General features: G+C 37.4%; 4 protein-coding genes across 6 annotated transcripts in view; 1 reads left to right on the top strand and 3 right to left on the bottom strand.

The window, feature by feature from the left end:
• Positions 1-4,219, top strand: part of LOC124174008 — a 5,837-nt gene extending 1,618 nt beyond the window's left edge. The window contains exons 2-3 of the mRNA XM_046553155.1: positions 243-818; positions 4,123-4,219. Coding sequence (XP_046409111.1) covers positions 243-814 — 572 coding nt within the window. The 3' untranslated portion in view covers positions 815-818; positions 4,123-4,219. The remainder of the gene's footprint in view (positions 1-242; positions 819-4,122) is intronic.
• Positions 4,220-14,698: 10,479 nt separating this feature from the next.
• LOC124153469 (integrator complex subunit 12-like) lies at positions 14,699-31,908 on the bottom strand. Its single transcript, XM_046526639.1, has 7 exons — positions 31,635-31,908; positions 30,622-30,775; positions 28,877-30,259; positions 24,239-24,537; positions 20,895-21,087; positions 19,818-20,001; positions 14,699-15,720 (listed from the first exon to the last, which is right to left on the bottom strand). The coding sequence occupies exons 3-7, from the start codon at positions 29,030-29,032 to the stop codon at positions 15,488-15,490; spliced, it is 1,065 nt and encodes a 354-aa protein (XP_046382595.1). The 5' UTR covers positions 29,033-30,259; positions 30,622-30,775; positions 31,635-31,908; the 3' UTR covers positions 14,699-15,487.
• A 31,427-nt stretch (positions 31,909-63,335) lies between these two features.
• On the bottom strand, positions 63,336-98,360 carry LOC124153468 (choline/ethanolamine kinase-like). Its single transcript, XM_046526637.1, has 7 exons — positions 97,241-98,360; positions 78,613-78,904; positions 76,910-77,043; positions 75,670-75,783; positions 74,050-74,560; positions 68,919-69,221; positions 63,336-67,962 (listed from the first exon to the last, which is right to left on the bottom strand). Exons 1-7 carry the CDS (start codon positions 97,681-97,683, stop codon positions 67,867-67,869), a joined length of 1,893 nt encoding a protein of 630 aa, XP_046382593.1. The 5' UTR covers positions 97,684-98,360; the 3' UTR covers positions 63,336-67,866.
• Positions 98,361-109,304: 10,944 nt separating this feature from the next.
• LOC124153467 (lachesin-like) lies at positions 109,305-142,009 on the bottom strand. Of its 3 annotated transcripts, XM_046526635.1 has the most exons (7): positions 125,010-125,644; positions 124,478-124,719; positions 122,612-122,868; positions 122,008-122,271; positions 119,469-119,608; positions 115,416-115,585; positions 109,305-114,504 (listed from the first exon to the last, which is right to left on the bottom strand). In XM_046526635.1, the coding sequence occupies exons 1-6, from the start codon at positions 125,101-125,103 to the stop codon at positions 115,461-115,463; spliced, it is 1,122 nt and encodes a 373-aa protein (XP_046382591.1). In that variant the 5' UTR covers positions 125,104-125,644; the 3' UTR covers positions 109,305-114,504; positions 115,416-115,460. The 3 variants fall into 3 exon arrangements, with proteins under 3 accessions (XP_046382591.1, XP_046382592.1, XP_046382590.1); XM_046526636.1 differs by lacking the exon at positions 125,010-125,644 and adding an exon at positions 141,556-142,009 and having other exon boundaries at positions 109,305-115,585; XM_046526634.1 differs by having other exon boundaries at positions 109,305-115,585; positions 125,010-125,642.
• Positions 142,010-144,179: the final 2,170 nt, after the last annotated feature.

Here is a 144,179-nt window from a genome sequence, read left to right as displayed (position 1 = left end):
GCCTCCAACCTTAAAAACTTGCTCCGCTTCTGTTGCGAATAGATAGTAGTTATTTCACAGCATATTTTTTGTTTGAATGCATATTTAAAAGTATCCCAATGTGCGAAGTATTGATATTAAAATTCCAGGAGGCTTTGCCCAAGAACCATAGTTTTAGTTCTGTTTCTATTCTAAAATCTGAAAAAAAACATCGATTAATATTAAATAATTAATACGTTATCTATTTCCTTAACCGTGAACAGACGCCGGGGAGAAGACAATTCCTCAAGATGCTCTGCCTCCCTCAACATCCTTCGAAGATATCCTGGCCACCGGAAAACAGGAAAAGAAGGACACCGAAGTCCTTGATATCGCGAAGACGAAGACACTGGGGAAGATGGAGGCCCTGAATGCGGAGGAAATTCAAGAAGATCACCCCGAGAACGCGAAGGTGGAAGAGAATGCCGAGGCCCAAAAAGCGGAGGAAATTCAAGGGGATCAACCCGAGGCCCCGGTGGCTCCCATTGAGGAGAGCCCGATAGAAGCCGAGGAGAAGAATGACGACTCAGCCCTGACTCAGCCGGAGCAATTCGTCGAGGGATCGCCCGAAAGTACACTCCAGGACGCCCCTGCGCCGAGAGCTGGAGCACCTAGACATCCTCAACGCGAGAACGGAAAGGGAAATGGTCAACGCCGCCCCTCAAATCCCCCTGGCAACGGAAACTCCAACAAACGAGGTCCCTCCAGTTTTTCAGCAGCAAGTGCCAACAGCTTCAGCAGTGGTGCCAACTCGCACTCTTCCAGTCAAGCACAGGCTTTCAGTTTCGGAAAATAAGTCGGTAAGTACCAGTGTAAGCAAAGTCCCTTAAACAGGCGACGAATATGCAGGGGTTACCAACCCTCCCTAACAAGTCAAGAGGGTTAGAAACCCTACCCATCAGCCACTACGGCATCGCTCCCGTATTATTGAAGTTTTTTTACGCGAGTAGGGAAAAGTATCTTCTACTCAACCTCTTTAACTTTGGTAAACTATGAGGAATATATAGAAATGGTGGGCCCAGGAAGCATGTCCCTTCACTCAAAAATGGGAAAATTTTCTTTCAACTAGTAACCACCTGCCGCTTGAGGCTATCGCACCACTTCTTATGTATCTACTAGTGCCATCGTACGTCCTGATCATTTTATAATTTTCATTTATTTTCAATATAAAAATTGAATGGGTTATCACTATATTAATCACTTTCCGCTCCATGAATTTATAACTTCAAATATGATATTGATTACCCAAGTCAATGAAAGCTTAAGCTCTGTGATATGTAACTCCGACCAACCAGCTCTGATATTTCTCGAGAACAAGATTACTGCAAACTGAATTACAACCAATACGATAAATTATGCACATTTTACATGGTTAACTCAGTAAAATTAATAATTCTAGGTGGGATGGACGCAATTATCATCTTCAAACAATTGCTATCAGCTGACGCTTACGGTACTGTCGAAACTTATGGATTATGACGAGTGGTTTATTCCCCTAGAAGGTTTAGACGAGTGGTTTATTTCCCTAGTTACTCATCCCTTAGAAAATGATATGTACTTACTTCAAATTACAAATTCTCTGAAATTTTCTAGACGATGGTGAATCCATTAGTTATTTACCCCTTTTTTATGTCAACGAAAATAGCCTCTCGGAAGCACTATTTCCGTTTTCTTCAATTAAATTCCGCAAGATTTGTTGCGCTGGTTGCACAGTGGCATTAAGTAGGTATAAAAAGTATATGATATGTATTTTATTGCATATTTTTATTAAATAGTGCATACCTATCGTCATTGCATATTGTTAACAAAACCCACGGAAGATATTAATTCGTGAGAGTACTTATGATAGTATTCATCCCATCAGAAGTGAGTGTACTAATACTTATGTCAGTATAAAAAAGGAAATCCTAGAAATCGATATTCACGCTAAATTTATGATTATGAATTTTAACACAAGAGAAACTAAAAAAATGAAGCTATATTAGCATAAAAGCCAAAACACATTCCATTCTAAAGACCTGTATTTGCAGTAGTTTCTAATCGGAATGTAAATGAAGGCATAAATAGGTAGCAGACCTAAGAAAAGTTTATTTCCTCCGCAATTTAATAAATGAATCAACAAAATATTGACGAAATCTTATCTTATTCTTAACAATTCCACGAAGTCACATTGATCATAAGCGATCACCTGCAGCTCGATTCTTTAAATGTGATATGGCCGTCACAAGCGGATTTCGTCAATGTATTCACGGCTTTGACGCTGGAGCGATTCTGAAACTTTTTAGTGACGCCACTCTCACTGCCGCGTCCTAGAAAGTATTCACGCCCAAGAGGGCCCGTGGTAGCTTTGTCGCGGCAATGCGCTCTAATTTTTCATTATGAATTTACGCTGTGATTGATAATTAATAGCACATTATTCATTAATTACGATGGTGGCTATTTTATATTGTCACTTCCCATAAATAAAATGTATTAACAAAACAAATATAAGAAATGCGTCAAGTTAAATTTACATCCGCGTACTATTTAAATTGATTGGCCTTTATTGCGATTGAAGTTGGTGAGAAGTTAAACTTTGCGCTGAAGGTTTGACAATTATCTTATATTTGTGCATCTGCTAGAATGTACAAGTCAAAAACTCACAACTAAGAGGTTTGTCCCGCGTATCTCAAGGATTGGCGATGGATATTGTCACTGAGCTCACACCAAGATTAATTCGTAGACGTTTAGGTGGCTTGCTGGGGCATGATTTAGTACGTTAAGGTAAACATTAATCATTCATTTCATCTCTTCCATGCATTATTGCTGCCGTTCAGTAACACGACCAACAGGATTCTTTTTTCTGTTGACATAATAGAAATACTAATTGTAAGACATGTAAACATCTCGTGCTCTAGCAGAAACTGTTAATAATCGACTCGTATTCGCGCCAGAAACATTTTCACCAGTATAAATCGTGAATAGTGGCATGTGCTTGCACAATCAGACATATATATATGCACCACAGCGCATTTAAAATTATGTACTGAAATGATGAGAACAGCTCAAACGCATACGAGAATGAACCATTATTGAATAATAAAATAACACTTGTTCTCATTCCGCGTAAGCATTTGCTCCATATTATGAGAAAATTAGTGCTAATTGTGCAATTACGAACCTGCTACGTGATAACTGGCTTTGATACGCAGCACTTGACAACATAAAAAAGATGTAATATACAGTTAATAGCTATAAAGTAATTAAGCAACCGTAACTTATCATTACTAGGTACTTTTAAAAGAAAAGAATTTACTCAACTCTGAGTAAAGAATTCATACCAAAGGCATACCAAAGGCATACCAAAGGCATACAAAAGGGCATACCACAATGAATCTACCACATTGTATATGTTGCTCTATGTTAACTGAAGTTGCAGTTGACCGCTGAAGAAAGTTTGTGTCGGAGATTCTGATTCGTTCTTCGGATCCGCACTGCTACCAACATAAGAAACTCAAGTGATCGTTCGCAATCTGTCAAACATCTCACGACTCCGACTTTCAGAATCGCTCGAACGTCTTCCACGGTGAGAGGCGTGAGAACTCCACTGTGGTTCGAAGCACGCGAAACGTAGATATCACATTTACAGAATCGAGCTGCTGGTGTACACGAAAGGCGCCATATTTGATCCGTACGGGGTACCTCATTTTATTCCTCCCCATTTTATCCAACCAGAATATAAGGTCTTCCCCGATTGGCCGCCTTTGGCCGCCAAATGACTCATCGGCTCGACCGCGGTAGATATTTGCCCCATTCACCTCCAAGTATGTCCTTCAATAGTACGTTGCCCAGTCCTTATTCCTCCTCCTCGTCCTTCCTTTCGTAAGGCTTGCTAGATTGAGAAAATTGGTGGCTCCAACATTCAATTCCTGCCTTAAAGAGACATTGAACGTGGGGACCCGAAAAAAACTCCCCCACCCCGTGCCATCTCATTCTGTCATAGAACCAATACGGCACGAGCACATAATAATGGATACAATCTATAAAAATTAATAACAAATTTCCCTAACCAAAATTTGAAATATCATTACAATAGTGAACTAATTGCACAATATTTTTCCCCAGGACTTCATCGCAGCAAATCATAAGTAAACCCATGGAACAAAAGGGCATACCACAACGAAGAAAACCGAAAAGTTTGGAACAAAATAAAGGCAGTGAACCAAAATTAATATAACGATGTAAAAATTGATAAACGTTCAATAAAACATTACTCATTGTCTATATATCCTTTTTCTGACCAGTGCCTCTCAGAGACTCAATATATGGAAATGAATATATAAGACAAATGGATGCAATATTGCTCACGATGGACTGAGCTCAAGATCAGACTACACGATTATAGCAAAAGCTAAAAATCAAACGACATGGGAGACTAAATCTGATTCCACAGAGAATATCACTTATCCACGCATTGATATTTCCAGTTTGATCATTGACAATATTGAAACAGGTTTTGTTTCAAGATGCAACGTAATTGGGTGCTCTTTTTGTCTAACTAAAGCTCCATTCGAAAAGCACTACAATTCACCATTCATGTTTCCAATACGACGATTCCAGGTAACAACGAAATTTTTCCGATAACAAAGAAAGAAAGTACCATACCGACATTAATATTTAATGTATAAGAAACAGTAAAATTTTAAAAAAGCATGAAACTTACAGATACAGGATTTATCGAAGCCTTCACATCCGTAGCACCATAACCCGTCATCGTCACCGACCTCTTTGAGTCCACATCCTTCACGACACTTCACCAGCTAAATCGCGTTAACAACAAGATTTATTCGATATATTCTAAAAATCCTGAGATCCTTCCAAACCACGCGACACAATACCACTCAATTTGAAGTCCTGTAATATGAATAACACCAAATTGCAATCACTGCGGAAAATAACATATGCATTATAATGATTTTTTTTCAATATGCTGCTAGGGAACTTGCATATATTTCAAATATAATCAATAGCCCCAAAATTATATAAAAATATGTGTTTGCATACCTCGGTGAAAGTTTTTTTTATTATTTTATGACGTGGTTTGCGATATTTAATGCATCAAAGTTCACGAGAATTTTCAAATGCAAGTGAGAAGCGAAAACGCCCGATGATTGGCTGGTAGATAAGTGACGTCATAGTTCAGTACGAGGCACGGCGGCACGGCCATAGTATAGGTTGCATACTTGAATACATGCGACGGCGTGGTTATGATTCATTTATTGAAGTGCAGATGTATCGGAGTTGTTCATTGTGACTTCAGGGCTATTATTTGATCTATTTCTCCTCCATTGAAAGCGATAGATTGCGTAAAGATGAAGGCATATGGTTATGCTTAGGCTGATCCTAGCAAGCTTCCTGTTACTGATTCCATCATGATAACAGGGTATTAGTGAAACTGTAGACTTCGTCGGCTCGGAAAGTCGATGCCGAGAAATGGAAAGGTAGCTCATGTGCATCTGAAATGTTTTATAGTTCATAACATAGTGAGACTTGCGTATAATATTGGCGAAAGCGTATACTCATGTGAAATGTGTATTCTTTTGGCAGTCCGGTAGAGTCTTATGGTGAACTTATTTCCACCTCGAAGCTGTCGATGATACTTTCAACTTAAAAATACCTTGCCTGGAGGGCGACAGGAAGCTCTGAGGAAGCCAGACGATTACTGTTTCAATTTAGTAGCGATAATATAGACGAACTTCCAACACAATCTACCATCTTGTGACTCAAAAACCCCGAAGCCACTTCCTATTCTGCAGAAAGAATCGGTCAATCGCACTTCGATCAATGTAATAAAGACGTCTTCAGGTGTTAATAAGTTACTTTTGTTATGAAATCCTTCCTAAAGTAGCATTAAAATGTGAATGTTTTCCAAACAGAGTCTTTAATACATTTTGGGAGCTTTTCTCACGATATATCTGAAACCTACTCTAAAGGCGAGCTCATCGTCATTGCGATCGGTTGTCACTTAAAAATTCCGTATCGGAAATCCTAGAGGGATGACTTTCGACGATGACCGTGATCACCTGCACTCTCACTATCACTGGAACCCGTGGTGAAAATATCATCCCAATCCAATTTCCATTTGGTTTTAACTGGGGAAATGAGAGCAACATAGAACTGCACATTAGGTCGGCCCTTATTTTTCAGAATTGAGAAAAGTTATGTTTTCCTAGTCTCAAAATGATCCAAATGAGGTTCATATTCACGTGTTAAAATTTGGTTACTTTAAAATAACGGCAACCCGTGCCCCAAGGGCCCTAAGTACTGAGGACCCTCAATTGAGATTTTTGGGGCCGAAAAAGTGCTATTTCTATGTAAAAACGTAAGAGTAAAGCCCTTTAGGGCCGATTTTTTGTTTGTTTTGACCTATCTCTAAGCGTTTACGAGATATTGTCCGTCGTAATGCAATCCACCCCCAAGGCCGCTGAGGTACAGCCCGCACCACTTACTAGAGACTTCCCCTCCAACCCCTCCCCTCCCTCGGCACAGACTTTGCTCCTGATGGCAAGATGTAGTCTTTGAAGAAATGTGCTTACGTTAAAAAGATTTTAATTGCCATGACAATGCTTCCAATCAAAGTGATCAATTTACTCGTATTTTCACTAGTCCATGTATTTCAGTACGTATTAACCAAAACAAAATACATTTTCGTATTTCTAATCTTTCATATTTGGCATTTAAAGTGTATTTGCGCACGTTAGGGGCTGTGCTACGATGAAAATTCACATTTATTGTTAGTAATTAATTTTGAAAGCTCTCTCTCTTCTACGTGATTGACTTAAAATCTTGAATTAGTTTCACCCCTCTCTCTGCACAATAATCTACCGCTTGAAGGCCCCGAATAATTTGCAAATCGTTCTTGTAATCGGGATGTTCATACCATTCTTGCATGGGCACATCAAAGAATGCAGTTCATATTTCCAATGAATTAAATAGCTTTCTCGAATTAGTAGGGACAACATTTGATATAGATACCGTTTTCAGGTCTTTACGTTTATAGAATGCCATCTTTGGTGGATCATATTTTCCCTCACGTGTCCTCATATGGCGTATCACATTTTCCTTTTCACACCCAGAAAAGTATCCGTCAAAGAATGACAGGCCTATGAACTCCTCATTCAGGTACCACAAGTGGTTTGAAAACCTCTTTTGTACTCCTTTCGCTATGTCCAGGTTAACACATTCGTAATTTCAGGATCTGAAAGTCACTGTTGGGAGCAGATGCAGCACAAGGAGGAATCACAAATTTTTCTTTTTCCTTGAGCATATTGAAATCTATTCCACCAATAACTGCATTCCATGCTCCTATTTGAATGCATAAGAATTTTACTTCTTCATCCCACGCACATTTATCTGAGAGATTAACTGCGAGCGTCAAAAATTCAATGGCACCGCCCCTTGCAATATCAAACAAATCATCAAGTTTTGTTAGGAAATATTCTCTTCTCTAAATCTCCGCGGTAGTTCCCACTCTCTCTTTATGTCGTCGCACCTTCATCCATTCATTGTGTAATGTTTCTAACATTTCAGTCACCTTATTTTCTGTAATAACAGGAATTCTCATTTTGTTCCATGGATGAAACGCATTTCTTACTGTTTTTCTCGCACTAAGTCTGATACATTTCAAACCCATTAGGTTATAGAGAAACACACAGCACTTCTCTCACTGTAAGTAACTTTGAGCCAAGTATTCCTTCATTTTCTTTTCCAACCACTTCAGTGTGTGAATTTAGTCTTGATTTCATACTTTTTCTTGTTGGCCTATTCTTAAAACGAACGCCACGTGTGTTCATGATAAACTAGTTTTTTCACCACTTTTCTCCGTCTATCCTTAAAAAACTTAGCACATTCTATCCTTTGCGCACTATACATAAGAACTAACTATCTCTCCACATTGATGTACAAATGTGAACTGACTGCCTCGTTTCTTCTTTCTATCAATCAATATTTCTATCAACTGTTATGGCCCTGGAAGCCCTGCTCATTTCCTTCATTCCATTATAATTCACAAACACAATTGTATCAAATACTTATAAAATTTTGTACATAAAGAGCAGTTTCGAACAAAGCATGCGGTAATTGTGCGCGGTCGTATGGTGGCAACAAACTAAGGTTTAAGGGGTCGGTGCACAGTACATAGGACGGCGTTGAAGGGTTAAGATTGACATTGTATGCTTTAAAAACATTAATCATGACACAAGAGGAACTTTTCAATTCTGTACCACTAGCATGCAAATATTGCCAGCAGGAGCAAAGTCTGTGCCGAGGGACGGGAGGGGGTGGAGGGGAAGTCTCTAGTAAGTGGTGCGGGCCGTACCTCAGCGGCGCCGTGGTGCGGGGTAGCGCCCTTGGGGGTGGATTGCATTACGACGGACAATATCTCGTAAACGCTTAGAGATAGGTCAAAACAAACAAAACATCGGCCCTAAAGGGCTTTACTTTTACGTTTTACATAGAAATAGCACTTTTTCGGCCCCAAAAATCTCAATTGAGGGTCCTCAGTACTTAGGGCCCTTGGGGCACGGGTTGCCGTTATTTTAAAGTAACCAAATTTTAACACGTGAATATGAACCTCATTTGGATCATTTTGAGACTAGGAAAACATAACTTTTCTCAATTCTGAAAAATAAGGGCCGGCCTACTGCACATTCTTTGGGCAACTTTGGGTTTGACTTTCCCTCAAACACCCCATTTCCCCTGTGGTGCACACGATGGCCTGACAACCTTTAAATGGATCCTTGGTTTATCCTGACAACCAACTAAATGGAAATTGCTGATCCACACATATGTCTTCTTGTTATCTCCATAGTTTCCAAATCAAAGGCCGCGGAACATTCCTCTTGTGACTCAACTTTTTTTTTGAAAAGCAAGCAACGGCGTAGAATAAAATCAAAGAATGCTGCGATTCATTTTTTGTGACCACCTCTAGATTCCATTCTTTTTCCATCTACAACTTCCTTTATCTTTCGGGGTAAACTATGGGACAAGATAATGTTTAAATATTTTCATTAATTTATAACAAAATATAAGTTCGAAAAATACCCAAAAGCCATTTTATTAATCCGCACTGATGAGTGTAAATTAATGTGGAAGATGAATGCTGTAGACGTAGTAGTTTTCCTTAGGTTGAGTTGCAAAGTTCATGAAGTTGACAAAACGGCTAATTTTTCGGTGCGCTGAGTCATTTATTGCACTGACCGTGTCTACATTTTTCAATTTTTTTTTTAATAAAATAAATCAGAATTTAGGATAAAATTTCCTTTAAAATGACGTATAGTTCATTATTATAGCATGTAGTGAAGCCAGGATATAAATTTGCAAAGTACAGCGGCACATCATTTTGACGCCGACAGTAGAAGAAAACGCTGTCTTCTTGGCTGGCACTCGAATGCATGAGGATCAACGTTGCTCTATATTTTCATATTTCCTCCCTTGATTTTAAACATGATGGAATTTTCTATGTCCTTTCGTAACTGAAATTGAACAAGTGCCTTAATAATTTGAGTCCATCGTAACGATCGTAACCATCGAGAAACACCTATCTCGATTTTTGTTCGGAAGTTGAGTTTTTATTCTACGGCGGTCGAATTATCGAAAAATCTCAGTTTCAAGTTATTCAGTCAATGAAATATGGAAATATTATTTATATTAAAGTTATCTTCGCTCACATAGCACACGGGTTTATCATTCCATTTATTATACTCTTATTTTTCCGTAACGCTCATCCCGACAGACGGCATGCATCGAGGCTTTTCTTTTAATTTCCTCCGTGGGAATGCAGACGAAAATTATTTCTGGGGTGTTATTGCACAGAGGAACAATGCACCACTTGTAATTTTTCCTTATTTCACCCATGTTCTCCTTTAAACGCAACGTGGCTCTTCCAAACCTGCAGTTACTGGGCTTGGATCTTGGACTCGTACTGAACTATGACGTCACAGCCAAAGATTAGTGGGGGCGGTATTTTTTAGCCCGCGAAACTCGGGCGACTTTTGGGAGTCATTTTCTAGGGTATAAACTGAATTTTAAGCGGAAAAAAGTATATTGCTGTACTAAGTGTTTATTGTAGTATATCAGCATACTGCTTATAAAAAGTATGCAATTTCCCTATACCAACTGATACCAACCTTAAAATCTTCACTGAAAAGTCACACCAAGAAAATAGCCATTGTACCTATTATACCGAAACCGCTATCTCAAACGACTAAAAAGCAAGTGCCTCCAAGTAAACTAACTGCTATATATTTTCTTTACAATAAAACAATGTCGATATCAAAAGACGTTACTTCAACACATCCACAACGTTCGATACCCGAGCACTAATCACGAGTTTTGAATTAGGTACATCTTTCGCTTGTCAATGGACACCAAGAATCATGGGTAAAGACGTCAGTCGTCACGTCAGTCACGTGACGTTTGATAGCTGTTGTGAAATTTATTGAGGGCGCAGAACAGCGCAGAATAGCATTTCTATCCTGTGAAGTTTATGTAGGAATAGTTGGGCCTGGGATCATAGCAGTTTTATAAAATTACGGGTAATGCGCTATGTTCAGATTGTATTTCTCGCTTTTTGTTAAGTTTTCCTCCTTGATTATTTGGTTTGCGTGATTGAATTGTAATTCATTTTATCAACTTTCTGCACCATGCTTTAATGTTATAAAAATTATTTCTGTTAGTATTTTTCATGGTTAATTTTAACTGCTCTGCCGTGTACCAATATTCTCATTTATTTTTATAAATTAATTTTGACGTCTGCGACTCGGCGCGGAGTTCAGAAAATTGTGAAAAAATTTCAAGTGATGCTATGCCAATTAAATACTAATAGCTCTCATCTCCCATCCAATTAACATTCCCCTTCCTAAAGCCCAACTTCTCTGTGCTGCCAAATTATTATTTATACATAAATATTTGGAAATATATTCCAAAATGCACTTTCGGATTGGTAGCTTTCATCTTAATAATTGCCTTTATAGTACTGCGAGATTGCTGCATAATATTACCATGGTAATATTATGCACGCTGCAGCGTGTCAGTACTAATACAGGGAATTCTTTCCCATGGCTGTAAATGAGGCAAGGCTTGAATAGGTACCTACTTCTTTTTCTTATATATAAAATATGATCTTCAGATCCCTGGACTCTTAGTGATCCCCGTAATATCAAGTAAATAAATAGGTATATTCAATTGAAACTAATTAGTTATAACCCACTCTCCATGTGAAAATCCTAAAAGTTATTACTTGCCATGGCCTTGCGAGAATACAGCTAATTGATTCCAGTGTTGTAGGTAGTCAAAATGAGTTCTACAAACTCAGCATATGATATCGAATCCAGCTTCATTCCTGGCGATATTGCCTTCCACTCGACTGATTTAGCAGATATTTCATTAACTGGATTCCATCTCGACCCAGTCTGTTCAAGCTCTAATCTAGCTGGAATTGTTTCACAGATTCCTGCAGAAATCAAGCCTAGTTTGCAAGTTGGACGCAAGCTTGTCATTCCAGCAAGATGAAACCAGGTGGAAACCATAGCATTCCTACTACTAGGGAAGAGGAGGAAAAAAGAGGGGGAAGCAGCAATGTGCCCTCTCATTCAAGAACGTTGAAAGAGAGTTGGGGATAACGTAAATATATTATAATGACGACATCCAGCGAGGAGGCAGCAGGGTATTACCATGACCAAGGAGACTGCATATAGAAAAGGCCCAATTCCATCCTGTAGAAGACTTATTTCTGTTGCCACTTCAGTCGCATTTTAATCTGTTTTCAAAAATGTCCACAGCACTGTGATAAGTGCAATGCTATTGCTTAATAATATTTTGCATAATATCATAATGATTTGGATAATATTGTTTGTAATATTGAGGAATGGCATTGAAAAGTTATCAATTTGATTGATCACATTATCATGTACATAAATTTCCGTGAACACCTCTAATATTATGCCTTATTTCCCTGCGAAACTCTGATTAAGTTGTCCATCAGTGATAACAGTGGCTCCTTTTGTTATCCCATTTAAATGTGCGGTGGGTGACAGCACATTGAGAGGCCGACTTGAGAATTCTCTTCTGTAATATTCCTGACAATGACATTGGCATCACCTGCGCACTTCAGTAGCCCACACCTTAGTATTTAAAGGTCTATAATAGCTCAACAGCACTGAACTCTTTTTTATGATTGGTCTAATTTAAAACTTAAGTGTACATCATCAAAGCCACTTCGGTGGTAAAAAGTCTAAAGACGTCCAGTAAACTTGCTTTCTTCATTTTTTGAAAATTTTCCCATTTTTTCGCAATCTTTGTGTTAATATGTCTTTGATCCTAAATTTAAAATCCCACGAATGGGAAGCTGGCTACCCAAGGATCCCGGAGGTAACATGGTCAAAGGCCAACATTGGGCATATCCCTCCCTCAAAAACTGAGGACACATATAGACAAGCATGAATGTTTCACTTCCAACAATGTTCATAGAGTATGGCAGTTGGTACCACGGTCTCAGTTTCTCTTTCAAAGTTTTAAATGCCCAAATCATAGAATTAAATTGTGAAAAGCAAACCAAAAAGGGTGAGGGATAGTGCCCCATCTCTAATTCATCTTGATAAATATAATGTTAGTGTTTTGATGACAGCAAGAACTATAGACAGCCACTGCAGGGGTTTGGCTTGGAATTTCATTCCACAGTTCTTGCAGGGTCAAAGAAAAATGCAAGGAGCTGAAATGGCACAGGGCTCGCTGTGGTAACCTCGGCGGGGATTCCTGCCCGCCTATCCTGGCCAATCCACCCGATTCCAGGAAATCTGCCAAGTATATATTCAAAGGCATCACATTTCAAAGCATACTCACCACTAATTCCTTAGAGGCACATAAATCTATGGATGTTCAACTCGTAACAATTGAAAGAAGGCCAGCATGAAATATGACACTTTGAAGGAAGATATAAGGCTTTATGAGAATTTTTTCCAATTTTTTTGCTCTTTAGGTTTACCAATTTTCTTCATCTCTACAAATGCATTGATATCAACATTGTCTATAGTCACTATGCCCTCTCTGCAATTGATGACGTGACAATGATGATTTAATGAATAAATTATTTATAAAAAAAACCCTTGGCAAAAGCATGTGGGAGTTCAGACACAAGTGAAGATTTTATTAATTTCAGTAAACGAGGACTAGCCAATGCGATAACTATACAGAGTTACCCACAATGCACAAATTATGTGAAAAATCCACAGAGAAAAAATCATTTGCATTAACAGGGATTCGAACCTGGATCTCCTGACTTCCAGTTGAGTACTTTAGCCAGTTAGCTACCAAGGCATCATTCTCTGGAAATTTGGGGACCACACCAGACAAGGTGGTATGGACTGCTGAGCATATGATGTGACTAGCAGTCCGAATCATTCACATATTGCCACAGACGGAGAGAAAAGCTTGAAGCCTAGCTTTGAACACATGGAGGTGTTTGGTCTTGTCTAATTTAAGTACACGGGGACGAAGTCCTCAAATTTCTACAGAGGAGAATGATACGGTAACTTAACTTGCTGAAGCACTTGACCGGAAATCAGAAGGATCCAGTTTCAGATCCCGGTCAAGGTGAATGAATTTTTCTCTGCAGATTTTTCACACATGTGAAGACGATACACAGTTTAAGATGATTCGGTAAAAGTCTGGTTGTGTTTATGAGGACATAGGAGTTTACATGGACAGAGTGAAAATAAATTGATCTCTTGGATTGGAAGTATTGTTATGGCAATTAAATTCTTTCTAAGGTAAGCACATTTCTTCAGAGGCAAGATCTTGACATCGGGAGCAAAGTCTTTGCCGAGGGAGGGGAGGGGGTTGAGGGGAAGTCTCTAGTAAGTGGTGCGGGACTTACCTCAGCGGTGCCGCGGTACGGGGTGGCGCCCTAGGGGGGAGATTGCATTACGATGGACGATATCTCCTACACGCTTAGAGATAGGGTAAAACAAACAGAAAATCGGCCCTAAAGGGCTTTACTTTTACGTTTTACATAGAAATAGTGCTTTTTCGGCCCCAAAAAACTCAATTGAGGGTCCTTAGTACTAAGGGCCCTTGGGGCACGGGTTACCGTTATTTTAAAGTAACCAAATTTTAACACGTGAATATGAACATCATTTGGATCATTTTGAGACCAGGAAAAGATAACTTTTCGCAATTCTGAAAAATAAGGGCCGGCCTAATGTACAGCCACCTGAAGTTTCTTTCTTTTTTGAATTTAGCATTACAGAGGTTTGCTTACAGCTTAATAGAGACAGAAAAAGTGTGGAAGATATATTTTTCCAAATCGATGGATAAAAGAATTCCTATTTTCCACAAACAATAAGTCAATATATCGATTAAAAAGTGAGGAGTACTAAAAAATGCACTAACTACACACACAATTTGACTTTGCTTCTCCAGCTTCACAGCTGGTGTTCTCCCACAGTCATATAACCATACAGGTGCTGAGGTGTATAAGAAAATAGACAGAAAAATCCAAAGCTTAGAAACTAAGAGATGTCATTGAAGGCAATCACTTCTCAATCCTGATTTTCCATACGGCCATCTGCAGTCTTATAAAAAGAAAGGATACACACCAATTGCGCAGTAATAATTTCTTTTTAAAATGAAGAAACCAGAAAACTTCTGATCCATTTACATTTTAATTGGAAAAATATACAAATACTGCCATCTATTCCATTCATCACAACAGAAAAGAAAGTATGTAGTAGTCAGGATTAAGCATTAAATCAATATCTCAATAAAATTAAATGCAGTCATTAGTGATTCAGAAACTTCTTTGAAAACCATAACTCAACACCTTCAGTATACTAGCTTCATTATGCCTGCACCCACTTGATTAGACAAGAAAATTCAGAGGATAATAATTTCCACCAATAATAAAGAACAATACTCATTAAATGCAGTATTAGAGACAGAGAAGAAAATCAAATAAATAGTTATTGGTTTGTCTATGTGGGTTGCAATAATTCTCTTTAGGGCCTCATTTCTATACGACACTTTACAATACAAGTTTAATCAGCATTCATATTAAGTTCACACCTGATACTCCTCAGGTAGGACGTTTCAATATAACCCCCATTTCACATCATTCCATTAATTCATACCATTATGTGTGATATGTCTTTGAACATGCGACAATTGAAGACCATTAGAAAAAATATTGAAGACATTCTTTGCATTAAAAATCTCAAAACACAAAATCATTAACCAAAGCATATAATTTGCTTCCCATTAGTAAGTAATAATAACCTGAAATTTGAAAACAATGCAAAGAAATAAATTGGAGGCTATTCTCACTGGCCAACTCAAAGGAGAGCATTAAAAGTACATACATGAATACCTCTTCAAATTTACAGTTCACTTAATTATGAAAAAAAAACTAAATGAGGAATTTTGCATGAAAATGAAATCACTTAGATAGTTTCCTCTTCTCCTGCATCTTAGCAGCCTTTTTCTTCATGATTTGAATGCGCTTGTCAGCATGAGCTATTTTTGATGATAATACTTTGCTGCTACCACTGTTGGCACTACTGCTATTCCCACTACTGCCTGCTGAACTTGCAACGCTGGATGTCAATGATGATGAGCTTAAAGATGATGATTTGGAAGAGGATGTCCCATCTACACTCTTGCTCGAAGACCCTGCAAATTAATAATCTGATAAGCAGGAGGTATATGTAACATAAAAAGAAACACAGGGCATAAAAAGGGAAGCACCACAGTTGATCACTCCTTTCAGTGAGTAAAGAGAAACCATAAGTCCAATGTTACCTATGGAGATGTAAGGTTAAGTATTGTTGGAATATGATTGAGAAAAAATTTAATTAATCAATCAACTCAAGAGTTAAACAATTTTTGTCTACATACTCAGTAGAATCTACAAACTACTTAAAAATTAAGCTAAAAAGTGTGGTACATATAATTTTATGAACAAAAAAATTAAATTTCATTCACAATACATATTAGTCTGACATTTTCCATTTTTTGGCTAAAAAGACAGCAATATTTAGAATAATTTTGGATTCACACTATAATGGAATTTACTTACCAATTCAATCAATCAAATCTGTAAGTAAATATGTAGTGCCCAATATAAAGGTAGTCAACTTGTACCCTGAAGGAATACTAAACTCTATCCTAAGCACAATATGTAGGTGATCATGAAACTCACAATGTACATACTAAGCTATTGGCATGCAATGATGATGGGGATGTATTGAAAATGCATATTTATTTGAGGAAGAATAATGATGTAGATTACTGAAGGGTATTAAATCCTATCGATCGGCCAACCAATGCAAGGTAAATGAAAGAAAACCAAGTTAATTGGGTGCAGAGGAGAGAAAACCAACATCTGTCTCGGCAGTGAGAAAAGTTGAAACTAGCAGAATCTTCAGCAACATAAAGAGGATCATCACCTAGGTTGAATGAAGCACAAGAGCCATCAAACAGCCAAGCAAAATCAGCATTAATAGTAACACACTGAACTTAGTTCCAAAAAGTTAATCCCCCCCCCACCCCCCAGACTAAAAAATAGGCAAAATGTTTTATATGGTTATCATTACATTTGGTTTAGTGTATTAGGCAGCCTCAATCATTTAATTACTTTCATATCAAAATATAGAGCATATTTCATAAAGTAATTTTTGTATCTTGTTGTTAACCTCAAGTATCAGACGATCATATGTTTGTCAGACCCTTGTGCCTACCCCCTCACCCAAAAAAAATCCTAGATCCGCCCCTGTGCAGTGGCATTCAATGCATAGCATATACCATAGGAAAACCTGCCCAGAGACGAGAAGAAGCCTTTCAAATCTTATTCTGGAGGAGGATTCTGAAGATGGCATGGATGTTAGGGATGGACTGATCCAGGATTTTTTTCCAATCCGATTTCGGATTGTGAGCTCAACCATTACCAATGCAATGTCTGGGTTGAATCAAAGATTGGGAAAGAAATATATATTATTGAGACGACAAAAAAATAAATTTTTAAATGTTTAATATGAGAAGATTACAGCTGGCTCACAGGCTGTGATAAAATTTTTTGATGTACAGGGTCATAGAATTTTGAAGCCCTTAGTTGAGAATTAGGCGTAGGAGCAGTCGTGCCCCCAGGCATAACATAAGCCAGCAACAATTTGGCCTGTTTTCATGGCAGATAATTTCAGGAACTTTATACCACCTAGCAGTCATACGGCTCTGGAAAATATTTCCTTTATACATCTTTGATGCTCCACAGAAAAAATCATGATAAAACATTTGGAAAGTATGCCCCAAACACCATCACATCTGTTCTTTTAGCAAAAATTTGCCACAATCAAATAGTTTACCACTCAATAATAGTATAAATTGACATTACTTTAAGGCTTATAGTTTTTAAACAGCATTTCTGACTAGCTATTAAGCTAAATTCACAATAGGGTAGTTTCCTTCATCAAAGAAAATGAAAGGCATTGATTGCGATTTGTTACCCACCATTAGTGTATTCATAATATACAAATTATTTGGTTTTAGAAATACTGGTTTAGACGTATGGCATTGGTCAATTTTATCCTCATTTGAAAAAGGCCAGATTGGTGCCCATGCGATGCCACTCCACGTGACGTCACATGGACCTAGTTTCTATACGAGTAGATAGAAGTTTTACATCGTCTGAGGTTACCAATGCATGCATGAGGCACAGAGCTCAGGGAAACATGCCTTAATAATCACCTATTAAGTGCTGCCTAAGGTCGGAAAGTTTTCTTCGTTTGATAAGGTATCAATAATCCTTATTTAAGCCAAGGGCTACCAGCTAGTAGGGTACTCTGCTACCTGCTAGCATCCTGCGTCGTATCAGCGCTCAAAGCCTCACTCCAAGGTCACCTCACTTGTGGCAGCGGGAACCAGATTGACGTCACGCGGAGTTTTACCAGTATTCATACTTAGCCGCCGTGTTTTCGTGCGCTTGAAAATTTTCACTTTTCATTTAATCGCAAAAAAATAGATATCGTCCTTTAAAAATCTAAGAGCGTGAAATACGTACTCCAGGAGTAATAATATTTCGATTTAGGCAAAAAAAAAATAATAGGAAACCACCCTATTATCCCACAAACAATTTTGGACACACAGATGCTGGTTTGAGACCAAAAATGGCTTTAAAACAATAACCAGGCATACAGAAATAGAGTTTTACTTAAACTTTTTGTTTAATGTTGATTTGAGAATCACTATCTAATGCATCTACATACAAGCACATGAAAGCGAAAAAAATGCTCTCAGCAGTAAAATCAGTAACTTTGAAAATCTTACCACTTATGTAGCCTGGAAAGTGAAGAAATGTCATTCAAGGCAATAAGAAAGGCCTACTTCACAATAAATTCACTGTTAATTTTTCCCCGCAGTAGCAGTGAGCAAGCCCTAAGAAGCTGACTTTAAAAAAAATTCAAATTACATTACACAAACAGCAGCGGCCGCTCACTCTACACAGCACTGCAACCAAGATTTTACAAAGTTGTATTTCCCACCATAATTTTAATCTCATCCATACGGAACTCAATTCATAAACTGTAAGCAAACTTCTAGATAGATATGATGAGTAATTCAATGTCAAATTGATCACCCTTTCTTCAAAAGTGCTCCAGTTTCACAAAACTCGTCATGATGAACTAATTTAACAATGCAAGCACAAATCTCAATTTTTCAGACTTCAACATTAGAAATTCCTCAAGATATATAGAAGCAACTTTCATTTCCTTTCAAATTACATATGAACTCTAGAGCATACTAATGTCTGTAACTCCTGTAGTTCCTAATAAAGAAAAGCAAAATCTTTAACAATAGATATAGTAAAGCTCATAAATTGACCCATGAAAGTATGTATATTAATGCTAATTAAACTTTTATCAATGGAATAAAGCTTCAAAATCCCTTCCTGTAACTTTTGAAAATGAATAACTCAAAACAGTTCAGTTTAGATTTTCACAGAAAAAATACATTTTATTACTATGTACATCAATCTTCTATTTTCCTAAGAAAAATGCTATCCTGGGCCCACAATCGGAAGCCAGGGCAATATAGATGGGAATGTTGCAACGTGTGTGCTCATGCTTGATAGGTGCTGGGACATACCATGCAGTACATATTTGCTAATCACCGTGAAGGCAAGGTTTTTTTCAAGAATGAAATTTGCAAATTATGAAACAAATTAGCATCTCTTTAAGAATAGTTATTTTATAAGAGCAAAGCATGCACGACACAATATTCCCATTACTATTGACCTGCCTTCCCATTGTGTACCCAGGATAAAATTTTACATATGAATAGAGGTTTGATGCAGTAATAAAATATATTTTTCCACAAAAATCTTAATTGAAAGGCTTTGAAATATTTTATTTTGAAAGTTACAGGGAGTGATAGTGAAGCTTTAATATGTTGATAAAAGTTAAACTAGAAATTTATTCAATACGTGAATGTATGAGCTTTACAAAAGCATTAAAATGTTTGCCTTATCGTAATGAGAACAATAGTTACTGATGTTAGTACATACAGCACTTCATATATTTTTACAAAAATATTAATTTTGCAATGTAAATATGTATGACAACTTCCATAGATGAAATCTGAATGGAAACATGGAATGACTCTCAGGTACACTGGATAGGATATGGGATAAATTGTTCTCAACATCCGAAAAATATTTTGCTCCGTCCAATCTGCGTACATATCTAAGCTGGAAATCAATGGTATAAAATGCATACCTTTTGATATTCCACCACTTGAAGAGCTCTTCGTAGATGAAGAAGAAAAGGAAGACTTGGAATTATTGCTGCTAGATCCAGACTTAATAGGAGACTGCTGCATGGCCACACTACTCAATGGACTCTGAGACTTTGGTTCACTCTTTTTACTTGTAATGATAGAGATGGGTTTTCCACCACCAACCTGAAGTATGGATCATATAATTGTATAAAAACAACCATCCAGCAGCACCAAAATAAAATTATAAGTCACATACAAAAGTTCATACCTAAGCATGTTTATATGCAAAAATTGTTAAAATGCAAATGTAAGGAAGTTTTACCTAGATCATACCTTCTGAGAGTTTGATATATCAGTGAGTCATGAGTAATGAAGAAAATTCGAGATTAACATCAAAATATCTAATCGTGGCTTACAGTCCCACAGAAAGTTTTTTTATTGTTTCAGACATAACATGAAATCATCAATTCCTTTCAAAACGAACATTTACAATATTCAGTCCAAAATACTGGATTTTCAACAATTATCTACGTAAAACCACCCAGACAAAAAGTATTAACAATTTGAGCGAGTAAGCATATTACCCTAGTACATACTGAGCCAGATTTGTGGAGTTGCTGGTTGTTTCAATTCTCAACCCTATTATCTTTAATGTACATAAAAATACCCATGAATCATTTAAAAAATAGGTAGTCCATGCAAAATAACTATGTATTGCTTTTTGGATAGTGAATCATTGCAGCATTTTAGAAGATTATGTATAGAGTTAAACATATTGAGCCAAGGTGCTGACTTTTATTCATAGCTACAAAAGAGGCTACTTATTACAACCTCAAACAAAAAAGAAAATTTATCAGCAATCTTTTTAAATCATCACTTGATTTTGGAGTACTCATACTATGTAACCAAAAATTTTTGGATAATGATAATTCAACCACTGGTTGATGGCTAGCTTTAGAATCTTGATAACTTTAAGTTTTGAGAGCAGAAACATAAGTACATATGAAAGCAACAATTGCTGGGTGTAATACGGTGCTGATTGAATTCCATGCAAAATACACATTTGAAATGCATACCCTTATCGGTGGTGCCTTGGGAACTGTTGATGGCTGGAGAGTCTGCGGTTTTGAACAAGCTGAGCAAGTCCACACTCTCCTAGGGTCTGACGCATGGGCTTCTTGAATGGGTGGACGATGACATTCTTGGTGATACAAAGAATGACATTCCACACATTCTACAAGCCTATTTCTAGCACCAACATCCATGCCCCTGATAATGAAAGCATACAAAGATAACAAATATGAAGATGAATCTGCGAGATGAAATTGTTTAAAAATTCAATTATCCTAACAGCCATAAAAATAAACAAATAGAATGTATATGCATGTATACATAGATGCTAGTAGAATCAAGTAACTTTAACAAGTTATTGTACACATTAACTTTATAATTAAATGTTCCTGTTATTAATCTTTACTTGGATATACTTCATCACCTTCCCTTTTTAAATCAATTTTTCAATATTTTGTCACAAATGTTACAAGTTTAAACTTATTTCTGAACAGCAATTTGATCACAGTTTCAGTGAGCAAATATATTAATGCAAATAATATGATTATTTGGCACCATTTCTACAAAAAAATCTGCAAAATAAGAGAATGGTTGGGATAAACAAAGTAATACCACATGCCTCATGTTTTGTCCAAAATCACAAGTCCGTATGAGATTTGTTTTGAGTTCAAGCTAATTTGTGAATATATAACTAACTAATAATCAGTATCATATGCATAGTGACTCTTTTACTTAGTAACTCCTTGATTCTTTGGATTTGTGATAGTTTTTTTGGCCATTTTGGAATTTTTGCCAGGATTTCAGTTAAACTCAACAGTGATTCTTTAGGATAATTGAAAGAAAATGAAAGCCATTGATTGCGATTTGTTACCCACCATTAGTGTATTCATAATATACAAATTATTTGGTTTTAGAAATACCGGTTTAGACGAATGGCAACAGTCAATTTTATCCTCATTTGAAAACGGCCAGAGAAAAGTAACAGGAGAAAAGGTTTGTATTATTACTAGGGATGGTAAGATGAGATATCTCGGATCCAAATATCCACGGATATTGCCCTTCATCAGACACATATGATCCAAAGTCGCGGAAGATGTCGGATCTGGATCCAAAATATTAAATTATAGCTACAGTGAATGCCCCATAAGGGTGGGAAGAGTTCCGATTCTCTCTTCGAATGCACCATCGCATGCGATTCTTATCTTACTCATGAACCGTTTTGTTTGAAAGCTCTTGCAGAGGTTACATAGCAGAATTTCTGTCGTGGAAAATAAAAAAGGCAAAATACGACTGGCACATAGTGTGACTCTTCTCAAGAGATTGAACAATCATCGGGGGAATCTCAGCATCGTAGGATAATAACCATGTCGAAAGTAACTATGTCGCAGATTTCAGAAAACCATCCTCGGCCATCCATCAGCCCGTGCCTCTGTTGTTTTTTTTTTTGTTTCCGAAATCAAACGGACCGTAAATCATTGTCTTCTAAGGAAAATATCAAATTACACGAGAACAATTGAAGCGTGTTTCATCTCAATCCCCTATCACCAACTGATCTTTGTTGGCCTACCTGCTTCAATTCTCCGTTTCTAGACGACAAATGCTAGGTGAGTGACTTTCTGGGCCCAAAGATGTCTCCATAGCTTCGACAATTAGATGACATGCACAAGATTTAAAAAAGAATCAGACCAAACACGATGCATTCCTGACAATATTTCTGTTTATTTTTCAGCTTTAATTGATTGCCACCTAAGTTTTCTATTTACAATAAGACTATACTAATATTCGATGTTGTCCAAACAGCACAATTTTCAAAGAAACAAGTGCAGCATTAACCCTTCAAACAAGTAGAGACGGATTAGAAACGCCAACTGCATATATCACGTAGCGCGCCAGGCTTTGCTTTGAAGGCAATGAGGTCACTGAAGAAAGATCAGACTTGTTCATCCTTGACTCCCTGATTTGTAGCCTCATTGCTTGAAATACGGAGGGAGCGCACTCCTTCCCCTCCACCTCTCCTTTACGCGCTTCTGCTGCCAACCCCTTCCTCATGCTGAGCGATCAAGCACCTCGTCGCACGTGACGTTAATGCTGTTTTAAATACTGTTGTGTTGCTGATTGCGATTTAATTTAATGATATACCGATAAAAGTGCCTTTCATTGTGTAGAAACATTTATATTGAGATACGGAGAACCAATGTATACCATTTGCGTGCACTGTGGCGTGAAATTATCACAAGGAAGTGCTAAATCCACCGCATCATACTGAAGCATTTTCGGGTGAAATTTAAGTTGGTATGCAATGAGAAAGTGACAAAATTCGGGGGAAACATGCGTCAGGAAAATTTTAATTCAGTCGATGGCAGTGGGGTAGCCAGGAATTTCGTAAGGGGGGGTCCAAAACCAGGGGGGAAATTTTTTAAACAACAGGGTACAAAGAAGAGGGTTTGAAACTAATTTTAACACCCATCATAATCGAAAAAAAAAACTTCATTTTTCAAAGAAATCTATTTAATTCCTGAGCATGTATATATGGTTTTAAAAAACGACTTGAAAGCCTATAAAAATTATTTATTTATAAAAATATTAAAATGTGTATGAAAATCTAAAAAGCATTCCTTTGATTGTATGTTCCCAGAATAAACTTGAATAATTACTTCGTTTAATAGCAGGAATTCGAAAATGCATTTGGATCTGAAAATATCCGATCTGAAAGATCCAGCTCCAAAAATCAAGGTTCTGATCCAAATCCAACCTTAATTATTACTTGTGTAGTATGGATTAGGAAAAATGGTACTGTTGATCGTAAGGAGACATCAAAGATAAAAGAAAGACTTGCAAAAAAAAATCTCCTCTATAAAGAGGGGCACTTCAACTACATCATTGCATAATAGGATGAGCCTGAAAATTGCGATGTATGTGCAACTCCAGAAGTGGAAATTAAATGACTGAGTAATTATGAAGTTTATTTTCCCCCTCATACATTAGACTTTGTCCTATGCTGACCCCAAAAATTAATCAATAACTTCAAAATAAAAGTTAAGATAGGATCATAGGATCTTTTTCGCACCACAATTCTGGAGAGTGTACTCAACACGGGGTCCTGTCTGGAAAATACAGATAAATTCTTGCCCACATGCAAACTTCTACACCTTCCCTGAAACAAATTATCTCAATTCATAGAAAAAAGCATCATGATTGGGCCCTTTACACACCACTAAATGCCGTTACGCCTGAATTCCTAACATATATGGAATAGATACAGGTCTCTCTCTCTCTTAGTCCTCAATTGTAAGTTTGTACCATTATTCAGAGAATCATAACATTGCTCTTAGTCATGTACACTACATACCTGCACACAACACACATAAGATCTTCCTCAAGAATTTCAAGAGCAAGATCATCGGCATCATCTGAATCAGAGCCATCACTGCCATGTCGACTCCCAATGACCCTTGAACCACTATATGAGTCACTAGCGCTCCCAACATCTTCCACCTTGGTAAGTGGCAAAACAGGAGTTCCAGCACCACTCTGAAGACCAACATTTGCAGCTGGTGGTGGAATAATAACTCCAGTCTTTGTTGCACTAGATTTTGCCATAAGCTCAGGTGCTCCACTTTTGCTCGACTCAAATCTCTCTTCACTCATCTGCATCAAATTTATTTTACATATTATTAATGCTATTATCACAGTATATTCTATTATTAATAATAGTTTAAGGTGCATGTGCTCAGAAAGAATATGGAAAAACTGAAAGGCCACAGACAAAAATTACTTCCCAACCAACTGACCATTGAAGCTATGAAGTCCAGTTTTGTCCTAAAATTTTCATTTCTAAAGTAGGGGCAATTAGAAACAGTATGATTATTTTACCCAAGAAAATTAATGCTTTTCAAGATAAATAACCAAGATTAGGGAATAAAAATGTGCTAGGATTCACCATGAACTCTACCCAGTGAGCTTTTCATCCTTCCCTCAACTTATGGGTGGAAAAAAATTTGATTCTTTCCTGTGTCAGACTCAGCATGTGCCTGGAGTGATCAGTTTTTAGCTAGAGTAAATACTAGAAAAACTGAAAAATACTAAGTAAATTTAGTTCCAGAAGTGCTAACCTGTAAATCCCACTCTCAGAATCTTCCAGATAATAACAAGAAGTCATTTTAACTTAAAGCAACTACATACTATTTACTTTTACCATTAACCCTCTTAGTGCCACGAGCCAATATATCAGCTTTTGCACTATGAGTGAACAGTGCCATGAGCCAATACGTTGACCAGAATAGAGCAGATATAAAATCATAATAAGTTACTCCATTTCCATTTACCCTTTAACCAATGTATTAGATTATCATAACCAACAAATAATTCCTTTCAAATACAATAAAAAACATTACAATGATATCTTAAATAGTGTTGGGATTTCAACCGTAAATAATTTGCTCCATTAACAATGTACTTAAGGCCATTTATTGCCTCGTAAAATAGGAAGTTAGAATATAGTTCGAGAACATGTGCTATAGAACAACTGCTGTGTAGCAGGGCGGGTTACAGACAGAATAGAACACAGCAGGTCACACGAGAACATACAAAAGCAGTGCTGCCAACACTTGGAAGTGTTTTGGTCAAGACATCTTTGCAGGTTTACAACACAACAAATATGTAGTAACTTCATATTATGACTTTTCATAAAGTGCTACAAAATTCTTAAATTTACATCGGCCCTTCACACTAGTTCCACCAAATTTTGGTGACACTTAAGAGTGTTAACCCTTACGTTGCAGGAACGTTTTTGAATGGTCTGCATGGTGAGTGCGGGAAAAACATTTTTCAACGTTTGACCAGATTTTCTGACTACTGGTAGCCTTTCCTTAAGATTTTATTGCCATCCTTTCTGCGGTTGCTTGAACTTGGCCAAACCTAATGGCAGAGAGTGCAAAGGCGTCTGTCGAGGACGGGCACCCTCATCATGGGGAGCGCTACTCAGATTATCCCTTCTCTGAGAAAGAGCTCCCTGCTCTTCGTGGCGCATTCATGATGATAAAAATTATGATGAATCCTTGTATTTCCAAGGAATTTATTTATTGTCCCATAGTCCATTAGCCGGGGAAACTTATTTGAACCCATTGGTCTCTCTTTCTATTACTATCAGTGGTGGGTTTTCCATACCTGTGAAATAACTAACAACATATTATGTTTATGGTCTGTCTTCAGGGGGTAGGGTGGGCAGTCCCGGATTATGAGGGTCCACTACCTGCAAGACACACGCCCGGGGTTGACAGAAAAATATCTTCCCGCTCATGTACGGCACACAGTGGCAGCACAATTTTGATGCTCCCGCAGCTTAAGGGTTAATGTAATGTCTCATACCCAGCTAATTCTACCAAGCCACTGACTGACTCACTCACTCAATTAATGCCTACCATGCTCTTTGAGATTGTTGAGTGAGATTTCACTAAAAGAATTTGCCATATACCAGGTGCAGAAGTAAGAAACCAAAGTTTTTTGTAAAACTTACACAGGCTTGCTATTAGAAAATCATAAATAATATTTTTTTTCAAAATTATTTCCATTGGAATTTATACATTTTTTCCACCTCTCTGTCACGTTATGAATTCCATGCCAAAATAACAACCCTTCCTTTGAAGTGAACCTGTTGTCAAGCCATTCTTGAGCTGTTCATATGAATCGAAGTGTTGCTCGGTGAGTTAGTGTCCCAATGATGTGAACAGATCATAATCACATGGAGCCACACCCGGAAAATAAGCCGAGTGTGGTTTAAAGGCTAGTATTTCCCTATTTAACAACTGGATCGTATTATAGACCAGTTGTGCTGTGTATGAGGGGACATTATCATGAAGGAAAATGTCTCTTTATCACATATATGTACATTCCGGTAGTTTTTTACATACTGCTTGATTCAAATAAATCATTTGTTACTCATAGCAATCAGCATTAACCATTTCACCAGGTTTTAGAAGCTCATAATGATCTCATAATGATATGACTGCCTTTGATCCCACCAAACGTAGAGCATCTTTCTAATATGTTTTTGTTTTGCAGTGTATGTGGATGGTTTGCTAGCATTCATCCATGATTTATGAACCTAAAACTTCTGAAAATATATCTACTTTTCATCACCTGTCATTATTCGATGGAGAAATGATTTTATTTCATATTTGACGAGCAGCATTTGACAGGGGTTTTTTCAAATTTCTTGCTGTCTTTCATTCAGTTCATGCAGGACACATTTTTCTAATTAAAGAAACTTTCGCATAGCTTTCAGATGAAAAGATACTACTTTTTGCATCACATTTAATTTTTCCTCGAGTTCTTGTTGAGCATGATTATCATCTTCATCCAATAAGGCTTGCAAGTCCTTGTCTTGAAATTCTTTCAGTGGTTTCCCATGGTTATCATTTCTAACTGCAAAATCACCACTTTAAATGTTTTAAACCACTAAAAGCACAGAGTTTTGCCAAGAGCATCTTCACTGCATGCTCCAACTATTATTCTCTGCAATTCTGCAGCAGTTTTATTCAAATCATAGCAGAAAATCAATGCTGTCCGCAAATCATAGTTTGTATGCACTTAACTTGACATGTATGAGATCATAGAAAAACATACCAGTGTATGAAACTTAGGTTATTGCATGTTGACAAACTTCGTCTGTTCCTAGGGAGAATACAGCTCTGCAGAAGCAGTCTTACGGTCTTTAAACTGATAGCATGCACCATCCATAGGGAAATTCCGGTTTCATACCTTTAGGCCGTTTTACACCGTACACGGAATTGCGCAGTCTGACGTACGTGTGAAGGCGCAATCAAAATTGCATCGTGTAAAGCGGTGAATTGCTGGAACACATGCGAGAATGCGTGGATGCGAGACGGCAAAATAGCCCCTGTTCTAATTTCGTTCATGCATTCGTGCAATTCCACGCCATTTTAGAAATTAATGCAGCTCTAACCTGCGCAATTCCGTGTACCGTGTAAAACGGCCTTTACACCTAGTACTGCAGCTACAATCTATAATATGCCATGCAGGGGAATGAAGAAGATTAAAAGATCATAAAAGAAATACGAAACAAAAATGCATGTTAGATCAACAGTCACACTTATCATAGAGGTTAAAAAGTTCTTACACATCCATACAATTAACATATATGGAAGCTTTATTTTTTTTATATTTATCTTTTTAAACATCTAAATGATTATCAAAAGAGATGAAATACATTTCTGTACTATACTGCACTTCCATAAGAAAAATAGCATTTTGAGGAGACTGATAGTTTGTAGCAAACACAGCCCATAATTGGTTACTTTTATAGAGAGATGGGAAAGTAATCTAGTGGGTGAGGAATGAGTTGGGCACCGTACTGACTTTGCTCCAAAAGTAAAGGGAAGCATTACCTACGGGAAAAATTGCTTCAAGAGAGCTACATTAGGGGGAAGGAAAAGAAATTATAGTGGACCTTGTGGAAAGAATATGTTTTCCTAAAGGATCATACCACTGTGTAAGGATCAAGACCACTCATTAGAAACTGTTAACCATATACTTCACTTAACTAGCCATAAAATAAAAATAGTACGCCCGGCAGTAAAAACACTAAAGATAAATTACATAATAAAATTAGCCACACAGTAAAGCGGTAAGAAAAATAACGTTACATTTAAAAGAGAAATATAATTATGGTGCAATATCCATTTTGTACATAAAAAGTATTTTTTATAAACTGTATAAAAAGATTTATTAAGCCACAAGTAAGCCACTCTCTCAATATTTAGACACAAGATATTTCTTCACAGTCCAAGCCTGTCCATAGACAGTAAAGATATTCATCGCAATGTCAACTATAGTTCAGTAACACAAGTCCCCAGGAAACCAAATAACGCCACTGCCCAGACAAGCTCACAGAAAAATTATTTTTAATCATTGGATGCCTTAAAACTTATTATCGTTAAAACAAGCCTCTTCAGGAAGTATATCTCACCCGCTTCATTGTAGGCAGCAGCCGACTGCTTCCCCCATACTTCTGCTTTGTCACTTCTTCGAGTAATGACCGCAATTGATCAGCAGAATCTCTTGATTTTGAATGGAGTAACTTCAGCCCCAAACTGAAAACCGGATCAAGTTCATATGCAGCCATTATATACAAGAGATCTTTGAAATGCAAATCCTCCAAATTTTTATTCTCCGCGTCCCGGTGTCGGAGAAAACAGATGAGTAACGAATAGCACAAGCAGCACAAGATAATTGACTGTCAATATGCGCACAAATTCCCGCGGGTAATTTGTATCAAATTTTACCGATGATCATAGTAAATGCCCTTTAAATTAAAATTCGATTCACAGAAGGGTTACCATTAATGTTGATTTGCTTTAATTGAATAAAAAGTTATGTCGACTTAATATGGAAATATTCAGCCAGTCCTTCGTAGGTAGGTTCGTATCCGTCTCCGATTGGTTGTATTCCCAGCTTCCCTCATTACATACGATTCGCACTGAAAATCAGGCGTTGAGGAAGGCGAGGGTATCATAGCGTAATCTGCTGATAGAAATACTATTAAGAGGGTATTTTCAAAATTGATAGAAATAATACAGCAAAATTTCCTAATATGTGTAGCAATGTTTGGTACTACATGTTTATTAGTATTATCATAATTAATTAAATAATCTCTCAGCATTCATTCTTCACAATTTTAACAATCGCAGGCAAAAAAAATATTCATACATTCACAATGTCATTTTCAGCTCCAAATAAATAATTGAACAAAATATGAACAGTATTAACAAGCACCATGGCAGGACGGATGAGAATGGGCAGGTCTTCGATGATATTTGGCGATCACATGATCATAACAACTTGATGATGTGTAATCAGAATTATATCCTGAGTTGATTGGAGCAACTAGTACCCAATGATATAGACACACCAGTCACGAATATTGAATCCAGCAGAAATGGGTGATATCACTTATTTGAGTGAGTTCAAACGGAGGATATTTTTTCGTGTTGTCGACGAAGCCACTCGACGCTCGACAGCAAGTTTTTATATTTGCTCCCTTTCCAAAGAGAACGCAGAAATCACCTGCATCTGGCAGAAAGCTCTCCATCAATTTGACTTTCACAAACGGCGAATCCGACAATTGAACCCATTCCTCATATTCTTCTTGTTTTTCTCTCAAAGATGGAATACATGTCGATAAAACCTTTCATTTTGTTCGCTTTCAGCGGAAATTTGGTTGGTGGCTAGCAGAGAATCATCCGTTTGAGGTAGCTCTGGACACCAGGCCGAAGGGCAGCAGGCAGGATACGACAAGGAATGGTTACCGGGGACAATAATGCAAGGTGGCTCCACGCCTACGACTCCACATCTATTTCAAAAAAGGAAAAAAAATGTAAAACATCTATTAGGCACATACGATAAAAATATAATTCATTACTGGTTTGATTATTTAAATAATCATTTCTGAACGTCCCAATCAACAAATAACCCACAGCTAAGCCAAGTATTTTATAAAAATATAAATGAAATAAGCGGCGCATTAATGCTGATTTGTAGCAGTAAATTAAAGTTTCTGTCAAAAAGAACTTTTGAATGGAAACTGCATTTGCAGGCTGAAAAAATATCGTACGAAATTCACGTTTCAACACCAATTATAACTGTGCTTTTCCATCTAAAAAACAATCTCTTTCTTGGTTGAATTCAGTTCGTGGAAAAACGAAAAAAACTTACGTTGCATATTGAATGAAAAGTCCATCGGACATGTCCGCGCAGGACGCTCGGGTGCATTCCCCGATATCCCATGTATCTCCTGGTCGGTAAAACACTGCCTCCTGCTCATCGTAAGATTCTATTTTTCCACCCCACATGCACTGGCCAGGGTAAGCTGTAAGAGAAATCAAGATAAACATAAGCATACAATTTTCATCGGTAAGAAAGATGTTTGTGTTTAAAACGTAAGACCTTCCATCGCTCCTGTATTTACATATTAAGTGTAAACTATTAAAAGTAAATATTTTCACCACTAAAGTGATAAACAATAAGTATCATCCTGCCATTTCTGAGGTTAACATATAATGCTCATTCTATTTATTTGCATAAGAAATTCAATATCTTTAAAAAGCCATTTAAGCCCCCTTAAACATGCTAGTTCAATTTTCCTCTCTCTTTCTCAAGTTCTTTCCCAAGTTCTTTCAAAGCCATTTCACGCATTTTCAAAATTTTAATCTTCTTTAAGAAGAAAGAGGTGCTTCTTTAACTCTTATCATATTCATATAAATTCTGATTATGGTAGCTTCAAAAATTTCGGAAGAACCATTTGACTAACATTTCGTCATCAATGCGTAACATTATGAGATAAAATTACGTACCCTCTCCACATTTTATTGCTATAAATGCAGATTTTTTTGAGCAAGTTAGTAATTTCACATAGAATCAGACAAATTTACCTCTAGGGGTTTAGGAGACCGAATTTTCTAGTCATCAGGATTATTACAGCGCTCTCTCGGGATGAAAATCATATATATCATCCTCTCTGCAGTTTACCTATGGCTCTTATTCCAACAATCGCGAAAATGGAAATTTCTGCTTGGTTGCCCCCGAAATTGCAATTGATTGGCGCGGGCGCCGGGTAAGACCCTTAGCTTCAGAGGATCCGACCCCCACGACGCAAGTATTCAAATGATCTCTCAAAGGTGCACAGCTTAGGACTACAGCGGCAAGGAACACGTGCAGATCACACTTACCGGGGTGTTCTTTGGCCTTCTCCCAAGCGATGCCCGCCCAGCTGGTCGTGGTCAGCGCTAAGAGGGCGACGGCGATCAAGAGGAAGGACTGTGCCGCAGAAATCTGTCGATGGGCCATCGCTATGAATCGGAAGACAATTGCGCTCACTGTTCGATGCACTTCGATCCCGACTACTGCTCGAAACGGTTCCTTGCTCGAGACGTGGACTCACTCGTAATGTGCTTTCGGCATCTCTTCCTCTCAGTCTTATATGTTCCTCCCTCTCTCTTCTCCAGTGCTGCCTGCTCCTCCCCCTACTTCTCTCTCCTCCCCTCATATTTTCTCTTCCCCTTGCTTCAACACCATCCTCGTTCGCGTCGGTAGATTTCAGCCGTGGGCGTTGGGATCTTCCCGAGTCGTTGAATGAGGAGTGTGAGGGAGGATGTGGGGAAGGCTGTGGAAAACTAGGAGAGCGACTAAGCTATCTCGTACGTCACCCACACCACATCCCGCTTCAACCCCTACTAAACATTCATCCTCTTTCGTCTCTGGAATCTCTCTCGCTCGGGATTACCCGCGAGGGGGCGTAGGCTGAGATGTGTTTTGGCCGAGAGAGCGTTGAGTCCAAGTGGCACAAGATCTTTCCGCAGTTCGCACCGGGAAAGTTTCGACGGAGACGTACAGGTGATCGCCTCTCCGCACCTATTAAGAAGGCGCAATATTCCCACTCCACCGGCTGTGTTTGTCCTCATTTCTGGACATATTAATTGATCAAAACTTACGCTGTCATCATAAAATTTTCAAGGTATATATGAGATACTCTTATCGATAATTACCTTTATCTCACATAAGAAAATTTTTCCCAACCATCTGCAAGGAAAAATGTCCAAATCGAGATTCAGATAACTATTCTATATACCCTGAAAATTTCAAGTGATAGCGTTAGTTTGAGACCAGTTAAAAGTCAGAAAATATAGTCAAAGGCAACGGAGGGATCGCGAGTAATATATTCTCTTATGAGAACGCTCTCCTATGATAGGCTTGATTACCCAACGCAATACTTGTCTTAAACATACTTCAGGGTATATGGAGTAGGCCCTCATCAACATTAACAGTATCTCAAATACGAAAATGTTTCCTAATTTTTTAGGGGGTAATAATGTTATGTTTGGGATACAGATAATAAGTGAGAAGGCTCTATCATATGTTCCCTGAAAATTTCGTAATGGTAGCGTAAGTTTTAAACATGTAATACCTCTGTAAATTAAGGCAAAAAATCTGTCAGCCATGCGGGAGTGTTGATGTGCCCTATTAAGGCAGCGGCATGTGTTGTGACAGCAGTCCGAATAGTTCCAGGAAGGGAGAGCGTCGCCGAGGAGTATGAGACCGGCTTCGGCGGTCGTGCGAAATGGGCGAAGCGGCGGAATAAAAAGAATCCTCGACCTTCGTCGGCCAGTCACTGGAGGGATGCGCCGAACACGTCACTCCCGTCCGACGCGAGAGGGGTTCCGTGACTATCAATCCCGGCATGGTGGTCGGAAAACGTGCAGCACGCTTTTACGGTAGGCTTCCTCTTCCCAGTGACGCACGATCCGCGTCGGTTGTTGATGATTTTACCCGCCTCCAGTGCAGGTTTATATTAAGCTAAAAAATTGAAGCCATTATAAATGGAAATTCCTCTTTTTGGTGTCCGGAACGAAGTCTTGCGGGACGGAAATTAGACCTGCGTTAGCTAGATTGGTATATCTGGGGTTTAAAACCTTTTGAAACCTGTGGGACGCATATTCCACTTCGTTTAAAGCAATGTGGTGTGGCTGAGGCCAGTGGAAAGGTCTAGGGGTTCGAGTCCTTGACGGCCCCTCGGGTCGCTCGCTTCACTTGGACTGTGCTCTCAATTTTTCGGTGTACATCCTTAAGTTAAGAAAAAACCTCCAAGTACATCTTATCCAAGTTATCCTTTTCCCCCTCCTCTGAAAATAATTTCCTGTCACTGCCATGATATGTATAGTGCGCCCAAAATTTCGTTTTATTTCTCCAGATGGGCTTTTTTATTCATGGGGTATTCATCATCATCATTGATCAACAATTCTATGATTGGTTTGAAGCAGCTCTCCTCTCATTTCTCTTGTAAGATAATTTTTTCACATCAGCGCATTTCTACTCTTTCCCATCCTTTTTCCACATCCGAAAGCCTCCACTCAAGATTACTCCGCCGCTGTCATTGTTCATACCTGCTCATACCTCATTTCCGTAACGAAGCATACTACAAATGTAAGTTATGATTAATTGCTACCGTACTACTATGCTTACCTTTTTCGCTGTAAGTAGATGTTTCTTTTGATGGAATGTCCTCTTCGTCTGGGTTTCTCTTCAAATAATTTCTTTCTTGCTTCTTCCCTCGCAAGTTATTCTGCTCCCCTAATAGAAAAATCCATTCAAATATTACAGTTTTTGTTTTGCTATTTTAATGTTATTCTTCACGTCTTCTTTTCTACTGCATTCTAATATCTGAGTTTTCTTTGTGGCTATTTCCAACCGATGTCTACGCCTTATTATACTAATTTTTACCAGAATCCTCATAAAATCTTTTTCTGACTCCGCTATGACAGCGAAGGCATCGGCAAATCGAAGCATGCTAACTTTTCTTCATGGGTATTCATTATTCACTCCTGACGCCTCTTCCTTGTTTTTCTAAATGGCTTCCTCGATGTAAACTTTGAAAATTACAGGTGAAAAAGACAGTCTTGGCACACTCCTTTCTTAATTCTTGCTTCTTCACAGGTGGGTCCTGATTTAATAACCGCTATTTGGTTTTGAACACACTGTGGTATATTGACATTTCATTGTAAATAACTCCAATTTCTTTCAGGATTCCAAGATTTGTGTTCCAATCCAGGTTGTCAAATGTCTTCTCTTAGTCCACAAACGCAACAAACATGGGCTTGTTCTTTTCCATTATCTTCTCTATGAGCAGCCTCAGGGACATCATTGTCTCTCTTATGTCTTTGCTTTTCCTGAATCCTAATTGGCCGGTTTTCGCATTCTTGTGCGAAAAAAGACGGGCTATCAATAGACAAAATTTAAGCATTCAGCTCTCGGACTCAAGGGCCTATTTGGTACAAAATACTGGCATAATTAATACTAATAATTAGCCAAAACATTCTGTTATTTTGGAGGTTACCTGGAAAATTTTTCGGGCTGCATGCGACCCGCTGTCCGCGGGTTCCCGACCATAGGAAGAGAAAATCAGTTCGATCATAAGAAATCTGACTAACCAAGAGCGTCCCGTTTATAGCGTGCCTCCTAATATGATAAAAGTATATATTTACCTTTCTCTGATTAGATCAAATTACCACTTTAATACAGGCTCTTGGAAGTAGGAATTTTCCAATATTTCACAATTATTCACCAAGTCCATCGTGCCCATGAATAAAAAGAGTAAGAGGCATTTTGACACCTCCTTATCATCCATTAGAGTTTTTTTTCATAGCATTTTCTTAGAAATGTGCCACTGAATAGGTTGAATTTTTACGTGTCACAACACATATTTACATCACAATCTAATATCTCATGTGAAACAGTCTCACAGGGGTAAATTATTTGTGAAATGTTTCCACGGTTATTTCATTAAAATGAAGCAAATTTAATTCCAAATCTAGAATTTTGGCGGTCATTAATGAATAGGAAAATTGATACCCCCCTCATGAATGAAAATTATTCATAGTTACATTTTTTATGTTAATATAAAAGTTATAATCGATTTAGCAAACCTCTGTGAACAGGACTGCGGATAATTACATCCACATATATTCTGCAAAACTGTATTCTGATCAATGAGAGTTACTTCTTAGGCAAAAGGCAAAGGAACGAGTATAAGTCTCAAGCTATAAAGAAAGGAAACTCCAATCGACTAAGCGGCGTATTTCGTGAGATAGGTATCCATTTCATCTTGAACGCTGGTCTTCTCCTGATCCGAGACTAGATATGCGGATAATGGCTGGCATTCACGTCTTCCTAATAAGGCGTCTAGTATATGTTTGACTCAGTCATGGAGCTGTGAGTCACCGGCAAACTTGGGCATGTTACGCGATGCTGAGTAGGGCCGCGAGGAGGATTTAAAAGGTTGCCACGAAAATAGTAATTTCCAAGTGAAAGCATCGGTTTTATTGACAAATACTTCCTTCTTTGATGAATCTAGTGATACATTTTTTAAAAATATTTCCGTTTTAGAATCACAACGCCAGAGTTGAGTGTGAAATGTGCGAGATTGTATTATTTTTTATAAATTCATTAGTTATGGCTATCAATGAATATCAGTAGTTGTGATGTGACATGATAAATGTTTTGTTAAACATTTTAAATGATGTGACATTTTAAAGTTATTCTATTTGTCAAGCACAAAAACCATTTAAACGTGAAAGCAGAAGAGAATGATGTCGTTACATTATGGCTGCATTCTTTCATTAATTATTTAAAACATAGAAGTTATCAAAGGAGACTTTAAGATGCGCAAAATGGCGAAACTGTTGAAAAACATATTGCTGTGGGGCGTCTTCCCTCTCGTTTACCTCAATTCCCCTACTTTCTAGCCGCCTAGACTTTACTCCTGTGCCTTCAATTATCTCGGTCAAACCCACAGCATCAATAAAAGATTAGCTCGTCACCGGTATAATACAATCTGATTCTAGGACACAACATTTTTCTGTATTTTACCTCTCTCAATTCCTTAAGACTAGACTGTCGTATTAATTACCAGAGTATTATTTCGCCGCTAAAAAGCAGTATCTTCATTTATATAGCCTGGAACTGACGGTTGTTCAGTTAAAGGTTTTCATAATGCTCAATAAATCTTTTGCTGAAAAAGGTCAGGGTTCTTATGGTAAAGGCGATGTTAGGTCTTGTTCTTGGGAAGAGTATTTTCGTTATCATTCCGTTTTCACGCGAGAATGCGTCTTATTTTCCAAAAAAAATAAATTTTAATTATAAATTAGATTAAAATTACAATTTTAATCTACATCGGATCTGGATCCGAAATTTTAAATAATAGCTTCAGTGAATGCAACGCCCTATAAGGGTGGAAAGAGTTCCGATTTTATCTTCGAATGCGCCGTCGCATGCGATTCATGAAACGTTTTGTTTGAAAGCTCTCGCAGAGGTTACGTAGCAGAATTTCAGCCGTGGAAAATAAAAAGGCAAAATGCGACTGGCACATATTGTGACTCTTCCCAAGAGATTGAACAATCATCGAGGGAATCTCAGCGTCAGGAATTTGAAAATTGCATTTGGATCCGAAAGTATCCGATCGGAAAGATCCGGCTCCGAAAATCAAGAATCCGATCTGAATCCGGATCCGGAAAAAATCCTGGATCCGTCCATCCCTAGTTTCTACACAAGTAGCTAACTCTCTCTCTCTCTCTGTCCATTTTCAAATCAATCAATGATATAATGTCAACTATTCTACATTAATAAAAATGCAATAAACTCTAGGCAGTATTTATTCGTAGAAAAAAATGAAGAAGAGGTTCTATGAGCTCTAAAAATATACAAATGACTGCTCATCCCATTTGCGTTTGCTTCCCTTGTTGCGTTCTGAAAATTGTGGCTACATTTCATTGGAGGAGCCCTACAATTCTTAGCCTTCCTTTGCTATTCAAGAGAATCATTATCGACGCATGATTCATCCATTGACGTGTCTCCTCAGCGTTTCCGTATCCACTATTTCGAAAAGTGCGCTTCATTCGCGGAACCATTCATTTTATCTAGCAAGAGCCGCAGACGCGACCACGCGTCACGCGAGATGTCACGAGGGGTCGAGGTCAGAATGTAGCCCCGTAACCTTCCGACATCCCTTCCACTTTATCTGTGTGCGATCCGTAGATATTTGCCTGGCAGTGAGCTCCCAGCCGTAGTTGTGGTTACGAGAGGGCTTTTTCACTCTTTTGAGCGAATCCCATCATTTAATTTTCGCGTTGATTGCATCTGTATGCCGAAGATTACTGAAGAGCTCCCTCTATATATCTCTTTGTGAATCTGAAGCTCTAGCGTTGCCAAAGAGACTTTTCTATTCTCATCGGATCGAATGTAAAAACTTCGTGTCGAGGCATTCGGTATCGCAATGAACGCGGAAGTGTAAAACGCTTAAAGCGCCAGATGATAAAATCCGTTGCCAATACAATTGATGTGAGCACACTAAATTTTGCGCATTATTTCCATTAACTCTATCCAGTTCCAAAGAAACAATATGCCAACTGAGGTGAATATGCTAAGGCATAGTTTCAGGCATACGATTTATTTTACTCGGGATTGGGTCGTTGCATTAGGTCGTGCAATATAAACTAAGCTATTGGAATACTGAAAGCCTTGCTCTAAGGTTGAATTTAATTTTTCGCCGATTATCAGCATCCAGTGTCCGACTTGATTATGTGACAATTGCTATCGATTTCGGTTGCCAACATACCACTTGGTCAGTTATATTATTTGACACCATAGACCCTTGGACTAAAAAATTTCATCACCTTTGATTCTCAAATTAACTCATTTTCACTTCTTCTCATTTCTCTCTTATTTTTCCAATAGGACATCAGGTGAGAAGTGGAAAATTCTGCACTTAGATAATGATGATGAGTGGGGAAATTATTGGATATGACTCGACTCCCCGGTGAAATGGAATTTTCCTTCTAAAATGAGAGTATTAAAGGAGAATTTCCACCACTACTTCTCCAAAATACATTCCATCAAACAACCAAATATTTCGTTATCAAAACATACTTCCGTTCTTGCACGTATCGCCCGAAACATTAATGGGTCCTCATAACCTCTCTTTCTACCGGCGCGAAGAGGGCAATAATACATCCTGATGTTTCTCCCTACTGATTGCAGAGGGCACAACAAATGCGGGTCAACATCTACGGCGACATGTAAAGTTAAATTAATAATTCTCGATCGAAAGAACATTTCATATGTTTGATTTGATTTTTAAGCGTAAATTACTCGCCTTCAGTTGAAACATGGTTTTTCTTATTAAAAAAACTCAAAAATAAAAAATCTATCAATGATGCTGTGGATTCCAATTTTCATAAATGTCTTGAAATATAACCTACATTGGATCTACGTTTGCGAAATTCCATCACGTAAAACATAGCCATTTAGTAGTATTCCAGACATTTCAACACCTTGAAGTTAAAAATTGGAGGTTGACTTTTCGAATGTCCTCCTCGAGGTCAATACGTATTGAATATCCTCAACTCTTAAGGCCAGAAATTTATCAGCGTATAGCTATAATACTTTTAACTAAACACAAACAAACTATCTAATACCTCGAGACGGCATGCCGACAACCCCACGAATCACACTGCTCTCTTTTACTTCCTCATTCATCCCATCAGTATAGAGATAGCACTTGACTTCTCGGCGCTTATTTCTTAATTGATAAATTAATTGAGGATAAGAAGCACTCAGCGAAGAGGTCATCTGGGCACCACGCTATCAGGGAACTTGCGGTGATACTGAGGCGGAAGACATTCCAAGACACTGCCGGTGCCCTCGATAAGCGTGGGAGCCGAGGGTCCAAATGTAAATTCCCCTGAGCCAGAGCTAACTAATCTCACCTCACCGCTTCATCTAGAGGATGAATAAAAATGCAAGGGTTTTCCGCCTCGAGGCAATCGACTGCGTCACCTCATGGTGACCAGACGGAGAGCGTAAGGTAATGCTCTCGCGACCACGCCTCCGTTTTGTCGGCTCCCTGCCTGGGTCATCGTAGGTAACTAGGCTAACAAGGCCCTATTACAAGCTACTTGACCACGCACATCTTCTGCCCTACCCTCGCCTTCCCAATTCCCCAATGGATTGGTCACCGAAAGGTGACCGGCGATAAGCGTAGTGTCACAGAGTATACTCATACTTCAAACCTTATTGGCTTCTTTGTAGCATAATTCTGTGTAAAAAATGTACTTTGCTTCAAGTCTTCTGCTTACGCAAGATTTTAGAGTATGATAAATACTCGCAAGACTACGGCTATTGACGCGTTTAAACCCCTGCCACTTGTGCAAAGGGAAAGGTATATTAATAATGGGGGAATAACTTTCCGCAATCGGGTTCAACTCCGAAGGATAGAAGGGCGTGGGAATAACGACTATGATCGGGAAATAAAGCACAGAGTTCCTCACTTTATATTCAGGGAATCGGCCGTGGACGTGATGGTTGCGAATCAGTGAATGGTATATTTGAATACGCGCCGTCTTTTGACGTGCTTAGAACATGGCCGACGCGCGCATTCCGCATTACAAAATTTAAAGGGAGAAAACAGCTTTTGTCCTCTCTGTATACTCTGTGGTAGTACCTTCGGCCCCCTAACAAACCCTTCACCGCGCGAAACACCTACCGTACCTGCCCCCTTCTTCCCGGCTTGGCGTTACAGAGTTCCCTGAATGCCTCATTCCACCCCCACATCTGGTTCCTTCCGGCGAGTGCCAGCCAATTGCAAGTGAAATTTTTCCTCCAGTACTTATAACATGACTGAAAACTACTGCATTGAAACTGTAATAATTATACACTCCTAGCCTTCTTGACTTGTTAACAATCATGCCCATTATATGGCCAACCACTAACCCCTGCAACATGAACAATAATCTTTTCGAAACAGCGTAAACATTGTGGAAGCAGTCCAATTTATTAAATATGTTGCTTAAAATCTTCTGTCTCAGTTTAATATTCACAGGCAAAATAAGGTGATAGATACATTTTCGCACTAAATGCGCACTACGGGTGCTTGAAATTCAAAACTTATCGCATTGGTTATCTGAACGCGCATAGGAAGTGGCTTATGCAAGGAGTGGATAGAAGTGTATTGGAGAATGTCTACCCTCAGCTTTAGGATAGAATCAAAGAGATGAGCTGAGTCAAAAGGAAGATATGGTAACGCTTGTTCGATATGATAGTGAAAGATATTAGGACACAGAGGAAAATATCCACAAGGTTGAACAAATAATAGATGATGTAGTAAGAAATAACCGGTCTTTAAATGGAGGAGACGATGGGAGATAAAAAAAATAACTCATGTGAAAAGATTGGGTTTTCGGGGATTGAAAAGGAAGAAATGGAGGATTAAGAGCAGGCAGTGGAAATGAAGCCGTAAATAAGCAATGATTTGAAAGGCAACTATAATACGATAATAAAAACGATGAGGTAAAATATTTTAACAGTCGGTATATACATAGAAACTACATATAACTCTAACGAAATTCATTTGGGACACCCTGAGTGAGGAATCTTATCATTGTTAAAGCTGCTATCACATTTTGGGATACCGAATAAAAACTCGCTTCTAACGATGGCATGGCTGAAAGCGAGGATAAATCCACGTCGTTGTTTACAGAATATCAAGACACTAAGCGTGGAAGATGATGTAAGCGGCTAGAGTCGACGTAATTGCCTTCGCTCTCGTACTTATTTGGGATTCCTATTAGGTGCTATATGACAAAGCGTTTTTCGTGAAAATTGCTTTCCCGTATCCCCGTGGACTAATGACTCAATATGGTAAATTTTTTCATCATTTCGAACATCAGAGCGCTCAGGCAAAGCGTATCAGCTTTGAACTTAACATGAAATCTTTCGAATATTGATGGATGATTGCTTTTGGGATGGGTTAAGGAGACATTTTCGTCGTGCGAAACTCGAGGTTACTCTTGTGAACGTACGTATAAGCAGTTGGACTATATTGAGCAAAGTTAGTTCACTTTTAACTCGGATTCAATCCCAAAAAATAGAGCGTAGGAGCATCCAATATCTGAATGATTCATAATTCTCAATTTAACCCTTTAGCAGTTCGCATAAATATTAACATGCGCACCATTATACGTAGCTAAACGATACGTATGCGTAGATATTGACCTGATGACGGACGCACAAAATTGGATTCGGAAAAAAACTCGGATTTTAGGATTTGCCTTCATTACCTTCACGAATATTCTTCACGACTCCCTTTACACTATTTCAAATAATTCTATCAAGTGACTCACCTTACTTGATTTTATTTTCAGTGAAATAAAACCGTATCATTCATTTAATTGCTTCTCTGAGTGAGACATGATATTCAATTACAGCTTTTGGATCCGAGATGAGTAAATGTAGGTGAAAGATTTGAAGGAAATCCGTTTTAGATATCCGGTATCGAAAATAGATTTGGGAACTCCGGGTCCGGGAAACACACGAGCTTATAATCGGTTATTCGGCGTTGTTATTCCTCAGAATCGTCCACGCACTCGTGAGCCACGATACCTGCTGTTTACTCCTCACTATTTTGATTTGACTTTGTCTCCGGTGACCTTAGGGGAAACACCATTACCAAAATAGTCATCAATGTTAATATAAACTAAAGATAACCGTTACGGACGAGGATATAGGATACGACATGCATTGGATGCCTTCATCACAGCGAGGAAAAACAAACATTTTTGGAGTGATTTGATGATTAATAATTAACTTGTCATTAATAATTCGCAAACCATGAATCAGTACTATTTCAGATGGAATATAAGTATTCGCTATTGGCGAAATAATCGATGTGACTTTATTGCGGTGTTGAACGATGCTCGAGAATTGGCATGCGGTGTAGTGCAATCTAATCTAATATTTAATTAAGAACATGTGCTTGTCTCAGAACATGGCCATGTCACGATAATTCACCTAATGGTACTGAATCTATTTTACAGTGCAAGGCAACTCTATATAATAATTCAGTACATACCGCACCATTTATTTAAAACGAATAGGAGAAAACTATTTTCTCTACTAGACTAAGCGATTTTATTCTTCAAGCTTTCGTACATTGAAATCCATTCTTAGCATATTATGTAACTGTTGTAGAGATAGATCTTTGAATAATACAATTTCATTTGATTTGATTAGTCCAGAAAGGTGGAATGTAAAGATTAGGTTTTACTAATCGTTCATAAATTAGAAAAAAAAACACACTCAAAACTGCATTATTGTTATTCCCATAGTGTATTCTCAATAAAAAAATTGAGTGAAATTTTATGGGGCGTTTCTCTGAATAGCCGCACCGAAGGCGCGAATATCGTGCTGTACCGGTGGCTCACCCCAACCAGCGAGTTTACAATAAAAAATCTCACTTGCCTTAATTTAATACTTTACATTGCGATGCAAATATTCGTTCCACTTTTCCAATACCCAATTTCCAATTTGCCATAATATATCTACATTTTATCATCCTCTGAAGTATAACGCTAGTTCAACGCTGTTTTGATGTATTAATAAAACAAAGACAGGAATCCCATGGGACGAGACAAAGAAAAACAAAGAAATCATAATTCTGTGCAACCTTTACATAACGAAGAAGCAGTCGTTGGTGTTGTTATATAACCACATATGTTATATGTGTATTTGTCTCCTTGAATACGGTGGACCAAGTGGTTGTTAATGAATAGCAGTACATTAGTGTTACCCTTGGGTAATTTTCAAAACCGAGTTAACGGCGACAGCGGCTGGACAGAACGCTGAAGGACTTATTCTACCTGACGTAAGTAAATACCCAAAATTGGATATTGCGTCCAAGAAATGTATTGCTTTGTTATTGATTTCGAGAAAAGAAGTCGCCTCCAGATGTTTTCAGCCAACATCCCCTCACGAGTTACATAGTTCTAATATGCGGTGGCTTAACTCCGAGGCAGTGATGAAGATCAGGCGAACGTATATACACCCCAGTGAGATGAAGAAAGACCCGATACGAGGGGTTTCCAGGCAATGTCTCACAATGGACCATGTAGTCGGGAGTTTAGGGTCCCATTCGTCTCATCCCGATGAAATATCCCAATTTTATTCAAAGCCTGCCTAATCCAAGAATGCGGATAAGATTTACAAATTAACTTTATCACACTTAGTGTGACCAATACATCTGAAAGTATCGATGGTAATAATAATTTGTCAAATTATAATTTGAGTGTAAATAGGAATTTTAAAATGTTCATTAATTAACTGGACCTACTTAGAGCGTATGAAATTTACAGGGCTTTAGTTTAATGCAAGTAGCTACATCCATCCTGTACCTCTCCAAAACAGCCTTTGGATTAAATCTGAGTGAGCGTTATAACTTAATTAATAACATTATATTAATGACGTCTATACTTTTCTTAATGACATTTATATTTACTTAATGAAATTATATTACTTAATGATATTTATATTTTTCATTGATTCTTTTCCAATTTTAAGTACTCCCCACAGTAAACTACATTACGTTTCAGTAAACTACATTATTGAAACCCTATTGTTCAGTATGATTTAACAATATCTCGGCGAATAGATTGAGTAAAATTTTCTCGGGTTTGCGCGCGGGTATAAATATCGAAAGCAGCCGACGTTACGGGTTCCGTCTCGTCACCCATTCCATCAGGCTAAAGATCATTCCTTCAGGTGAAAGATGAACAGTGATGTCATTAAAATCTACGACAAGGAATCACTTATATTTGGGGATCGATAGTAAAGTTCCAACATGCAGCAATTCAAAGCCTAATAATAACGGGTCATGAGACAAACCCGAAACGTTGGCTGCCTTAGATTTTCTAAACCGTGCGTAAACCCGATGAAAGTTTATTCATGCTACTGTGCAGCATTATTAGTGTCTGTAGCGATCCCGCAATAGAAGCTTGGCACATATTTCTACTTGTTCAAACAACGAAGCTCACGCACAGACTCGCTATTGATTTTCCATCTATAGCTTTTGCCTGTGAAGTGAGCACAGAGATAGCCGCCTCCTAGCACTTCGTGCGTGTTGTGAGCATGGGAGGACCTTCAAAGTTGTCCGTTGATCACGGTCATTCCACCGGGTGAAAGATCAAAGAGTGATGTCATAGAAATCCGCGACAGTGATAGAGGGAATTATTTATATTTTGGGATCGATAATAAAATTTCAACATGAAGCATTTCAAAGTCTTTGTAACAAGCGTCTGATGTATACTCCGATACGGCAATGGCTCCTCCATGTTGAAACAGCTATCATAAAGCACACGGATTGGCTCGACTATAGCCGGCAATGCATATTTTATTTCTCTCTTTCCTGATAATCAGGCAGCCAAGTGTTTCTTAATGATCACGAAGGAATTTTTTAAAAAGGCGGGTGCCATTACCAGGAAATGAAGTTCATAGTTGTGTCTACGCATTTGGCGCATATGCACTGGGACACTATATGTATCCTGTGGCAGAAAATAGTATGAGATTCCATATAGTTTGGATGAAAAACTGATAATTTTCAGGATTATATGCGACTTTTGACGATAGATTTCGAAGTCTTACTTCTATTAGTGAAGCGCATGCATTTCTTAAAACCTATTTATTTCATTCATATGCCTAATCTGATGATACAAATAAATTATAAGGGAATCAATATAGAATCATTAATAATTAATATTAAATAGGGAACCGAGAAATTTTTTTATATAAAAGGATTTATGATATAAATTATTCATCCTATATCCGTTTGCGAAAAAAATTCTTTAGAATTACAGTTGCCGTCTATCGGATAACTCTTTATTGCTAAGTATGCCTTAAGGAATCGGGAAAATTTAGTATATAAAAGGATTTTTCTCCAAATTATTCGTCCTATCGCGGAGTGAAGTCGTGTGCACAGTGCACACCGTGAAATTCAAAAAATGGAATCCACTTTACCTTTCAAGTAGGAGATATTTACTTTTAATCTAGGAGATTCCGTTCACAACTCCACCCCTTTCGTAAAAAAATGCCGGATTTTCTATTCTTTAATGTTATTCTATTTGTTTTATACAGAAATAAGGTAAAAAATGAAATATTTTAGAGCATATTTCGGTAAATTAGACTATATAATTCAGTTTGTGATCCAAGACTCTTATTAATGCTATCCTCTCATTATCAGAGTGCTATTGTATGAGAGGCTTTCCTGGATGGATGGCTTTACACGAACGCATATTCCCCCATATTCTTAGTGAACCTACATTTAGACAAAATTTAAAATGTTAAAAATAGCATTTCAAAATATCATCGTTACTTTTTATTTGATCTTCAAATTCTCTTCGTTACTGAAGTATGATCTCATACCACTATGATAAATATATCTCCACAAAAAATAAACGTTTTAAGGCGATCCGGATTTTAGTGAAATTTTAAATAACATGGCACTCCTTAATATGAACATGAGAATGATTCAAATTTTTATCTGCTGAATATGTTTAATATTTTTGCAATTCGTAAAATCGTATTTGTTCATTTCAAAGCTCTATTCAACTACAAAATTGGAGGTGATGATTTGAAGAAACAAACTTAACAATTTCCATGACTTACGAATTAGCTAGGGCTGAAGACAATTTTTGATAGGAGAGATGTACCACAACCCTTAGTATTGCTCCTCGAAATGGGCCAAATTTGCTTTCCATTCTCGATAAATATTACTCGGAGAACACATGCCTAGCTAATTTGTGAGCTCCACTACTCCGTCGTAAGAGATATGTTAATACTCACGATTGCTAAATGTGATGCATGCGTGTGTATCAATGTGTAACTCAAAGGTTACTCATTGGCAATATTATGAATTTTAAAAAACATAAAAAGTCATCTGTACTTTTCACTTCACTATTGGTTGAGAATGAGGTTGAAATTGATATCAATAGCTGATCATAAAAAAGTGTCTTTTATGTATTTCTCGCCTATATCGAGTGACCAATTGTCATTGTTTACCATTAGAAAGTAGACGGATTTAGGGCTTGAATAGCGTTGTAAGTCGGAAAATTTTATTGGAAATCTGACTCAAATTAGGAACTTGCAATCTCAATGCCCAGTGAACGGCACGAAACAAGTAACTATGTTAGCATCTGTTCACCTTCTCTGATAAATTGGTTCGGTTTGTTACGTAAATTTTCATAGAGCTAGAAAACGAAGATGGAGAGGATCTTGTGTCCAGGGATGGTGAACCTTTTGGCGATCGAGTACTAAAGTTTGTGAGATAAGATGATATTCGGCTCACTCGCGTCCCCACTAAACCCATTGCCCTCAGCGCCCTCGCAGCTCTGCGTGCCACACTGTGCACGCGAGTCGTACGTGCGCCTCCCCCGGCTAGCCATTGTTTGGTTTTGAAGATTTGTGTTCAGTCCATTTCCTCTGCTGATACAAATGTTTTCCTAAACTTTCCCTAACCTTGTTTGGATAGATATGAAATGTATATCATTGTGTGAAGCGACAATTTAAACGGGAGAAATGTCGATGTGATATAAAAGAATAGCGCCTCATTTAAAAGGCGTAATTTTTATGTATATGAATTAATTTATGCAGCTGCACCCTAAGGTAATTGTATAGTTAATATAGGTTTTCGGTTTTCTATGTAAAATGGATTGAGTTACTCGTATTTGCGAGGGAATCAAGTATATGGTACGATAAGAAAATGTACATCCGCATTCTTTTCGCACAACGAATTGTTGAGAAAGATATGAGGAACATAAAGAGATGATCACGGGCAAGACAGCATATCAATTCAAAAATTATTTGAAGTTCGGTATGTATTGAATTGATTTTTTTCTAAGTTCTAGATGAATATTGAATTTGAATGTTTCAAGCCTTGTTTGCCTTAGCTTTAGTTCAGTGCGCAGCCTCCTTGAGGGATCTTGTACGTATTTTTTCTGAGGATAAAAAATGTCGGCCCTGACGGATTACTTAAGTAGATAGCAGGTAGACGTGGGCAAATGGAGATGATAATATTGGCCAAACAATCATACGTAGGTTATAAAGAGTCAAAACATTTTATATGCTCCGGGGACTAAGGCCAGCCAGAAAGAAATAATCGAGAATTTTTCCCAAATTTAAATTCGCGTCGTTTCCACCGGCGAGGGCCCAGCGGCCCAACCTCCGAAACAGGCGCTTTGAATACCAATTGAGCGCCGCCGGCGGACGTCACACGCGCGGACGACAAAAAGAGTCTTGACCTTCAGGTGGACGCACGATTCGTGATGTGAGCGTATGCGGCCATCATCCGGCCTTTATCCTCGAGCTTCCTCCGGGTCTGATCTTTCCTGGAAGCGAGTGTTTTGGTGATCGAGATGACCACGTTCGCGAACGCAGTCGTTGCGTCCCATTACGCGCAAGTAATAGTTTCTTCGAAACATCCTCCTCATCACGAACGACCTGGGCTTTCCTTTCGATGACGTCGGAAAGGCTCATTAGCGTCAGTCGAATCCAAAAAAAGACAGAAGAAAGCTCGTCGGTGATTGGTCCGCGTTCCGTGTTTGGATGTAGCCTCGCGAGTCCCCGCAATCTTTGAATACTGCTCTTGTGGCGTGAGCTCAACAGCGAATTGTCCCTTCGGTAAAATGAAATCCGAAGATCCAAGCGTGATAGAGTGAAATATACACTTGCAATTTTCCACTATTATAACATTTTCATTTCGGCAAAGGTTTCATTGTTCCTACATTATCTTCAAGGTACAAATGGCTCAAAATGCTGTGAAGTGCATTCAATTTATATAAAGTCAAACGTCCTAGTGTAAATTAAGATAATTTTAAACTCCCGCTCAAAATTATCGGTCTTAACTGTTGCATAAAGTTTAAAATTCTGAGGGTATGTTTGTTCTCCATAAAACAAATCAATGCTTAAGTTTAGGAACTAAACTGTTTCCATTCTTTACATGATATATGGACTTTTTTTATCTTAAAAATCACATATGGAGTGTGCCATGTAGCCTTGCTGAAACAGCGTCAACATATTGCAGTAACTTTGTATGGCATGCAAAATGTAGCTTACCAGTTGATTGACGTAAGATGAAGGGAATAATAATTTAAACCCCTAAATATGCAACCAAACTTTGAAATTCTAGCCTTGTAAATAGATATTTTATAAAAATCAGAATTGACTCCGGCTTTAGAAACAGAAAATTTTCATACCGAGAAGAATGCCTTCTTATTTTAAGAAATCAAATGAATCAGTTTTTATGCACAATTTTTAGGGTATTCAAATTTATAATTTTGCAATTAGCCAACAGGTATAATGAACAGCTAAAACAAAAGTATAAATTGGATTTTTAATTGTGCTAGAAGTGGTTACCAGCATAAAGTCGTTCTAGCATCGAGAGTGTATTCATCATGATTAGGCAAGAAATAAATTGACCTATGGGTACGTACTCGTAGTCTGGTTAAGTATGTGATTGGAAGCAACTAATGTCGAATTGATAATCATTATTTCATTAACCATCATTTCATCCAGTAAATTTGACGGAAAAGCTAATTAAATGAGATCAAAATATATATTTGAATAACAAATTTGCTTGGCTGAAAAATGTGCTTAGTTTCGACCGCAACGCACATACTACTGCAATGTCAAAATCAAGTGAATTCGTATTGGCGTGACAGGTTCTCAAGCTTTTACCCGCTTATTTCATAAATCTTTTAGTATGAAAATGATAAAACATGATATTGATCATTTTTAAAGTTCTTAAAATTCATGAAAATTGAAACACTCATTACATGTTTAAATATCTTTTTATGATGGAGCATTATCGTTTGGTTATATACAGTAGTAGTCAACTTTCGTAATACCATAGAGTAAGTATACTCTTACTTACTGGTAATACATCACGGTTTTCTAAAACTATCGCCTAAACAACAACGCATTTGCCTGGAATCTCCAGTGAAATAGGACTTAATAGTGAAATTTTATCACATGATCTAAAATCAATAGGCATCGCAGTTTAAATGTAGAAAGTATATGAAGGGTTAGAAAATTCTCTGCGCTGAGTATCTTTTTCGCAAATTAATAATTTGCAAGTACCTATATATTGAATAAAACAAAGGCAGTGTATTATAGATAAGGTAATTTTTTTCTATACTCTCTCTCAGTTCCCACTGACCTTTATTAATTTATCCCTACGGCCTATCCATGCACAAATCCAATTGAACGCTAAACACTTAGGTCTCAGGAATGCATTAGGCATTGTTTGGCATGAGATTTCTAATTTGATAATTCATTAATACTTGAAAAGAGGCTTTCTGTGCCAAAAAAACTCTATGTTATTTCCGTCATCTTCCGTAAGCAATTGATAACTTCAAACAACACTCCTCCTTCGTCGAATATGAAAAAAAAACATTTTTCTACATTTATGGCAAAATTCAGCTAAATTTATATGAGACATGAATTTTAGTCTAATGATAAATCAAACAAAGTCATGAAATTGAAATAATCTTATTTTTGTGTCTTCATTTTTCCCTTTGAATCGAGGGTTTATCAGAGAATGGGTTACCAATTAATTCGTTAGGATAGCTAATTTCTACTTTCCATCATCTATGCTACATGCATTTTTTTTCCATCCATACGTATCGGCATTTGGCTTTTAGCAATTTAAAAAAATCCCGTATACCCATCTCAACACATACAAGAACAGCATCTCAAAGACTGTTACAAAATTTTCTGGTATCCTACTTGGCTCATGTCAACCAATGCGCCATGCCATATTGGATTCTCAGCACATCATTGTCAGTCGTATTGTTTTCGTTCTCTTCTTTGGTCCTCGGTTCCGTGATATTTTGCTTGAACAATAGGTAGTGGCTTCCATTCATACCATCTCATTTCCAATAGCCAATGAGTCAACTCATACCTCCTCATTACTTATAAGCCCTCCTTTTAGCTCATTCTCCCTATTTCTCCTTGGTTTATTACACGCAGTATTAATACCATGACAAAAACCAACTTTGAGGAAGAAATGAGGACAACAAAAATAATTTCTGGTGGATGGAGTACCAAGGAAAACAAAGAAATAACAATGTTATTTATGCTCTGATATTCGTCAACTTTAGCTACAAGTGCCACATTTTTACAGTCCCGCAGGACTTAAAATAATAAAAAATGCAGATTTTTAAGAAACAATATTTTTTTACACTATTTATTTCTAAGATATTTTCACGATCTACCCCTCACGCCCTAAAACCAAATTTCATGCAGCCAAACTAATTAATTTTTCAACCTCAAAACCTAACGAAGTTGATGAATTTTCCATAATCGTTCATTCATAATAGTGTAGTAATTTTATATTTCGAAAAAACCGTCTGATTTTATATCATATTGAAACATTCTTTCGTTTTTCGGTTTTTCCCATGAAAAAATGGCAAGTTTTCTGAGATTTTACCATACTTCAATCTCGAGTAACTTTTTAAAGGGCACGTACCTACCTATATTATTACCTTACCTCCGTCTTAGGCTTTGTTTTATCTTTTTACTCGCTCTCGTTGAATCCTTTGTCCCGCATACCATTGGTCATTAAAGAAGGTAAGCAACCATTAGCTTCCGAAATTCCTATTTTCATGTTCTCTAATTATAGGCGTGTTTCTCGACCTCGGTCCAAAGCTATGACTGGCGACTGACTGAGATAGTCCCAGATATATCCGGATTGCGTTTAGACGTCGCAGTCTTCAATATTCGGGCTTTCCCATTCAACCTCCGTATTGCCTCATTAACTCTCACGTCCAAGCTATTCAGGAGGTTGCATCGTAAATTCCTGACAGCTAAGTAATGAGAGCAGCCGAGAGAAGAAATTGGACACATTGATTATTACTTGAGTAAAACATCTTCAACCTATTCACGTGGTTTTTGGTAATATATACCTATTACTCGGAAAGCCAGAACATTTTAATTTTGAATACAGAGCGTACACAAAAATACCTCACCCGGATATGGCATCATGAGCAGAAAACCTTTATGCTAATCTCGGTATCATGATTTCACTTTCTGTTATTAGGCACTTTTTAAATGTCACTCCGCAAAGCAACTTTTTTTCACCAGCGGATATTCACCTTTATTCACTCTTTCGTATTAAATCGTTTGTAGTAGGTAGGTAGTCGGTCTAGAAATATATAAAAAATTTGATAGGTTCAAATCCACAGTGGTATTTCCTAGTATTAAATGGGAGTTATTTGGGAGCCTAGTATTCAAGTTAAGATACATTTATTTTTTTTAAGCCATCTTACTTACTTCAAAATTCAAATTCAATAATTGATTACTCTGCAGAACAAATGGCATATAACTTCAGCATTTGCATCCGAATCCCCTATTTATAAAGGGATATTGAGTGTCACATCACTGAGAAATAGAATATTTTTTGTATCTCAAACCAGTTTATGTCGTTCTTGGACACCAACGATCAGGTAGCAATATCTATTTAGTACATTTGGTCTTTCCAGCGGGAAAAAAGTAACACCACCTTTTTAAAGGAGAGATAATAAAGACAGTTTCATTATTAGTACATAATTGTGTATTTCGTGAAGTCCAAATTAACATTAGTAGGGGTTGTTGATGCTAACGCTCCTCTAAGATGTAATGGTTGTGCATATATTTTTGAATCACAGTTTGCCGGAAAAATCCGACAATGATCTAAGGTAGAGTGATTTTTAAAAATGAGTTTCTCAGATATTTGCTTTTAAACATTCCGGTCAATGGCGGGGGAGCTTCTAAACTGTCCAAACATCGAAGTGCCAGGTAAAATTTCACGCAAAACTGAACCGGTACGCATGAAGATTTTTCTTCCATCTACTTTCCCACGCTTAATTTCACCATCGCGGCCTCCCGACGTGGTTGTATTTTCTCTTCGCCCACGCCGCGGCACTCCCACCAAACGCACATCCCTCGCTGCTAACCTGCTTTCCCCTCCATGCAGCCTCCCGCCCTCTGACATATGGCAAGCGAATATCTGCGCAATGTCAAGTTCAAATCGGGGGTATATCGCCGGATGCTTGTCATGTATATAAACAGAGATGTAAACAGTGGGGCCCGAACGTAAAGTATGTGTGTACTAACAAAAGTGCGCAGGAGTATTAGATTTCATAGTGAACATTTTTATCAGTAATCAGGACTAAGGGAGCAGTTGATTTTTTGCTTGCTTGAATTCACTGTCAAAACTAAAATTCATTTAAATATCTCATTTTTGGAGCGTGTATAAAATTTATTCAATGGATTGTGAGCTTAAAATACAGTATTCATATTCCTTTAAATCTAATGAAGGACAGTTTACATTGCCAGCCTAAACGATATTTACCCCGTGATATTGGTTATGACTCGTTATTACTACTTGGTAATGGCTCAGAAATCTAATTCTATGTACATATTTGGTACTCAAGGTTCTTAGAGTAAAGGTTGCCTCATTCGCGACTCGGGCTCCAATAGGGTAGTTTCCTTCATCAAAGAAAACGAAAGGCATTGATTGCGATTCGTTACCCACCATTAGTGTATTCATAATACACAAATTATTTGGTTTTTGAAATACCGGTTTAGACGAATGGCAAGGGTCAAATTTTATCCTCATTTGAAAAAGGCTAGATTGGCGCCCATGCGATTCCACTCCGCATGACGTCACAGGGACCTAGTTTCTACACGAGAGGATAGGAGTTATACATCGTCTGAGGTTACCAATGCATGCATGAGGCACAGAGCTCAGGGAAACATGTCTTAATAATCACCTATTAAAACTGGCTAAGTTAGGAAAGTTTTCTTCGTTTGATAAGGTATTAATAAACCTTTTTTAAGCCAAGCGCTACCATTCAGCAAGGTACTCAGCTATCCGCTAGCATCCTGCGACGTATCAGCGCTAAGCCTCGCCTCAAGGTCACCTCACCGGGCGGGAGGGGGAACCAGAAATACGACGTACGGAGATATTTCCCGTCATTCATACTTAAGCGTCGCGTTTTCGCGCGCTTGAAATTTTTCACTTTTCATTTAATCGCGAAAAATAGATGTTGCCATTGAAAAATCTAAAAGCGTGAAATACGTACTCCAGGAGTAATAATCTTTCGATTAAAGCAATAAAAAAATAATAGGAAACCACCCTATTGGCTTGACGTCACTGTAGACCCAATTTCCAGCGCCATTTCAAATTCTAGCCTTTCCGCGGGCGTAACTGCTTACCGCAGCGAGTTCTTGAAGTTACCCTCTATCGAACACTATAAGCTGAATTTTAAATTGAATGCCGATTTGTGAAAATAATGATGTTAAGATTTAAAAAAAGATAAATTTGTGTATTCAGAAGCGATAATTTCCTGATGAAGTGATGAAATGGGAAGGTGTGCGAGTTAATTCTGTGTCCACACTTCCTTCCTGTAACTCTCAAAACACTGTTTTCCTTGCTACTTCCGCAATATAATTTAAACTTAGATTAATATGGCTGGGAGGAAAATACGCAAAAAAACGAATTAGTTACTTCAAAAAATTACAGTTCCGCCACTTTTTAAATAGAAATTATACTCGTTTTCATTCCTCGCCGGGCTTTGAAAATATATAAGACAAAGAAAATTATGCAAGAGGACATTGAAATCCTTTACTTCAATGGGAAGAAAAAAATAAGCATATAGAGTGAAAAGAATTGTAAATTTACTGTTACTACCATTTTCAAATCATTCGTAATAGGAATTCAAAGTGATCATGCGTTAAGCAAAAAATCATACCGATAAGACGGAACTAACTTCAATATTATGCTGAGAGAAATAAGAATTCCCCGGTAAAATAATTTCAAGAAATGGAAAATGAACCACCAACAATTGCCGTTATCAAAACAGCACCATAGTTGCCCGCTTGAATGGAGAACAGCCTCCGAATCAGAGGACTCTTCTCTATCTTAAATCCCACAGAAAGTTTCCACTGTAGCCTATGGTCAAAAACCCTAAAATAAAAATGTTTCATGGCACCAAAAAGCACTGCAGGAAACAAATTCGATAATTTTCAGTGACAATTGCTGAAACAAAAACTTAGACTAATGAATATCAGCTATTTGGTCGATCATAAGTCTGTTGTAGAAATTTAGCTCCACCGTCAAGGTTCATTTTGAGGAGGTTATAAATAATAAGACTCAAGAATTTATGTAAAAGGATTTACTGAACAATTTTTAAAATCTTTTTAATGGCACTACCAAAGTTGCTCTTCCTTGTTGCATTTTTTTGTTCAAACATTTTATTCTTGTGAAGACCCTCTGCTTGGCGTAACATTTAATAATTGCTTTGTCCAAGTTGGAGACACAGCACTGAACATTGGTAATTTGTCGATATGTCCTAATTAGAGGGTAGATTTTACTTCATTACAGTTTGCAGGTAAATATAAACGCGAAAGAGTACATAAAAATATTATATGGTTTGACTCAAGTCAACATTTATAAGTTTATAAAGGCTATTCTTAACCAATTTACTAGTGCGAGAGAAAATATTATGATTAAAATTAACGTAAGTTTCTTTTTAAGTGAACTACAATTTAACACTTGATTCATGATAAATATTTTTATACACGCTAAAAATGTTCTGTCCTTTAATTCCCTAAATTAATAAATAATTTTGCGCAACTGTGGCCTCGAAAATGTCTCATTAGCTCTCAAAGACATAAAAAAGGACTCAAATTTACAGACTTAGTACTAGAAATTTGTTTACCTGATATCTTACCATTGGCACGCGATGCTACTCATAGCATACGAGGTAAACGATGAATTTGCAATATAGTCCCTGCATGAATGAGTGCGCTAAATATTAAGTTCAATTTACCTCAAAAGGAAAGAATTCCTGGTTTTCCAATGCAATAGGAGCATCTAAGTTTTTGATTACCAAATCTTTAGCATATCCACTTAGTTTGTCTGACTGATTTACTTTCACCACTTTTTTCACATGTGTGGGGGGCGAGACACGGTTAATGATTCGATTAGTTAATACATACAACAAAAAGATTTTTAAATTTAAGCATCCGCCTGTGATATGAGACATTCCGTCCAGCTTTCTTCGTTTTCGACAAGCTGATGGAGCACCTAGCCACAGTACAACGGGAGCCCGGCATATCTGACGATTAAAGGCGCTCTTCACCCTCAAAAAGTTCGTCTTATGAGTAGTGGATTACAAAGACGATTTCCAGTGAAATTGCAGGAAATGTGTTCAGATTCGTGTTAAACACAAGGCGGCGCAAGGTCTCAGGAACTTATTCTCTCTCAATTTCTAGCGTGCAAACAATGAAATGGCTAGCATCAGCTGGGATACAGGGTCTACAGTGACGTAACGGGACTTTGCTGGCGCATGCGCAGTTACGAATGAGGCAACCTTACAGTCTAAAAACCTTGGTTGGTACTCCAACATGATGGTGTGCTTCAGGCTTTGATTAAATGGACCATGGACCATGGCCGGATCAAGGGGGGGGCAAAAGGCCCTTACCCTGGGCCACCAAGCATGAGCCTTCCGCCAATATAGAGGTGAATCTCACAAAATCGAAAGAACAGAAAAAAACACCATGTATTAGGGGGTTTTAAATGAATCTGGGTTGTTTTTTTGTTAACATGCAGTTATCAAACTTGACGTTAATTAGTGGTGATTGCTGAATATTTTGTCACTTGCATTTCCTGTTATTAAGTTACTAATTCCAACACCTTGAAACAGTGGGCCTCCCGGTCTCCCATCAAAATAGGCCCTGGGCCGCCCTTATCCAAAGTCCGGCCCTGTTTTAGAAATTTTCTATGTTTTAACAAAATTGATACTCTTAAATGTTTACTCTTACTTAAAATAAACAAAAAAGACGAAAATCGTCATTTTGATAGAGTGCATTTCCGCGGGGCGTTTTACGTATTTTTGTTTTATTTTAAGTAAGAGCAACATTATAAACATTTCCTTGCATGAAAAGTTTCGACCCATCATTTTTTGAATGAAACCGTCATTCCCACCGTCCCTTTTTCCATCTCTACGTCCATCATTTCCCATATTTAGAACTGTCATTACGTTAAAAGGAAAACGTGTGGTTACAATCGCGGTTCGTGGCCGCTAGTTCTGATTGGCTGAAAGACAGTGCCAGCGATGGTTTCAGCGACGAAGAAAGAGACGTGCAGAGGGATAGGAAAAGGGATGGGGTTTCTATCCCTGGAACTATCGCGGAAAATGATTGCTTGAAACGATCATTATTCCGCCATAATTGGAGGTAGGTATTGCTTGGAAGGGACTGAAATAATTATCGTATGATTCAAGCTTTATTTGATGATTCTCATGATTTCCCGATAGGGGGGAAGGGAAAAAAATATATATGAGAAAATATATAAATATATCTATAAAAAAAGATAATGATCAATGTAGGCAACCCGCATTACCCCCAAAGAGCTCTAGAAACGTACCTGGCAGTAATCAAGGAGTCGAGACGCAACTCGGTTGTTAGGTATGAAGCCGTGACTTGAGCGTTCCTGTGGTCGAGGTTGTTTTGTTTTATGATAAATAAACGAAGCGAACCGAGATCCATCAGTCCGCGGTACGATTTCCGACGCGTAGGACGCAGAAGACTGTAGAACAGCGATAAAGGTGCCGTTCTTTGTTCGTGCCATTAGGGATAGCAGTAGGTTTCTCAATTCATGAAATTACCGCATTTTCTCAAGTACATATTTTTCCGTTATAGCGGCTGCAAAAACGGGGTGCGCATCACACACGGGGATATGCGAATCAACTGAGTATATTTGGTTAAACGACGCTGAATAGATAGATTCGATCTAAAAGGTCATGCAAGGTAGGGGATAAATTTCAGCAAATAATAAACCAGAAATAATTCAATAGCCATGCAATATCCTCAGCACCCTGTACTAGGTTTTGTAAAGTTTGAAAGATCAGAAAACTGTCTATATTGTGAGTGCAACACCCAATTATCAGTCACCAAGATTTGATCCATAAATCCTCTGGTCTGTTGCATGATACTTAACTCTCTATACCACCAGAACGATTTAGCCTTTTTCGCATTGTCAACTGCGACGGATATGATTAACTTCTCCGTCACAAGTGATTTCTAGTTTGAAAATGCTCAGTTCTACGAGAGTATTACGATGACAAAAATTTGAAAGTCTTCAAGTAGTTTCTGATTTGGCCGCTTTCAGGCGCCTACGAGCTTTGCGTTAATTTTTTCCGTCTTTTTGAAATTTTAATCTGAATTGACAGCCTATGCATTATAAGAATATTAATCCAATTCCGTTTACAAGAATTATTTGCGATAAAGACAACGAAAATCAAACGAGGAATGGGATAAGATGTTCATCCTTGTTTTTGAAGTGAGAGAACTTGGGAGATATGTGTCTCATACCTTCCGCAATAATTCCTGACGGCTTCCATTCGTCCGCGGCCTCCGAGGAAACGGTAAACTCCGCCAGCAAAACAAAAACACCACCGCGATGGCGTCACACCGCAGCTCTGGACTCCCCCATGTGTGCCGTGACGCCAAAAGACCCCCTCCCCTCCAGCTATCCATCGGTATCTCTTGTTGTGATCGCACAGTCCCAATGGTGTGCTGTTCCGAGAACGATGATTCGAGGGAATTCGAACAGATTCGCCTTCAAGTTGCGCTGGGGAGGGATTGCGAAGAAATTCATATTTGGGGATAATGCTAATTTAATTGCTCAATTCACAACTACATCCACATACTAGCCCGCAAGCCACCTCAATAGGCGAGTGGCGGGGGATGTTAGGAAGAGGTTCCAATGCTGCAAGATGAAAATAATTGATAAGAAACGTGAACGTGAAACATATGTAACCACTTCCTCCTACCGACGCATGTGTTATTTCCGATCGTTATAACTTCGACATAAAAGAAGCCCGAGATTTCGTTTTGCAGGGATTGTAATAATACATGAATGGATAAAATGTTATATTAAAAATGAAAAAAATAAAACAAAATTTAATGTAATTCATTTACGGTTTGTCAGTTTTGCCTATTTATTAAATACGTTTGAGGGAATTATCTATATTTTTAAATGAATGATACCTAACCTGTAGTGTCGTAGAAAATGGATTTATTTATACTCAATTTCTGTATTGGTACCAAAAATTCATTTTAACTTTTTTCTGATGATGATTCTTTTCTTTTTTCTTCAAGAGAGGAATCGGCTCCGGTTTTTTCCTGTACTTTTTCAATTTCATGGTGAATTGTTTTGTAGTGATTTGGTCTGATGCGAATATTTCAACCATATTCGATTTTTTCATTAATAAACATAATAGGTCCAAAAGCGTGGAGTAAGACGTAGTCGGTGGAATTGTTATTACCAAATGTAATTTATAATTTACGTACGACAGAGTCATTAGCTATATAACCTCACTTAAGCACATACTTCCTTATCAGAGGTGTGCCTTTGAATCACAATTGGGAACGTAGGTAATTAGGAAGTTGACCGACTAGCAACTTTAATGTGAGCCATTTTTAATATTTTAGAAAATTATTAAATCAAATGACAAATTAATATTTTAGAATACAAGGCATAATTCACATGCTTCTGAGGAGATATGATTTGTGTGAACAGGGGATGTTCCTGAGTCATCATGACAGCATTAAGCATGACGTATCCACACTCCGATTTTCTCATCGGATTCGTCAATATTTTTGCCGAGCAATAGCTCAGAATGGAGGATTCCAGGAATTGAGCATCTTTTAATGGAGCTTTTCCGAAATGATCAAGGTAATTTTTTCATCGAGTGTTAAGAAATGGACTTTTTCATAAAAATCATGTATAATTGACGATTGTTGACCCCTTTCGATATATATGTCACAGGGGTAATTATACTCCATAAAAAATTTACTATTTATTTTGTCATGAAATTATGCTACTGTTGATTGTTTATGAAATAACATATTGTCATTATTTATTATCCTGAATATGGTATAAGGTTGGTTTCCTGGATGACTTGAATGAAATTGAGCGAAGGAAACGCAGGGAGGGATCCAAACATCGACTATCCTCGGCTCCCACAACGCGTGGATGAACCACTGGGGGCGGAAATACTCTATAGCTCGAAAGTTGGAGTTTTCATTTTTTTCCGAAGCGGATGTCGAGAATAGACCACGGCCGGAGGCATTCGTGCACTGTGACGCGGTCGGCACGCCATTAACCCACGCTCGCAATTATCCCTCCCTTCCGCTTTTAGCATCTCAACATCTCCTCCTCGAAACAGAATGGGACGGAGGGGAATGGGCACTAAGTATCGGCAATAAGGAGAACTACTTTTTGAATACCACCGTTGTATCTTCGTCACATATCAATGAATTTGAGATCAGTAAAACACTACACTCTCGGTGCTATTTCACACTGGCTTAAACAGGAAAATCGGGCTGTTATGCCTTTTTAAATTTGAAATTTATCAGCTCACACACAGAGAGATTCAACCCGCAGATGAGTTTGGATATGCGAAGGTAGAGCTTTCCCAGGAGTAAGCTGTGTATGAATTTTACATATTCAGCGCAGCAGAGTCAGTTCCTTTTGTGGGGCCAACTCACATTTTGAGGATTTGCTTATGGGGAATCGGAACGCTTCACCCAAGATATGAACTCGAGACTTTTCAAGCAGTAGTCTACACTCTGTCCACTGGGTCACCAAGCTCTCATTAATCAGCTAATAGCGCAAATTATGAGGTTTGATGATATTACTGTATGGAATATACATAAAAATACAAAGTAAAAGTCTTAGTTATTTCCAATCAAATTTAATATTGTATAACACCTACTAAATTTCTATAATTGTAGCCTTGAGGAACGAAGGCTAGATATTATTTCCGATATTAGCGATCGTTGCACTATTATTAAGCATTATACCGATTTTATCACTTAAATCAGGGTTAGCTTTGAGGAATTAGGTTATATCCATGTCAAAATTAAAAACTAATTTTAACTTTCCACGTGTGTTATTTTTAAGTATCAAGATATCGGAACCTAGATCCTACGTTGATAATATCAGTAGGTACAAAAACCTTAATCCGTCAAATACTTAAACTTGTGGAGAAAGTTTCTAGTCAATAGAATTTATTTTGCAACAAACCACTATTAGTTCCAATGGGCCACATAATATTGCAATGTACCTTAGTACCTTATTACAAATTATCATTGTTAATGGCAACAAATGGTATTTTCTGTCTATCTTAATGATCATCTATATATCGATAAAATATGTGAGCTTCTTCTTGCATTATAATTCACAGATATATTTACCTAAAACTAATGTCTGACGCATAGTAACGTTCGGCGATACATAGTGAATTTTTAATATCGTGCAAACGAGATATAACTATATACTCAATCATGATATCCGTCGGTAAAAACTGGAATCTAACGAATTCAAATAAAGACTCTACGATGACAGAAACAAATGCCGATGCATATATAGCATTTTTAGTAGGCATGATAATGGTTACCAGTTAACATTCGGGCATGGCATTAATTTTTTCTCGAAATCGTTCAAAATATTTTATGCGCGTTGCACTTTCAGTAAGTATCGCCTGAAAACATTCCCTTTTAAAAAATCTGGTACTATTTTAAGTGCAGCAGGAGCTCAGAGAAGAGGCTCTTCCTGCCTCTAACACGCTTCCTGAGGAACTCGGCCGATGCACGCATACGCATGTATGTGTGACTTTCCCCTCAAAGTCCAAACAAATGACATTGCCGCAGGTCAAGGATCCTTCGGGCGGCGCAGGAGGAGAAAGAGGAAGGGAGCGGGAGGGGGAGGGGATGCAGATCGATAACGGTCCCTCGTACTACCCATCTTCCCCTCTTCACCCCCTCCCTCTCCGCCCACCCGGCCCCACTTTCCGAGGAGCAACAGGAGGGAGAAACTCCGTGGAGTAAACGCCATTGTCGTCGTGATTGTGCGATTAGGAATGGAATGCTTGCACAATTGCATAGTAATTTACGTAAATTACCCATCGTGATATTTCTTGTTATTTACCGTGACCATTTGTCATAGTATGGTAACCGAGAATAATTTTTTAAATGGTAAATTGATTTTTTGTCTGTGAAATGTTTCATGTAATGTTTTGCATATTTTTCTTTTCTACCCTAATGCATTATTTGTGTCATGATATTTTAACACGAAATGTGATATTTATAATAAATTTGATTTGATCTGAATTAATTTTGCACGCAAAAAACATTCACCACTGATAAATTCAAATCGAATACTTTAATACTCCGCTGAATTCAAACTCTGTCGGCAGAGTAAGGTATGGCCAAGGTAATTTCAAATCTGATATTGGTTTACTTTCATCCTAATAATTTACATTTTTTGATTTCGAATATTTTTTATGTATGAACGATATAATATTACGCTGGTACGTGCAGTCACAAATTCCTAGGCAATATTTAAATGCAATTTCTGCTATCTATTGTGACCCTTTAATTACCGATATGGTAATGATCAATTCAGAACGAACTCTCTAGCTCTTCTCTTAGACCACTGACATTGTTCAGTCTGTATACAATTCGACAATATTAATAGATCACCTGAGAAATACTGCGATTATTTTTTTACGTTATTGTGTTGTTTTCATAATTTACTGTGGTATTTTTCGAGCTGTGAAATTAATTTTCAAAAATGCATTAAAAAATATATGCAAATTCAAATCTACTATTATGACTCCAAAAACATTACCTTCCGGACTTGGAAGAATGAAGGAATATGAAGCTCATTATTGGCTTGGATTGACTCCAGTATTCTACATAATTATTTACGCGAAGTCCTATATCTTGTCCTAGTCCTATATCTATATTCATATGACTAGCACGAAGACAAAAGGGAATATTATAAAAACGATATCCGAGTTTCTATTGTATCCCCGGCTGGCACTGTGCTAAAATGTTATGCCTCCAAAGGAATACTTAAATTCATGCTAAATTTACGTATTTAAATCGTTTGCATAGAAATGAATATTCATATATAATAATTCTGAGCGTTCATAGGAGGCTTTCTAATAGCAATAAAAATTAAAACTTTACGTAAAAACTTAAACATTAGCAAACCTCTGTGAATCAACAGTTCAGGAAATGTATACCATGTTTATGGAATTTGGTCCTCTCAAATTTATATGAATAACGGCAAGAAGCGTTCCAAAAATTACCGTTGGCACTACATCATGAAGGAATGTTAATATTGTGTCAGAGTTTAGGAATTCGACGGACAAAATCCCAAGAATGCATCCCAACGGTAGCGGGAGAATAATAGGAAAATTATATTCTTTCCGAGAAATAATTATCGCGAGTTTGACCACTCCTCTTGCGCAATCATGTGCTCCACTGTTTACCCAAACGGATGTGGATGCGTAGGGATGATGCAATAAATAATTATAAATGAGCAATGCCCGAGCTCATCGAGCGATGCGAATGAGATCGTGCCCCCCCCCCCCCAGATCCTCAAAAATATGCAAGATTTTTAATACGGTCCCATTATCATCGCGTTCATTTTGTATTACGAGATATCCTTGTGCCCCCCCCCCCCAGAAAGAAATCCTGGATCCGCCCCTGGATTCATGCTATTTTTTCACCCGGGAATCATTTTATTTGTTTTAAATTGTGTCATTTACTTTATTTATATTGCATTGAATAACCTGAAGACATCAAATTAAGATCACATAATTGGTGTATTAATGTTTGCAATCCCGATGAGCTAGTTTTTGAATTTTTAAAAATTGACAATACATATTTTTTTTAAGGCTGAAGTAACTAATTAATTTCCGTCCGGCCTAAAAATCAACCCACGACAACACAAATGCTCAACATTCATATGTCGTCAGATCTGGATAAATACTGGAGTGAGATAATGCAGAAGTAAGAAGAAGCAGCAAACATTTTATTGCATACTGACGATGAGCTCGAAAATACTTAGCATAGAACGGATCAAATATGATTCCGGCCTTACTTAAGGATCCTTGAAAAATTTTAAATGACAGCTAAAAATAAGCCTTGAATGGAAATTCCCTTGGAATACCTTTATTTTCTGTGCTGGTTACAGGAATAAGTACATTACTGCTTACAGAAACTCAGTTGAGTTACCACGGACTACAAAAACTTACCTTGAGCTTCGATCAACATTGATCATGCTCCAGAGACATGGAATATTTGTCAAATGCATGCATGTCAAACACCACAAACTATACGATAAAGGGGTATTCATTGAATATGACATCGTTCAACAGCCGGATATATATGAGATTTTTCTCTACCGCAATAGGCTTGCGTGCACTCACTTTTTTAGGAAAGAAAGAGTGCAAATATTTGGCGTTTTGAAATTGTTGAAAAAGTACTGCAGTATTTAGGTCTGGATATTGAATGATGGACATTGAGAAGATCCGTGTTTCCCTTTCCATTACGTGTGGTTTCTTATGTAAATGACACCAAATTCTTGAAAATCTAAATGCTTTTACAACATGAGCTTGTTCAAAATTCGAAAACTATATGATATTTGAGCCCATTACGCACGATATGGTATCATTAGAAGGCAACTTTACCATTGAGTTGACATATCTCGTGTCGTTTATGAGCACTCAGACTTTCAATCAGTCAACCCCACGAACGTACGATTAACAATAATTTACATGGACATTGAACGGTAAAAGACTTCATTTCAAAACCAATCGCCCAACTCAGGTAAACCATCAGCTCGGATACTATTACATTTTCACTTCAGTAATCTTCAATTTTTTGGGTTTGAATCCCTGATGCATATTTTCCGCTCATAACATGTATTATCTACTTTATTTTCCATCAATTACCACAAATCAGCCATAATTATTCGCCATGACGGGTAAACAACAACAAATTGACAGAAAAAGAGGAATAAAGCCTTCAGTAGAATATTCATCCAAGATTTTCAAAACATTTTCAGTACCATTTGCATAATCTGAAATTACCCAAGTTTATCAAGAGAAAGGTAGTTAAAATAGACTAATTACATAATACTCATTGGTATTCGGCTTGGGATTTTCTGTTTTTCTTTTCTTTAAATTGCACAAAAATCAAAATTGCTCAGAAAAAAAATGTGATATGAAATAACTAAATTCACTTTTCACCGATAATCAACAGCTTAAATATATTATAAAGACTTCATTTTCTTTAATTTCCCTCAATACTGCTCAATTTCAGCAAGGAAAGTACACAGCAATAATGGAATTAACAACATTATTTCACCGTTTTGGTTCAACGTGTAATCTACCGACTCTCCTACTGCTTCATTGACCCCCATTCCATAGAAGCACATCAGAACACTTTGAAAGACAGTCAAATTTCATTTCAGGTGTACAAAGATTAATTTATGCGCCAACCATTTTTCATTTTGTCTAGTTTAAAAGAAGGTCCAGATTTATTCAACCGCTTTCATGTTAATACAGAACAAAATTTTATTTCTATGGTATCTAAATATCAGTCAACACAAAAGCTAATAATACTGATAAAAGAGTTTTAGAAATCATACCAAGAGTTTTACTTTTATCTGATTCCTTGAAGTTATTTCACGAAGTATTGCCTGAGAACTGACTTTCTCTTAGTTCCCATTCATAATTCCTGATAACTTAGTTCTATCTGCTGTTTTTTCTATGTTGATTTCCTTAGTTATGAACGGGCCAACCTTGATTCTCAAAAAATCGCATTGAAAATAAATTATCGAAGGAATTAAACAGGGTCAAAAAGAACCGGATGTCCATGATTTTGAAAACTAGAATAGGACGGTTGAATCCACTTTGGAGTTTCACACAAAATAATTTTTAAAGTATCTTCATGGATAAATGGAAATATCTTTTTGTCCTTTCCCATAGCAAATCTCGTAATATATTTAAGGACTCCACAAAATATTTTGAATTTCCGCAGTATATTTCAAGTACCAAGTCGCAGCGATCGGTGTGTATATACACTTGGCAAACAATGCAAATCTCACATTAAATTGGCGCATAATTTCTCAAAGTAGTTCAAAAATTTGAAAAAAGAAATAAATGAGAAACGGAGAAGTGAATGAGGTATTGTTATTTGAAAGTCAATGACAATAAAATTTCTTTATTTTGTTGAATAGTACGCTTCACTCGTAAGCATGAAAACTAATTTTAAGAAGCGTATAAAGGGACATATTTAAGGAATTAAAGCTACCCATCAAGCCGCCAAAACAATGCTGGCTTGGCAGTATTGAAAATCAAAATAGGAACATTAAGTACTCGCATTACAAAAATATAACCTCTCATCCAAAAGCAAATGCAATTAACGTTCGCATAAAGTTTTCTTTGAGGCTTGAATAAATTTACTCTTCGATGATAAACCGCTATCAGATGTATGACTGCGCATGTTCATACGCTGAACGGTCACAAAGTAAACTCAGATATGGAAGCATTACATATAGCTAAAGATTAGCAATGTCGACTTCATGTATGGGTATGCAACATCACAACATAAAGCAGAACATATGGAACATTGGCAAGCACGCTGCGCACAAACCTCAGCTGAAATAGTAATGTACAAAAAATTGAGAGTACTTAGAATAACGCTTCGATTTTGTCTCTAAAGCGCAAATAAAATTCAATTTATTTACTTTAAACTATTTACAGAATTTGAGCAAAACACTTGTTTTGACTGAAACCTTTTCGTGGAAGCAATAACGGCGATTATGAAGATGGTAATCAACATTCTCCCATAAGCTCATTAGTGGAATGATATATCTCCAAAGACTCAGCCCCAGCGCTACTTCAAGACTCAAAAGGCTATCAAGACCTTCTCATTGAACTACGTACAAAATTTATGACCCCCATGGCCTAGAAACTTTTCATGCTTTACATTTATCAACCCCGTAAAATCGACAAGAATCGAGTGCAAGAAATATAGCGGCGGAGGCGCTGTGCATAATTTTAATTCCAAAAGGAATAAAACGATCACCAATGACGATCCTCGTTAGCACCGATTATAATTCCCATCAATAAAATAAATCATTTCTGAATAGAACAATTTCAGCTAATTTCAATCTAAAATCATCTGTTTAAGTTAGTTTTACTGAAACTTTTAACTGTAATGGATGGTTTAGCATTTTTAGTTTTTTTAATGATTAATTCGAATAAAGTAATAATGCAATGCTGTCATTATAAGTTGTATATCACGATCTGGAATGACATAACACCTAAGGTATTAAATAGGAAAACGAGATATGACGTTAAAAAAAAATACTTCGCCTTTCCATTTAGGCGATGGTACGAAGTCCATCTCAACCTTGACCTAGCACCATTAGCGAAATATCATTGCAAAGATCACAAAAATAGGCCTATTCATACTATTTACTCACAGGACAAATATACTACTTTGTGTCAGGAGCTATTTCAAAATGAACTGGATTTACAATGCGGAACATTCAGGTGTGTCTTCATGAGAATGGTGTTTAGATATGTCATTGGAAATTTATCGATTACAAGAGCTCATGTCAATATTTTATACAAACATTTGAGCATGTATAGGTTCTACAAAATAATTGGGCCATTGAAAATTTACCTCTGAGAATTCAGGGATGCTTATCACTAAGATAGCTTTTATTCTTTTCAATGATTATTTCTTAGGTGATTAAGTAGGAGCATGAGCCACGAAATCGATAGTATCATATCCAACAGTTAAATAAAATGACAAGTTTAAATATAAGAACGAAAACAAAATTTTTACCACAAGTATATTCGACCAATGACCCATTATTATTATTATTATCCTGACGAATGTCCGCACAAAAAAAGAAAAATTTTATAAGGTTTTAATTACACCAAAAATATAAGATTCAAACAAATTGAAAAAAATTTATGCGTTTCGAATAAATACCTTTTCACCATTTTTGCTTACAATATAAATAACAAAAAGCAATATTCTTCGGCAAAACACTTGAGTGATAATTCCCATATAATAAATAAACTTCTGGGACTACATTTAATAAATTAATGAATCGTCAGATGAAACAACCTTACGAAAGGAGAGAACTCTGAATTCCAAAATTCTGCCTCACTCAAAATATCCACATTATATTTTATAATACAGATTATTAAAGTTTTGAAAATCATAACATTACGGCATAATGGAACTTTGTTGTTCAACAGCAGAGGAATTCCTGAAGCGCTATTGTATCACAGCGATAGAAGGACCTCCATTTGCTTAAAATCGAACAGCAATCAATGCACGTTATGGCATGAGAAAATTTTTTCTTTAAGTCATCCTTCGTTTCAATCACAGTTCAGTGGAAATTTTTGAGAAAGAGATTTTTTTAGAATAGGCCATCAAGTCTTTAAGGTACAAATATAATGCCAAAGCCATCAACCTACTAAACGCTGGATGACCAAAGCGTGTTCTGAACCTTAAAACCTTTTCGAGCACCATCCAAAATAACACAGCCCCATAACATCCTGCCGTCGACTATTTGTGACTTTTCAAATTGAGCCTTAGGATCCCACGCCAGCAGAACACAAACGGAGGAATAAAAGAATCGTTCTTGGATGGTCCCGTTTATGGATGAGCCGATCCCTGATCCGAGTTGGTCCCCTCTTCAAGCAGCCTCCGCTTGTGTCTGAAGTAGGCACGAAAGCGAGCCTCGCCGTACTCCTGCAAAGGTATAACAAGAGTAACATTTAGAGATTAGTTCATTGCATGGCAATTCAATCAGTATTTCCTAATGCTGAAACCATGTTGAGCGAAAAATAAAAAGAGTAGGTACTTTGTATACACATTTATCTAAGACAATAAGCCCTCCGTTCACTCAGGACTCCACATGACAATCCATTTTTTACAACAGTAGATGGGAAGGACAGATAGTTACGATGATTTTTAAGTCCTTCCCCATTCTCTCATAACTTAATGATAAAAAATACGAAATTAGCCTCTTGGTTTTGACGCCATTTGAATACCGGTTGATTAAATCATTCAGGGAATATCATTCTTCAAGGAAAGGAATCCCTCACAATAGTGCACAAGTTGATTAGTGTCTTGGAGTGCAGTTCTTGCAATTTTGCATTTAAATCTTAAAGACCTACACTCCTACGGCCTAGATGCTTATCAACGTTAAAAATTTAATTCAAGAGAAAGAAGAAAAAACTCAATAGCGACAACATTAATGCATTACACTAGTCAGATATGAAGAAAGGAGAAGAAGCTGAGAAGGGGTGATCCCCTCGGAAAGAGCGCGTGACGTCACCAACTTTTCTGGGCAAGGGTTAAAGCCATTGAATGTTCGTCGCGAGCAGTTAGAGATATAGGCGACGGATTGATTGACGGGAAAATATGGGTCTCTTTTAAGTAATATGTAATGCTTTCACGGCATATATGATCAAAAAAAGGCTGTTCGGGCTTTTAGCAGGATTATCTCTTTCCATTAGGCCGATCCCGATCGGCTTCGGATCCCGAGCTTCGTTCCATCATTAGGGCTGATGGAACGAGACAGCCGAATGGAGAGTTATAACTCAGCGAGAAGACTGAATAGCCTATTTTGATGGGTCTCTTTATTTTACAAACTCGTTGCAGAATTGGTGATCATTATGGTATAATTAATTAGTTGTACTCACCCAGTAATCGAAAGGAATGCTGGAGACGGTGCCGTTCACGATGCTCCACAGCGCCCAGAAGAAGTGGGAGGCGAGCGTGAAGGCTTTTATTTCCGAGAGCAGCGCCTTCACTTCTTCCGCGAAGGCGCCGCCGTCGACGTCCACCGACGCGTCATCCCAGGCGCCGTCCCGCTGCGCCTCGGCATCCTCCCCGCTCGCCTCCGAGTCTGACCGCCGGCCCTTGCCCCACCGTAGGGGCGGCTGGACACCCTGCGCCGCCGCCTCCCGCCGCAGGGCCTCAAGGTACCACGTGACGAACCGCTCCTGTGACCCGGATAACATATTCAATGAACAAGTGAATCTAACCAGAAGATATCACTTATAGTGCTGACCTTAGTACTGAAGATCAGTACCCCAGTGCAGGCCATTTTTTTATAATTTTGTGTTAATTCTTAACAAAAAACCTTTGATGCGAATAATTGGAGTTTGTTATCATTTTAAAGAACGAATATTGCTTTTATTGTCAATTATTAATTTGGAGGTCAGTACCACTCTGCTAAACAATGGCAAACTACGAATTTTAAAAAATACGGATGGCGTAATAATAAGCCCGAAGTAAAAATCGAAGGATCTCATGTGGCGTAATATTACGCCCATAGCACGTAAGGTAATATAATTAATTATTTCACTTTTATTGGGGCACTTTACTAATTTTAGATGTCGAAAACCGTCACTTTTGGGCGTTCTAAGTTATCAAACCATTAAAAACATGTATAAATAATTTGATAGCACGATTTTATGATGAAAAAAGTCTATTAATGAACAGGTGTCGTTACCATAAGAGCTGTGGAATAAGTCTATAATGAACATAAATGAATATACCTAACATAAGTCCACTAAATTTTATTAGCGTCGGCCGGTTTCTGTATCTAAAGTGACATTTTAAAGTTTAAATATGCGTCTCTTTACCTACAACTCCGAGTAATAGCACACCAGCGTAACTGCAATAATTTTCAGATTTAATTGATGTAAATGATGATACATCATTGCAGGTTTGTTAAATAAGTGCAATTTTAAGGAATGGTTAGCCCCCATAGACCACTTCCTGGCCCTGTACTTTAGTGCTACATTACAGTCTGTCAACAAAATTAATTAGCGTCGGGGGAATTGCTCGCTACATCAAGGTTTCATTAATGACCGTCAGTGGCGTATTAACAGGAGAATTGACAGGCCAAATCACCCACGGGAAATTGACATTTAGAATGTTTTAATAGGCCATAATTACGAAATAAAGAAAGATTATTATAAGTCATAAAATAAATTTCATTTTAACGTACATTTGAAAAACTGAGTGTAAACACTAATAAAAAAACGAATTAATAAGAATATTATTAGGCGCAAAGAAACTGTTTTCGTTTTGTTTCGTTTCGTGGGAGATATTTTTCATAATTCCCATCAAGAAAATAGGATTTAAAGATAAAAAATATTTTTGTCGTAAAATATTTTATATCTTAATAAAATAAATCTTATTTTCATGTCACAAGCCCACATATTTGAAACAACGGGTACTGAGTAGGAAAAAATAATATCTATTTTCATGACAACTGTGTTATTATAAATTTGTCTGAATCTATAATATCACAATTTCTTTAATTTTGCTCACGTGACAGTTCATCATTTGGTGGCAATAAGAAACAAGACTTATCACAAAGAGGTGTATCATACATCGGTATCAGTGAAAGAGCTACCGAAGGAATCATAGCGCAGCCTTATCTATAAGGAAAATGGCTGAGGCAACATTATCACTTTTCATCAATGTTGCAAAACCTATACGTATCTACAGGATGTTGACAGTCAAGACTGAAGTTAAATTCGCGGAAAATGACGGGTGGTAAATTTATAAAATTTTACTGACTTGAATGAAAGAATACGGTATGGTAATTCCTAATATAAAAGAAATAATAGATCCTAGAGTGTAATCTTAAGGTTCACTCCATCGGCTGGCATGAAATTCATAGCATGGTTAGTAAATGACCAATGATTTTTAAAATTTTGAAATTTGTAAAAAAAAGTATTGTCAATGCTGCCGAATAGTTGCCTACCATAAAATTTACTTAAGAATAACTAATAAGTAGATAGCTTTAACACAGATTAAGATAACAGATCAACTTCATCCGCCGGGCGACAATCCTAACGTGGCTTGTAATATCATCTCGGAAATATATAATTACATTAAGACGTTGTCCTTGATTTTATAAATAATTTTATTCGTTAATTTCGACGTGATTTATGAGGGGAAATAAATATATAACTCATGTTGATGTTAAACAACGATCATTATGGCATTATGGTGAGGGCAACGTAAAAACGTTCACTAAGTAGAGCCGTCAACAAGGAAATCTTAGAAATACGAGAAGCTACGTAATCAGTCAACAGATAAGCCGCAGTTTTTATTTTGCACTCGAGGTCAAGAAATTATCGATCGTATCGCCCCTGTAATCTAGATATCCCGAAGGCTTTAGCAGCAGGGCGAGTTGCATAACTGATGGAGTAACTTCAATTAATTAATTCAATGTATAGGTCTTCATTTAAATAGGTCGTTGATTTTCTCTGTTTGATTTTAATGATTGAAATTTGTTTGAGAGAAATTGCTCCCTTTTTCCGTTGTTACGATCATTTAATAATTTCCAATATGCCTTTGGGATTAGAAGAAATGTTTTATAACTTCAATTAAGCATTATATCTTACTTGAAATAATAAAGCCATAAATTGGTCTGCAATGATTTTTAATGCAGACAACTACAAGTACTGAATCAGTACTTGTAGTTTTAAAAATAACTTTTTGAACATGAAAAATAACGTTTTGACTTTTGGACCCGAAGAAGGTTCCTGAAATCCGCCCGAAACTGTCGCCCACCAACACTGTGTCAACGCGGCATTAACCAAAAAAGAATTATTTATTAAATAAGTAGTAAAGCCTTAAAAATAAATTGAACCTAAAATTCAGAGTCAAAGTCACTTGTTCATTGCATGATTTCACTTCAGTGTCCTTTGAGTCTTTGGACGTTAATTTCGACCTCGTTCCAGGGAACTGCTTTCATTGCCACGAAAGTAAGGGAGGAAGAATAGATTCGAATCTCTTCCTTGGAATTGCCGTCGCTATTTTCGTTTACTTTTGCCGACAACAATTTCCAAACTGTTCCGAAGAACTGCCGTCAATGGAGGATAATTATCGCGGGAGAGCTGTATGCCTTGCAGCAGCATATTCGAAAGTACCAGGTAAGCCGTATCAGAAAACCAACAACAATTGCCTTTTGCGCGGAAGAGATTATATCTTCATGTTGTTTGAAACTCGATCTTGACCACAAAGGACCCAGAAAGGTCAATCAACGCCCGATAGGTAAGCTACCATTAGCGATGAACAGATACTAAATATTTGTTCAACATTACTTTATTATTTAAGTTCAACTTGTTTTTCAGGTTGTACTACTAATTCATTATATGTAGTTCTCTTTATTTGCTATAATGTTTCATTGGAATTTCAGAGAGATGCTTTTAAATTTGATTTCAGCCAATTAGCAGTTGCACCCAATTTTGCTCTGTGTCCAAGACTGATTTTTTGCCTCCAATAGCAAAAAATAGAGATTGTAGCATAGTTTTATTTGGACACAGTTTTTTATTAAAATGGACTGACACAAACTACATACACTGGCAATAATACGAGATGCACAATACCGAATTTCCAACATACCGCGGATGAAAATGTCGAACATACCGCTAATGATCAAACACAGCCGCAAAATCAACTGGTACTGGGAATGCCTCAGCATAATTCCTTCAATATAGATGCAGTAAGTACTACTGATTCACCTTCAATATACTGGAAAACTTGAAATTTTTCTGGTAACAATGTTAACTATGATTTACGTCATAAGAACGGATACTCGGCTATACACAGGTTGTATGGTGTGCGCTTGCTGTTATGTATGCATTGATTAATATTTATAAAGAGTACCACAATTATTCAATGATGCGATAAAAATCCGCCCGAACACTTCTCGTTGGATCTAAGAAAAAGGCACATCTCCATATAATTATCCATGATAAAAAATCACCAGAACCTGTAATCGATCCACCACACTACCTTTAGCTTTCAGAGCCCGTGTTTAGACCACCACGCTATCCTTGTCAATTTCATGGAGGTAGTTTTAGTACCAGCAATTGGCCTCACTTGCTAATGCTTTCCTTTAAGCTCAATATCATATAAGCTGTCACCCTCAGCAAATAAAGAGGCCAGCCATGTATCGCTGTAACCTTTTCATGGAAATTAAGAATCGTGGAAACGCCACTGTCCACACGGAGGTTAGGAAATTCAAAAGCGAGTGATTCCATTTCCAGATATGCCACATTATTTGAATTTCACCACCGCGCCGCACTGTTCACACGCCCGGCTTAAAATATACAGAAAACACGATGCATATTCTTGTCTTCCTTTTTAAAACCTCATTTTCACAAGTAAAAATTGAAATAACTAGATAATTAACACTAAATTTATATTTACTACCGCCATGATTTCAGAGTGAACGACTCTAAGAAAGTCCACATCTTTCGTATTTTGATGTAGACTAAATCTATTACTTTTAATAAATAGAAACTAACTCAAACCACTGGCAAGCAAATAATGAAATGCACAAAATTGCATCGAATTTTTTTGGACACCGAGGATGAGGATGCCGAACATACGGTTTATGATGAAACAGCCGCAAAATTATAACCATCGTAATCGTATTCTTAACTCTCATGGGTCTTGTAAATTTTCTCTTAGGATCTTTGTATTTGAAGAAAATATTTGTATGTTTTTTTTGGTCGATATCACCACCAGGGACGCCGACTTATAAAAAATATTGGTGGGGCCCAAACCGGGGATCTTTCCTCGGGAAATTTTATAAATAGTGAGTTTTAAGTTTTTTAAGCATTTTAGAAGAGTCGTATGATCAACATTATAACCCTTATAATTACAATCTCGATATCTGGACACTAGGGGGAAAATCGACAAGCCTGACACATTTTTTCCTCACACCCATAACGAATTATTGAGGGGGCTCGGGCCCCCTCAAGCCCCATGGAGTCGGCGCCACTGATCACCACAAACCTGCTGCTTTTTGGTGGGAAAATTCTTCGAGCGCGCCGTGAAGTAAGGTGGCTTCTCGTTGCTATAATCGTATATCCACTCGCACATGTGATTGGCGAAGTCGAATGCGCGGTAGTTGTAGGAGCAGTACTCGAAGTCAATGACGACCAGCTGCCGATGATCCACCTCCGCCTCATCCTCCTCCTCCTCCACGCCAGACTCGCACTCGTCCTCCTCCGACTCGGTCTCCAGGGCCGCCGCCGCCGCCCCCGAAGCCGCCAACCCGTGGTACCACCGCTCCTCCGCCTCTCGATACTCCTCGGACAGGCCGCCGCCGGCCCCACCGCCGTCCCCCGCCTCACCGCCCCCGCCTTCGACGCCCCCGGAGGCCTCGACGGGCTCGTGCTGGCCCAGCTCCTTCATGGGGGCCCCGGGTCCTTTGGCGCCCTCCTCCGTCCTCAACAGGATGTTGCCCTCCTGCAGGTCGTTGTGGCAGAAGACGACCGGTGAACGGATCGACACGAGGTACTCCCTGTTGGATAAGAGAGGAAAGAAATACGCAGGTCAGTTGGGTTAGGGAGACGTGGTGGATTAAAAATAGTAAAGGCAAATTGTGGGATGGCCCGCGGACGGATGTGGATGTAATAGAGTCCGTGAGGAATGCGTCCAGCAATGTACATTTACGAACGTTGTGAATGATGAGGTGAGTTGAAAAGGATATTTAGTAATCTGCGGGAAAGGTCCTGTAAGTTTATAAATAATCGGCAGACGCCAAAGTAAACGACCGATTCGTAGTGTTTAATTCACTTAAACTCGTCAGTGGTGAAGCATTTTGGGGTCAAATCGCTAACACATGATGAAATATATTTCGCCCTTCGAAAGAGAGGTTACATGATTTATAGTAAGAAGGGGTATTTATTGCAGCATTAATCTAATACTTAAATGTCTATGAAAGTAAAAATAATGCCGAATTGGAGAAGTTATTAAAAAAATATACCCACCCTCATACTAATAAATATAGAATGGATATTGAGCCACCGTTGAAGACAAATAAGGCCCTTATTGTATGAAGTAAGGCTTACTAAATACTATTCATCTCACGCAGATGCGAACGAACATGTTACTAGAAGGATGAAAAATATAAGAAATTATCTTATGAATCGGCGAATAGTTTGGTAAAAATGTTAAAGCTAACTAGGGTAGTATTAGACGTTTTACGGAATTTCAGATTTTTCTTAATTTTGAGAGGGTATCTATACCATTTTTTTTTAACTGAATATATGATTCTCCAAGTTCATGGGACTAGGAAGAGATGCTTCACAACTGAATGATTGCCTGATGAAATTAAATGAATAATACAAGGTTATTTATCCACCGCAGTCCACGAGCCACAATCAAATCACTTTCAACACAGGTCACTAACTTACGGATCAGTGAGCGACATAATCTTTTAGGAGGGCCCCGAATGGGTAGCGCGGGGACAATGATGCGGTCCGAATAGAATGACGCCCGCCAGAGATGACTAATTTCCTTCCCACACATCATCATTTATCCTCTGAGAAAGAAAAGCCTTGGTGAGGTCAACACTTTCGGTACACGTCATGGAAAATGTATTGTTTACCACGAAGGGGATCCATTCACCTCAGCCAATCCAGCTCCTTTCTCAGACCGTATCCCATGAAGCGCTGCATTGCCGACTTCGAAGCGTCAGGGATTAGACCGCTGGCTGAATATTCGTGGATTGTGGCGAGCCACCTGCAAGACAAACATAATACTATCAGTACTTTCGTTATTATTACTCAAATCACCGCTCTAAAATCATCGTTGTTGATTAGTTTTAAAAATAAACTGTTAAGCCTTCAATCAATTGCATGCCGCATGTTGGTGATTGGTCACCCCCTGCCAAACACCCCCGAGTTGGCTTGCAGGGAATTATGTAGGTGTAGATCAAAAACTTTATTTTTACGTGAAAAATTAACCCCACCAATTTTTTTAATTAGATCGTTTTACCTGAGACATGAAAAATAATTAAATCGAAGGGGTGCGAACATCTTCTAAAATATATTTGAAAATTTCAATTCAATTTATTTAATTATTTCAATTTTCATGATATAAATTTGATTTTTTGTGCCACCTTTAAAATTATCCATGACATTCTTATCTATCTTCCATTTTTCTGGAGATTTGATGTTTGATGCGAATACTTTTTCGTTTAGTTTTACAGCATTGCAATATCTTGTAAACAGTAACTTCATTATTCAAAAGACTTTGAGGTTTTGGCTTTGCAACAAAAAATGATGATTTGCAAAATTGGGTCGAAATCAGCTACCATGAGTTTCGATTTGACCAACTTTCTGGTCGATTTTGTATGGAATGACCCATCTAATATTCTTAATAAAATTCTCCATATTCGTTCTAAGAATTTTGGGGAATCACAAAAATTTGGTGAAAAATATTTCATTGACATGATTCATTTTTTCAACATTGCAATGGCGGATTTAGGAAGAGCAAAACCAGGAGGCAATATTTCACACCTTACTGGAACAGAAAAAAAATATCCACCATATCCAAGGAATATTCTCACTCTCGCTGTACCTCACTTTTATAGGATATGCTGTAAGACAGAGATTTGCTCCTGGGTCTGCCAACATTCTGGTAAGCACGCTACCTTTTATTACTCCATTTCTTCATAATATTTAGCACATTAAAACTATACATTCAGAGAAACATCAATGATTTTAACCGCATATACCTACTAACACTGAATAAATATTCTAGTCCCTCGAGGAAACATTATCATTAGCATTTAACCGATCCTTACAACGTATTGAAGCCAGTAAGGTGCCATATAATTACCAATTGGAATCATTATATTACTCACCTCTCCATAGTATCCCATAGCCATCGTGGTTCCTTATTGATGGGAACTTTCATCAGATGTATCTGCGCTAACTTCTCAGCAATAAGTCGGCTTAAGCGACGATCAGCCAACTCCCGAGTTCTCAAGGGACGTGCCTGACAAAAAAATCCAAATTAAAAATTATTCATAATTCATCGTCATAATTTACGAATAAAAAATATAATAATGAAAATTAAAATTTCAAAATTACATATTTTCACTGGAATTTATCTTCTTAACGATTTAATGGAGCTAAAAGGATTATCTAAAGTGCCTACAAATAATGTACTCTACACTACCGAAATTTTACGCCAATATTTGCAACCCTTTAGCTAATTTAAATTATAAAATTTTACACGCCGTTGACAAATATTATAACTTAGATTGTTTGTGCCACCCGAAACAACTAGCTGTAAACTACGTCATGAATTGACTCCTATACAGGTGAAAATATAAATAGTGTGAAGTCCCTATTGCGGGTTGATTTTGGGAACAACTACCCCTTTGTTTTAAAGTGCTAAACGGAGCTCATCTGCTCACGTATACTGTCAAAGATGATTAGGAAGGGGAGCGGTAGAGAGCATAGAGGGCCTTTGTGCTTCAACTTGAAGGCGGCAGAAGCCATATTGATCAACAGTTTCACTGTTTCTCGCAAGCGTGCGAGTTCAAAAAACGTCACTTTTGCTTTAATTTGAGGCCCTTGTAGTACCTATTCTGTAGGCACGTTTGATTTTCATTGGCGTTTTCATCATAATAGCCTCTGTATTTATTTCACCAGAGGTAGAAAAAAATAGCGGATGGGATGTGTTACCACGCCCCCTGGCTTCAAACAGCGGCGGAATGGCCAGGGCGGGATTCAAAGCCGATCTTACGGGGCCTTGGTTGGAATTAGCTAAGCCCGCGGAAAGCTTCGAGGAGCTGTGCGACCTAGCAACAGTTTTTTTCCGTGGACCCTGTAAGTATGTGAACTTAAAAAAGAAAGAACACGTGCCACCCTGCTGTGGTCGCGGCTCATCTATCTTCCTTCTTGCGCTCGTCAGCACTCTAACATTGAAATTATAAAGATGCATCGGGGGATGGGGGCTCATCTTGCTCCCTTTTTGGTTCATTTCTCACATTTGTTGGAAAGAAAGTTAGCTTTTAAGGCAGACAAAAATAACATTTAAGTGATGATTTCAGGATTAACTGTGTGAAACCTTTCCATAATGGAAAATGAAATAATAAACTTTTGTTAAGTTCATTAATATATTTGAAAAATCACCATCCGGGTTACATAACATATCCTGACGATGTAACTATGTTATGAAACCCGGGTCGTGCTTTTTCAAATATATTAGTGAACCTAACAAAGTTTATTCTTTCATTTTCCAATAATAGCATTATTGTCATGATTTCTCGAAACCACGGAAGAACTGGAAAGACTGTAACTTTGAACTGTAAATTGATTGTTTTGATCACTTCGATTATTTATCGTAAAAACATGCTAACCCAAATTTGTCCTCTCACAATTAGTTCGGGGGGGATTGGCCCAATTGGGCCTTTTGACCCCGTTGTCGCCGAGGCCCTTGGGTAGTCAGTCGACCCCTGGCAGCACAGCGGCAAGAATAGGAATGGGCATTAAGAATGCAAGAGTAGGAATATGTAATGCCCGCTCCTGTGTATACCTCTCCGTCCGTGGTACTCACTGGGATGTACTCCTCAAGGCGTCCGCCGGGGAACACGCCGAAGAGGCAGGGCCCCCTTTGGCTCTCCGAGAGGAGCGCGAAGATGACCGACTCCGTGATGAGGCCCTCGATGGCCTTGTCGCCCACCGACCCGCCGCCCGTCGTCTGGCCGTAGAGCCGCAGCAGCACGGCCGACGGCTCCGAGCGACTGCGGATGCCGCAGCTCCGACCACCGCTGCTCCGTCGCTCCCTCTCCGCCCTGCTGTACGACTCCGGCAGGGCGCAGTAATACAGCAGGTTGCTCAGGCCACCACTGGAGAAACAGGAATCAAGGTGGAGAGTTATTAAGTGCTAATACATCCTTGAGATTAATTCTATCAGCATAAAGGCCGTTTTACACGGGGCACGGAATTTCGCAAGTTAGAATTACATTAATTTCTAAAATAGCGTGCATTTGCGCGAATGCATGAACAAAATTAGGACAGGGGCTATTATGCCACTTCACTTCCACGCATTCTTGCATGTGTTATAGAAATTCACCGCTTTGTACGGAGCAATTTTGACTGCGCCTTAGTACACACGTCAGATTGTGCATGTGCGTGCCCCGTAAAGCGGCCTTAGGAGGGCGCATCATTCCAACTCGAGTGATTGTATTTTGTCTTTTCCGTGAAGCAATACTTGTTTAAAATGCTATGCTATTATTCTGAAATCTTCAGGATACAGTAAGTAGACCCTTGACAACAGTTGGCTTTATCTCAAGTATAAAAAATTTTCCTTCCAGAAATTACTGAAGTTAAAAGCTAGATAAATCGACATATTCAAAATGATAGCCTAACATTTCAACAAGAATTACTCCGCGAAAAAATATCGGTCGAGCGGAAGTGTTACGTTCTCTTAATACTCAATAATATACCAGGAATCCATTTCCATTGACGACGCACAACTCTAATTCTCAACGTACATACTTAAAAAGTGCATTTTCCGGTTTTTTGTTTCTGCACCAGCCACGGGCATTGAAATTGCTAAATCCAATAACACGCAATATTTCCGATGGGTCTGATTGGCTGACTACGATTATTTCGCTGGTATTAATGTTTTTTTTTTTTATATTTTGATGGGAAACTTTATTTCTACTTACATTAATTCTCACAAAAAAGAGAAGTATCAGGTTTTTAAAAAATGAATTACATATTTAAGAAATAAATTATTCTCGTATGTGCTAGGAAAACATGAATTAAGTTCATTATTTCAAAATTTCAATTCAAATAACGCTTTTTACAACTTATATAAAATGAAAGCCTGTAAAGTTAGCATACGCAATGCAAGTGTGCGGTATGAATGTGAAATTCGATCATTAAACGACATGAGTTATGAGTCAATTGCAAAATTTCAAGGAAGCTTTTCAGAACAATAATTACAATGAGGTAACAATACATAATGATAAATATCTATTTGTCCGGAGAAATATTATTGTGGAAATGGTGGAAAAACTTAAAATTTTTAATATATCTCTAATAAATAATTCCTCTCTTGAAAATGTTAAACTTCAATTTTATCCTTGAACAGGGAATATCACTACTCGATATCCAACGCTCCCAGACCTTCAAAGAAGCCGAAAACCTCTTTAGCCATAGTGACTTTACGATTACATCATTAAATTTTTAATGATTTACCACGAAAAAATAATATTACGAGATAATAATAAACGCGGCTGGTGCCATAACTACTCAATCCTTATGGAATCGCTAACTTGAATTTCTATTCCATTCTTACGGTAGTGACTATGTATGAGAACCCACTTCTGCGCAATTCATAGTCACGGACCCCGATTGTGTAAGTTGAATAAGTATGCCATATGAAGTAAAGCATTCATATTTCTTGTTTTTAGATTTTATAGTGACATTTTTCAAAAGTATTCTTCATGATATCAAAATTGAACAAACATTGGAACTACACGTAACATGACGTTTATTTCACTTAAAATTCGATTTTAATTCCACAATGTTTTTCGTAGTTCACTATATTCATTTAAACCCGAAAGATTGCGAAAAGCAATTAGCTCTTGTGAGATATCGCGTGAAGAGGTAATGAATTAATTTCAGTGTCAGCTGGAAAAGCATATCTTCCGTGACTTAACGAAATGGTTTTGTCTCTTTCCCGCACTGCCTTATCACCGAGTAATACTAATAACAGTAAATTTCAAAACTGATGTTCATCTAGATAATTATTCTGAGAGACTCTCACGATATTTAGATCATTAAGGTCTCTCTCAAGGTATTTAAGATAATTTTGACTTAATAATGACGTAAAATTGAGTTTTATTTTAAAGTTACTAATGTCATCTCTAATATTATCAAAAGATAATCTGTGTCTAATTCCATTAAAAGTAACTTAAAGCGAACCAGATTTCAATAAAAGACCGTCATCATCGCGTTGAAAAGCGGGTAGATGCCAGTAAAGGGCATTTCATCAAAGCATTCACATTCGTGCATAATTTCACAAATCGCATTAAGCAGTGTGAATGATCGTAGAATAAAAATTTACATCCTAGGCTTGTATGATAATCTCGAATTTAGCGAGTTGAAGGAGTCCTTCCATCGGCTCGAAAATTTGTTTGCGTACGAGGTAAAGCCAAAACATGCAAACCCGACAGATTTTCTTTCCCGCCTCCAATTAGTAAATTAAATTCCCGTATGCATTCTAAATGCGCGGATAATTAGCAGTCCAAACCAGCCCGTGACTGGCAACTGGGGTAGGTCTCTTCTTTTGCAGACGTGGGCGTCTCAAATCGTAGACTTAGTGATAACATCGTTTTTTTAATATGAAAAGGAAAATTTCCTTTCTATTCTATTTCTTGGAATTATTTCACTGTTTCGTTTTAGATAGTCCACGTTAAGATACGCCTCAATTCCTTATTGATAAATACTCAAAAGAACAAACTGATGATTTTTCCGTTTCTTCTCTGTCACCTTAAACTAATAGTTCATTCTCAAAATAATATAGTCTTTCATATTACTACATGTGAGGGTTCATAGAAAAATTATCATTAAAATTTAATGCAAAAATACACGCCAATTTTTATAACTAGCCGGAAAACAATTTTTGATTCCATGACGAATTTCCTGTTAGAATATTTCGGAATAAATTCCATTTCGTTTTCAGTTTAATTTATTTTAATCAGTCAATTTCACTTCAAAGTCGAGTGTCTCGACTTTTTCGAAGAACATTAGCGACATCAAGCCTTCAAAAATGTTTTTAAAAATATCAACTTATATCTATTACAGTTTTAAGGTAATGGTTATATGGTAATGGTAAAGGTAATAGTAATGATACAGGAAATTGTTATTTTAAAGTGTTATTTTTCTTCGACCTTTGACTACTTTAAACGCATTTAACATCGAAACAAACCTGGCAGGACATTACAATATTTTTATGGTGAAAATGTAATTAGTACTCTCCTAAAATAATGCCAATGAGGTGCAAGCCTTCTCTGAAATATAAATAGCCATAAACACGAAACTTGTTTTGCAAAAAAAAGGACAAATTTAATTACACAGCTAGCGTAAATTCTGATTCAAATTTTATATAAATTTACTCTAAGGTAATTAATTTGCATATATTTTCCACATTTTCTAGTTTAGTCATCGTTGACTTTAATCGAATCTTAAATGAAAAAGCTTCATATTGCATCTGACCCTAGATATGTTCAGGAACAGTGTTGATGATTTGATAATCTATAATGAAGATATTATTTCCCCGTCATCAGCAAACTTTATTAAACTGATAGTAAAGTGTTAAGAAGAAAGACAAAATTTTAGGTGAGAAGCTTAGATTATTGTATTAACTAGCACCTCTAATAATTATGAAAATAACCCACTTTTCAACATGAAATGTAAGGTGTGATATAAGCTCTCGACGAACAGATCCCCGAAACGCGGTCGCGACGAGTACTTTCGCTAGGATTCATCCCTACGTTACTGTGGTCATGGTGCACGATCTTTAGTTATTTCAGAACTTATGGATAAAGACGTTGAGAGTCAAAGGACATACCTTCTTATTGCAAAGAGTGATTATCGTGATAAGATGTTATGTATGTCGCCCCCTCTTCTAGCTGTAAGTACCTGGGAGGAAACTGTGATGGTACTTAATAAATCCTTGGGGCTGGCGTGGGAGTGTCCGAGGGTCACGCTTAGAGTAAAGGGGAGTTTTTAAGGTTCAGCTGTTCATTTCCAGGTGGTCTGGTCCACTGTTCAGGCGTCATAATTTTGGCAGACGTCCTCCCAAACCGTGTTGGGATTCAAATATTAAATACGGGGTTTTTGCTTAATAGGCCACCTGCACACTGGCCGAATATTGCAGTTGCTCTCCCTGAGAAACTGTTTCCGTGGGAATCCTTCGCAAAGGACCCTTCTCACGCCTCCCACTGCAGCCTCATGGTCCAGAGAATCGTATAAATACCCCAGAATTTTGGTACTCGGGGAACAATCTCGAAGGTACAGCCGGAGGCCCTGCTACGCTACGGCCAGGGCTTAATAAACATCTTCCAAAGCCAACGCTTGAGTTTCTACTCTTTGGTGCCTATACCCAGTCTTCGAGACTTCGGCCTAGCCACTCGGGTCGGAGATCTATATTGTTTATTCTATGTTGCGTTCTGTCTTTCGGAATACAACAAAGGTGTATTTATGCGAAGCAGCGTCCCAGCCACGCGTAGTCCTAGCTTCAGAAATCCCGCTACAAAAGGCCCCATCGGAATGCCCACTCAGCAGCGTTGCCGCGTCTGATGAGCGCACTCCCTATGCAATTCTTAAATGCCTTATTTTTCATCCTAGAGAATTGATCATAAGACGCTCGTTTAAGTCGATAGATAGTTGACATAATGGCGATGAGAAATAATTTTTCAAATTGCATAGTTTATGGACTATCTTCCTTTCTCTTGGGCTACAACCTTGCTGCGGTGGAAAGACTTGCGCGCTCCTATGACCCTTAGAGCTGAATTGGAGGGATTAATTCTAAATTACTCCTTGTTGGGCCACCCACAAAAGGTGTGAGCATCTAAAGAATCTAGGAGGGATGTTGAGAGAAGACCTTCCCAGCAAGAACGCAGGATCTATAAGGAGAGATGTTGGCCGGAGGATTTCTTGAAGTCGGCTATAAGTCCGAAAAAGAAGAAAGCTGTTGAATGAGAAGATCATAGGACTGTTAAACTGTACGCGGCGAAAGTGGTTCTGAGGAAGTTAAACAGACGAATAGAGGCGATTGCAAACGAGAATTTGGGTGAAGATAAGTTTGGTTTCAGAGAAGGAAAGTCAACTCGTGATGCATTAGCGGTAATGAGGTCCCTGTTAGAGAGGAACCCAGAATATGACAAGGACGTATACGCCTGGATTCGTGGATTCTGAAAATGCATTTGATACATTAGACTGAGTAAAAATAATGGATATTCTCAAGAAAATAGGAGTGGATTGGAGGTATAGGCGACTCATTCATTATCTGTATATGACCCAGACTACAAAGCTAAAGATAAGTTGTATAATTAGTTCACTTCGTCAACTTAAATTCCACGAAGATTCAATATCCAAAAAACTTTTTTAATTTTTTTTAATTCTCAAGATTCCCAAATCTTGCAATTTTCGCAAGAAATTAATCGTCCGGCCCACTCTAGTTTGTAGCGAAAGACCATTTTCTGTAAGCAGTAATACTGTAACATGGAGACATCAAAGCCTCCTGCCTGAACATAAAAAACAATTTTTTTTCTGCATGAGAACTTGAAAGGATCAAATATCATATGATTCATCTACGCATATAATCTTTTTACAATTGTACAAATGCATTTACTCGGGCTCTTTCTGGCTGTTTGGATACGTATATTCATTGAAATTTTGACTCATTACTAGAGCTTAATTCATTTCAACAGTACTCGTGGAACTGCTTAAGACACATTAATTTTTATTCATTTCCTCATGCTGACACAATTACATCAACACTCCTCATAGTATTTTCCTTTTTGCATCACGGAAAGCATTCAGAGTTGAAAATTTACAAGGGGATTTCAAAAAAGAGAATATGTTAGAGCATGCATTGCTATATTGCCTGGTCCAAAAATTACCATACTCGACTCAACTCGGCTCGATACTCGCGAGTAGTTTTCAACTCGAGACTCGAGATCAAAAATTACGATCCCTATAAAATAAAACATGATGAATATTTTTCAGTAACTAACAATACTTTGCTCAACCAGTAAAAGGGCTGCTGCTGAGTGAAATTTTTATTCAGTATTTGACAAATTTCGTTATAATGACAACTTTGACTTGTGGTGATTAAAAAGAGATATCCTTAAACACTCTCTATTGGGTGAAGCAAATTTTACATTTATCTCCTTTACTTTAATTCAAATGCATTGCTACACCAATTAGGCAAAATGATGCATACACCATACGGTTTTCCACATACATTTATGAAACATATATGTGTCCTTGAGAAATTCACGTTTTGAATTAAAAGTAAAACAGTGCAGAAAGAGAGAAAAAATGCAAGATAAAATCTATTTTTCGAATAAATACTTCTCATTAATTTTTAAATATTGTTTAAATCCTGTTCCCCACACTACATTTTACATTATTCAGCTCGTGAGTTAAAATTATACTATTTTTCTTCCAATTCTAATTGATATGGTTCAAAAAGAAGGGAAGTTCCAAAATGAACTGACTTCTGAAATGAAGCCGTTCGAAAATGAACAATTCTCTAAAATTCCCTATTCACTGTTCATGTCTGCACTGCCCTCGCACGGCGTAATAGGACCATTTGGAATCCTCACCAAGAGGTATTTTAAACTGCAGCTTTTTAAAGTGCGTAGTGGTTACAACAGATGGCGGTCACGACGCATACCACACGAGGGCTGATCGCGTTTATTTTTCATATACGTCCTTTTGGGCATTCATTTGAATCGTTTGAATATATCGGTCTCAAATTTTTCTCAAATTGCTAACCAAACCGGTGTCTGAATTATTGAAATGAAATTTGACAGCGTAGGGGAAGAACTTCAAACACGGTCGGAGAAAGTCGACTGAAGCCTGTACTCATCATTTTAAGAGAGATGAAAAAGTAACTTTGCCAACCAATTCGATTTCAATTGAATGCACATGTTATTTTACGCCATTTTCACGAAATAATATAGTGATCACTTCAGTTGAATTGGACGTAAATAACTCTTTGAGCATAACTCTTTTTCATGTTTAATACAATTAATGTTTTCATTATTAGTTTTATTATTCATGTTCTTATACAAGTTAGGGAAATTTACATAAAAACAGAGATAATATGTTTATTGTTTTAGTAAGGATTATAAAAATAAATAGTAAGTTGAAATGGGTAAGAAAGCTAATGGTAACCCTCACAGAGCGCTGACTTGAAGTAATTTTTTCAATGTCAATTTCAGAAAAAGTTTGTTTTACATATTGGATAGAATAAAATTAGGCCGAAATTATTATCCAATTAAATATTTATTTATTCATTTATTTCCATCGCCTCGAAAACAGCTCATTTAAGGCCTTTTACATCGGGGGGTATAACATGGAACAACGGCTATCACACACAACCATGCCCTGGGTAGGGACAACCCACCCGGGCTGGACTCGAACCCGCGTGCTTCGGTTTGGCAGGCCCCCTATACCCCACCGCCACCGAGGTCGGCGAATATTGGTCTAATATAACGTCATTAGTTACTATTTTATCATATCGACTTATTTTAAAGACTCCACAAGAATAATGTTCAATGTAACAACCAACCTTCACAACGCGGTTTGAAGGAAATCACATTGCGCGTCTGGAATAAATGAATGATCATTGTCTTCCCAAAATTAGTCAATTTTAAAACCCGAAATAATAACATCGTTGAACATCGAATAACCATGGATTTGAGTTGCATATGCTGTTTAGAGCGATAGGAACTGGACTTTCGAATTGCCAGCACTCAATACGAAAAAACTTCTGGAAGGAAGATTAATTCACCGGGATCAACAGTAAAATAAAGGAATAGCATCAACCTCCATCGTTCGTTCAAGCAGGGGCTAAAGGGGAGAGGAAATGACATCGGAGATATGTAATTCAAATGATATTCCCCGACTGTTCGACAAGAATAGAATATTGAACTGTTGAAATATCTTGAAATCATCCGTACCCATACATAAATGCGGTAAAATATCTTGAATAGCAAGATGAGAAAGCACTTGAACGGAGTACTGGTAGCTTTTTGAAATTAGCACTTGGCTAGAACATTAAAGGTATAATTACTGAGATAGAGTATTCAAGACACGATATTACCTTATCTATCCTCCTGGAAGTAGGAAAAAGCTATTAAATTTTATTTGATGTCAGCACCAACTATTTTCGGATCACAAAATTCTTAATAATCAATTTCCATATTTATAAGTAGAATGGATTCATAGAGATGTGTTACTTTCATACCTGCACGATATACTAAGTAACCAATTGCATGCAATTATTTGGTACCTGCCTCAACTTTATTAATTTGGTAATCATAATATTGGACTCACAATGTTTTCATGCAAATTAAAAGGGAAGATAAGACGCTGACGGTTCACATTCATTTAGAGAGTAGGGCTGAGCTGAAAATATTTAGTGATTAATTTTGTGCACAGCAATCCTAACTCACGCAAGTCCCACGAACGAATGAGAACAAAATTTTCTCCCCAATAAAAGATGAAGTCTTCAATTTGTGACGTGTGAATTTTAAGGCCAAATTTTCCACTCCCTGAATGCTTATTGAGGTTCTCAAAATAAAAATCAATATTATAATTGGCGAGCGAAATCATTATATAAGCATTTCATTCAGAACAGACGTAATGAATATCCATATTAGGCTATCCAAAAGGCACTCTACACGTCAAGTCCTGTCCAATGGTTACGGAATAGTTTAATCAAACACATTAATTTCATCTTCCTACTCTACTCTCCTTTCTCTTAGCAATGTCCTTATAATCAATAAGTCTCTCTATCATAGAGAAAAACACGTAAAATTATGTCACCAAGTCATTTTTAATATAGACCATATTAGATTCTTCTAAGCTTTGAATGTGTCCTCCTTGATTAAAAGGCTACTTTTGGTGAAATATGTGACGAAAATGGACTTTCAATCATTTAATTAAAAGAAGAGGCTAGCGTTTGCATGGTGCTTAGTGTTGGTTTCCCACCCTATAGCCTCGCGTCCAAATCCCGGCGGCGGTTGACATTATTTCGTGATTGCCCGATCCCTGATTCAATTAGTAGTGGATGGCACTTACAGCATTACGTCTGCCGAATGGGACGCTAAGCCGTTATCCCTCAGCACTTTTCGTAAGGAGCATACTAATTCCAACACGGGTTTCTCTCCCAACTTCTTTCCATACTCTTTCACAATGAGCAAATATCATACGTTGTCGGTCGCCACGTCCAATTACCTATACACCAGGTGACTAAAAGCACAATAATCACCGAAAGTCTGTCGACCACGCGGTGCAGCGCTCAAAAAGCCGGGTCTTCATGTCAACGGACCATTTTACACTGCACACCTGAGGGGGTCTTAGGAAGGATTTACGGCATTGGGGTCACGAAAAGAGACTCCCAGAGGAAGACGAATCCCCCTGTAGGAAAGGTTCGGAAAGAAAAGGAGACCCAATGCTGTCATTTGAAGGCCATGCGGACGAGGTCTATTCGAAATCAGGGATTACGAAACGGAAGATGGAACAAGGGATGATACATGACTAAAAGAGCAAATAAACTTGTTAATTTAATGATGATTAAATGCAATCGATATAAAAAATATGAAATGGAAAGATCTTAAGTAGCCGTCACCAATAGCTTTCACATACTATTTCATGAAGTGATTATTTTGTTAGTTTTAAGTAATCAGGAACTATGATAAAACTACCACGATCAATAAGAGATATATATATATATATATATCATATCAGTTCGCAACATTCCATGCAAAAAAGAAGAGGAGAAGTGATTTCTCCGTGCAATAAAAACGTGTTTCTTTTTCATATGCTTTTTCATTTCACACTAACGCAATACGCTAACATAGTTAGGAAAGTACATTTACTCAACTATTCTCGGAATGCGCTTTAGTGGGGATAATCACTTCGGTGTACACAGCAGCAGTTCCACGCGTCATATTAGATAAGAATAGTGGTTATTCACTCGGGAAAAATACTTCGAGAAACAGAACACCATTGCCAAAAGCAATGGATTTCCTATTTTAAATACCACTGGAATAATCCACTGGATGGTATTCTTCTGCTGCACGTTCAACGGGATACTCACTCAGTACATAAATACGAAAAAAAATTGTTCTTGAACATTTTAAACACACGATTTTTTTTGACAACGCAACCTCCGACTTTGTCAACTTTATGAGAATGAGCAATAAGAATGTTAACTTTTAAGCACAACTGAGCTAAAAAATTCCATCTCTTAATTAACAAGCTATGTCGCTGATACATCTATTTTTTACGCTCTTGTAAGCATATTTTTCCTCGTATAGCATATGGTAAAAATATGCATGCAATACTCAAGGTATTTACCCAGATTTATAAATCCCTTACATTTTATCTCACGAATAATGACTTATGATAATCTATCATTAATAATCGACACGATTTAATTATTCTTTGATTGCTCTAAAACAGCCATTTTTAAATTATAATAGTCATCTATAAGGAACTTAATGATTAAATAGTTTTCCATTACGTGGAAAAATTAAAATTAGACTGAGAAAAATGTATATATAACAACAGTGCGTTAAAGTTTCGAAATATATAATTATTAAAAAATGAGAAAAACTGGATAACTCTGAAGTTTTTCTTGATGCTATCTTTTTAACATAAAAACGTAATTTCCAATAGAGGAGATTCCTCTTTAACAAAAATTAATCGCTTGGTCGGCAAACAATAATCGGTTCATCTATTATTCGGTGCAACCAGAGACAAATACCCTGCCATTGAAAAGAAATTGATGGTAGATGAACTCACTTGTGGAAATCTATGTAGAGATCGATTTAAAAAATCATTACTTTTTAACACTTGTTTAATGAGTTTCCTTCGGTTTAAAAACTTCAGTTAATTTTAAATTTCAACTCATAGTTGGTACAGAGGCTTCCGCGATTATTAAATTGATAGTTGCTTTTCGGGTTAATGCTGCGTTGACTCATTTTGGTGGAAAAACTAATAGTTGTTTGAAAATGAATTGCCAAGGAGCCGATACCGGTAATCAGTATGTGCTAAATAATAGGTGAGTTCGTTGTTATCTGCTCAAATTAACTGCAAGTATGCTCCTTCTAACGCTCAATTCCCATTCCATTTAAGTGCTAACCGTCTATGTAAGCCGCTAAATCTTTGGCAAGGAACATTTCCGCGGCATTATCCTGCGATGAATCGGCCTTTGCTACTAATATAAGGCGTTTAAATATCTCATCGCTCCAAAGTCATAACATTGATCATTATCAAAATAATCCCTGGCACGCATCTAAATACTTTTTTTAGCTTCTAATCTAATATCCGCATCAACAACTTCGTTGCATGATATTAATTATTTCATTGGTTCCAATCCAACTTGCTCCTCAATGAAACTACCCATACTAAAAATAGACTCACTAACTTGTTCTATTTAAGAGTGCCACACCACTACGTTGGGCCGCGTCGGATGAGCATTAGCGTGAGACCACGCTAACTATCTGATTCTAGTGACCTATTCGCCATATATCCAAGAACACGCTCAGCTACTAGGAGACGGATGTCTGTTTTTAGAAAGGCCGTGAAGTTCGAAATAGCCTCTACTTTTCCCCAATGACTTTTGGCGGGAGATCCAATACCGTCTAGCCCTTTGTTAAGAACCACGATACATGAAGAACGTCAAGGGATAATCTCTGAACTTTGTACTCTGCAGCGTAATCCCCGTCCGAGACGACTTAAGAGCTAGTACGGGTCTAAAAAGAGAGGAATTGGCGATGTCACGGAATCAAGGGAGACTTTCCCGCAAAGATTGCCCTTTCATCTCCCCCAAAGGAGGAAAAAGACTAGGCGCACGGATTAATTTCCCCATGGGGACTCTAATGCGTTTCGTTGCAATGAGCCCCAGCTTACTGCCTCGGTTAAAGCAGCTTCCGAATATCTGGGGAGCCTTCCTACGTATATTGCCTTTTAAAATGAGGTAGTTGGCTTTCGATCAAAATTTTCTCCATGGATTTTTGACTACAAAAACTCCCAGAGCAACTCATAAAATACTTAGTTCACATAACATAGCTAAGAACGTAGTAAATTTTATAGACGCCGAAGGCAGACCTTAATAGCGAAAACATTTGCATAATTAGCGAAAAAAGCCATTGGACTTGACTGGAACTCAGCCTTGGATCAACCGATTTCCGGGGTTTTCATCCTAGACGCTTCAAATGAACTTTTTGCGACGAATTCATTTCTTTGGTGTTTTTATCTTTGCATAACTGGGTCCAAATCCACGATTTAACTCGGAGTAAAAGTTTGATCCTAGACAGGTCAAATGAATTTTTCGCTGCGAATTCATTTATTTTCGTGTTTATATCTTTGCGAAACTGGGTCCAAATCCATGATTTAATTCGGAATAAAAGTTTCATCACAGATATTTTTCAAAATATGTCTTAGTTTTGATTGATCGTCGTACAAAAAATTGTGCTTTCCGCGATGAGTATATTAAAAATTGCGTTCTGTTAAATAACCGAAAGATTCTGTAGGCCGTTATGATAATGCTTGTATAAGGAAAGAACTGAAAACACTTGAGTTTTCAAGGATTGGATATGGTGAAATAATCCAAAGGCTGCCAAATATTAAGCGTTTCCAAAATAAATTTTTCGTGAAATTAAATGGCGAGATAATGTGATATCAGATCCACTCATTTCATTTACTTATACTTCATTTCTGATTTGTGTCCGCCATTAAAATTTGTAAAAGAGAAAACAATAATTTATTTTGTTTACCTTCCCTAAATATTTATTATTAGGTATTAAACTTTTGATGCATTACTTGTATGAAACACTGAATATAATCTTTCAATTTCCAGGGTACACATACCTGAAGTAGGCCTTTGTCGGTGTTTTCCTGAATCTCAAATATGAAAATTTTACCTCACTATTGTGAGGTATGTTTTTACAATTGGGACGCAGGAAATTTTCAAAAAGGGTGCTCTAATGTGAGTTTTTCAAATTGATGGCGTAACTACTACCCTAAGAAGAAAAACGAACGGTTGAGCGATAACGATACCCCCTCTCAACGTCGCGTCGCCTGTTGCGTTATAAATCATCATTATTACAGAGATTCGTGCAAATTGACGACCATCAGTTGGCATAGTCAATTTACATCATAAGAAATATAAAACAATGTGAAACATGAAAATATTAAAAGACATTAAAATCTACATTAAAATTTCATAAATCATAAGTGAAAATGCGCACTTTTATTATATTTATTTTCGAATGCCAGCACGTTACAACGCAATGGTTTAAACATCCCTATATAACCGTGATTCCATTCAATAATTGTCCTTTTTACGAATGAGAACTTTTTAGCGCTCATTGTTCGTGGCCTTGTGAGTATGGTCACTTTTTTTTAGAAATAGTTCTCTTAGGGTTCTTTTCGAACCTCGTGATTTGTTGACGCATTAAATTGGCCATCCATCGATTCATCTAAGACTCCAGGTTTACTTCCACCATATCCCCAACCCCTTTGTTAATCCCAGTTGGGAAAATAATACCGATTTAGTGATGAGGAAGTGCAAATAAGAATGGGAGAAAAGTGAAATCTTCTAAAAGTCTTATGGGGAAGACGGGACAACATCGTCGGCTACATCATAGGGCACGATGAAGGCAATCGTCGAAGGACAGTCGGCCGGGAAGAGGAGCAAGGGAAGCCCAAAATTAGATACATAGGGTAGGTTATTAGGGATATAAAAGAGAAAAAATACTTCACAGTGAAAAGGTTATGAGACTGGAGAGCGGAATGGAGAGCTTAACCTTACTTTCAAACAAATCTTAGGGTAGTTGACGATGGGGAAATAACTGAAATGAAATTTAGTAGAAAATCAGTTAATAATATTTCTCGAATATTTCCTTGGCATTTCCTTCTTTGCTTATAGTCATTCATCACGCTATCCACCGATGGCTATATATATCCATATATTTAAAGAGTTAAATTGTGATAAAAGCCGCGAATAGAAGCTATTCTTCAAACGATAATTTTAAGTGTGCCCCAATCAGTCATTTATGATTCTGGGAGAATCAATAACTAAAAAAAACATTCGAGCCAAATCATTGTAAAATATAGATGAAATATATTATTCTGGTCGGGCTTGTGCCTGCTATAATTAGAGGCACGCAACAGAGGGAACATTGCATATGAAGCATGTTCCATTAAAATTAACATTATGATTTTACAAAAAAATTCGTTTCTCCATAAAATCTATGAATCAGCAATACCAGCACCAGGGTGCTTCCACTTTACTTTCTCGGACCGTATCTAATACCGTTTTCAGTGTGGCTTCGTCCCTTCTGGAAGGAAATGCCACCCTCCTTCGACGAATTTTAGTGACTTCGAACACTTCGATAAAATAAGACGATAAAAGTCGGATCAGGCAAAACATAAAACAAAATTCTCGAACATCAAATGTACCAATACGATTATAGAACTCCCAACGGCAATAATTTTCCCAGAAAAAAATCTCTTGCCAAGAAGTAAGGGCTAGAGCAAAGTAGCGTAGGAAAAAGTTTTTCATGAACAGTGAGCAATTACGACGATGTGTTCATTTTCAGAGACACGGAGAGTGTTTATTAAAACAAAACTAAAAAAAACATCGCCTCCAGCAGTCGGCTGACCGTTAATGGATATCCAACGATACGCCCTTATGCAACTGGAACGATTAGGAATCCGATCAATACGTCGAGAGAATGGCAAAAAAGGGAACTCAATTCTTTATCGAGTGCAATGAAAACTCCCAAGCGGCAAAATAAATACAGATAAGCTGCAGAAGCATTGGAGTCACGCCATTAATTTATTTTTTCTTCCAGATGTGAATAGCGAGATTTCTCTCTCTCTACCTCCATCCGAAATCGCGAGTTACCTCGACAGAAATTCCATTTGAAAAACTAACCACCAATGCGACTTCTGCCAAATGGAATCTGGAGCAAAATCATCATGCAAGTTCATTCCAGAGGGACAAAATACGCCGCATTTCCGCCGGAAAAAAGAGCTCGGAATGTTCGGGAGAGACCACTGCAACGTTCGAGATATTTCTTCGTCAGTTTTTTTTCTGGATATTTACCGCGAGTATGGCAAGACCGGTGAAGTATAATCCTCCAGCAGAAAGCAGATAAATAAAGGGAAAAGGAGAAGCGGATTTCATCGCCATGACTAGTAATTTGATCCCAACCCGCCCAACAAACATAAGTTTATATTAGTTTAATTTGAATTATTACTTGGAAATCATTGAAATTTTCCAATGTAAAGATAAATTCGGCTTTCGTGCAGCAGTTTTTATAGTCATTTCGAAATTATTGATAAATTCCCAAATAAAATATAAATCTCACTTTCTCCAATCAGTGTTGATTTTTTTCATTTAAGTTGAGAAAACTTAAAATATTTGAAATGACTATGTATAAGCCTCCCTGATCAATGTAGCTCTTATCTCATGGTTTTTATTCGCACATCAATAAAATGAAAATTAGACTGCAATATTCCGAAGCAACACTTACTCATCAAAATACTTTAATGAATAGTTTCTTATATTGAGAATATAAGTACAGTATTCGATTGATAATGACTATTAGCCGTAGCAGTTGTAGATAAAGATTTCGGAGAAAATTGTATCAAATACTTGAAGTACACAAGCATTCATATAACAGCCAAAACATTTAAAGGGAATTACAACTCTTCCAGCTGAGCGGATATGTTTCTGAAATGGCTGATTGAACACAACCGTATTCTAAAACTAAGAAAATATTTTCGTTTCATTTATGGTCTTCCCTCTAATATGGATCAATCACTTTTACCAATTATCAATTTTATTAATTTCAATCACCAATGATCAGTACACTGACAATCAACCAGTTAGGACTGTATTCTATCATAGAAGAAAAAATGTCTCACACCGGATGATTTCAAGTACATATTGTTTACAAATAATAAAGCTTTCATGTGATATCAATGTTTAGGTAAAATTTATTTGCCCAAAAATTTTACAAAAATATACTATCGATTAAAATGGGGGATCATAAAATCCAAAAACGGAAATTTAGACGCGATAACGCGTAAACACGATAAACATTCCGTTGCTGATAAATAAAATAAAAGCACAGGTCCCTTCAATGCTGATGCTCCTAACTTACTTTCTTGGTCAGTTGTAATCTTCCAATATAAAGCAGCATATTTTTATCTCCTACTTTTCCCTTTATCAATGCATATCCACATACTCCCCGATTTTATAATTATCGGTAACTTTCATCTAATGCCGTGAGCATGCGTGACTTGTGTGACAAGTCCCAACTTATCTCTAAATTTCTCAACTTCTTGGTAGCAGCCACTGATATAATCATCGCTGGTATCATAAAAATTACGATATGGTTAATTCTAATACGTTCTCGCAAGCGATAGACGATCATCGGCATGTGGAATAACGTCATGAGATGTTGATGACTCCGCCCAAACCGTCGGCCGAGAAGGGCAAGGCTAAATACCTTGACCTTAAAACAGTCACTCTGACTTCAGCAATATAGGATGAAGTGATTCTGTGGAGTTTGATCGCATCGAATCGAATATAGCTTTCGTATATGGATTAAGAATTTCTAAGAACATGGTGAGACAAGAAACTGATCTTCAGATTAGAGAGAGGATTTCACATATTTTTATATTTTTTATTCTTAGCGCACGAAAAAATGAAACTGAACGCCAGTGGTGAGCATGAAAGTCTTCACGAACAAAATAAATTGCTAATTTGAAATATTCAACGGCACTAAAGAAGGTTTTTTACCTTTGGTGAAACTACAATAGAGTTAATTTAGTTGGTCTGGGATTAATACATTAAATACGCAGCGGTCAATGGGTAATAACACCTAGCAAGTAACTAGAGACTAATGAGTGAGGTGCAATGGCCTATATAAGCGTTACCTTATTCTGCATTTATCTCAAAACATTATACAAATTGAGCTTGTACCCTTTGGGTTCTAGTGTCCTCCGTCATGACATAAATAGCTTTTAATATATTCCAAAAACATTTGTTTTTCTTCAATTTAACCGATAATTTATTTTCCCATACCTAACTAAAAATATTTAGCTAATATAATATTTGCAAAGAAAAAATTGAAAGCCAATTATAAAATACTTCATTATCCCTCATCATAGAATTATATGATTTAGTTGAGGGGTAATGACATTTAAAAGAAGAAACTGACGTAAATAAAACACTATATACACGATAAAATTGAATAGGAAAACATGGAAACAGCAAAATACGAAGGACTGTCACTTTCCGATTGAAATTTGACCGCATTATAGAAAGAGTCATTGCATTGCTACAATATTTCCCATGTTGGCATTGCTGATGGAAATTTGAATATAAAGTGGACTTATTGGGCTTTCAACACTATGGTATTAAAATATTGATATCAAATTTACCGACCGATAATAATGCGTAACATCCAACGATCGATTACTGGGTGAGGTGCATTGACCTAATTACGTGCTGATGAGACAACGATAAATAAACTACTAAAAAATTTGTACACACATCATTGCATTAATATAAATCCTACCAATGACTCCAATTAAAACTATAAATCAATCCATCAATAGCTAATATCGTTTAATTCTAACTAATTATAAAAGAACAATATAGCGAGTTCCAATACGAGATAGAAATTTGTCTTATAGTATATTCCAGAAATTCATTGTGACACGGGCAAGAAATATACTAGCGATAAAATGTAAACGGAACATATTCAAGGACAAACCATAAAAATAACCATAGGACATTTAAAAAATCGAATCAACGCATTTTAAACTCTTGATCTAAGAATGCTTTTTCATGGCAGGACCTAAGAGCTACAAGCGATAATGGGGGTAAAGAATGCGGCAACTACATGTCACTAATATTTTACAGGCTAAAATTTTATTTTTTCATTTTAACCCGTAAAATACAATTAAAATGTTTCTAATAAACAATGAAAGCACTTTCACAGCTCACCGTACAGTATTCGCTTCCAAGAGACCAACACTGCTATCGCTACCGAATATTTTTTTTTTCGAATTCGGCTATCGCTCAAAAGAACCGATGCGAACTATTGAGTGGCCCACATTTCCCAGCAATGCGGTGGCATCAAAACAGCACGAGGAACCACCGATAAAGACGCCAGAATATCGAGCGGGTTCCGATGATATGCCATTGGAGCACCGTCTCCCGACACTGTTTTGGACGGAGGCGAGCCTCGGAATGACCGAAATGGGTCGTCGTAAGCGTAACCGCCCCTTTACGGCTCGAGCCGGGGGTCGCGCTCTCCCGCTAGGACCGTCCTTGACCCAGGGAACGAAGGGGGAGGCGAGAAAAAGCAGATCCACGCGGGCGGGCGGTCGCTACTCACCTCACTTTCCTAACGATCAGCTCCTCGGGCGAGATCTTCCTCCACGCGCCGTGCAAGTACTCCCGGCACAGTTGGTACGCCCGGGCGCGGATGTCGCTCGGGTCCGCGCTCATGTTGACCGCGGAAACGTCCTCGCACAGTTCACCACAGTAGAAAGCACAAACGCCTCCGTCGCCACCTTTCTCGCTTCCATCTATCTCGGCGACTAATCCGTCGGCGGCGGGGGAGCCGGCCACTGGGACACCGCCCCCCTCGCGCGTTTCGTCGACGTCACCGGCTTTAAGGCCTCCCCGGTTCCCCTCCACACCTGCCGCCAATCTTACCACCTCCTCTGCCCCCTCCGACCCGCTCAGGGTATGGAGAAGCTGTTGTGGGAGGGGTTGGGGCGGTTCGTGGATACTGTGTGGGATAGACTGCACAAAGCAAGGCTCGGGCCCAATCATTAGCACGAAGGATGTGCGCAGTAATGCCTTACCCTGATCGGAATATCTCCCACTTACACTGGTTCAAGAGTCCAATAAGGCACGCGTGACAGAAAGAAAATCACGGCACGCCTAATCCAAACCCAAACAAAATTCTTTCCGAAAAATTTTTCCTAATCGACGGCACAAAAATAGGTGCACTTTTGATTATAAATACTACGGGTATAACTACAAGGTTTACTCGTAATATGGGTGGTGTCTCTGTTTAATTCATTCAAAAGGGAATGATCAATCAATTTGTATGGGAAAACAAATCAATACATCTCGATATTCTACCGGCAACAATGGAAACGATGGATGCATCACGTAAACAGATACCCAATCAATGAAAACTTGAGAGAGAGATAATGTGACGACCAAGTCCCATGATTGCCGAGGAATGTCGAGAGGAATTCGAACGACGCAGGGAATTTCGGTTTCGAACGCTGGCGAGGAAGGGATGCGGACGTCGTTGACTTGAAGATAGCGACGAGGTGCTTCGTAGTTGACTTAGCCTCCGCCGGGGCGTGACTCAACCCAGAGTCGAAAGTGAAGAGTTCGCAGGAATCGCATACGGCCGCACCTGCATCTATCGACGGCGCCGGACTGACTGTCCCACCCCGGCGGCGCGGGGACTCCCGAGCGACGCCGAGCAGGGAGCGGCAGGAACGTGTGGGGAGGTGGCGGCGAGACGCCCGCCAGACCCCTTCCGTCCGCGGTCGGTCGGTACCGACCACGCCGTAGTATTAACCTCTGGTGATTTCAAACCCTTGGGGGGTAGTTTACCTTCTGTTTGGCACGCAAAAATTAGGGGTTTGATACGTTTCCTCGCGTGACGCTATTAAGAGATGCTGCGTGAGTTTTCCGAGCGAGTACAGGAGAGGAGAGAGGGGAAAAAGAGGTTAGTCGTCACGGAGTGCCTGGATCAATAACTCCACTCTGCCTCGCTTTCCTCCGTTCCCTCCTCTCCTCCAGCCGAACCCGACACAGTCGCCGCTTTTCCTACTTGTGAGTGAGGGAAAACCCTACTCTCAAGCGGACTGTTTCATCAGTGTCAATGTCAGGATTCATTTCACTTCTTTGAAGCGTGATTAGTAGTGCGTTCGCAAGGTGCGAGGCGTATTGTCAGTTGTCACAGCGGCGTAGAAAACCTCCCATTAACGCAGTATACCGTGACGATTCGACGGTACTTCTCATGAGTTCTATGGAAGCTGTCGTTGAATTGTGCGAGAAATAACTGATTACAAATGAAAGTCATTGGGGTTTAGTGTTGCCCATTGATTAATGACATGGAGAACAATTATAAGAACAGTAAAGGCACATTAATAATAATAATAATAATACGTCTTTATTGGGCGAGATCGGGACTAGAAAGTCCCATCTTCCATCTAACCCATTACGGTTGAAACGATGAAGTCCATCGCCAATTTCCCTCCGACGCTCAAAACGTCCGTAGTTTGCCTTTTAATTATCAGTAAATTACCAACTTTATAACTGCTCTCTCCTTTTAGAGCTAAAACTACGGCTGTGTACGGCTTCTTGTTTTAGCACTTAGCTATCTAAGTATACGCATTAGCAGTTGTTGTTGACAGGCGATGATATCTTGCAAACTAACCAGCTACATCTCCAATACAACGCGGATGCACAAATGGTAGTAATGCAAGCGTAAAGAGTGGGGTTAAAAGCTAGCTGACCTTCAGCTTACGCAGCGGCTTGCACCTCTTTTTGTTTGTGCTAATTTTTAAGCACATTGAATTCTTCTCTGGATGAAAGCCGGAAGAGAATTTTTTGGCACTAACGTTTCGACTGTATGGGGGGTCATCGTTGTGGAGAAAATGATTATCTACTGGAAAATGATGGCACAGGAACCCGGAAAAACGTGGGAGTTAAAAATTCTCACCCGGCTGTTATTCATTGAGATAATTCCGAATTCAATTAATAAGGACAAGTAATCACACAGAGACTTGTAACTGTATGACTTATACCAGGCGTCATAACTCTCCTCAGTAGAAAGATGTGAACTTAATGAAGTCGTTATTCCGGCTGGCTTCAACCCAACGTCATTATTTAATCGCCTTCATACTGAACATAGCTGATACATCAACCCTCCCCGACGCCGTTATTGAGTGAAAGTGGCAGTTTATTGCTGATTTTTCTTTGCGTAAAAATTCAATATTACTAAGGATAGGTATAATGATCCTCCTCGTCATTTTCGCATTGCAGTAGAGCCATCCTTTTAGAAAAGGATGTATTAGTATATCAAATGAAAGACTCAATAATATTCGGAGCATGTATTTTCCATTGAGGTATTAATAAATAAATCAAAAATTTAAAAACTAATTGGACCTTCCTTAGATTTTATCTCTCGTATTCATTCACTAAAGCCTTTTGAACTCCATGCGTATGACCTACGTTTTTCAGGCTCTAATTTCTCAAGTTTAAAGGCCATGAAGAAGAACGAAATAAATTAGTGCTCTCGGGAAATACGGGAAAATGAATTTGAAGCACTTGAATTACGAGGAGAAAAACTTCAAGTGGATTCGATCAATGAAATATTTTCTATGCGATACACCTCATTAATGATTTTCAATCAACCAAATCCATCTGTTCCGTCCCGACAATACGCACATTAACTACAGAAATGGTATTTTGCAACATTTTATGAATGAAGTTGATGAAAGATGGGAGTCAAAAAGACGAGAATAATAATATAATAATAATGTCTTTATTTCACGAGCGAATATACGGGTCAAATGAAATGGAAGTCCTCTAATAAAATCACAAATGTCCATCTTGCCAAAGAAAGTTAAAGGATGATTTCAAATGGATCCAAAAATGAAATACCTCGCACGTAAAGAGTCGCTCGTTGCCGGCGGTATTTGAACAAACACTCAGCCGTTCAAGAGAACTGCATGTGAATTTCGACATAAGGCAAATTTTGAGGTCGCTTTCGATTCGTTTTCGCCACTTCTCGCTGATGCTGCGAGGCATTGTGTCCAAGCCCAATCATCCGCGATATTGAGCGACTTATAATCAGCGATTCATTGCAGTAAATGGTAAATTCAATCACTATGCACAAATGAATAGATATCTTGTTTTCTATTGCTGTATTTTTTCATATGTTCAAGAAATTCAGCAAACGAAAAAATACTATTTTAAATGAAAGACTGATTAACAACAGCTGAAATATTCTTTGCTTTCCTTCTGCATCCTTTCATGTGATTCACGGAAAACAGCTGATATAATATTATGAATACTTTCTCAGGTTTAAAAATATTTATTTATTTAATGAATGCAGTCCAAAAACAGCAGGAGGACAATTGCAGAGGACTCACAATAACAAGAGAATAATTTTCAAATATCAAGCAAAACGTAACCAACAACGAACAAAATAATATTCGACAGTATTTACAAATAAATAACTAAGAATGGTAGTCTTCATCGGGTGGTGCGAGGAGTAGGGGGAAAATTAGGATCGAGATGGTGCAAAATGGATGAGGGATAAAAAAAAAAGATCAAAAGCTGGAACACATTTGGAATAAGAGTTAATGGAAGAAGTCTGAATAGAAAATAGCGTTTAGAGACAGAAAGGCACAAAGGGGGTGAAACAATGAAATAAGTCACTCGACCTCGTCGTGCGCGAACAAGGTTCCTACAGTCTAAGAACCTTGGTGCGCGAAGGAACACAAAGCGGGAAAAGAGAAAGAAGGTCAGATGAACTGTATTTGCCGTCAATAATATTTCTCCTGAGTCTCCGAGAGAGAAATAACTAAGAATGGTAGTCTTCATCGGGTGGTGCGAGGAGTAGGGGGAAAATTAGGATCGAGATGGTGCAAAATGGATGAGGGATAAAAAAAAAAGATCAAAAGCTGGAACACATTTGGAATAAGAGTTAATGGAAGAAGTCTGAATAGAAAATAGCGTTTAGAGACAGAAAGGCACAAAGGGGGTGAAACAATGAAATAAGTCACTCGACCTCGTCGTGCGCGAACAAGGTTCTTACAGTCTAAGAACCTTGGTGCGCGAAGGAACACAAAGCGGGAAAAGAGAAAGAAGGTCAGATGAACTGTATTTGCCGTCAATAATATTTCTCCTGAGTCTCCGGTCATTGCAATCCTCATGAGGATACGGCGACCGGCTAAAGTTGCAATACCGAGGGAGAATCTAATCTTATTGAGGGAGAAGTAACGATAAGGTTTGAGGCGGTAGCGGACAACAGAAAGGAAAAAATTCAACGGGCGTTCCAGGAACTTTAATCAAGAAAGCGGCGGAGGAGATAATATCGACTAGGTCGTCTATGTACCTACAACGCAAAAAGTAAAGGCCCGAGGACACTCCCTTGCGGAACTCTTGATGTAAAAGGTGCCGTCAAAGAACGTGACCCATCTACAAAAGTTTGTTGTTTTCTATTTGATAGGAATCATGATAAAATAGAGAGAAAGTTACCATGGGTATTATAGCGATTCTCCTGTTTGAAGAGTTAGTGATTGAAGTGTTAGTGTGAAGAGTTAGTAATTTATGAAGCTATGGCAAAAGCAATGTAGCATACATCCAGCTGTGATGAAGTCTCAAATGCGTCAATGCAACGTCTGTGCAAAATGGACAGATTTGCAACTGTAGATGATCCGGGAAGGAAGCCATGCTGTTCATCGGATATAAATGGAAGAGAGAAAGACAACAGACGTTGATGAATGATGCGCTCACAAATAGTTGATAGAATTGGCAAAATTGAAATAGGACGGTAAGACTCCATGGAAGATTTCTTTGTGGATTTGAAAAGAGGGAAAATGCTGCCAATTTTCCACAATGAAGGAAATTATGCCGTTGGAAAACATCTGTTAAAAATGATGGACAGGTGTACAGCTAAGGAAGGAGCTGCGTTTTTTAGACACATCGCGGCCAGCTGATTGAACCAGTTGCACGATAAGTTTTAAGAGATTTTAAAAATATAAGACATTCATCGGGAGTAGTGGAAAGTGAGGAGAGAGAGAGTGGGAACTAACACATTTAATATCAAGAACAGGGGAAACCTATAACCTGATGATATAGCAATGTTATGATGATATAACCTGATGATTGAGCAATGATAATTGACTCATTGAAGATTACATTAATTGCGAATCAATCTGTATTCGAATGAAATTCATGACCTTAATTCAAAGGCAATGAATTAGTTTGTCCTACGCAGCATTTTACGAATTGCCATTTGATGGAATGATACAGGATTGTACGATAGGTTTCTTTTGCCTTAAGTAATGCTATTTTAAATATACCCATATGATCCGGTTTTCCCTTTGACATTGTTTCTGTTATAATTTTTCAATAACATTGCTCACATTGAAATATTTTCTCACTTTCCTTTGCTTATATCCCAAATTGACCATTTTTACGCAGATGAATGGAAATCCATAATAGGCACCACACCATTTTATTGATAGTCGTCTAAAATAAATTATTATTACGATAATAAAGAGTGACCCTTAGACTCGAAGGACTCTTGACCTATTCCATAATATGTAATCAATATAATAATAATCTGTATCAACCTCGAGGTTGTTTGGAGAAGGAAGCTAAAGCTCCAGGCCGCCCACGGTGGAAATGCAAGACGCAGTTGCGTCATTCAGAAAATTTTGGTTGGGAATCAGCAATTTAGCGGAGAGGGGTTAGGAAAATACGTCAAGGAAAATGATTGTTAGCTTTTACGGGAGTGCTCCACTATAATTCAGGGGAGGGCATTCCTGTCTCTTCCATTCAGCTTTTTAAAACATCAAACTCAATGAAAATAAAGGAATATGATGGCTCGTGGAGGAAAAAAAGCTAAGGCCGTCTCGACCGAGAATGATTGGCGTGAGTGGAATCATTCATATACCTCGGGAGCAACATTACCAATGACGGGAGAAAACGGCAGAAATCAAGCGCCGTATAGCACGAGCCAGACTATGTCCGTAACAATAAGACCGCTTCCCTGTCACATGTCAAGACGAGAGCATAAGACTGCAGAAAAGGAAGCAATATTTGAAGAAAAAATTGAGCGGCCAGTAGCACACATGAGGCCAGAGACATGGACTATGGAAGAATCCGATCATAAAAGAATGTAGAAGGTGGTGCTGACCAGGGGCGCAGCCAGGAATTAAGGCCAGGGGGGTTTCAGGCGCAACTAATACTTGGGGGCTTGTGGGTATTGCATACCCGCCAGGGTAAGCGGGAGGTGCGGAGGCCTTCCGCCGGAAAAAATTAAGATAAATGGTTCAAAATGGTGATTTTTACGGCCTTCTGAGGGATATTATATTACACACACTATTCTATAAGATATATTAATCCGATTAAGTAAAATAGATTTAGCTTAAAAATTTCTGTAAGCTCTGGTTTATCCCTCAAAACCCTCCCTCGCAAAAAGTCGCTGCGCGACTGGTGCTGACGTCGGATACTAAAGGTCAAATGGACGCATAGGGTGAGAGAGGAGGAAGTATTCTTCAGACTGGGAGAAGTAAGGGAGCCCAATACGAAACCAAAGAAGGACCCGGCGAGTAAGCCATGACATGAGACATAGCAAAAACGTAAGGAATTAAATGGCGGGAAAATTGGAGTTAAAGTCCCCCCCTAGGAAGACCAAGAAATAAAGAAAGACAAGAAAAGACTTATAGGGTCAGATCCAACCACGTCGTCAGAAATTTGCTTTACGGGGGCTTCGGTGGAATGCGGGTCGCCGATACCGATATTTTGACTGATGTCTACTGAGGTGGGCCATCATGGCAAATGAGTCCAGGTTGTCCGAGGCAGTCCCTCATCAGACCCTTCTCGTTCACTCGCATATTAATTCGCATCCTTCGGGAGCGACCCTACGCAGCTGGTGGGGCTACACCTAAACTGACAGCGTGCAGTTCATTAAGCTTTGTAAACTTTTCAATATGCAAATTTGTTCGCGTAGCCATCAAATCAATTATCTCGCGACAGGAAGGAGCGTCTTTTGATCGACTCCCTGCGATAAAAATTGAGGTTTCTAAGAATTGCGTGGGGAATAAGCTTATCAGACTTGCCAACGCTGCTACGTAGGCTGTAAGATGTAAGGGGCATTTTTAGAGATGATTCAAAATCTTTAACGCCTACCGTCACCTAGATTAGAGCCAGAGAGCAAACACTCAAGCCATGGGTTGCACGTGCTATAATTTTTATTCCCGAGCATGTAGCTGAGGGAAGAAGTAGGGTGAGCAGGTAAGTTGGGCACCCCTAGGTTAGTGGAAGGGCTTAGGCAATGCTAGATAGAAAATTACATTGTAAAGGAAGAGAATTAGATTCAACGGGTGTAAAATTTTTTACTTATAATTAAATTATCCACTTGTTTTATGATAGAGGGCCTCTACAGTATTTGCTACATCACATGAAACACACGGTTCAAAAGTGATGCATCAATAAGTATCTACTGCAAATTTTCAAATAAAGCTGCAAGATAAATTTCATCCACAAAGATAAAAATATTAATTACCTAAATACAAAGAGGACAATTTTCCCTTGTCATCTAAGAATGAGGAGATCCAAGTTACAGATGAAGGCCTGAGTACAGAGTTGCTCAGCCATTCTTGGGAACCGTCTAGTCGATAATTCTTGGGAACAGTAATACGTAACACCAAAAATGGAATGGCATTTACAAAGGAGGACTTCTGGGTGGGTTGGAGTCAGGCTCATAAATGCTCTACACAGGATTCTCCACTCTCATGGTTCCATTGATTCTCAGAGGTTGCAATAAATAGCGGTGCTCCAGTTGCTATAGAGCAGCGGTTCCCAAACTGGGGGTCGCGACCCCCAGGGGAGTCGCGGGCCGTTCGGAAAGGGGTCGCGAGATGTATACGAATAATAAAGTGAACTATGTACTTAAACTTAGACAACCATTTTTAGGGGGTCGCGGCTAAAACTTATGGGCTAAAATGGGTCGCAGAAAGAAAAAGTTTGGCAACCGCTGCTATAGAGCGTTACACATTTAGTTGACAGTACGGGCCTTATGGATAACAGTGTTGCCAAGCTTCCGCTCCGCCGACAGGCATCCTAAAAGCGTATGCAACCACAGATAATAGAGCGCCAAAATGGTTTAGTTCAAAAAGGAGTTAGGGATCGCACGAAAGACGGCGTAAATTAAGGAATTTTTTTTGCGTAAATTACAATACCTTTGCTGCAATATAAAAGAAAAAGTCTTTTGTTATTTTATGTATGTACTTATTCAATGCACAAGCTGAATAATGAATAATCTGTAATGTAAAAAATAATAATAAATTGAAGGATAATAAAAATTATCGCCACTCCTGAATGAGACAAAATTTCTATTCCTTCCATATTATGCAATGTTTTTTGGCTCTGGCTAGTATTACATGAAAGGCGATGTTGTATAAGACATCATCAATCTTTAATTTTTCAAAATTTTCCCGTACTTGGTTTATTGTAAATTAAAGATCTCTTTTCAAGCTGACATCTTCAAAGCTAATATCCTTAATGTTCTCTTTCCTCCACCTTGTAGTAAGCAAGGATTCCAATTTCCTTGAGTAATAAGAGGCATTATCTACCACTATAATTGATCCTGCGGGTAAGTTTGCAAGAAGTGAGTGCTCAAACCATCTCCCGTAACACTCGCCATCCACTTCTTCATGCTCATCCATTGAGTTCTTTTTGTACAGAAACACATTCGATGCTCCTTTTATGAACCCATTTTCCGTTCCTGCGTGTATAATTGCAAATCGTCCTCCTCGGGAAGTGGGGGCCAAGCCCAGTATTTAGTCCAGCAAGGAAAGCTTGACGCGGATTTTCTAATTGTTTGTTTCGCAAACTAATGTTCACTATTTGTCCAACATTAATCCAACTTTCGCCTGTGAATACATTTGTCCTGTGTTCGCGACGATATTTTTTTAGCTGCCTTAAATAATAAATTGTGCCACTAACAAATAATATCATTTCTTTCGATAAGGATGATTCTTTTCCCTCTGCGTTCGTACACGAAGCCTATGTCCAAAAGAAGACGATATAGTGTTGTCCTTTTGTAATCTGGGAGAATACTATCCATATTTACCGAGTTAAAGATGGATTTTAAAGTCGGAGGAATATTTTTCACGAAGGATTCATATACTTTCCTTCTAATTCCCGATCTCACAAAATCGTCGAAAATCACTGCTCTCGAATTTTTGTAAGGCTGTCTAATTTCTTTAGTTTTTGAATGAGTTACCAATGGACCACGGGGGCTTTTCTTTCTCACTCTGTAAATAGTGGACTCCTAGCACCCAGTAGCCTTCGAAGCTTCTCGGCAGGCCTCACTAATGCTGAGAGATTTCCTTAAGTACGAGAAGACTTTGAGCACCCAACTGTCTTTCGCGGCTTATAAGCTTCTCACCTTTTCTCCTCTTCTTTGTATCGGACATATTGATTGGGCGTGTTACAGCAGAGATAATGGTAAAACACACTTCACAATTCTCAAATTCAGCAAACCACACAACACTTGTTCACCCCAAAAAAATGCAATGACAAACTGAACGCCTTCGTAAATTCTTCCCACGGCCCCTTCGGCCAGGGTCGATTCTGGTGCAGGTTTTATGGCACCCTATGAAAGGAACTCAGAAAAACCAAGGCCCCCTTTTGTAAAAAGGCGTGCACTGGATGGGGTAGTGTTTCGCATAGATTATGAGATATTCTCTTTCTTGGTTTCCGCGATGGGACCGAAACACCCAAGGTGATAGCGTCTTATTTCCAAGCCGCTTGCATACTTTCGTGTATCAATGTATTCAGATAAAAACACTGCTGTTACGACGTATGACTATTCTCTGTTTAGGATATCAAACGAATAGATAAATACATTTCATAGTATGCATGGACAAAAAACTCCTTTTCCGCCCGAGAATTTTCCCTCTGCGCGCAAGAAAAAGCAAGAAGCCCGGCCCAGCGGCGCCGTAATATTTTTTCTTAAGATCAAAACCTTGTAACTCGCTTCAGAATTGATGTAAGTTAATGATTTTTTCACCAAAAATAACTTTGTAGTTTTCTTTACATTTGATACGCAGCATATAGGGACCTACGACGTAAGAAACGTAAGTTAGTAAGCGACTACTTTTTACCTTGCAAAAATCAAAACTTTTCTTGTCCTAAAGGGTGTTACGTCGGCATAACAACATTTTATCTCAATATTTGTACAATTGGTGAAGACCTTCGAAGAGAAAATGGTGTGAAGAATTTTGTGCGGAAGATTCAATTCAATACAGACAACGGTCAGGCAGAAATTGCGAGAAGGAGATAAAGTAAAAAAATACACGTTTCTGACGGAAATTTAAGGAAATGTTTTTTATAGCTTTTGTTATAATTTTTATCGAAAAACTATTGGCACCAATGAATGCAGCATCTCTTCCTACATTAAAATGCTATTTTTAATTAGTGCATAACGCAACATTAATTTTCGTGCTGTTATTGACAACACCGCGCTCCTGGCCTTATGGAGATTAACATGGGAAACGATTCTCCATAAGAGCCCATACTGTCAACTAAATGTGGAACGCTCTACAAGTCAACATGCATATTAGCCCGTAAGGGATACGCTACGTGTTGAATGTAATCACTCATTGCTCAAGCTCAATTAATTAATATTGAGATCAATATCATATCTAATAGTAAAAAAAAGGAATTGAACATTTACAAGTGAAATGTACTCCCTTCAAACCAATCAACAAGTACTTGTAAATGTGGAATAGTGGTTGCGGTGCTAGAATACCATTCAGTAATTCCATGATCAATTCCCATCTGTGGTAATTTTTTTCATAATTTCCTTCTACAAACTTTTTCTTTCGCAGAAGCCTGGTATTCACAATTATATTCATGATTTATGACTTAATTCTATAATAATTAAACAAATTGTTTTTCTTCATAAATCCAATGCTATGAAGCATAGATTAATGTATGTACACTGAAAATACACATTTTGAACAAACTCATGTAGATAAGGGGGAGAGGGGTGGGAGTCGAGCCAAATCACATCATAACTCACTTGGGGAAGGTGGGGGTCCAAAAATCACCAAAATCACCTCCAAAAAGTAACTAATGGACTAAGTGGGTCAGTAAGAAGGAAGGTAAAGATTAACAATCAAATATTAAAACAATGCTTTGATAGGCTACATTTGCGGGCTTTTAAAACATTGGTTATAAAAATGTCCTCAAACATGTGGATGTGAATTCCTTCCTTAAAATGTGACATCAAAAATTCTGTGAGTTCCAAACCCTCCATTCTGAAATATGTATCCATTATTCAACTGTTTTTTTATTAAAAAAAATGCCCAAAAGGGTACCTTTTGTTTGAGAATGAAACCATGTATACAACTTTTCATTAAATCATTTCTTTGTGGATTTTTCGCATGATTTTGCATTGCGGGTGACTCCCGTAAAAAGTTATCACCATGGCTAGTCCCAGTATACTTTATATTAGATTATTTGGTATAGGAGAGGGGGAATGTTGGAAATTTTTTCAATGAAACAGTTATCTACACAAAACATTTCCCACAAGCCAGTTTTACCTCAGTAATTTCTCAAAAATAAGCATAATTTGAATAGTGCGAATAAACATGCCAAACTAAATAATCATCAAATAAGATGCAAAAGCTTTTATTTCCACTCACCAATATACAAAACTGGCATAAGAACAGACACCACATTTAAGCACTATTAAATTTGACAAAGAGATAAGTTTTCTTACAACAGTGATACAAAATAGTAGTTTCAAATATCAATCAATACCATTATGAGTATTATATAAATATGGATTCCATACAAATATTGTTACAACAGGCAATAATCAATTTACAAATATGCTGGACCTTATTTAGTAATAATAGTTTAAAAAAATGAATGGTTGATTACCATGTTTGAAACTACAAAAAACAAATTCAAAATATTTGTGCAAAAGGTGATCATATTGAACATGATATGAGCCAGAGTATGAATCTCTATGCAACATTTTGCTCTCATCAATGCAGCAATTTAGTCTCATTAAAAAGTATTCTCCTGTTCAAAAACATAGTGAAATATTATGCCTCGACTTCAAATACTTTACATCATTTCAATTATTGCAATGGCAATTTACATATATTCCTGTCAGATATGTTTTTTCCAAAAAAGGTTTCTCAACATTCCACATGGTTACATCAGGTACTTGCTAGAAAATTCTAAGAAGTCAATTTTAAAAGTAATGGTTAAGAAGGAGTAGCTTCAATAGGATAATCACACAAAGGAAATATATGCTATTAATGAAAGGCAGTTTAATATGAAGTAAATTCCTCTATCATACCCATATAGGTATACTGTGAAAATTATTCTGGCAAGATTATTTATCACCATTATGTTATCAGCTAATAATGAAATGTTGCAATCCAATTTACCCAAGAATGCATATCACATTATTTTAATAAGATTTACTTCAAGGTTTATAAATAGAGCACCACAAATTCTTCATAAAATGTACAACTCAATGTATCACTGTATAACACATAGAGTTCTACACTGAAGAATATGTGGAAATAAATTTGAGCAAGACAAATTATAGGCAAGATTCTTTGTTAATATGCATTTCTCAGTGCCTATTATGGCCTAAACACAGAACAGAAAATTATTACGAATTATATTCACAGTCACGCTGTAACTGATTTTCGCTCTATAGTAAAATTTAGACACAGTAATCATGCAATTTTAAGTTTAATAATTCTATTTCCAGTTGATGGTTTGAGGCGTTACTGAGTGGAACTTACTCATGATGAATAAAAAATTAAACTTTGTTTTTTATTCATTCTATTTCCACATATCTTAAATATAGTCAATTTCTTAAAGATAAGGACACAGAACATTTTAGTACATAATTCCTTCTTATATGCCCAGGCTAAATTTTAAATTTTAGGGCACATCCACAATTTTGGAGAGGTAATTCTACACAGTAATAACTTTCCTTCCTCAGGATAAGTCAAAGTGTACTATTTAAAAAGTGGTAGAATACTTGAACTGCTTTTACATAAATGATATCGCAATTAAAAATGCTGCACAATTCATCACTAAATTTTCTTGTTTACATCAAGGTCTAACTGCCTGATTGACAATTAATGACATACCTGGTATAAAACTGTACTAAAAAATAAATAGAAAATATGAAAGGGACGGATAATAATCATGATGAAGACATCAGCATCTTAAATGGCCTACTATGTAGCCTAATCACAAAATTTTATTCCACAGTTCACCTACTGATGTAAAGCATATAGCATTAGAATCAATCTTTCACTTTGGGAGCAATAAATTCAGATTAAGATATCAGACTTAAGAAGAGTGAATAATTGACATTGCAGCAACAATACTTCTTTTATCCAGTAATGGTTGAAGCACTCCCAAAATTCTTCTGAACCATGGGAAATCAAGATTTTCTATACTGCAATATTTGCAATACAATTTACGACAGGTTCACTTAGGAATAGTTTCAAAAAATACTCTTTATACCACATGGAAATTGCAAAGTAATTAAAATCTGCTAATACTACTCAGATGATGTTTCACCCAAAAAATAGATTCTTAAATACTTCTGAATATGTATACCCTTATACTACGTTGAGGGATTTAATTAAGTTAAATTCAGTAAACATAAATTGACAATAAATTTCATTACCAATTTAAAATAAAGCAACAAAATTTGAAAACAAAAATTTTCAAATTATATATTTCCATAAAATAAAAAATGTGTAAAACAATTAAGAACTTAAATAAAAAAATCCAACAGCATTATATGCTTCAATATCACATCCTAGTATCACTTGTAATTTATGTACTTTTTGATATTGTGCCCACAGTAAATGCCACTACATCTATATAATATTTCATGACATTAGAGGTAAGACTCTAGGATTGTTCTCAGATAGCCTTCACCCATCTTTTACTTTCCGTTAACAGCAGAGATACTCCCAAGGAGTATACACAGTTATATAAATTATATAAAAATCAATATGCAATTCCTCTATTGCATTATGAATATTTTTAATCCCTATGAGCAGTTATTCTTTATGGCTATATTTTGCCCTTTCCCAAAGATCTACAACCGGCTAAGTGTAGAGAAATAATGATTGCATAAAAGTCAAATTTCTTTGATGCACATGTTGGTAAATATTTATTTATAATTATTTTTAATATGCCACCAAAAATAAATATGTAAAATACTTTTATACTAAAACCTATTCCAATAAAATTTTTTCATAAAATATTTAAGTTTTTCTCAAAGATTTACATTTGAGAATATTCTTCCACTAGGCACCAGATGATAATTCTAATGCTGCCAATGGTTCAAAAAATGAAATGTGTTTTATTTTTAAGGTGTGTTTCCTCTAACATGTCAGATATAATTCTGATTAAAATTGGCAATTGATGTTCAGTACATGTTTTGCCCATAGTCTCAAAATTGACTGTTGATGACCAAGAAGTTGTCGTTTGTATAGGAGTTATATCTGATTAATGTCTTGAAAATAAAAGACAAGTTGTCTTTCAAAATGTTGAAATCATGGGAAAATATCACCCGATGAAATGTCTCATGCACATTATTAAACTATGCATAGGTGAATAATAATCATATTTTTAAAAATTTTCTCGAATAGTTATTTTGGATTTAAATTATAAGCTTGACTAATTAAAACTCTTTAGGAAGAATAAAGTTTCATCAGTTACACCAGCAACTTTGATACACTTCTTGGAATAAGAATTCAATTTTATGCATACATCAAAAAGATCTTACACTTTTATTGGCATCAATTCAATCCATTTTTTTACTCACCACTTGATTAAATGAAAATGTACTAATTTAATAGGTGTAAGATAAGTACATAACATTCTGTTATATTCAGATGCAGTTCCGACTACATACTGACCGATATTCAAGTAAAGTTATAGAAATACACATTTGAGTTCATAGGCCAAGTCTATCATAACCAATGTAAAATTGCATTTCAACCGGGAAACTAAATTTCTTACTGAGAACAATCTTAGAGCAACTCTCCATGAATAAATAAATGCCTTTAATGAGAATAAATATTAGGCACTCTGTGCTTGAAGCAGATAGTGCATAAGTATAATATCATAGTTGAACAATTTAAATAAAACTCTAAAAAGCCTTCTGCATAGCTCCATCCCTACTGAGCTTGGCATATAACAAAAAAAATAACTTCATAAAAAATACCAAAATAATGATTAACTATCACCAAAAGCAACAATAATTCTCCCCAATTTATCATAATGTAATAATACATAAAAACTAAGATATATATTAACATTGCATTTATAAGATTAGTTATCAACCTAGCTGCCTTATGGTGCAGATGAATATTAAAACGAGTATATTGCTACATTCTAGCCAAGAAACAGGAATGAAGCTGAAGGAGAAAAATAATAACTTCCTAACCACACCCACTAAATACATGTTGATTGTTCTATAGCATTTCACAGCAAAGGTTTATCAATATGGGGAAGAATTATCATTAGATAGTTTTTACTTTACAGGAATAGAAACAGCAAATGCCGACAAATCAATAATACAAACTTGAGAAATATCAACATCGTACAAAGAAAATTCACTACCGCAGTAACACAAACCAGTTGGCAAGTATAGGTTCATTAATCTTACACATTTTTTAAGGTGAACTACAAAAACAATCTATGTCTATACTAAGTATTTCTTTGGCATTATAGATACAATGTCTGACAATGAGACTCATAAAAATGCAGTGAAGGCCCAGGAAATAATCAATTCCCCATTGAGAAACATAAAATTTTACATGATTCTCATTCAACTAATTTGCACCATAGTACAGCTTCCATTAAAGAAAAGGTATGAATTACCTAATCGATTAAAACAAAATCATTGCCATAAGACAAGCATCAAACTAAAGTATGAATATGAGTTAAAAATGCATGGTGATATTCTTCAAGCCACCTTTAGAACTCAATGTAGTCGAGAGGAATTCAAAAATGTTGATATCTTGTGTCACCTAGTAGGTTTCTCTCCACCATGCTATCTGCATCTCTCTCATGATTAAATAATATGTATAATTTTTAAATGGCATCTCAAGTAAGGATTATATACTCTTCATTCAGATAAGACACATAACATTCAATGTTACAGCTTCATGCCAGGCATGTCTTAAAAAGGAATAATGAATTATGTAGCACATACATTCTACAATGAACTAGAACCCAGTCCTGACTACTGCAATTGGCAAAATATTAATTAATTTCCATTTCTAACTATGTAATTTTTACAGAGACAAATACCAATAACAGAATCATTCTCACCTTAGGCAAATCTGAACTGAGTGAAATTTAAGGGATTAATTAATTAAATAATTACTTATTCCATGAATGAAATAAATTCAAATTCCTTAAAAAAGGGCTTTTTTAACAGCAAATAAATAACGTTTGTTGTTACAAACTGAAACACATTAGAGTCCTGATTATTAGCCATTCTATCAGCCATTCAATACATTATCTGCCAACAAATTCCTAAGTTAGTAAACCAAGCACTTCACTACGGTAAATTCATTGAAATAGGGTCAAAAGATGCAGAGAAAGCATGAAAAAGAAACAAAAACTAAAATTGCTGAGGCAATGGCCACAAATGAATTATCTGTCTATTTTAATTGTACATTTGAGCTTTCCCATCCATTAGGAAGGATAATTAACGCTAAACTGAAATATAACTATGTACAGTATAGTTTTATAGCTTGTTGGGCATTCCTCTCTTCTATACACTGAGCACTGGGTGACTTGACACTACAAAAAAATAGGATAATGTTGCAAAAGAGCTGAACAGCATATATGTATATTATGGCTTTGAAATTTAAAACCTTTAGAAGAGCAAAATCAAGAGAACACATCAACCAAGAGAACATATAAGGATTAGAACAAAGAACAATCATAACTGATACTTGCTCTGAAAATTAAGTTACATGATTCATAACTATTAGTAATATAAGAAAACTTTCTATAACAAACAATTGGTGCCTATCACTCGCATCTTTCTTTCTGCACAGCAGAGCGATATACTGAAAACAGGCCCAGACATCATCATCTGATGTCTACAACTTCCTCAAAAAGCAATACATACTCTGACAGCAGTGATATGGCAGTCAATCCACCACAAAACTTATGTATTTTTTCAAAGAGTAAAACTATACCTCACGAGAATTTTGTCAAAAAATGACAGTAGAAACCAGGTGCAGTAAATAGTATAGCTACTTTGTTTTTGAGAAAAATGCAATAAGAACAATGCATGTCATTCAAATTATCATATAAGTTTAAAAACATGTATAATCAGAGCATAGCAGGTTTTTTCAGCAGCAAATAAAATATGATGTGGGAAAGTACCTTTAAATGAGTAATACCTAACACAGAAAGAAAACAATCAAGGCTTCTTAAAACCTACAGCATGTACAAGATCTCATCTTTATATAATGAAACCTCCCCATTTCACAAAAGACATGGGTAAGGTCCAGAGACCGTCACAGATAAGTGTAAATATGGCTTATTAAAGCATTATCTGGGTAATGCGCAATCTATTATGAAATGTGTCTTTCTTGTTGCTGATGAAATCAGCATTGTGAGCATTTGAGGAATGTGAATCAACACTGGAGAGGAATCCCATGGGTAATTACAATGCACAAGTGCAATACAGGGGTAGTTACCAGGTGCATGATTTGTTGACATGATGCCTGATGAGTAACTCACAACTAATAATTCATCCAGATGAAGTTCATGGCAATGAAAACAATAAGATATGTGCTGGTAGCAACCTTCACCGCTTCGCCATAAACCACCAGATCACAAGCAGGAGGGCACACAGGGATAATTGATTCTGAAAGTGAAGCATTAAAATGGATTAGAAAAGTAAATAAAAAACAATTCTTCAACATATTTGAATCACCAAGCAAGATAGAATTATAATGTGTTATTAGATAAAACAGCATTGCTGACCAGGATAATAGGACATAACGGTAAAAATCAGGGGAAGCGACCCATGCAATGATAAAAGGGAATACAAATTTTAATGTTTACGCTAATATGTTGGAAAACGTAATGCTGGAACATTAACAATGGGCTCAAAACCTAATAGAGCTCAGAATTAAACAACGATTTCCTAATTTATCAAACTCAAAAACAACCTGTGTTGAGTTGCAGTCTATTAATGGACGTGAGATTTCGTCTTCTTTGAATTGTCTTATTATAACACCAGAGAAGAACATTCTGATTGAAAACCACTCATTTTCCCTCATATAAATTTTTTTTAAATCCATGAAATATGTCCTCTAATAGTCTCAAAAGATAAAAAAAACGGGGCAGTCGTGGGACTGGCCGACAGAAGTGAAAACTGAAATAATTATTATCCATTTATTTTTTATATAGATTTAATATTATTAAAGAACTAATTTTTCCAGTAATACTCATTTTTCAACAAAAATTGAAATTATTTTTTTCAGCAAACTGTTTATTATTAAATATATATAAAAAATACAACGTGTATGAATAGAAAGTAACATCATTTACATATTAAAACATAATATGCTTTTATTTCTTTTATTTAATACGCTTTAAACCTATAGCTGTTCACTATGCACATATAAGAAACTGCCTTAAATAGGGTGGTTTCCTATTATTTTTTTATTGCCTAAATCGAAAGATTATTACTCCTGGAGTACGTATTTCACGCTTTTAGATTTTTAAATGAGGATACATATCTATTTTTCGCGATTAAATGAAAAGTGAAAATTTTCAAGCGCGCGAAAATGCGACGCGTAAGTAGGAATGATGGGAAAAAGTCTGTGCGACGCATTTCTGGTTCCCCCTCCTGCCTTGTGAGGTGACCTTGATCGAGGCTCTGAGCGCTGAGCACTAGGATGCAGGATGCTAGCGGGTAGCTGAGTACCTTGCTGGCTGGTAGCGCTTGGCTTAAAAAAGGTTTATTAATACCTTATCAAACGAAGAAAACTTTCCGACCTAAGCCAGTTTTAATAGGTGATTATTAAGACATGTTTCCCTGAGCTCTGTGCCTCATGCATGCATTGGTAACCTCAGACGATGTATAACTCCTATCCTCTCGTGTAGGAACTAGGTCCCTGTGACGTCACGTGGAGTGGAATCGCATGGGCGCCAATCTGGCCTTTTTCAAATGAGGATAAAATTTGACCCTTGCCATTCGTCTAAACCGTTATTTCAAAAACCAAATAATTAGTGTATTATGAATACACTAATGGTGGGTAACGAATCGCAATCAATGCCTTTCGTTTTCTTTGATGAAGGAAACTACCCTATTGTACTGACCTGTATTTTTATAGCGTGTACACTCTTCTGCACGTTCATGCATGAGCTCTTTATATTTAATGAACTTATACAATATACACTTTAGATTTTTATTTTCAATTTTAATATTTTTAAAACAAAAAGACTAACAGTCTATATATTAACAATATATTAACAAATTGTATATAATAATCTCTATTAACAGTCTACAAAATAATACACACTGTGTAGAAAAAGTACACATGTACAGTATAGAACTAGAAGCAGACAGATGCCAGTATTCAGTATGTAAAGTATAGTGGTGACGCAACCTATACCATTGTATACACTATACACACTATGCATATGTATATCTCGCAGTAGCGATCGCGGTGTCGGTTCGGTGACGCTCACGCAAATTCTATGCTTTTTCCCCATCCCGTAAAAGTGCTTAACGCCGCTAAAGAAGTTTTCACTTCAAAAAGTTCATATTGCAATATTTTAAACAAAGTTCTAATTACGTTTCAAATTTGAAAACAGAAAGAATACGTGCGTGTATTCTACGTACTTCTGCATGTTCATGCACGAGCTCTTTATATTTAATGAACTTATACAATATACACTATAGATTTTTATTTTCAATTTTAATATTTTTAAAACAAAAAGACTTTAACAGTCTATATATTAACAATATATTAACAACGTTTATTTACTAAACCTAGTCAGCCTGCGTAGTTGAAATATCCATTGTAAATTTTTTTAAATTGTATGAGATTGAGAAAAAAATCCTCCCCAGCAGGGAATTGAACCCCGGTCTCCCGCGTGACAGGCGGGGATACTGACCACTACACTACCGAACCACTACACTATCAAGAGAAGAATTTTAAGACAGAAATGTAGATCTCGCTGTAGCGATCGCGGTGTCGGGTCGGTCACTCTCACACGTATTCTATGCTTTTTCCCCATCCCGCAAAAGTGCTTAACGCCGCTAAAGAAGTTTTCCCATCAAAAAGATTTCAAATGTTAGAGAATGGGAAGAAGAAATACAGAAACAAAAGAAGCAGCTGGGGAATGTAAATGACCATTGATTAATTCCCATTAAATAATTCCGAGGTTTCCACATTTTCCACGGGAATTTCTTTGTTTTCCAGGATGCAATTCAAATTCTAAACATGAGCATTTATGTCTACGTATAGCTCCTTAGTGGAAATACCTACATAACTGACCACAGGAATAATTATCAAGTCATTTTAATGTTACGTGTAACACCTTCAGATGACAGAAAATACCAAGCAAGAGAACCCAATTATGTACATGAGATTCAATAAACTATAAAAATATATATTCTATAAAACTTTGGCTCAAGCATTACCACACGAGGAAAAAAAACAGCAAAGGCATTATCACAAGGTCCTGACATACTGCCATGAAAAACACTCTTCTTCACCTCCTCCAACAGAACAGATGTAACACTGGATTGTTCTAAACATGGAAGTTAATTCGACAAAATGTTTTAAAAAAACAGCAGTGACCTTGACATAAATTCCAGTGCACAAACACTTCTTCTAACCTGTTTCCGAGAATGAGCATTTAACAAAGTGTGCATATGAAGAATATCATGTAAGCAAAAATCCTCACAGGTTATGATTAATACAGAAATAAAAACAAAAATATAATTTAAATTATATTACTTTTGCTTTGCTTGGAGTGCTTGTTTTGGGTAAATAGCAAGAATTCAATGCATTGGGCTTGTTTCTGCTGAACACTGCATGAGACAAAAACTGATTTCTCTGGGACACTCGCCAAATTCCATGAGTTTTTCTCGAAGATCTAAATTCCATAAATATATGAGGATCACCAAGTTTGGGGACACGCACCGAGATTGAAAAATTAAGCACACCATCATTCCTGTTTCAAAATCCTTATACCTTCATTCAAAATTATTATTAGAAGAGCAACACTTGGAATAATATACTTCACTATCCAAGCAATGAAGCATGAAGTCAAACATGTGTAAATCTGTTTTTTTTAATGAAATATCTTTGCTAAGTGATCCATAGGAATATGTGATAATGCCAATTCAGCGGTTTTCCCATGGAGAAGGTAATTTAATTTTTCTATTGCAATTCAACATTTAAACATAATTTTAATCTTTTTTCTGTCCACGCTGTTGCCATAAAAATTATTTTGAAGGGTATGTAAGCCATATTTTTCTATTAAACTGAGGATCTGTAAAATTACATTTTCAAATTATCCATGATAAGTGGACCAAGACTTTCCTTTAACTTCATGCCTTACATGCCTCCAGTTTTATATCTTGGTTGTGGGAATAAAATAAATGCATTAATGACTTTCGAAGAATCAAAGATTATGAAAAAAATGAGCAATGGCAATTTCTTAGTGAGGTAAACATGAAGATATTCTGCCCTAAGCTAAAAGTATGACACTAAAAATTCGCTCACCAAACAGTTCAACCTCTGCTTCAGCCGTACCCAGCCTATTAGTAGCTTTACAAGTATATTTCCCATACTGACGCTTTTCTATGGTGATGACACGGATTGTAGTATCAGTGTATTCATCAGCAGTGGCAAAGTTGGATATACTGTAAGATAAGAAATAAAAATTTAAGCAATGTAATAAGTATCAAAGTTCAATAAATACTTGATACAATTCATTAAGAATTATTCATAACACCAATCAAAACTCAACCATAAAAATATAGGAAGTGAACCTATGCAAAAAAAATATGAAGCAAGGTCTGCTCCTTTACTGATACATATACTAATTTATGAGTGCCTCAAATATTTTCTTCAGAAAATTCAACATTAAGCATCAACTACTTCCTTTCCCATCAAATCAGTCATTATTGGATTTTGAAATAATAAACATTATGTGATACAACTTCTGCATAGACACATCCATTTTTAAATAAAAATGATACTCAACTGGCAACCATTATCAAAAGATTTCAATTGTATCCAAGGATATGTATTGAAAATTGATTTTACTTTTTGCCAAAGAAAATTCCTCAAGTATTTATTTCAAGTGGCATGGTGGCTCTGAATTTGACCTTTCTTTTCAGCTCTCATGCACTCGGGCACAAGAGAGGGATTTGAAGGAGACAAAGATAATCATTATTTTTATTATTGCACCATTTTCCAGATTTCTTCTTCAGCACATGAGTCAACTAGAACTGACAAGAAAGGCAACAAAAATAATGAGCAGCCAAATTATTTGAATGAACTACAACAGTGGATTGAGAAGTCTTTAACCTTTCCATACCGACAGGCAGAATGTTCAACATGGCATTGATATGTGGATAGCGAATACTTGCATTTGCACAACCAGCATCAAGTTTCATGAGCTTGATGGGTTACTTAATGTGCTAAAGAGCAACACAATGCATCAAGCTCTAGTTTCCAATAATCATGCATTCACAACAGCAGGATGCAGGGCAACATGATCGCACACTACTTTCCTTTGAGTTTCCTTCATGTTCCTTATTTCCAAGCATTGCAAACATCACTAAGTAGTAAATGTGCTGAGATTTGGGAATGCGGTGGTTTTCAATCAGACAGCATGCATGCAAAATGACTGCATAGCACATTGTCTTGGAATAGCTTTTCCGGCATTATGGAGTGATTTGACAACCTCGACAATCCACGATCATACCATGACACATCACAAAGCCATGGATGTGCAATCTTTGGAAACCAAGACTTTCACCACCCAAACCACCCTTCCCTTCAGATGCAAATAATCTTAGCTGTCAGTTACCACCACACCATCTAATATACATATAAGTTCTCGTGTCACAGTTTTTTGTAGCCAAACTCCTCGGAAACGGCAGGACCGTTCCCTATGAAATTTTGTGCCTATATTCAGTAGGTCTACGAATAGGATGTAAACTATTTCTCATTGTTCTGCAGGGCCCATGAGGCCCTTTAATGGGCCCTGAATACTTTCCATAAGAAATACATGTAAAGTTCGTTATTAATTCCTGCAGACCTTTTTTCTTTTGCATATTAAAATTAGTGATAATGGTCACATTTAGTTGAGACATATACCATTGGGAAGAAAAAGAAATTCACATTCTTATTCTTGCAATCTATTTTAGTTTTTCTCGGTTATTTTTTATTTGACTACCAAAATATTCAATAGAAATAATTTATATGGCAAAATAACATTTGCTGAGTCTGCTAGTACTAATATAAAATACATATTTCAAGAATTAACTACAAGCATTCTCAACCTAATAATCTTTGACTATCCCCATTTACCATATTTTTCTGAATATAGCCTCCATCCCTAATTTTGAGGTTTCAATTCCGGGAAAAAAATTTAAAATGTGTGGTAATATAGTCCCTCTTTTACTTCTACCACTGGCATTTTTGGAAAAAAAGGGGGAACTATACTCAGATAAACCAGCACTTAAGGAAAATAATATGCCTCCTTTTAATCTCATTCCATTCATATGCCACAGTCTCATTTTCAAGACTAATATGAATAAAAAATATTTCCAACAGATCAATAACCCCTAAAAAGTCAAACTCATGCAGGCTTTTGTGGTGGGGTAATGATTCAGCTGAGCAGTTTATAAGTCTATAGACAAATTCAGCAGATATTCAAGAAAACAATGTTGCTGAACTGAAAGGTCAAGATTCCAATCACTGTCAAAATTTATGGTATTTTGAACATTTCAGAAAAATAACTCACCATTTTACCAAGTTGATATAAATATTACCTCAAAAATTTTTAAAGCATTGCATGAAACAAGTTTCTTTGATTGCAGTCAAGCACACAGGTACAAATATACACCTACGAGGAAATTTATTTGCTGAGATTGGAATTCGGATCTCCCAATTGCCAGTCAGGTATGTTACCAGTAACATCACCTAGCCCTTTCCTCATGGTGAATTTCACTCTCAGTGCTTACTTAAGAACTGTATTTCACAGGTACATATAACAAATTCATTATTATACCACATTAAATGCACTTACCTGTAATGCTGATTATTTGACAGTGGAACATTATCCTTCATCCAAACCAAAGCAGGAGGAGGATATGCAATCACATGGCATTCCAAATCCATATCATACTGCAAAGCCTGTCCCAAGCGTGGACGTGGCACTGTTATTACAGGTTTGAATTCAACTTCCACAGCAATATTACGACGGGCTCCTCTTCCAACCCCATTCTCTGCAACACAATAGTAGGTGCCTCGGTCTTCCTTCTGAACATTGGTGATATTCAACACATACCCTCTAGAAGGAAAGAAATCCAAATGATAATAGTCACCATAATTTCCCAATTCCATATATTCAAGGACAATTCAAGCACACATACTTAATGGCGGTGTAAAAATACAACGATCAATACAAAAACCAAAACAAACCATTACATGATTTTTTCCCTCACAGTGAGATCATGTATTTAGAAGTTTAAAATGGGTGCAGAGCCAGGGTTCAAGTGTTCAACACCACAATACAAATATGAAACAAATGGGTGACTGGTATAAATTGAACACAATTTATACCAGTCACCCATTTGTAGCCCATAATTTTATAACAAATTTTATGCGAAAAAAATCATTTTTGAACAAACCTGAAGATAGATGCCCCGGTAGATAGAATTGCATTGTTTTCCCGGCGCCATGAGATTCGTGGGTGAGGGTATCCAATGGCAAAACACTCAAGTTGGACATCATCACCTTCACCAACAACTAAGGAGCTAGTGGAATTAGCAGTGATAATAGGAGGTCTCCTCACCAGTAAGTCCACACTAGCAGATACTTCATTTTGGACTGACAAAAGTACCTTGCAATGGTACACTCCTGCATCCGTTTCCTGAATATCCTTAATCTTAAAGAGAAAGCATGAAAGAGGTATTTTAGTCATAAGATTTGCACTAAATAATTATAATTAAAGAAAAGTCTTGAAAAATTAAAATGTAGCATAACTTAAAAAAATCTTCAGGATATGAAATTAGGTACTAATGAAAAGAAATGTGTATAAGAATAGCACCACCAGTTAAGCCTCATTCATAGCAATTTTAAATATTAATTTAAACCAACAGACATTTTAGATGTGTAACAATAATGAACAAATAAATTTGCATATTTGAAATGGTGAATCAAATTAATCATCAACTTGATAATATAAAAAAAGCCTTATGGGTGCTTATAACGTTACATCTACACATGCCAATATCATGGTCAGATAATGATAATTTTTAAGGCAGATTTTAGTAAAAACACTCTGGTTAAAAGATTTTTGCATTAATTTGCAAGATGCAAGTTCATTAGCATGGGCTAAACAACGATACATTGAATGGTACCCGCATTAACTCTAGGTTTTAAATATTTCTTTGTTTGACAAGGGATTAATATTAAACAATAACCAAAATAGTGAAGAGGAAAATATGCCAGAGCATGGTAATGCTTCTTCCAACTCTTTTTAAAGCAAAGGCTCACATTTTCGTCAAAATTCAAAAGAGTTATCATTTAAAAATATTTGAACTTTTTTATCAGAGTCAAATTTTACAAATTTAAGGGGTAACAGCAGGACTTCCTCGGAAATTTAAAAATTATTTTTCATTAAAATAAAGGAGGTAGTTGTACAACCTACCCATACAAACAGGCATTTCAATATGCATCATTCAAAGCTGTGAACTGAACCAATTCATGCACAATTATATGAATTTAAGGTAGTACACAATAGCTCCTGCCCTATTTATAAAATTATTTCATGCCCAATAGATACAAGATGCAGCCAAAAGATAGACGGAGGAGCTTCTTCCTTCTTTAGACCTGAAGACATTCAATAACCTGCCGTGTGTGAAATAGGCTTTATGAAATTCTGTAACCACACAAAAAATCCCATTCTTTCTGTCAACTAGTTTACGCATTCTTCCCCTGTCAGTTCCTCCTCTATAGTCTTTTTCCCATCCCCCTTAATACTCTGAATATATGGTAGATCTTAGTCAATGGGTCATACCTTGAGTGACTGTCAAGCGTTCAAAAGATAGGAAAATAAATAACCTACGACTTAGCTGACAGAGAAGATACTCCATGCCAGCATAAAAATAATCCTTGGGTACATGAAGACCATATTGACAATGATAATAAATCTTTCATGATAATAATCCCATGCATACTGAGCAAACCAAATGCAATTTTCATAACCACATGCATGAATTGGATATATCTCTAAGTAATTATGACCTCAGTTCAGAAACTCAACTGACCAGAGTCACTAAAACGGAATGGTAACATTAAATTGCAATTAAAATAATTTATAAAATTACAGTCGATAAAAAGGAATCTTAAGAAGTAAATACTTTCAGTAGGTATTTTATTGAAAACAATACTTCTGCATAACGATATCATTCTTTTGTCACTCCTGAAGAGATATCTGCAAGGACGACAGCTAGGACGTTAAATGACATTTGACGATCCTAATGACTTCTTACCTTCAACTTGAAAGTTGACGTGAGAGAATCGTGGCTAACAGAGAATCTGCTATCACGTAATATTAAGGCGGTGCCACTCGATATTGGTAGAGGTGTACTTATTCCCGAGTTATCCGTCTTCATCCAAATTACAGGGTATTCACCAGCATATTGTACAGAGCATTCAAGATCAACTTCTCCTCCGATATCTGTTATTTGTTCTTGCGAAATATATGATATTGTGGGAGTTCTTTGGCATTTTGCTGTAAATAAGGATGTCAATTAAGTATTCAGTCTAGACACTGAGCAGGAAGAATTATGAGTATCACTTTAAGCATTAGCCATTATTTCATTTAAAACTGACAGTAAAGGCTATGTATTTTTAATATTTCGCATACAGGCGCATCATTAATTGACCTAGCCTCCAAGATAGCATTAGCTGCAACGATTTTATTTTTTTAAATGATGACATTTCACCACAACTCAGTTTCAAGGCAGTAAAAAAAACAATTATTACAACCGGATTATTTTGGAGAAAAAAAAATGCACTCACCAAAATCAAACAACAACAACGATAAACATAAATATAACATCATCTTGCTTCCCTTGGTTTCAACACAATCCTCGATAAACAAGTGAAGATACATGAACACAAGTGCCAACTTGGTGCTTGGCGAAATTCTATTTTTTAATCGGGGAGGGGGAGTGGCTAATTTGTTTTGAAAATATTTGCATGGCTGTAGAACAACTCCTGTAAAAGTCCATATACTTGTGACAAAAGGTCCCTAGCACTGCAAGGATTAACCATAATAAGATGCATTTGTAATCGATAATGTGCTAGATAGCGAGAAGTTCATAAGATATACATTTTCATGTGAGGACTATGTCAAGGTCATAGGAAGCCACAGGAAGAGATAAGGCGAGGGCAGGTGAGGAGTGAAAAAACGGTATTTTAACGCTAGAGATAATCGCAGCTTTTCCTATACAGAAAATAAGCAGGAATTCAACTTCGTGTGGAACGCAGATTATTTCAGAAGGTATGTTTATATCAAGGGATTGATATCAGAAGTGTCACATACGCATTATCACGCAACATTGCCAACATAACGGAATGAGCTCATGCTATAACTAAATCAGGTTCCTGAGATAGTCGATATTAAAGCAAAGGAAGCGAGTTGGGAAGTGCACAGAAACAATTCGTGTTTTGTCATGATTCGCTAACTACTTGCGAGACTAACAACAATTTTTCTATTATTACCGTGAAGAAATCATACTTCGTAGCACCTCTCCTTCGGCATACATGAAGGCTAGACTACAAGAAGAATCCTGTCAGTACATTAATACATTTTCCTCTAATTGCTCTTCAAAATCCCTTTAAATAATCCAAAGAAACGGCATTTCCTATTTCACTTCATCCTACTTCTTGTTGCATGATTCAATTTTGGGCATTCAAAATCCTCAAATAAAAATATGTATCTGATTCTATCCCGTGTAGACAGCAAGGAAGATAGGGAACAAAATAAGCAGTGACGAGCATTATTACATAGGGAGATTCCGGGGATTTTCCATGACATAATATGGATAAACTTTTACGATCGAAATTAATGCCCGCTCATTTTGAAGGTAGCCACCACCAGTATCAAAAGTGAAAATGGACGCGAACAATCAAAAAGGAGGACAGAAAAATGAAAGTTGGCGGGAATAGAAGTACAACTTTACGTTATCCAGTATTTATGGCAGATTAAAAAGAGGTATTTGAGTGAAATAAAGAATCCGAAATTTTACTGCACTTTGACCATCACAGACGATGACGAGTTATCGAGCGAATAAAAGCTGAAATTGGTAAATTAATTTCATTTAAAAACTGTATTGTAAAGTGCAATTCAAAGCGCGATCTTAATATCTGTTGTAGATAGATTTATTTAACATGAAAGCGCAACTTGAGTTAATAAATCTTGATTAACATAAAAAAATACGAGACCTAAATAATAGTAATAGTTCCCACAGAATTTCTGCCTAACTTTTTCCGCTGCATAGAATCACCAAAGCCATGGAGGAGCACATCATGCTAGCCCGCTTACATAGGAAGATTCCCGGGGATTCTCCATGACATAATATGGATAAACTGACTTTAAAAAAGGTCGATTGTGCTAAGATATCACTTCACATAATTTGTTTTTTCTCATTTCCCATGCCAAAATTTTCCATAGCAGGCATGAAAAATAAACGAATGATAATTTCAACAATATTCATAATTTCTTCTACATAAATCAATTAAGAAGAGAATATATTATCGCTTATTATCAGAAATACTGTGACAAAACAAAATAATCAAGTTAGATCAGGAACATGATGATATTATCTTGCAAATTAATACATTAAACTTGAATTTCTGGCCGATTCTTGGGTGTAGAATTTTAAAAGCCCTTACGAATTACGCGCGTCGATAGCAGAGGATAGCAGTAAAAAAACATTCCGCGACAAGTGCCGGAACCATGGTTATCAGACCTATCGCTCTTAAGGAAATAAAGATAAAATAAGGAGTTATTTCAACTCAAAATAAATGGACTAAGTTTTTGCGTACCAACGCTTGAGTGACTCATTGTTACGGCTCTTGTATACATTTGCTGGCTATTCTCGTTGGCTTATTTCCTCTTGGCAACCTTAGAAATACTGCGAGAGAGCCACGAGTCCATACATTTCGATCATATTTGTGTATCTCTCTCGCTTCAGGAGGTCTGCCATACGCTCTCATTTTTTCTCAGATACGTTCTAATTTTTTTAAGAAATGCCCACATTTTTAGTTCTACATTGACTTTCCGCAAACAATTTTGAAATATATATTATCAATTTTTCCATAATTTCTTGTTTCAAGCCAAGTAGTCTTTAGAAAGGGAAGAAAATCAATAAGAATCGAAGATTGCCAAAGAATTGAAAAATTCTCTTTTACAATGGCATTATCTGACAGCAGTGGCGTATACAGAGGGGGGGTCGCGGGGGACGAACTCCCCTCCCCCCCATTGCGGAGCCGCCCGCATAGCGTAAAATTGCTGAACACAATTGTATCTATTTTATATCATGAGGGAATTGTTTTATATATGTATATAATCAGTTTAAATAAAACTTTCTTAAACTTTGCATATGACATGATGATTTTTCATTACGATATAAGTGAAGATAGCTCAAGATATATTTTGCCCCCCCCCCCCCCTTGAGTTATTTCCTGTATCCGCTACTGTCTAACAGGCACTGTAAGCTCCCATGTCGGTTATTTCAAAAGAAAATAAGACTGATCTTATTACCGAGTATTAAAAAAATAATTATATAAACACTCAGGAAGAAGAGTTTTCAAAGACTGGAAGGAAATGTGACGCCTGCAAGGTAAAGAATGGCTGTTTCCGCAAGTGCCAAAGTTGTTGTATTTACTCTGTACCTACGCAGACAATATATTTCGTCGTAATCGCGCCATCAATAATCTACTTCAGTAAAAAAATTATTGATGACAAGATTTTGTTTTTCCAAAGAACAAAGACAAGATACTCTATACAAAATTTCAGATTTAAAAATGTTTTTGAGCACAATTAGCTCCATTCCTACAATTTTTAGAAATAAAATTTAAGAGGCTTCTTGCCAAAAAGTAGCACAACCTCATTCGGCTAGGACACACATTAGGACTGCCGCGTTTCTATCATGGCTGGTGGAACCGATAAAGAACTCTATCGTTAATCCATAGATACCATTCCACTTCAAATACGACTTATAAACCAGTTTGAGCCATGATAATAGTTATCGAGAAACAAGGAAAAGAGAGCTCCCTATTTTCTTTACATTTTGTGGTTACATTACATTCCATTGCGATACATTGTTTTCAGTTTTTTAAAAACAGTAGTCTCTTTTCATTCCTTTTCATGGCATTTCTCATAGTATTTCGCATACACAATGGTTATTGCAAGATTGCAATATACTATGACTTGCATACACAATGCAAGATTAGGGGCACAGCTAAGAATTAAGGCTAGGGGGGTTTCAGGCGCAACTAATACGGGGGGTATGGGGTATTGCATACCCGCCATGGTAAGCGGGAGGTGCGGAGGCCCTCCGCCGGAAAAAAATAAGATAAATGGTTCAAAATGGTGATTTTTACAGCCTTACGAGGGATATTTTATTATTCCTCGCACTATTCTATAAGCAATATCAATTCAATTAAGTAAAATAGATTTAACTTAAAAATTCCTATGAGCTCTGGGGGGGTTTTATCCCGCAAAACCCCCCCTCGCTGCGCCACTGTGCAAGACTATAGAGCACCATCTTCCTTCAAATCTACCTTTCCTCTGTCACTCTACTTTCATACTTCTCTCTCAAATGGATATTTGTCCCTATCTCGTCCGTTGTGAATTGTTTTCCAAATACTGCCCACAAAAAATAAGGTGCTTTTGAATTCCATACTTTATCCGTCTCTGAACAACTAATAATAATTAGCGGGAGGATATCTATCTACCAAATAGTAACTGCTAACATTTTCATCCACCGCTTAATTTTCTAGAGCGTCACCATCAAGGAAGGATCACATTATACCTTAACTTTTACCAAGTGTTTAAGGCCACTTCGTACACCCCTCAGTCCCATTTTTATTTTCAACACGAATTTCAAGATCCTTTTTTTTCTACGTCTCCCTTGATGAACAACAAAAAGTTTCCATTGGTTTTCAAGTTTCGAAATCTTAACATGAATACTTCGCGTGGAGTATCACGCATGCAAATAAGGAAATCAAGCGTTAAATATTTTCTGACTCGTTTCAATTCGCTCAAAACCATCATTTTATTTTACCACGATTCCTTCACAAACACAAATTAAGACAAATAATATACTCCTATAAGTACAATAAGAACGCAGTTGTAAGGCATTTCAAAAATGGAAAGGCTTATTAAGGGGAGGGGTCGGCCCCCGCGCCCGTAATTTCTAGAAAATTAAAAAAAAGTCATCTTTAAGTTTGCTCTCCGATGAGGGTGTTTATTCCACCAGCTCAGCAAACGATGATCAAAAATAGTTGATGAATATATAAAAAGCCACTTGTCCACGGATATCAGATCTCAGACGAATTCTCACTAAGAGGTTTAGGATACCACCAAGGCAAGGCGCCGTGGGAAGTAATTATCTGCCCTTTCCCCTAAAAACTAGGACCTTGAATCACCCCTGTAGTAATTTCTAGTAGTTAGTTGTAGAAAAAACAAGTAATTAATGCTGAAGAAAACATACAATTAATATGTTCAATACATTACGTACGTAGGTAATCAGCATTCAATACAATCTGTTCTTGATAAATGACGTAGATTTATGGAGTACGGCGAAACTTGGTAGAAATTTTCTGCATTAACAGAGCAGATATTACTGATCTATTCAGAATCCTTACAAATTATTCACTTTAAATTTTACAGGAGGATCTACAGATGGTCCTGGGCTGGAGATGAAACATACACATCGTCTACATAGTGAATTATTGAATCATTAGCGCAACAACATCTAATGGAAAACATATCCCTGTGCACATTTTTCCTCGTTCCATAGACTGAATATATCTCTGAAAAATTCGTGTGGCTCGATGCCAAGTGTTTGCAAGTAATTTCCTAGGTTGACGTCGCCATCTGCTCAATAAATTGCTGACTCCCCGCAGTGAATGGAATACATTTCCCTTGGCGCGTACCAGTCACTATCTCATACTTGTCTCTCCATATTCGGCCTTCACAGTCACATGCATTGCTAAGTTAGCCTGCCTCACTCATTCCGGGTCGGGTCATAGAATTCTAAAAGAAATCTTGAATGCATGACAGCATGACAATCGAAAACAACCATGCTCAATGTAGGAGCTCGGAATCGGTTTCACAATTGACGCACGGTCCTAAAAGTTAAAAATTCACAAAAATTATTACAAAAAATTAAAATTCCCAAATCATATACTAGAGCGTACGACGACGTATAAAAAACATTTTACAGTCTCAATTTGCAAAAAAACCACTTTAATTTCCATTATTAGCGAAGCTTCCGAGCCGGCATAATTTATTTTAATTCGTACAAACCACGGCGAAATACGCTTTTTCAACTGTTCCTATCCCTTCTTTCCAAATATTTTTCATTATTTCCCAATTTTTCACTTTCTTTTTCACATCAGTAGACACTGAAAAAGACTTCATTTGGGGTTTTATTGAATATATTTTACATTTTGTTGGTTTTGTGAAGTGGCGAACGTTTTCCAATTGCGATTATGAGATTCTTTAAGCATTCATTCGTGTATTCTGAATTCGTGTATTGGAGTATTCGTGTGGCACTAAAACGTGATAAGTATAGCTTTCGTTTTTGAGATCAATATAGAAAATAAGTGAAATAGCCGGAGTTGAAGAGCGATAATTGATGGAAAAAAAGAGAATTGTACGATTCCGAGTCGAGTGCACGCTCTGTCACAAAATTCTCGCAGACTACTAGTGACTATATAATAATTCTTCTGACGAAATATTTGTGCTACAATGTATCAATATATTAAGTCATTATTCATATTAAAGCAATATCACTGCTCAACGCTCAATCTTCTTGGGGGTCCCGCGGTGGTAAAGTGGTCCCCCTCCGAAGACCTACCTACCTACTTAACTACTCACCTCTCACCTTCCAGATAAATTTGACAAATTAAAAATTTCAGTATTATACAAAATTTTTACCAGAAATTAGGCTTAATTTAAGTTGTGAGAAGGTTATTTTTAAATTCCGGGGAAGAAACACTCCCCTTAAAATAGGAGTGCTTCAGGAAGTACGAGGGTGGGTGTTCCTATGGTCCTTCATCCAAATTTTCTGGCTACGACCATGGGCGAGCGAATGAGGATGGGGTAGACGAGAGACATTCTGGAAGTGGGATCGAGAAAGGAGAGATGACGACAGGGGTGAGTGAGATGAATTAGGCGGAGGAAGAGAGAAGACCATTGAGTGAATTGGAAGACGGAGGACGTGGTGATTGAGTTAAATGAAAAATAAGGGACAGCTGGGAAGACTGACGGAGGTTAGAGCAAAAGGGGCACGTTGACCACTTCAGCCCCACGAAGCAAGGCAGAAGGATATTAAGAATTTGAATTGGCCCAGGCTTTGCCCAAAAGATGTATGATTGATACACATAAAATAAACATGGCTACAATTGTCTATAAAACTAAAACTAGTTTGAGGAGCTCTCTCGTCCAAACAAAACAAAAAATTCCAATGCATGAAAAAGCAACAGATGTTCACTTTACGTTTAATGGCACACACCAAAAAGCCCTCTTTACCACAGTTTTTCTAGTGCTTAAGTTTTAATTAAAATTTCCCTGTAAAACCATTGTAGTACTGTGGATAATAATTGTACGGTGGCTTAAATGTTAGCTTCCCGTCCAGAGGGCCCGAATTCAGACCCCAGCGGTGGCGGAGGTTGCCACATATTGCGCGGTCTCTGCTTGAATGCCGTTTGGAAGGCACCTCAAATACAGTATGCTGTCCATCGAATGGGACGAACAGTAGTGGTCCGCACTGTCTTTCGTTGAGAGCAAGCTAATGTCAACGCCGGGGTTTCCCATCACCCTTCCCTATGACACAACGACTAAATGAATTGGAAATACTAAGATAGGCTAGGAAAGATATAAAAAGCCGAATTATCTTGCGGGTTATACGATATTTGTTCAACGGAAACTAGTCCAAAGTTAATCCTAGAAAATAAATCGCTATTTTTTAGGTTATTGGCAATTCAGTGAGAAATAATACAGAGAAACTGGTTAAAAACTTCACAATACAGTGATATTCTTCATCTACAGGGATCGTAATGAAGATACTTTTTCACAGTATGTATGATTATACGCTTTGTCTCAATGTTATGTATATAATGTAAAATTAACAAATTTTAATTAATTTACAAGTAATAAATTTTACTGCCCATGCATATATTTTGTGCTATTCAAATTGGCTGTTTTCTAAGTTGCAGTCTCTTTTGTAAGGTTTTCATGGAAAGTTTTACTTATTCTGACGATCGTTTACAAAATTCTCTTAGACTACTCCTGCGTGCACAATTATTCATGAGACGAAATCTTTTAAAGTGCAACAACGGATCAATGCATTAATTCATATCAACACTCAATTTAATTGGTTACCATATAATCCGTCTACCGTTTTACTTCGAAGTCATTCCTCTTGAATATTTTTTTTCTGCGCGTGAAAACAATTTTTCGGTTTAAGTATTTCAGTGAGATATTTTATCATGAATAGTTTTGTATTTTATATTTTCTTTACTTATCTTAAAAAATGAGCTCATAATCACGGCTAGAATGTAATTTGTCGGCTAAAATATACAGTACATGAACAGAAATAACTACAGTATTTCTCTACTACAGTATTATTTTCCCTTCTCGCGAAAAAAAACCTCCAATATCAAGATTTGACACTGGAAAGCGTATTGTGGTGCGCAAAAACGTCTTCATGCCGTAATTATCAGTAGACAGACTAAAGGAAAGCAGATTCAACCTCCTTTCCGAAACTGGAGTGAATTCTGCCCGATGGATGAATGACAACTTCAAGCGCACTTTTTCACATACCTCCTCGTTCTGTTGGGCGCACTCAATCCCGACCCGAATCCCTTTAACTCTCATATCACCAATCCCTCTCTCCATAATCCTAGTACATCCAGATAATACCAAATAGTTCACCAAAGTTCCAACGGAATCAGCACTATATGTTACCATTAATATATCGTACTTGACGTGAAGTAATCAATTAAATAATGGATTAAATATCTAATTCGGCAATTCCGTAATAAAATATGATGATAAATGTATGATCCCCATCAGAATCAAAGAATAAGCATCACATAAGTTGTTGCAGTAAATAATCACTGCATCACTCAGATACCTTAACGCCTTCACTGGCACGTAGCCCAATATGGGATCTCAAGATATCTTTTGCGCCCCCCTCCCCCTTTGAGTTTTTTTCTGTATCCGCCACTGTAGAGTGGACATAGCTCAATTTGTCTTGAGAGATGTCTAGAGATCTTTTTCGTGATGCGTAGAAGAAAATGAAAATATCGAAGAAACCACGGAGGAGACAGGTGAGTCGAACGAATAAATGCCTTTTTCGGAGCATGGCTAAAATGATAGGAATGGCTTTTGTTTTAGAATTTCAACGTCTCAGAATATATTTCAGAATAATAACTGACTTATTAACCACGGTTTAAGCAAGCTGTTGGAATCGACGCCGGAGAGCCCAATTCACAATAATGAGGTATCATTCCCTTCCTAAGTTAATAATTGTTATTTTCTTGACCTATTTTACGAAACCTGATATAAATGTATTTTTTTAAGCCCCCCCCCCCCCCCAAATCTTTCTCAATGGCACAACTTGTGAATGTATAAATACATGTACGATATCAAATAACGGAATATACTGAGAATGATAAATGACTGATGCATTTTAAGTACTGGTTCCGACCTCGATTGGCACATTAGAGATTTCCAAATATGCTTTTGCTCGTCATTAGTAGCTAGTCACAAATCCTAGGTTGGTTCTACGGGTCTCCACTCAAATATCCTATTGGTCAATCTTTTCTCACGAACATTATTTTCCCCGTTTCTCATCATCATAACCTGTTGTTTATTTTACATTATATGCCTTTCTTTGCTTTTTCATGATCTTTTTTTCTGAGGAATGAATTTCAATGCGGTAAGGCAAAGATACAACGGAATTTTATGGAGCCTCGAATAACTTAGCATGGCAATAAAACTTCTTCGATGTTATCCTCATCTATCAAAATGGTTATGGATCCACATGAAAAACTCTTATAGAGGAATGTTTAAAGGAATCGAGCTTTTTCTATTAAGGCGGGAAAATATATTTCCATTATCATCAGACTTTAAAATCAAACGTTTCACATAGCGGTCGTGGGATACATCAACAGCGGAAGAGTGAAAAAATGTTGTATCAAAAATAAACAGCGGGAATTATACCTATCCTACCACCTCAAAGAGTTTTTTTCGTGGTGCCGAAATATGCTCTTGATTGCCATCTGTGTCCCATTTATATGGAGAAAATTTAATTCGGTATAGTATTAACGAGTTTGTTTTTCAAATCGTTCAAACAAAGAAACTTGGGAATGTCGCAAGTTCAAGAAGGGAAACATGCAAAAGTTCATACTTGTCCGATCATTTTTACGACATATCGAGGGTACTGGTCTACAATTGAATTGTTATAAATGGTATATCAAGGATAGAGGCCTTTGAAATGTGGTGCTACAGAAGAATGATGAAAATCAAATGGATCGACCGAGTTAGTAACGAGGAAGTCCTAAGAAGGGTAGGAGAGAAGAGAAGCCTCATGAAAACCTTAATAAGAAGACGGAACAACCTTATAGGCCACATCTTGAGACATGATGGCCTGATGAAGACAATCGTCGAAGGACAGGTGGAAGGCAAGAATGGAAAAGGAAGACCTCGAACAAAATATATGGAACAAGTAAAGAGAGATGTGAAAGAGAAGAAATACGTAGGAGTGAAAAGATTAGCTGATAGGAGAACTGAGTGGAGAGCTGCGTCAAACCAATCCTAGGATTGTTGACCAGTGATGATGATGATGACGTGATTATTCCTGTATTCCAGGTAGGAACAGGGACTTTCTTGGTGAACTTAACTTTTCCTTGAGTTGCAAATCAAATTAAGTAACTCTCTGTCATGCTGTAATTGTTATTTTCCCATCAGGTTAGTATTAAATCAGAAAAAAATATCCACCATTATCAACGATTTGAAGAAAATTTAGTCTCTACATGATTTAAAAATAATTTTCCGCGGACTCGGTATTAGTAATACTTTTTTCGAATTAGCAAAAATTCCATCTTTTCTAAGTTTGTGGAAATCTATTTCAACAAATAATACTTGTATATTTTCTATGAGAAAAACTTTAACAAACCACAAGTTGTTCTCATCAGCTATAGTTTAGCACTGAAGTAAACGTAAGAGTAGTAAGGCCATGTTAGCTTCACTAGAGTTCACATTCCAGGAAAAAATTTCTCAGCACTTACTTCTTAAAGTGATGAATTCAATAAAGAACCATGTATTTTTATAAACGGCAATCAAATAACAAGAGCAAAAATATTTTTCTAAAACCACTTACAATTGAATGTTTATTCTAAATATGCATATAATAAATCGCGCTCAGCAAAACTAGTAGATCTTTAAATGCAAGCATTCTAGAAAGTTGTACTGTTATTTTTTACCGTTACGAGCACCTTCATAGCTCCACTTTGCCAGAGAGACCAAAGGTCAACTTGTGGCCCTCATGCAAGTCTTCCTCCGAGAAAACTTGGAGAGGAAATCAGAGGGAGCACTGCATTTCCGAGAGCTTCGCCATAAATGGTGTAAGGAATCCTAAGAGGGAGGTCAGAGGGGGAGCAAAACACCTTGTGCCTAGCCTGTCCAGCAGATTCAGACGGATGAAAATACTTATATTAATAAAATAAGTATTTGAGGGAGGGTAGGCAGCTGCCTCTCTCTATCCCTCCTTGCGACTTATTCTGGAAAATAACTTAAACCACGAACTGTCCTCAACAGTTCCCGTTTAGCAATTTCTCAATGCTTTAAACGATTGGTATGATAATTGGCAATTAGTATTAATTCTTACAAAATATGTAGTAATAAATTTTTGGAAAAAGAAAGACTTTCCCAACGACACGTATTCCATTAATCGAGCCATTATGAAATGTAGATTTAGTTACGTATGTGGAAGTAACTCTTATCCAGGACTTATCCTGGGGAAAGCAGATGTGGCACATATGTAGCACTAGTTTTTGACGTAGAATACATAGGTGAGCAGCAAGATATGTTGAAAATTGCTTTAGTAAACATTGCAAGGTTACTGAACTAATTAGAAATTTAGAATGGGAGAGTCTAGCCGATCGATGTGAAAATTTAAATTAAATATTTTGCGTAAATTTCAAGTAGAATACTTTTTACCTGATATTCAACATATTTTGAGAGAGTCTAATTTTTATGGTGGAAACGACCACAACGATAAGATTTGGGAAACAGACTGCGGAATCGATAGATTTAAGATGCCGTTTTTTCTGCGTACGATAAGGGACCACAATACCTGCGATGGCTTTGGCTCTTGGATATCTTGTCTCGGACTAAGTAAAATAGGCTCTGCATGTATACATGTAGATGTAGCGATGCTCATGATCATATTAAAGGGCCTATATAGGTTACTGTAAGTTGGTCACCCATGAAGCATGCAGGATTCAACAAGAAAACTATAGTCTTATTGTTAGTCAAGAGTAATTAGCCAGATGACATGATAAGGCGAATGATAAATTATGTGAGGTCCAACAATTCTCTCTTATTTCTTGATAGTACATTACCATTCTTGGATATTCTAAAAGTCATGCTTGACAAAAATGAGGTGCTGGAATTTTAGCTGCCTTCACGAAAAAAGGTTGCTTTGAGCTGTGAATATAGATAATGCAGTGGCGCAGCGAGGGGGGTTTTAGGGGATAAACCCCCCCCCCTCCCCAGTGCTCAGAAACGTTTTCAAGTTTAATCCATTTTACTTAATTGGATTAATATTACTTACAGAATAATGTAAATATTATTAATATATTATTAAATATACCTCAGAAGGCCGTAAAACTCACCATTTTGAACTATTTATCTTGAAAATTTTCCGAATGAGTGTCCCCGCCCCTCCCACTTACCCTGGTGGGTATTCCACACCCGCAGACACCCCAGTATTAGTTGTGCATAAACCCCCCTCCAGCCTTACTTCCTTGCTGCGCCCCTGAGATAATGCACCGATAAACTTCAAGGTTACCACTTGGTTCCAGTTGTTTAGATGCTTGGCTTGAAGGTATCACGATAATGGATATATTTTACGCATTCGTGAAATGAGCTCGATACGTATCTTTCCACGAGGCGGGTGGCATATTTCCAACGGTTTGGACCGCCAACAGACCATGAACTCCCCCATTGAGTACCGATATCTTTTCATCTAATCGTTCATATGATATAGCGCTTGCGTGCTTCGCTCACTTTGGAAAGAAATAGGGGAAAACTCATATAATCAGTCATGAGAGTATTAGCATTATAATTTCCCAAAGTTTCCCTTCCCTATTCTTGTATTTTGGAATTATTGATCTCCATATTTTTATTCCAAGGGAGCAACCAAGATCTCCGACCACCTTGATTTCTCTTCGCCTTTTTTCTGCAGGGATGCTCTCTAAGGATCTTCAGAGGACAATAAACACTAGATACTATTCCTTCTTTTACAATAGCATAATTACAGATAGCGACTGTAAACGAGTAATTATGATTTCTTTAATACATTGCCCTTTAATAACCACCTGTATAACGATATATGGTTGTATTTGGAGAATTATTTGAATAAAGTAAGAGGAAAATTTAAGCTGCTGGCGTCGGTAAAAAATCTTTTTTTTTCTAAACAAATACCAGCACAAAAAATCAACATGTCCCTTTATAAATTAGAAGTAAATCAAAGAAACGAGAAATTCTAATAGAACTTGAAAGGCTTACTTTTTTCAACAAAGCAGCGGGCGACGTCATGATTACAAAACATTCGATCGAAATTCCTGTAATGAACTCTTAAGGTTTATTGTGAAAACTCTCATTCGCCTGGTTGTTTCGGCTATTGCTAACTACTTTCCTTCGCAATAAAGAACATTAAGCTCGTCATATGCAATGCATCGTAAGCGAACTCCGTAGCGATAGTTTTTCAAGGGCCGTATTAGCGAGTAAGGGCATTCGTAAAGGCTTAAATAATATCGAATATGCAAGCTGAAATAAAAGCATCTCTCTTTTAAATCAAGTACATGAAAACAGATGAAATATGAATAGATATGACACACACGAAAGCTGACCGCGAAAGGTATTTTGCGCCATCCTGTTAGGAATCATATTTCATACGCGAAGCATTCCCACCACGAATGCGACATCGTCATAACTTGGTCAAACAAAGCTATGTACGCATTTAAATACGCTGGCATGAACGAGCGCTCAAATATTGAGTAAATTTTTTCTCAGACCAAAGGTACACACGATTGTCGGATGGTGAAAATGAGAATAAACGACAGCACTCAAAGCAAGTTGTCGGTAAATAACTATTCAACCACATATGCACCGTACAGACAAACCTGATTTCTATTGTTGAGAACGGTCAAATTAGGATCGCCGGGGCTAAATTTTCCATCATTATTTTTGATTAATCTGACCTTACGGCTCAGAAAGAGTGCCGATGAATCATGTATATTCGGGTGTCGATAGGAGAGTCCGCCTGAGAGCCAGATTGTGACTCGTTTTGTTTCTCCGTGTATCTAGAAACTAAAAATCTATGCTCTAGCCACCTCGCAGTCTTCGATTTTTCTGTGGAAATTGTTCAAAGAAGAGTGCCTAGTGGTCAGAAATTAAGTCATTACTATCGAGATAAGGCGGCAAAACATATAAAATACTTCATTGCTTGTACTATAGGGAGGAAACAACAGAAGTTCTTTCAGGCGAAATTTCAAAATAGAACATCAATAGGATAATAATAATCAATAATCAATTATGGAAGGAGAAACAAAACGAGTCAAAATCTGGCTCTCAGGAAAGCCAAGCAATGGATTTAATATATATTGCAATTTCGCCGTATAGCTCTTCTGCTGTTTCCTACCTTTAGTGCAAGCAATGAAGTATTTTATATGTTTTGCCGCCTTATCTTGATAGTAATTACTTAATGACTGACCACTAGGCACTCTTCTTTGAACAATTCCCACAGACAAATCGAAGACAATGAGGTGGCTAGAGCATAGATGTTTAGTTTCTTAGAACCAACAGACAACTCACAAACAATTAAAAATATCTATCGCCGCAAGACGTCCGCACGCGTGTTGGTTTTATCGTTCAAACAAGTTCTTCGAGTGATTCTCGATCAGCTTCGTAATTTATGGCACGCAAACACCAATGACAAGAAATTGATAGAACTGGCACGATGCCATATATAGCCACCGGACTACTATCATCCGGGGATTTTCATTGAACAGATTACAGCATTTATTGACCCAACGATTCAACAGTGTACTGAGGGTCCTTATTTTTGCTCTCAGCCATTGGCATGTTGGTAAATTTAAAAAAAATGTATATTATCAGCACGAAGGCGAAAATAATTCTGAGAAATGCCACGAATTTTCACGATAATGGTACCTAACAAATTACTTTTCTATGTGTGATAACAAATAATGGGATACTTATAGTGGCTTAAATACCTACCCATGCGAAAAATATTTTATCTTGTTGCAATTGGAAGAGAGTGAAAATGAAGCCGTGAATTCCAAAATAGAACATGTTAATTCTACAAAGTTTTGAGACGAAAAACTTTTTCTGTACAATTTCAAAGTTACCATTGGCATCACTAAGACTTTTTCCCATGACTAGATGTGCTACTATATGTAATATCCATTCATAGAAAAGAAAATCGAAGTTACAGCTGTAATAAAGAAATATCCATTTAAATTGTTCATCACAAATTCTTGGGCAGGTTTGGAATTAATGGCTTCAACTGTACGCCTAAAAACTGTAAGGACTTACGGCAAGATCAATTTCATATAATAGCGCTTACGTTAACTTAAAAAGAAAGAAAATTATTGGTGTCATAAAGTGAAGTTCTTTTGATGAGACGAAAGGGTTAGGTTAATGAAAAGTCTTCTACAAATAAGAAATAAAACCGTCCATTAAAATAAGAACTTCCAACTCGGATTCATAAATGATCAGTAGTGAGTGGCAAGGAAAGATAAGAGATATAATCAATGAGATGAGTGGACAGCCATTTTAAATACAGGAAGTCGCAGAATGATGGATTCGGGACAGCGCTGACAGTGGGTAACCTTCTGAGAGTCACCACCCACTTAATAGGATTGCAAAAAGGGTTATCGGCAGGAAGTTTTCGAAGACCTAAACATATGAGTCACTCAAAAGGATTCCTATCGTTCACCAATGCCTACCTTCTTGACGGCAAAATATACATGGTTACGTACAAATAGAACTTCTAAATAACGATTTCTAATTTAGTGTTACGATCCTATCATTCTCATAACTCTTAAATGGCAATTGCAAAACTTAAAAGCTACTGTAAAACTCCATAAAGCACAAACTTCTAAAATCCCAGAAAATTTAGTGCTTCATCAGAAAGAAGCGTCAGAGAAAAACCTGCTTGGCCGGTTCGCTCGGACTGGTCAAGATTCATTTGTGTTCGTCATGAGGTTTAGAAGCAGTAGTAAAGTCAGGAATTTACCACTCCCTTCAGGGTCCGCCTAAGAGAAACACACACATGATAGACAGCGATGAAATCACACGATGTTAGATCGGAGATAAATTACGGTGTGCATCACCATTACGTATCCTATCGGGCTTTTTAAACGGAGAAGCCAACACCAACTACGAAAATAAACTCGACAAGATCAAGTGTACCCAGACGCACTTTCCAAAGAATGGACATTCCCACGGGGTAAAATAACACAGGCGTGGCTCCAGTGTTTACGGTAACACGGAGATAAGAACAAGGAAATTATTGAGCTTCGTAGTTCCAGGAGATATGGCGCGGAATATCAGGCTAATCTTATGTTTACGGGACTATTTCTACTTATGAACATTTCACTGCAAGATAAATATACCTAAAATAATGACATCCAGGTCGCAATAAAGTCATTTTAAATTGTCTTTGTGGACAATTACCCAAAACTCATCAACAAAAAAGCTTTTTTCGCCTCTCAAACAAGAAAATGAAGTGAGAATAGACGACTTCAGGTTAAACCTCGTCCAAGAGCAACACCTCTATTTTTTAAATACAAACTTAGTGGTCTTCTGAAAATGTTTTTCGGAAACTATACTTAATTATTTCAAACCTGAATAAGTTTATTCGAAACCCAAAAAGTTTCGAATCGATCCCACAATTCGATAGTGAGTGGATGGAACACAACTCCAAGAGTGGATGGAACACAACAAAGTTCTCTTTTATCAGCGTCACGTCTCGATACCACCGAGTGAACTCGTAAACCAGTCGACTTCACTCACCTAAAAATTTAGGCAACCCAGACGAAACAAAGGTTCCAACTCAGTCGTGGGGTCTTGGGGTAAATCACGGAGGTGGCGGGGTGGGAGGATCCTTTTCGGCACATTCCTCCTCGAGTCTTCCTCCCATTCGACCGGGCCGAAATTCCACGGTACAGCCAGATATCAGGGCGTTGCCTCGGAGGAGCGGGAGGCCAGCACTTGATCCCATCTTCATCCTTAACCACCGACCGCGCACACTTGCGTCGTCGTCCGCCGCTCGTCCCCTTTTGTGTGTGTGACAAGACTCGGCGTCGTCACCGCTCTTCCACCCGGCTAATCCCCTCTCCCTTCCCGTTCTCTCCCCCGCGCGACCACCACACAAGCCTCCTCTCTCCACGACGCGTCTCTTCCTGCTGCGGCTCCCTCGCCACTACCACCACTGGCTCCCGCGCGCAGGCCTACCCTTCGTCCCGAGGTCCGTCCTCGCCTTCCCTTCACTCCACGGCGGCGAAAGAATAGGAACAGAAGCATTTTGTGTTCCGCGGGGGGAAGAGGGGAGGGGTTGTGAAGGATAGAGGGGGTTGAGCCGAGCGAGAGTGGGAGGTGGAGGCAACTGTTGGTTAGATGAGCGATGATGGTTTGAGGGCCTGAGTAGACACGAGAAAGGTTCGATTTATCAATGCTTAGTTTCCGTTATAGCAATAAAAAGTGAATAGGGAAGCTTCCCCGAACGCTGGGGTTACGGTGCGAGAATCCCCTTTCGAGGAAACATATGGAACCATATCTTCTTTGCTTGATCTATAAATAAAACTTCAATTAGTTCTCCCATAAAAGCAGAGAAAAAGCAAAGCATCATGCACCGCGGTCGATGATTCAGGGTATTTTTAAGGATGTTTCTTAGTATATCGAACATAACAGCATAGATAACAGCCTAAGAACCGTTATGGAAAGTCAGGTGAAGGCTGCAGCCACTTCGGGTAATTTATGGCTAAATTACTGTTATGGGATATATTTTGGGCCGGTATCAGTCCTAGGGCGGCGGAAAGCCCGGAAAACCTACGGCAGGCTACCAGCAAAATCAAACACCAACACTTGTATTTATCGATACATATCAACAACTATCAAATATATAGAAAACTTGTGAAGCTAGAGTACACAAAAATATATTTTTCAATTCGAAAACTTTTAATATATTTATGTCTCTTATTACAAGAATTGTCACTGGGTAATTGATATAAATAAATAGCGGGATGCCTACGCAAAAAATGAGCGATAAAATTAGCAGGAAAGGGAATGCATTTATTCTTAAAAGGGGGTGAGCCTCACCAGCCTATCTGGTGAGGTGGGAAAAATGTATGGAGAAGATTTGACAGATCCCTCGTGACTTCGGCTCACGATCATTAGCGCTGCGCGTGGAAAACATTTCGTACTTGGAATCTAAATGCGCTACGTCCTCAAGAGGTGCGACAGCCGCCCACCTGTTTAGCGAGGACAGTCAAATGAATGCGAGGGTGCGAAGACGTGCTCAGCGTACAGGTTCTCCCTCGCCTGGTGAAGCGTCATAATCCTCATTGTCTGGAGGGATAATGTTCAGCGCAAAGACTTGGCTTCATAAGAGGGTTATTGTACTAAAAAAGCAGGGGGTCTCTTGCGACAGGGCAACTAGAGGCAACTAAATGATTTTAAAATTACGACATTTAAAATTCCGCAACCTGAATGAGAGTGGTTAACTATTACGATAATAAATAATCAACTATTACTGATATCCTCAGTCTTACTAAGTGATACCATTCCACAATGAAAAAAGAAAATGGTACACTTATTAAGGTTCACTATAGGTACATGGGTTTAATGGACTCGAGCGATGATTCATTATATAGTTACATCTTCAATAACTAGGTCTAATTGTAAGTAACAAAAATGTACTTTAAACATATGCTGTAAACTAAATCAAGCGCAATATTAGTATTTTAAGTAATTAACTGTTTTGGCTTTATTCAAAGATCAAATTCTTTTTATGCGTGAAAATCTGGTTTTTGGTTTCGATAGATCGTTTCGTCATTAGGACGTATACTATGCGCGTAATAAATTTTTGTCAGAATACTTTTTAAAAATACGTTTTTTACATTTGCTCCAACTAATTTAGTCTGAAGAAATTAATTATGTAGCTTGATGTAAATTGGAAAACCGTTATTTTCCAGAAATTTCCCGCGCTCGAGACAGCGTCTACCACTCATGACTTCTACATTGCAGAAATTATTTCAAGTCGTCAGGGTTTGCGCACACCTGCTATGAGTAACCGGAGTAGAAAACGGGTATTATGAGCGAGGGATAACAGTTGGTATCACATAAATTCTTGAAAGGTGTCTCTGCAGTGCCCTGAGGTTGTTATTCCACTTGAGCAAGCATTTTAAGTGCAGAGCACGGATTGGAAATATCCACCGCAACGAAATAGCGCGGACAACGAATCAAGCCTTGCCTCAGCGATTTTTATTTTTTTCCTTTTCTTTCCTTCGCTAGAAGGCATCCTTTCAGAGAGTAGCTCGATTGTCGTAGCGGAGCTAAGGAATGCCTCACCAGTCCCGCCTTGCAGCAAGGTTGGTCTTACACCACTGCTCACCCTGAAAGATTGTTGAAGCGTAACA

Source organism: Ischnura elegans, chromosome 2 (genome assembly GCF_921293095.1).
Source record: "Ischnura elegans chromosome 2, ioIscEleg1.1, whole genome shotgun sequence".
Classification (NCBI taxonomy): Eukaryota; Metazoa; Arthropoda; class Insecta; order Odonata; family Coenagrionidae; genus Ischnura; species Ischnura elegans.
The sequence above is the reverse complement of the archived record's forward strand: the minus strand, read 5'-3'. Positions and strand labels throughout refer to the sequence as shown.

Bases quoted from the DNA above. Each gene is read 5' to 3' on its own strand.
- LOC124153469 (XM_046526639.1), bottom strand. From the start codon at position 29,032: ATGGCTGCATATGAACTTGATCCGGTTTTCAGTTTGGGGCTGAAGTTA. The intron at 21,088-24,238 runs GTATGTAGTGTA...TTTCATTATCAG, and splicing joins CTTATGTGTGTTGTGTGCAG to GGGCATGGATGTTGGTGCTA. The intron at 20,002-20,894 runs GTATGCATTTCA...TCCATACTTCAG, and splicing joins CCAAGGCACCACCGATAAGG to GTTGGTGGTGGAAAACCCAT.
- LOC124153468 (XM_046526637.1), bottom strand. From the start codon at position 97,683: ATGATTGGGCCCGAGCCTTGCTTTGTGCAGTCTATCCCACACAGTATC. The intron at 75,784-76,909 runs GTGAGTAATATA...TTTGTCTTGCAG, and splicing joins CTATGGGATACTATGGAGAG to GTGGCTCGCCACAATCCACG. The intron at 74,561-75,669 runs GTGAATGGATCC...CTTATCCAACAG, and splicing joins AAGGAGCTGGATTGGCTGAG to GGAGTACCTCGTGTCGATCC.
- LOC124153467 (XM_046526635.1), bottom strand. From the start codon at position 125,103: ATGTATCTTCACTTGTTTATCGAGGATTGTGTTGAAACCAAGGGAAGC. The intron at 122,869-124,477 runs GTAAGAAGTCAT...TTTCTCTTTAAG, and splicing joins CGTCAACTTTCAAGTTGAAG to ATTAAGGATATTCAGGAAAC. The intron at 115,586-119,468 runs GTGAGCGAATTT...CTTCACTTTCAG, and splicing joins AGCAGAGGTTGAACTGTTTG to AATCAATTATCCCTGTGTGC.